At 37.5% G+C, this 121,896-nt stretch overlaps 4 protein-coding genes and 1 long non-coding RNA gene across 5 annotated transcripts; 3 read left to right on the plus strand and 2 right to left on the minus strand.

Moving 5' to 3' along the window:
- Positions 1-28,506: 28,506 nt before the first annotated feature.
- On the minus strand, positions 28,507-62,415 carry edc4 (enhancer of mRNA decapping 4). The gene is made up of 30 exons (XM_014996925.2): positions 62,182-62,415; positions 55,249-55,393; positions 55,032-55,143; positions 54,765-54,864; positions 54,135-54,321; positions 52,829-52,976; positions 51,861-51,965; positions 51,585-51,697; positions 51,415-51,498; positions 51,235-51,330; positions 50,593-50,692; positions 49,616-49,796; positions 48,420-48,486; positions 48,007-48,098; positions 47,032-47,216; positions 46,271-46,350; positions 46,055-46,187; positions 45,056-45,345; positions 44,310-44,537; positions 43,889-43,990; positions 43,649-43,792; positions 43,443-43,479; positions 42,534-42,681; positions 42,282-42,437; positions 40,084-40,199; positions 39,443-39,608; positions 35,864-36,050; positions 35,015-35,234; positions 32,253-32,416; positions 28,507-29,752 (listed from the first exon to the last, which is right to left on the minus strand). Exons 1-30 carry the CDS (start codon positions 62,267-62,269, stop codon positions 29,569-29,571), a joined length of 4,158 nt encoding a protein of 1,385 aa, XP_014852411.2. The 5' UTR covers positions 62,270-62,415; the 3' UTR covers positions 28,507-29,568.
- A 1,007-nt stretch (positions 62,416-63,422) lies between these two features.
- Positions 63,423-71,105, minus strand: nutf2 (nuclear transport factor 2). Its single transcript, XM_014996924.2, has 5 exons — positions 70,970-71,105; positions 67,478-67,599; positions 66,610-66,681; positions 65,424-65,522; positions 63,423-64,341 (listed from the first exon to the last, which is right to left on the minus strand). The coding sequence occupies exons 2-5, from the start codon at positions 67,574-67,576 to the stop codon at positions 64,228-64,230; spliced, it is 384 nt and encodes a 127-aa protein (XP_014852410.1). The 5' UTR covers positions 67,577-67,599; positions 70,970-71,105; the 3' UTR covers positions 63,423-64,227.
- On the plus strand, positions 70,413-71,389 carry LOC148158605 (uncharacterized). Its single transcript, XR_015763004.1, has 2 exons — positions 70,413-70,552; positions 70,931-71,389. It is a non-coding gene; the product is annotated as an uncharacterized LOC148158605 (long non-coding RNA).
- Positions 71,390-75,468: 4,079 nt separating this feature from the next.
- Positions 75,469-103,637, plus strand: ranbp10 (RAN binding protein 10). Its single transcript, XM_014996923.2, has 15 exons — positions 75,469-75,827; positions 82,934-83,045; positions 85,686-85,738; positions 90,141-90,308; positions 90,396-90,418; positions 93,125-93,309; positions 93,493-93,605; positions 93,675-93,783; positions 94,461-94,609; positions 94,674-94,881; positions 95,811-95,950; positions 96,500-96,648; positions 98,047-98,158; positions 99,295-99,452; positions 99,557-103,637. The coding sequence occupies exons 1-14, from the start codon at positions 75,626-75,628 to the stop codon at positions 99,423-99,425; spliced, it is 1,854 nt and encodes a 617-aa protein (XP_014852409.1). The 5' UTR covers positions 75,469-75,625; the 3' UTR covers positions 99,426-99,452; positions 99,557-103,637.
- Positions 103,638-103,755: 118 nt separating this feature from the next.
- Positions 103,756-110,744, plus strand: LOC148158606 (uncharacterized). The gene has a single exon (XM_088006123.1). It carries the CDS (start codon positions 107,198-107,200, stop codon positions 109,493-109,495), a length of 2,298 nt encoding a protein of 765 aa, XP_087862249.1. The 5' UTR covers positions 103,756-107,197; the 3' UTR covers positions 109,496-110,744.
- Positions 110,745-121,896: the final 11,152 nt, after the last annotated feature.

Here is a 121,896-nt window from a genome sequence, read left to right on the forward strand (position 1 = left end):
CTTCTCATGACCCCCCCGCCTATTTCCTCCACACACACTCTCTCAGGCACACACACGGCATTATGCAGCGAGTGTTTTCAATGCGACACATGGCAACTTTCACTATGGAGACTTTGACGCACGTCTTCATTACAACATACATGCAGAAACTAACGATGGGACTGTGAGAAGCCTCATCGCGTGAGAAGCAGCCGCCCATTGAGACTGTGGGAGCTGTTTATATCCAGACTTATGGATGAACTATATGGATGTATGGATGTGCATATATATGCTACAAGGTCATGGAAAAGGAAAGCAGCATGAAAACAACTTCCACCCTTTGGGATGAAGTTACACCTGTCAGTTACATCAAACCCAAGACAAAAATATCTTATTTCTAACAGGCAAATTTTCAGATGGTTATTCATTCATTCATAAATGTCATAGTTTCAACCTAAGTATTTAGTTAGAAAGCTAAATATTTGTTTAGCTTTCTAAACAAAAGCTAAAGCTGGTTTATTTTAACCAGCTTCCAAACAACTATTGCTAGCTAGCAAGCACACTAAACATTTAGCTTTCTGCTAAGTATTTAGCTTCCAAAAAATTACTAAGGCTGCGTTCACACTGCAGCCTGAAGTGACCCAATTCTGATTTTTTTGTCAAATCTGATTTTTTTGCCATGACCGTTCACACTTACAAATATTTGTGACCTGTATGTGTTATCCAAGAGCTGTCGCCTTGCAGCAAGAAGGTTCTGGGTTCGATTCCCGGCCCCGGTCTTTCTGCATGGAGTTTGCATGTTCTCCCTGTGCATGCGTGGGTTTTCTCCGGGTTCTCCGGTTTCCTCCCACAGTCCAAAAACATGACTGTCAGGTTAATTGGCCTTTCCAAATTGCCCCTAGGTGTGAGTGTGTGTGTGCATGGTTGTTTGTCCTGTGTGTCTCTGTGTTGCCCTGCGACAGACTGGCGACCTGTCCAGGGTGTACCCCGCCTCTTGCCCGGAACATGAGCTGGAGATAGGCACCAGCACCCCTCCCGACCCCACTGAGGGACAAGGGTGTAGGAAAATGGATGGATGGATGGATGTGTTATCCAGTGTGAATGAGCAAACAGCCTGAAAGGTTCCCGCATGTGCAGTAGAGGGCGCAATAGCGTCAGCGTTCTCGTGTTCTCCCAACCGCCATAAAAAGAAGTAGAGCTCAGTGTTTGCGGAAGTAAACATGGATGCTAACGGTGGCGCATAACTTACACATTTGAAGTTGTTGTCCGACCGAAACCAGCATATTAACAACTTAATCCTCATTATAGTCCGTCATAGTTGTTGTTTTTCTTGCTAACAAAGTATTTAGTTAGCAAACTAAATATTTATTTGAAAACTAAATAGTTAACTCAAGCTAATAGTTAGCTTGAATCTAAAAATTAGGCATGCTATCTAGATATTTAGATTGGAACAAAATATTTTTCTAGAAAGCTAAATATTTAGCTCCAAACTAAATATTTAGTTAAGAAGCAAAATAATTACATATCTATCTGACACATCTATAAACTAGTTTTAAGCCATCGAAGGGAACCTTATTGTATATTGGTACCAAAATATCTCCTGATGCATAAAACTACGACGATTTAATAATTTCCTGAACAGTAATCTGCCAGTTCTACGTTAGCGTGTTTAGTTTTCTTGGGTTCAAAAGTGAACAGCAACACCTTATAATTATCCCGGTCCGGTTTAAGCGGCTCCGCGGTGAGACCGGCCAACCGGCTCTACGGTACGTTTCCATTAACACCTCTGTGTGCTTTCCCTGTGCCTGTTATCTCTGTAGGGGGGGATCTCAGAATGGAGTGCAAATGAAAGCAAAAGGGAAAGGAAGGAAAGAAAGGCGTCAAATCAGCAGGTCGGTCATTAGTGAACGGCTTCAGGTGACTGACTGAGAGGAGAGTCTAACCTGTGGGAGGCGGCTGAGGTGCTCAGAGAGCTTTTGTGTGAAACTTCACTGCTTGTTAACATGAAAGCAAGAGAGACGAAGGGGGAGTTTTGGTTTTTGGTAAACTAATTCTTTGGTCGTTTGAAGTTTCATTCTGAAGTGTTGAAGTTTCTCCCACGCAGGACTCTTTCCCTCCTCCTCACATGACAACTGTTTAAATTAAGGCTCATGTTTTATCCACACAGGCTTAAAATGGATGTGTTACCCAGAGGAGGCACGCTGACGTCACCGCGCCACGACGCCAAATGTCGGAGGTTTTGCTGCGCTGCGTTCATTTTGCATTAAAAGAACAGAATTTCTTTTTCATCTCTGAATTACATTTACTGTTCAGTCTTTTATATCATTATAACAAAACTTTTTATAATTCTTCAGAAGAGTTTGAAATTAACCTGCATTCTGTTCCTTGGGTGCTGAAACTAAGGATTATTTTAGTAATCGATTATTCTGACGATATAATCGGATTTAAAAATGTCGCATTTTGCAGATTTTTTATTTAAACTCTTAAGCCTTTTGTACAAAATTAGAAATACATTAAAAGATGCAAATAAGCAAATAATTAAAATCCTTTCTTAAATAAGAAGCTCACTAACAGCATACGTATGCTTGAGCTAAAAAATACTTCTACAGTTTATGACTGATCTGTAGATTATGTTTTGGATTAACCGGTTTATAATTAAAAAGTAAAAACGCAAGTAGCAGAATAATTTATTACAGGATTTGAACCATATAAAACTAAAACTGTCACTTGAAGAGTTCAGGATAGAACATATTTACAGAAAGGGTTTTATATGCATCTGAAATGCAAAATGTTCTTGTTTTTTGTACCGTTTTGGCTTCATTGCTGCTCTGAGTGGGTTGTTCTGTTAGCATATTACCTTTTTAGAGTCTCTATACTCCAGTTAACAACTGTTTATTGTTTATTGTTAGCTGGCCTTTACACCCAGCTACTCTTCCTGGTGTCCATCATTAAATCATTCAAATATATCACAGATAACAGATTGAACATACATAACAATAAAAAGGAAAGTCCAGAAATTTTTTTCAGGTAAAATTAGCGATACTTCATAATATCAAAGTATTTTCTCTTATCTCTATAATTTTTTCCCCCCCAATAATTCAGTTTTTTACCTTTTCGACAGTGTTGGACTGCTTTAATTTAACGTTTTTATTACTTTAATTTCTCTAATGATTTGTATTAGGTACTTTAGACATGCAGATTAATTGGTTGGTTGATTAATTGAGCTGCTTCTTAACTCATTATTGACAGATTTTTTTGGATTTATTCCCGTAAACCAAGTAGATCTGTTCACAGGAACCCCGGTTAATCAGATGGAGGAAGCTGAAAGCGCGCTCAGTGTGAATAATCGATGCCGGACTTCACTGGGTCTGATTGGCCTCAGGCGAGGCCTCAAACCACGACTCCATGTGTGAAGGTAACAAACATGGCGGTCTCAGTACTAATCTGCACAGATTCAGGTTGTAAAGCCAACATAATGAATTTATATATACAGGACACCTGATATCCACAGGAGTGAAGGACCTCAGCCACCAACCGAAGTCCACAAATAATTGAGACTCTCTCTAAGATGAAGAGTTGAAATGGCAAATCTTAAAACATCCCTGGATTTATCATATTTTCCATCCAAGAAGCCAGACATTCCCTAATTGAATCAGTTTTAATCAATAACTTTCAAAGCTTTCTGAAAGTCTTTGAAAGTTTTCTTTTATTTTGTGTTTTTTTTTTTATCCATTCTTGGAAACAACTTTAGTTCAAGGACAACAGAAGAGGTACTACGTCCAAAAACACAAGTTAAAAAATGTACAAAGAGAATTTCAAAAGTCCTTTCAGAAAGCTTGAAGACTTATTGATCAAGATCAATTCATAGGATGACAGGAGGATCTGGTTACATGGGAGGAAAATGTTTGGTTTACAACTTATGCAAACCAAAAATAAACCAATTATTTACGCAATGATTGCCTTATTTTTAATCAAACATCACACAAACTATGTTTCTGTTCACGTCAGTTTATCTAAGCCCCCAAATTTTACACAAAAATAAATGAACAATCATCAATACTGTAAAAAATAAACAGAACTTAGAGGTTTGGCCACTTTGCTATTTTCTTCTACTACTCTCCATTATGAGGCACTTCCAAACAGTGGAGGGCAGTTGCTGTATCATTTATCATTTATTATTTAAAAAAAGACGTATTGTCTCCATAAATTTCCATTAACGATATCAAATAAAAAACTAAATTGGTATTATTATTATTGGAAATGTTATATTTACCATTCTCACCACTGTTTGTCCCACAACAGCATTAATAAATCTCAATAAATTCAAAACTGTGATTAATTGCAGTTTAGTGATAAATCACACAGCTTTACAGCATCCAAAAGAAAACTATTTTAAATGCAGTCACACCCATACAGTTACCTAAAGAAGAATCAATAAACGGTTGTTTTATCATAACTTTTATCGTTATTACATTACCACAAAATATCTCTATAAAATTCAAAGTTTGAATTGTAAATATGAAATTCATCTTTCCGATTGCTACTGGCTGGCGTTTCTAAAGCAGCCAATCCAGGAACGCCATTAAATTTTCCTTGTTGCTAATTGGCTGAACACCAAAGCGTGGTGCTATGTAAGTCAGTAGCTGTTAGCTTCTTCTGTACTGCTAAGATGGTTTACACTGAGGGTATTAATTCATATAAAGGTATATTTGGTATCAAAATAATCAATTGTAATAGTTTTAGCTTAAATTTCCATGTACTATAAACTAAATTTGACTGAATTATATATTTAGGATTAAACTGGTTTGTACTTAATTGACTGATTTGACTATGTTTGTGGATTATAATAGCAATATTCTTTATTGCAGCAAACTGACAGGTATTAACATGAAATAGACACAATGGTAGAATATAAATATAACTAAAAACAGAACAAAGAATAAAATACTTTACAGTAAGCGTAAAATTTGATGATCTTTTTAATGGGTGATTAATAAACTGAACTGAATCAAATTAAACTGAAACAATCTAAAAAAGAAAAGTCAGTAATGTTTTTTTGATAGGAGCTACTTGAGTAAACAGAATAAAAATCTAAGATTAGCTCAGCAATCATGTAAAATGTTGGCAGCTTCATCATATCCGGGTAATTAGTTTGAGGGTTTCACACTGGGTTTATTATTGGTGCCATTATCTGAATAAAATATCTCTTGTCTCCTTCCAGGACTTCATCAAACTGAGTCATAAAATGAAGTTCTTTAAACAAATGGCTGTTTATGAGGTGACAGATAATTCAGAGCAAACCTCAGTGGAGAAAGTGAACGTCTCTCCTCTCTCTGCCTGGTTATAAATACCATTAACACTGTGAAGACTCAACCAGGCATCAGCTGGATGCTGAAGACGTTAGGGCTCCTGCAGACAGATCTGCTCTGACCCTAATACGCTCTGTGCATTAGGTAGCTGGCTGGAGTGAGAGCTTCAATACAAACGAGGTGGAACTTTCCTCCAAAGCAGGGATGAGATTAAACGACTTTATGCGAGGCGTTTTGGTCGGATGAGCCCTGTGATCACTAACTAAACTGACTTTAATAGTGATGAGTTCTGAACGTGGGTGTTCTCTGGTTTGAGATAAATTGGTAAAATTGGAGCTTGTAGTTGTAATTTTTTAATAAAAAGAAGAAGGTGACTCCTTCACAAGCAGCTGGTTTCTCACCTTCCAGTTACCTCTGCATGAACTTGTACTGCAGGTAAAACTCTGTAGGTGACTGGACCGACTGCTGCTGAATGAATATTCATCTATGATCGCCCGTTTAAGATCCCAGCAGGAGATTTTTTTTTATAGCCTGAGAACCGGTGGGACACCTAAACGGAAACATCTCCCCATTTTCCAGCCAGAGCAGCTAAAGCCTTTTTTTCTGGCAATGAGCTGCAGTGAAAATCTGTTCGATCAGAGGAAACATGAACCGCAGAGTCAAGAGGATTTCTATGCAGCAGAATAAAACAATGTGAAGTAATGGTTCAAACCCTGACACTGCCTCCTCACACACTTTTCAAGTGTTTATGCTAGTAGTTTCTGTTTACAGTTATCAGAGTGATCAGCTTATAATCCTGGATTTACATCAAGCTAACATTCTGGATGTTTTCACACAGCAGACTCAACTTGATTGGGAACCAAAATTGCACATTTGTTATTTTTTCTATGTCAAACAAGCTAAACATTTACAGAAACCTGTTCCCCTCCTCACCTGTGGGGGCGCTGCACCACGAACCACTGAAGGAAACGACACAAAAACCTCAGACCACAACTTCCTTCTTCACAAAATGTAAACAAAAATGGAGTGGCATCAGATTTTAGTGGATGCATTCTACAAAAACACAAAACCTTACCAAGTATTTCTGCCTAGTTTCTAATGGAAATATCTTAGTACACAGTAAGTGTACTAAGGACTCAGGAGTTTGTCTGTTAAAATACTTGGTAAGATTTTGTGCTTTTGCAGAGTAGGATTTCTCTTTTGTGGTTGACAAATTATCACAAGCCATTTCTCCCACTAGCACTAACTAGCTGGCATTTGTTGTGGTTAAATCCACCAGTTTTGGCTCCTCTCTAAACGGGTCCTATGAGGTTTATTAAACGTCTTTTATGAATCCATCTGCTTTGGAAAACTGAGAAATTTAAAACTAAGCCAACAGTCTATTAAATCCTTTCTAAACCTGTTTAATTAGTGTAAACACAAACTGCTGATCTAAAAGATCTGCAATGAATGGTAGAAAGTCACAATGGAATAAGATAATTTCATTAAATTCAGTTCAAACGGCTTCTAGAGTCTGATAAAACGATGTGAGAAGATTAAAAATGACTTTCAGTGTCTGGTGTGTAATAAATGTTGCCATGGTTAGAAACACCGATGGTTACATTTGAAACTGCGTGTCAGCAGTACATCTGTAGCTTTTTCTTTTTTCTCCACGGAAACATTTCCTGAGAAAATCAATTCAGCTCCACAGCAGGAAGACCCGGGCTGTAGGAGGGATTTACCTCATCATTAAAACCAACAGTGGCTCGTTGCAAAACCGGCCAAAAACCCTCACTGACTCTCAGTTTTTACATTTAGTTAGGGAGCATTTGAATAAAGTTAAAGCAGCATTTAGCCTTTAAAATCCAACACAGAGAATCTTCCAATTTAGATATAATTTAGTCGACAGGCAGACCGGATGCTGTCTGCTGGTTTAGGTGAGCTAATTAATCTGGTGGTGCTGAAAAGTGCTCGTTTACAGAACAAATGAGAGTTGTGTCAGTAACTTAGTGCTTTTATAGCTGGAATTGATGCACTTTAGTTCAGAACTGATTTGTGAAGATTTCAGAGACTGATGAAATGAAATCATTAGTTCTCAAAAATCACATTTTCTGGGTTTATCCATCCATTTTGTTTTTCTAAAAACAGCCAAAGTGCTTAAAAAGGAAAAATAACCAGTCAGTTTGTTGCAACAAGTTAATGGTTTCAAAAACCTTCCTGAATGTAACAGCATAAATCAGTGGCTGTTACCTAGCAACCCCAGAGGAACTCTGTTTGTTACCTAGCAACCAAAGCAGAGGGCCAACACATTTTTACCGCTGTATGCACTGTGCAATGGCTGCTGGAAAAGACAAGTGTTTTGTTGTTGATTTACCATCCAGAAACCACTTGCTGCATTCTTGTTGATTGTGCATGAGGCTCTACTAATGCTTTTCAAAGATGTATGGTTCTATAATCACCCTCCTGTTTGGAGCCACTTTCACATGTGAGTGTAAAGATTGAGTAAAAACAGCTCATTCTGAAAAGAGCTCCGAAAAGGCAGAACTGAGCAGTCTACATACTTTATCCAAGAATGATTTTGAGCAAAAAAAAAAAAAATATGAATATGTTTTGTATAGGCCACTGACCTTACAGGAGCAACATCTCAGTGCAATGCTGGAAAAACATTGTTAAAAGGATAATAGAGGAGCCATGTTGTGATGACTGCCTGAACATGGCATTGAATCAGGAAGTAAAATTTCTCTTAAGTCATATTTCATATATGTAGCATTTTTATAATATAAAGTGGCACCGTGTGCCTGAAAAATACATAATACTGCCCCTTTAGCTTCCTCTTAAAACTTGTAGGAAACCTTCCCTGAAGAGCTGAAGCTTTTGGAGACGCAAAGTGTGACAGTAGACCTGTGGATTCTACGGTGGCCCTGAAGTCCAAACCACATCAGCAAAGTTATAGTTGTGCTCAGTTAAACAACTACAAATCTAAAAATACAACATAATCAAATATGCAACATTAATCACAACTACAAACTAAGAAAACACAACATTAGGACTCATTTAGCAATGGAGAGAATATTAAAGAGGGTTGACAAGTTTTATAAAAGCTGCTGCACAGTAAACAGTAGTAAACATTTTGTCTGAACTGACCACGCCTTCCAGTCAGGTCTGCAGCACTGAACTCACGTTCGCCTCTTTTCTGGAGACACTGGATTCTTCTGGGAGGTCCCTGATGTGAAAAGACTGCAGCGCGGCTGTAGGGTTAGCTGTGCTGCGTCTCCAGCAGGTGATACTGTATATGTCTGTGGCATTCGGATCAATAAGTGAGTGCAAACTGCTGGAGCAAGAAATGGGAGTAAAAAAATGTAAAAAAATGTTTGGTTTTTTTCTGTAGCAGCAGAGCTCTATGATCCCCTTCTTTTCACGTTGTTCTGTTTTGTCGCTGCTAATTGATATGCTTGTTTGCAGTTTAATCCCAACGTTCGCAACAACCAGCAGATAAAATCCCAGTTTGGTGAAGGATTTACTGGGAAGCAGCGGTTTAATAAGGCTCTATCTTGGCTTTAAGCTGCTGGTGCATAGCCAATTACACTGACTGGCTGCCAAACTTTTATTGCCAGTTGACAAACAAACATCGAGAGCGTGATTAAGGTGGGCCGGAGCCCAGATGGGCCAACACCGCTGCTAACAAAGTTGGACGGATCGCAGAGAATGTGAGATAAACCAGCCTGGTGGATTTGTGGCGATGTTTCTGCTTTAATCAGCTGCTCTGGAAGAAAACCAAGTAATTAGGAGGCAACCGAAAAAGATTAATAGTATTAAAGATCCATTCAGTTGAAATGATTAAAGGAAATTACAAAGTGATGAGATTAAATCAGCAGAACTGAATGTTGAACATGAAGAACCATCCGTCCACTGCAGACATGTTATCTGTGTTAAATTTACTCCAAAAGTTTACATGAACAGCAATATTTAGCTTCGTAGTTAAATGAGCTGCAGTTTATGAAAAAGGAGAACGTTAAGACTGCAAGTGGCTCTCTGGTACGACGGCGTATTGGGGTCATTGTAGATAGGAAATGAAAAAAGGAATAGTACATTTCTGTTTAAAAAAACTCAGAAATGTTTAGATTAATCTGAGAAATTTCCTAGAAAGAAACAAGAACATTTCTGAGTTGGAAAAGTAAAAAATAAATTGCTAGAAAAAGACCCTGAACTTTCAAGATTAATCTTAGAATATTTCTAGAAAAAAACATGGAGATTATCTGAGCTTTAAAAGTAAAAAGATTTTGACTTTTGGAGATTTTCTCTGTTTCAAAAGTAGAAATTCTTTTGAAACACAGCAAATGAATCAAAAAGATAAACGCTGGTCCACCAACAAAGATCGTTCTCTGCTTGGTTGAAGTGAACTGTGGTGCAGTTCGAATGCAGATATGAACGCCAAGCAGACTGCAAACTGCTCCAAAAGCAGGAAGTAGACAGCGCAGGGCATTCTGGGTAAATACAACCAAAACAAAAGCGTTAGATTAGCACTAGCAGGAGAAATGACTCATGGTCTTTTACCATAGACAAATATCCACTAAAATCTGACCCTGACTCCATTTTTGTTTACATTTCATGAAGAAAGTTGAGTCCAGTGTCTTCTTCAAGGCTTTTTTGTTGCTTCTTTTAGTTGTTCTTGGTGCAGCGCCCCCACAGGCGAGGAGGGGAACAGGTTTTTCAAAGTATTTGTTCATTTGACTAAGTGCAGTGTGAAAGCAAACCACAGAAATGTTCCCAAATTGAACCGAATGAACCCGACTATCAGCGTTTCAGTGAAGTAAAATAAACTCCCATGTTTGGAAAAGAACACAGGCCGTTTGTGCAGAATCACTGTGGTGAATATGTATGACGCCCGGTTTGAACCGTGGCATCACACATGGAAAATGAAGCCCTTCTGAGACACACACACACACACACACGCATGCACATGCACGCACATACACACACACACACACACACACACACACACCCACACACACACACACACACACACACACACACAGAGGATGGTCTAACAGGAGCAGCCCTCTGAGTTGGAGAGACTGAAGCACTTATCCAACAAAACACAGAGAGCGCAGAGACGGTAAGGAATTATAAGAAAGGGCGAAAAACTGGGATGAAAGTTAAAGGAGGCTCTGGGGAAAGAGTGCGATGGAAAGAGAGAGAAGAAAGGATGGAAGGAGGGAGAGGAAGAAGGACACCTTGAGGAAGAGTGGAATGACTGTGATGAGTTAGATGTGAGCTTTCAGCCCAAAGTTAGCGGACTGTAAGAGGAATGGACAGAAAATTAGACAAAGATGTTCTTGTGCTGGAAGCATCTGTCAGTCTGAGTGGAAACACAAAGAGGGCAGCGATGTGTGGCCGTGATTGTTGCTGCTGATTTCCCTGACGGTGCCGCTCTTCATTGAGCGGCCTGACAGCAGGAGCGCTGCCGGTCCCCTCGCACCGCCGCCGGGGTGATTAAAAGACCTCGGATCAAACGCCGTTTGTTGGGGAATATCTGTGTGTACAGAGCAGTGTGGAGGCGTTACAAACACAAATACACCTCAGTGAGAGCCGCGGCCCCCAGGAGGCCCGGCATATCATAATAATCACTTTGGCATGAAAGCTTTTTATGCCAAAGTGTTTTATTTAGGAGAGACGCTCCGGTCGGTCCAGGACGCAGACTGATAATAAAACAAATGTTTCTGCCACAAGAGACACGAGATGGGAAAAAAATCCCTCAAAGAAGCACAAATACATCAGAGAGAGGAAAAGCATTGATCAGACTTCAGCTCCTGGTTTCCTATTATTAAATCTGAGCTGATTTCTTTCTTTATCAGGAGAACAAGTCAGTCTTCATGGTGGTCCGACAGAGATGAGGCTGATCTGACCCTATGTCTACCATGGCGTATTTGGGCCATTGTAGATGTAAAAGGAGTCAATTTTGACAAAAATCTCAGAAATTTTTAAATTAATGTCAGAAATTTTCCAGAAAAAAACTCTTCAGTTTCTTAGTTTCAAAAGTAAAATATTTTCCACTTTTGAAACTCAGAATTTTCCAAGTTTTTCTTGAAAATTTTTCACATCAATCTCAAAATTTCGGAGTTTTTTTCTAGCAAATTTTCAACTATTAAAACTCAGAAATTTCCCAGGTTTTTTCTAGAAAATTTCCGAAACTAGCATTTCTACCACTGTAATATGTACAGTATATATATATATATATATATATATATATATATATATATATATATATATATATATATATATATATATATATCTTCAGATCTTTGTTTTAAACTACTTTTGGCTCCAATATAAATTACGACAGATGGAAACATGCTTGGCAACGTTAAACTCACAGGTTTCCACTTATTTTCTGGCCTTCAGCAAATCATTTCAGCCTGAAACCTCCTTCCAGGGACACATGACTGTCCTCTGCAAGATGGATCAAACCATGCAGCATGTAAATGAATCCATGCAACACTTCTGACCAGCGTTCATAAACTTGGGACCTGGGAGAAACAAAAATGCCATCGGCCATCATCTGGTGCATTATTCAGCCTAAAAGCTTGTTAAAGAGAGCTCACAATGGAGCTGAATGAAAGATTGATGAGATTTAAAGCAGTTTAGTTAGGCTGCGTTATGTAAAGCAATAAAGGAGCGGCGGAACGACGGCATGTAAAGGCAGGAAGGGAGAGGAAGAGCGGACAGCTGAGAGGGAATTACGCCTGAGACGCCAACAAGGAACAAGACAAGATTCAAAAATGCAAAGAATCCCAAAGGAACACAGCAAACATGAAGCAATATTATCAATGAATTAGTTTCTAATTGTTTATTTCAGTGATTTGAAATAATGTTTTCCCCAAAATACAGACCAACAGCCAATGGATTCATGCCAGCAGCTGGAATGTTGCCTGATACAAGAGATGCACCGATTGCAGTTTTCTGGCCAATCGCTGATTTCCGACCTGTAAAAAACCTCACCTGCCAATTTTGATTTTGGCAAATTATTTTTTTGTCTGTCACTAAAAATAGCAAGAAAGTCACTGAGTTGGCAGCTGTGGCCGACATGACCTGGTGGGCGGAGCCAACAGTCAAACCTCCCTGGACAGCGACTGATTTTTAGACCTTTGATGAGGTGAATAAGATCGAGGAATAAGATCAGCTTCACACATAAGTATCGGCTGATCGTCGATCTCTAAATATTAATGGATTTGGCACCAATAAATCAGCTGGGAAATAAATCGGTGCACCGAAACACGTCGAACATTAGCCTTGTTTTCATTGACTGAATAATTTCACAAATTAGAATTCTCATAATAAATTCACTTAATGAAAAGTAATTTTTTTTTTGCTAAGTGCGAGGATGAGGTGGTTTTTTATCTCTATCAAAATTAGTGTGTTTTGCAAAACTGCAATGGAAACAATTTTTTCACATCATTCAAGGCATCGACACCACGATGTTACCACTGGCGGAAAAGACAAAGAAGACGACAGGAAGTGGAAAGAGGATGATGGAACGACACGTTTCTTAATGTGATTTTAATTGCTTTTTTATTTTTATGTATTAATAAACATAATGTGAATTTATTATGTCTTAATAAATTCACTTCATGGAAATGCACCATTTTTCTTTTTTCAAAATGGCTGCCGTAGCAGCAATAGAGAATATGTCTGCACTAAAATGGGCAGCAGTTATTGCCAGTGTTAGAGTCACAAACCACTAATTCACTAAACAAAAATCTTAGCTCCAGGAACACTAAACCACTAAGCACATAAGTACAAAACTAAGGAAGCTACCCTAACCAATAAAACATACAATTACATTTCTACGATATATTTGCTTAGTTGAAACAAAAGTTTTGACTCCATAATGAGGTTTTTTGGTTAGAAATTGGTTTATTTCACAAAAATGATCATGAAATCTGGATGATTGTCAGGAAAATACACTGAATTCTCAAATTATTCCCCTATACCTTTCAAGAAGTATACCAAACATTTTCTCAAGAAAACACATCTTGGGAAGTTGGCTTGCTTTTTCAAAGCAGCCAATCCAAGACCGGCATTTATTTTCCTTGACGCTGATTGGCTGAACTCCCAGAAATGGAAATAAATTAGACCGTTGATGCTAGCTAAGACGTTTCTACTGTACGCATTAATGAATATTAAAGTATATCTTGTGTTTAAACTATTAAATTAGTGATGACTCAATACTTTTGCACAGGTAAGTAAGCACGTTTTGCAACAAAAAAGAGAAACATCTGATCAAAAAGTATTCGGGTTTATCCCAAATGTGCTAAATTACAATAACATCACAACACGTTTCTGTCTGAATTGATCCTGAAGACGTTTCTGACGCAAACTGAAACATCAGAGATGCGATCGTCCATAAAACGGTTTGTTTAAGATTCATTCTCACTGTAAATCCATGCAGCTTGTCTTCTCTCCTAAACCTCTGTGTGTCAGAGGAAATGAACCGTGGAGTAGCATTAAACCAGCAACTCACACACACACACACACACAGCTAGCATGTGAGGAAGACAAAGTGGGAGGTATATTATGGTGGACGGAACCACTGACCCTCCTGTTGAGTTAATGAGCTTTTATTGACTCCAACACCTGAAGTCGCTGCTGTAACTTATCACAGTTAGCACCTCACTCCCCAGACACATAAAACACTCCAGGGCGTAACACACACACACAAGCAAATGATCAGTTTATGTGCGCATAAGACTCACACACTCGTTGCTGGCAGTGCTCAGGGGTATAAAGACACAAACAGGATTAGATACTGGAGATTACAATAAAACGAGCTGCAACTGTTTTTATTAAACCTGTAAAGTGTCAGAAAAAATAAACTGTGGAGTTTTTGTATTAGGATGAAATAAAATATATGTAATTTCTCTTTATCTCTTTAAATCCTGTCTAAGTGTACAAAAACAAATCAACAGATTCAACATTAAAGCAGGAGCAGTTTTTACGTTTTATGATCTAAAGTGAACAGATGTGTATAACTAATGGCGGAACTCAATAAAATTTTAAATCTAGTTAATTGCAGGGTCTGCAATTAATTAATTTAAAAATATAAAGACAAAATAATCAATGATTTTGTAGATTTAATCTGTTATTTAGGTGTTTCAACCATCAGATTGGTGCAAGTGTTTCAGGAACTTCACTTTTCTAACAGTTCGCTTCATCTGGCTCTAATAAATAATTACAATTTGAAATATGTTGTGCTGTTTTGAACTCCTAAGAGTTGCAACAGAAAATATGAACTGAGCAAATTTACCTGAAGTTAAAGTTTTTCTATTCAAATTTCAGGTAAATTGAACCTTTTTTTTCTAAATAATACCAATTTTTAATGTCACGACACTGAAATTCTCTCCAGCACCTTCCAGAAAAACATCCCAGTTGATTTTCCGATGAAATAATTTTTTTCAGCCAGCAGGAAAGTCAACAACCAATCCTTCCCAGGTGATTTAATAAGACTAAGACCTCCAGAAAACCTTCAGCAGCATCTATTATAGATAACACATATCCAACTCTCTGTCCTCATCCGAATCTCTAATGCAAAGGTTCACATATAAGTAAAAATGGAAAAAAGAAATCACCTTTTTCTGGTTTGTTTGTTAAAAAAATTCAAAGAGACATGAAGAAAGATGTCTGATTCACAAGGTTTTCTAAGGAGTTTTTATCTGTGAACTATAGGAGAAAAGCTTTAAAAGTTTAAATTATTTTAAGGTCGCAAGCTATTAAATTTCCTGTAGATTTCTGAATGTCTGTGTAGGAAGATTTCCTTGTAAACACCTGAAGCAGACAGTCGAGTCTTCCTCAACCTTCAGCCTTTAGTTTGATTTTCTCATCTGCTTTCTGTTTGCTTCTTCTTCTTCTTCTCTGGTCGGTGCGCGGTTCATCTCCAGTGGACGGTTTCAGAAGGAGGCTGCGGTCGATTCCTTTCCTCTTTTTTCATCTCAGATCTTCAAAGCTCTGCAGAAACCTGAGCTCTGTCCACTTCACCTCCTCACAGCCGCGCCGTGTTCAAGAACACGCTCCGCCACGCGTGGGCTGCTGCAAACGTGTTCAGCGGAAGAGAAACGCACGTTTTACTGAGGCTCCATTAATTTTTAGTTAACATTCAGTCATTTAATATAAACCAGCTTTAAAAACTCTTTAAAAAGGAGCGTTGTTTAAGATGGGTATCAAAAAACCAAAACTGTGAGATTTAATTCACTGTGGAAATAATTTAAGTTTTTCTGGTGTTTGGAGATTTAAATGTTTATAAGTTGATGAGAGGGGCAGGAAACCACTAGACATTGTATTTTCTATCTGCTCCTTTCCAAGCAGAAAATGTAAAATTGCATGTCAACGCAGCCTTATTATTTGTTTAATTTTTTTGTTGTTGTTTTTGCTTTTTGTTTGTTCAAAATGAATAAAATAAATACATTTCTGCTGTGATCTGTAGCAGAACAGACTAAACACTGGAGGAGCTGCTAAAAATATTAATGATAATAATAATAATTTCTGCTAATTGTGATGAATTTCTGCTTCCAGTGAATGAAAACACGACATTTAAAGAGCAGCTAAGCCTCAAATTAACCTTTTCTTGGTAGATAAGTTGTATAAATTGAGCATAAGGCAGCCATCTTTATGCTATGACATTTTTGATTAAAATTGTTTAATTCTGTAAAATGTGACTGGAAACCGTCTCATTGCTGCCCCCTTTGGGTTGGACAGTGGCCACTGCGTTGAATTTTTCTATTGGTTACAACGATACAGCTTGGCAAAACTATTTCACACGGGCCAGGATTTAACACCTTCTCACTCAGACGAGCTGAAGTCAGTAAAAATCAGTCAAAACTCTTCATGTTGGATCTTATTAATCATTCAGGCGACACAGAGAGGCAAAATAATCTTCGTTTTTCTGCGATATGAGCATTTATGAACCAGAGGCAAAAGCTCTTTTTACCTGAACTTCAACGCTGCTCTGTTTGTATGTTGAACACATTTTACTCTGATCTGGACATGCATTGCTTTCACAAACTCCATCTTATTCTCCGCCCAGTTAGCAGGATGCCTGGTTACATTTTCACTGATGAACATCATCATCTGCAGCGATACGCCTCCTTGTCTCCGGTTATTTCCTCCTATCAAACTCTCACCTCAAGCCAAAGTGGAAAATGGATTTACAGCCTCACAAAGTTTGATGCATTAGCTGCATCTCTCTACTCTGCGGCGGCTTTTAGTCAAAGTTTCCAGAGGTGGAGCGCGTTGGCAGGGCCTCTTTTGTCGGCTTCAGATCACCTTAAATTGAATTGTCCAGAGGCTGCGGCCGGTGATCCATGATGCTCTGCCTTTTTGCCTGGCAGCCTTGATAAATTCAGGTCCTGATCTCTCTCTGCCTTGCTCCATGAGACGTCACTCATTTTTCCTTTGTGTTGTCTCCATGTAAACCACATTTCAGTTCCTGTCCACTTCCATCCAGAAGGACATGGTTCCTGGAAATCCCCTTTTGTCCTTAAAAACACACTAATTATTTCTAAAGCAATTTGTGAGTACACAAGTTTGATTTTTTTTTTTTAAATCCAACCGTACAGACTCAATGTGTTCACCCCCAATAGTGTTGCATTAAATTGTTCTTAGTGATGGTTGCAAGTTGGAAAAATTGGCAGTTCTAACCCGACTACCTATTTCTGCTGACACTAAACCACTGAACAAACACAATACCAGCTCAAGCTCCAATGTCATTTTGTTGCTGGATGGTTCTTGTTTGAAATAAAGTTATTGGAAAAATGTGAGAAGAGGAAATGGAACTGCTGTGTAAACGGTCATAAGCAACGTCAAAATAAGAGCATGAATATAAACCTCTAACTACTTGAAGTACTTAACAGTTGATAACTAAAATCAATAAAGATGTTGAATTTTTTTGGCTCTAGTGGCCTTTATTTGATAGTTAATTGACAGGAAAGTGGGTAATGAGAGAAGGGGGAAGACATGCAGCAAAGGTCACCAAGGCTGGGAATTGAACCTGCAACAGCTGCATGAAGGACTAAGGCCTCCATAGGTGGGTTGTGTTTAACCCCTGCACCACCACAGCACAGCCCAAGATGTTGAATTTTATTAAACTGAAAGCTTAAGAAAAAAATCTTCTCATCTATTGGTGTATTAGTGGAAGTACTAGCCACAACTACCACCTGTGAATAGATGAGACTTCCTCTAAAAAGGTTCACAACTGCCTGCTTTAATAGTCCAAACACCAAACAAGGGCAGTGGAAACCGTAAAAAAAACAACAGTTGAAATAAACCATAAAATCCCAAAGCTGATAGTAGATAGATAGTTTCTGGTTCCTTGTAGGTGAACTTAAGTCAATAAAATCTTCTCTGCAGTGATGGAAACATGCCAGAGTGAGTCCCGCTGACCTTGAACAGGCGTTGTTTGACTTTTTTCTTAGTCTGACTCTGTGTACTTTGCTTTGTGGTTCTACTGATCTGGTCAGCAGGTCATTGTGTGATTCACCAGCTGCTGCTTCAGCTCTGCTTTCTTCCTTCCAGTTTGAACTCCTGCTTTAAATGTTTCAGCTTCCTTGAACTTTGCGCACTGCAGGACCTTTTGTTTACTCCTTCATTCGATGCCTCTGGACTCCATGAGGTTCGCTTTAGTTATCATGTTGGGTAGTAAAGTTAGTGAGCAGAAATGAGTCTAATGAGCAGAATGAATGAACAGGAAGTGAGAGAAAATGGCTGATAGACTTCACAGGTAGCCAGGGAAACGACAGAAACCAGCAGAGTACAAACCAAAACCAGAGCTAAGAATTAATCAAGATTCAAGCAAAAGTTGGCAAAGAAATTCACAAACAGGAGAAACATGAACAAAATACAGAAATAATTCAAAACAGAGCCAGAACTGAGATTGGTAAAACAAATACAAATAAATAGCAAAACATTAGGAAGGTAAGGAATAAACTTAATGAGGCAAAGAAAGAGAGATCAAAAGGAAAATAAAGTGGAAGAGTAAAAAGAAGTCTAAGAGATTGTGACTGTTTTAAAGAAACATTTGTTACATTTTTAGCTGCTGTGGTTTTCTTTCACACTGGACTCTGTTCCCCCCCTGACCTGTGGGGGCGCTGCACCAAGAACCACTGCAGAAAACGACAAGAAAACTTCTGAAGGTCATTTCTCCCACTACTGCATATGTTTTTGTTACTTTTACCCAGAATGCCCTGCGCTGAGGTCCACTTCCTGCTTTTGGAACGGTTTCTGGTTGACTTTGTGTTCATATATGCATTCAAATCGAACCAGAGTCAGAGTCAGGTTTGAGTTTTGGTTCACATCAAAGTTTGAATGTATGAATGCACCCGATTTTCCTGCATGGTCGTTCACACTGCTAATTAAATGCAACCACAAATGAACTTGTACGTGACCGATTTTTGACCCCAAAGCGACCTGGATACACAGAAGAATAACAAACATCATTGTTGGTTTGACACAGTGCAGTTAGAAAATGAAAATCAGCTGAAAATGTAACAAATGTTACAATTTTCATTCCCAATCAAACCAAGTCTACCAGACGATCAGTTGTGGAAACATCTGATGAATGTAGACACAGGAAGCTAAGAAAAAATTAACCACGTTGCACGTCTCACATTAATGATGTAAAATGCAACATGACCGTTCTGACAGCAGAAACTCCCAAAATTATGGGACATGTATTCGATTTCATATGAAAAAAGGAAGTGGCAGAAATCTGAATTTTTGTGTGGAGAAAAGATTGGAATTGGTCCGTTCAGACTGCAGCGGAAAAGTCAGACGTAGGTTGCATTTGCCTGCTGGGTGAACGTAGCTTTAGAGACACAGAGCAAACAGCCATGTACAAACACTTCTCTGCAGCCTTTTTACAGTGTGATGAACCCATATCAGCTGATACCTGGTCAGCAGTCAGATGCAAGACACAAATATTAGCTTCTGTACAGTTTTTTTTTTTTTTTTTTTTTGCTTTCTATGTGTCTGTGTTTCACCGCTTATCATTTAAAGGGTGATGGGGGTTTTAGAGGAAGATGAGAGGCACACTTAAAGAGAGACGGAGGAGGAGATGAAAGGAAGGATGAAGATGTGACATAACAGGCTGAAGGATGAAGGCGAAGAGGAAGCAGGTAGGATGCATCATGCCCTTCTTCCTGCAATTATCCAAACATCTAATGAGGTGAGAGCAACAACATGCATGCAAATCTGCAGCTACATGTCAGAAGAAGCTGTTAAAGTTCACTGGAAGGAAATAAAATAATCAAAACGTGATTATTGGTGTATTTTGATTGGATTATTACATACAAAACTTCTTGAGCATTGCAAGTAAAATAGAACTATTTCAACAAAGGTTCTTCAGCCTTTAAAAGGCTGGAGAAGCTGTCTAGACTGATTGGAGTGAACATAAAGGATAAGATATTTTTAATAACTGCATATAGTTCTGCTTATTTTGTTCAACCTTGGAAGCAACAAGCTGCTGCTGAAAACACATCAACTTCTGTCTGGAGACAAAAAAACTGAGACAAATAAAGGACAGAAACTTTTTAAAACATTCATTTCTACTGAAACTGGGTCAGAAACATTTGCAATGCAGCTTTTCTGTCCTTTTTATGAAGAACTTGATGGCCTGGAAGATATTTTACTGTCCTTCAACAGAGTCATGCTAACTGCTAAGCTAACATTTCCTCATAGGAGCACATATAAAACTGAACTGAACTGAGTTTTAAATAATATTTTTTACATCATCATTATGTTATTGCAATATTTTTCATGTTATGTGTGCTAAGTGTCATGCTAACTAAGCCAGTAGCTAATCTGATGTAAATTTTTACTGTGCCCAGTTTCATAACAGTTAAATTTAATATTTTATTAAATATTTTAGTCGCTCTTGTATAAAACAGCTGTTTATATTGTCTCTTTCTTAGCTAAGCAACTTTTGTGTCACTATGCTAACTGCTAGCACTGCAGCAGCTAAAATGAGTTGTTCTCTTTAACCATAACTTTTTATTAGTTCTTTATATAATCTGGTTCATTCAGATGTTTTTTAATTAATTAAAGTGTTAGTTGTTTGTTTTAAGTCATTATTATGTTGCAGAGTTCTGTGCAGATGAATCAGAATTTGCTTTATTTTGCCAAGATTGTGACTTTGATTTTAATTGGCCACAACATACAGATATAACTATAATAATAATATATATGTAAATCACACAAGAATACATTTGTTCATGCAATAAAAAACATGCTGTACCAACATCCTCGAACCATTTCCTGTTGTCTTCTTTGTGGTTTTCACTAGTGGTAACATCCGACCGATGATCACATGAATCAAATGATGTGGAAAAAAGTTTTTAATTATAATTTTATGAAATAAATCAATTTCAAAACAATGGAAAAACCACATCATCTTAGCGCAAAAACTTTTTTGGAAAAAATTCTGATTTTTTTTTTTTCAGATTGCCGTGTTTCCATTTAGCAAATGTATTGTAGTCATAATTCCAATTATAGGGTCAGTATAAACACAATGATGAACCTTTTAATTGCCAGAATAAAATCCTAATAATACAAGAATAAGGCTATATTTCCTGAATAAAATCCTAATTTTATGAGAACTTCTACATAAAGCTGGATTAAAATGAGAAATATTGAGAATCTTGTTAAGTTATACTTGGTTTTGGTTTTACAAATAGGAAAAAGTAAATATTTTAACACATCAGCATCAATTATTATGATGAGTTTGAGGCAGATCTTGATAATTATTAAGCATAAAATATTTTTTTTCTCTTAATTTTATGGCTTTCGTCTGGTAAATATAATAAAAAAATAATTTTGCAGCATAGTAAGTGTAGACTTAGACTTGAACAGTATTCCTTTTCCTGGATTTACCAGTTTTAGTAAATTCATGATGAAAAAGGACAGAAGGAGGACAGATATGAGCGAGAAGGAGCAAAAACGAAATGATGAAAGGAGCAGAGATGAGAGAAAGTTTGGATTTGTAGGATGAAAGTGTCTGTGGAGAAACGCAACACGAGGGCAGAAATACAGGAAAAGGAAGAAGGCAGGCGGTTTTTCCAGTGACTTTTAAATTGGTTTTAATGAGGATTATTATTTTTTTACTCCTGCAAATTAAATCAAAACATGTCAGAGCTATAAAATGTCTCCATATAGATACACATTGTCGAGAAAAGTCGAGATCATCCCACTTCCCCATGCTGGAGATTTTAGATTAATAGAAATAATAAATAAAGTTACCTTTAAAAGTGATTACACAGGTGACATCAAGATCCAACAGTAGAGTCAGACGGTAATATAATTAATCTGGTTGTTATTGTGTCCTGCAAACTTTGCTTTAATTCTACTTTTTTCTATTTAATCATAAAAAAATCATAGTCAGGCAGAAAGAGAGTCATGGAACAGGAAGAGAAGGTTTCCTGAAGAAAGAAGAAGAAAGTTTCCAGCCTGCATGTGTATAAAAATAGTTCAGACTATTCCTTATTTCAAAGCATTAAAGGTTTAAAGAAGAAAATCTAAACATTTTGAGTAATTGGATAAAACCCAGAGTAAAATACTTAAATTAATAATAATAACTTATAATTAAGCCAATAATTAATATTGGTTTAACCAGTGGTTGATGTTGGTTTGATTATAAGAATATTTACACTTACTCTTATACTTATGGAAATACTTATGGGTGAAACAAGTGACTGTAACTTTGGTATCAAATAATTAGAATAATGGATTATTCCTGGTTTCTTTTCAGAAATGTGTGTAATAACTCACATTATGATTATAATAGGAGTAACTAATAAGTAATGGTTATAATATTATAAATGAATGCTAATTCAGAGAAGCTAAAAGGTTATAAATGTAATTTTGACATTGAACTGGAAATGGTGTAAAATGTGTAACTGTAACTAAAGGTCACTGATGTTGTGTTGGAGGTAGATGGTAGGTGAAAGGTCAGGGAAAAAGAGGAACTGATAGGAGAGCAGAGGTGACCAAGGCCTTATTGTTGAACTTTAACTTTCCTAAGAAAAGGTTGGGCAGGCAACAGACGTAGGAGGACTGTTGAGCAACTCGGGGTCATTAGAACAGACATCAGGTCATAATGTCTCCAAGACGGTGATGGATATGAGATCATCGGTCCAAGCAGTCAGCCAATGAGACAGGCACAGCAACAAAGCAATGCAAATGCACCAGAAGCTGGATAAACCCTTTATAAGGTGGGTACAAAAGAGGAATCTTTGGTTGGATCCTTCAGGACGCTTCGAGCCACGATCGAGATGGACAAAGAACTCTGCAACTGAAGAAGAGCCGGGGCCACAGAGCCAAAGACTGTTCTGCATATGGGGACCAACCCGTTAGCCCCCAACATGTGGCTTCAAATCGCACTTCTCTCACCAGCTGGGTTTGGACCCCAAAGACAAAGAGGAAGAACTGGTGCGTTCCTTCAGTGAGACCAGCTTGTCTACATCTTGATGGACCAGAAAGATCATGAGACAAGGAGAAGGGAGCTACAGAGCCACAAGACAAGAAGCTGAGGACCGCTACGCGCATGAGGAAGTCATCCTGGGGCCCGAGACCAGCCGCTCTATGTCAGTACTCTTCCTGCCAGCACCCAAGTCCTGTGTGACCTCACCATCGAAGCAGAGACGGAAGCTCATCAGACCTGTAGGGACGTCTGCCCTCATCGATCAGCAGTGGGAGCCTATTGCTGCTGCAACACCTTCATCGTCATCAGGCCAGTTCTGGGGTTCAAGATGCCAAACTCCGTCTCTCTCAAAGTTTCCCTTTTTTAGTTCACAGTGTCAGCATTAGGGAAAGATAGGCTAGATTATTGATTTTACTTATTTGATTATTTCTGTTGCTGATTTAAGCTGTACTGACTCTTGCAAAATTGCCTTACTAATAAAATAATTAGCATTAAGAAAATCTAAAAGATGTTGTGGACATTCAATTAATGAGTCGCCCTAAAGTTCTTTGATGGTTGTAAAACAGCTATAAAGTTTGATTCTGGGAGGGAAAAGTGGAAAATGTTTTATAGGTTGCTTTCAGCCCAAAACTAAAACAACATCCTTGGGATTCGCCCGAGTCACTAAAACCAACCTGGTTCAGTAACAAGTGCAAGTTGTAATAAGAGAAAGAGCGACCGTGACCGCTCTGTGAAACTAGCTGGTTGCAGGCTGCTCAATCTGGTTAATTCACAGGGTGAAAAAGGTGGGACATCTGGATGGAGGTCATCAGAAACCAGGCTAGTCTTTCTCGCACCCAGCTTAATCAGAGTTTACTTCAGTTCTGGAAAGGGTAAATCCCGGCAGATTTAGGAAACTCAATGCACCCGTTAGACGGAGAGCTGGTAGCACATCTCCCTCCTCTGAGAAGGGGAAGTAGAGAGAGAGAAGGGGGGGGGGTAGCACAACAACAACATGTATAACTTTTTACTGAAGCCAATAACTGCGTTTAATGTAATTCCTTTCTTTAAATTCAGTAAAACTGCATCAATTTCAATCAGTTTTGCTCTAAAAACCAGACAATGTGAATGAGTGTCTCCTAATAAACAGAAAGCAGCAGCAGCGTTTCCTGGTCAGGTGAGTTTTTGAAGATCCTGCAGAGCAGCAGAGGGACAGATGTGATTCATTTATCATTTATTTCCATCAGCGGGAAGTTTTTTCTCTTCCATCTTTTTATCCCATGGGAAACTGATCCATGTCTGCAGCAGAACGTCAACCACTGAATTATAGATGCTAAAACTGTTGAAATCTTATACATTTTATTCTGATAAATAAATAATCAAACATGATGCCATGTTCATGTAAATTACGTTTTTTAACATAATGTGTCCAGTAATTGTTGCTAAAGAGACTCAGGAGGGAAACATTGTTTTCTTCAGCAACTAAAAGAAAGTTTGGGAGTTAAATCGCTGATCAAAGTTCAGTTGAACTGTTTTACTGAAATTTAGTGGAAAAGTCTTTGGCCAGTATTAGGACTGCTGCAGATAGAAAAAGTAAGTTTTAAAAAAATTACAAAAAGTTGTAAATTTCTGCCAAAATTTCAGAAATTTTTTTTTCTAGAAAATTTGCTAGAAAAGCTCAAAAACCTTTGTGATTAATCTCAGAAATACTCTAGAAAAACGTGGAAATTTCTGAGTTTGAAAAGTCGAAAACTTTTGACTCTTGAAAATTTTAAAGTTTTTTCTTGGAAATTTCTGAGATTAATCTAAAAATTTCTGACTTTTTTCTAGCAATTTTTTTGACTTAAACTGAGAAACTTCCACATTTTTCTAGAAAATTGCTAAGATTTATTGACTTTCTTTTCTGGCAAAATGTTTTTACTTTATAAACTCAGAAATTCTGTGTTTTTTTACTAGAAAAATTGTGAAATTAATCTCAAAGTTGAGTTTCTTCCAGAAAATTTTAAATATTTTCCTTGTTGATTTCCAGAAAATGTACTCCATCAACAACAGCTATAATGTGTCATCGTAGAAGTCTGATAATCTCTAATTATTTTGCGTATTTATGTTTCTATAACTGACTACTGAAATGGAAAACCCTAAATCATTTATAGCACAAACAATAGTTATTAAACAAAATCCTCTATACTGAACATGAGTTGAAAGAAATTTGACTTTGTAATTGAACGGCGTGAAATTGGGCCTCTGTCTCTTTAAAAACTCCAGATTTCTCTGAAACTCCGCCTTGACAAAGTCATCACAACATGTTTATTATTAACAAGGGGAAACACCCAAATTTACTGGCCTTGTGTGAAAAAGTATCTGCACCCTGTTGAAATGTAACTGTGGTTTGTTAAGCCTGAGTTCACCATCAGAAGGAAGATTTAATGAAGACGATTTCACCATGCATCACTGAAGAACTGCGTAAACATATATGTAACGTGGTCTACATATGAAAAACACAAGTTCATAAATTATTTTTAAATATGTCACATAAACTCCGAATAAATATGATTCAGTCATCACCTCAACAAACAAACACACCAAACTAAACACAGCACTACCATGGCTCTAGTGCACAATCTTAGAAACCAATTAATGCATCCAGTCCAAGCACAATGCATTCAACATAAATCAGTCAAGTCAAGTAGTGGTAAAATCTTAATCAAGAGCCTGGTAGTTTCTGTATGAATGTTTAAAAGAGACGTCATTTAATTTCAGCGTTTGTAAGAAAAGCAAAACCTTTCAGGTGAATCCAACTGAATCCATCCCCTCTGCTTCCCTCAAACACACAAAACAAGCTAATCTGGCGTTTTGTTCAAAGTTTTCACAAGATCTGGCAACCTTTCGGTTACTGATGACCGGATTTACGTTTGGGACGCGAGAGGCGATCAGTAGATGAATCCAAAAGCAGCGGAAGCTTTCTGGAAGAGGAGGAACGACGAGTTTTATAATAGTCAGCAACAACAACACAAATTTCATAGCAGATATTTGCAGAGTGTACTTCGTTTGTCACCATTTATCTTTTAGATGTCATCATTTACTGCATGTACGGAAGTCCGAAAGCGACGCTTTGTTTTTTTAGGTATCAATAAATGAATTCTTTAATAATTCCAGAAATATATTATAATATGATAAAAACTGGGAGAAAATAAAGTGATGATTTATAGAAATATTTAATTATTTATCTTTCAATAAAACGTATTTTACATCAGTATTGTTTTCTAATCTAAATGTTATTCTAATCTGTTTTTCAAGTCAGTGGGAGGAGGTAAAAGTCCTGTGGGTTAGCCAATCAGGTATCAGGGTCTATTTAACAAGCCATGTTGGCAGCTGACATTTTTTTATGTTCTTCAAACAAGAACAAAATACTTAGTGAATGTAATTAACTTCCCATTATTTAATGAATATGTTCTCCTTATTTGTTTTAATTCAGATGTAAAGACTGTAGTAATTGATTTACTTAATGAATTTTTGGCATTTTCAGCTTTCCATATATATGCACAGTATGAGGAACATTAAGAACAGGAGAAAAAAAGAAATGTTCTAAACTTGGGTTATAGCCTCTTGAAATAGAATGTTTATAACTTAAATCAACTTTTAAAATGTGGGAAAAGTGATTAATTTGCCATTTTAGGTTGCATGTTCGTAAAAAATCAGATTATATAATTATTTATCCTTAAATGCAAGGCATATTTTTAAATGCATATGTCAGTATTGTTTTCTAATCTTATCTGTCATCCAAGTGAGTAAGAGAGACTAAAAGACCTGTGGGTTATACAATTAGGCATCAGAGTAATTAACAAGCCATATTTACAGCTGACATTATTTTAAGATCTTCAAGAACAGCAGCAAAAATATACAGCAAAAATAACTGATAAATATATTCTATATATTTTAATTCTGATGTAATTGATTCCCTCAACAATGAAATTTTGACATTTTCGCTATTCCGTATATCTGCGCAGCGTGAGGAACATTGTGAGCAGGAAAAAAAAAAGAACACTAAACTTAGCTTTGTTTTTTATATTAATTATTTATAGCTTCTTATAAATTAAATGGAACATTTACGACTTCAATAAACTTTTAAAACGCGAGTAAAATTATTAATTTGTCATTTAGGGTTGCAGATTTATAAACGAAGCTTCATCCTCCTCCTCTTCCAGCTGCTGCACCAACAACCATGAAGCACCTGCAGCTTTTTAACGCGGATCGCTGCGCAGTGATGGAGCTCCTAGATCAGATCAGCCCCGCTGCGGAACCGAACCGGAACCGGTTTGGTACTCACTGAGAAGCAGAGCAACAGGCAAGAAGATGAGGCAGGCGAAGTTCAGCAGAGACGCCATGCCGAACCGAAAGTTCGTCCTCCGGACTCAAGTTTCAGCTTCGATCCTGAACTCCAGAGTGAGTCTGTTCTTCAGGAGGAAGAGGAGGAGGAAGAGGAGGAACGACGGCTGGTTACACTGAGTTCTCCTACTGCTCTCCTGCAGCTGCAGCGCTTTCTCCGCTCTGAGAGCATCCGCTGCTGCTCATCCGCTGAAAGGAGGAGGAGGAGGAGGAGGAAGGTCTACAGGAGAGTCCCTGATGAGCTCAGATGCTCTGCATTAACAAACTGACTCACGTTCTCCTGGTTTCCTGCTGGTTGTTCTTCGCTCTCTCCTTTCCTCTCCATATCTCTCAGTCAGCGATACAATGGAGTATTAGTAGATACAAAAAAGGAGTAAATTTGAGCCAAAACCCCATAAATTTTATGGAGAAAAAAAAAACAGGAAAAAGTTGAAAATTGGCTAGAAAAAAAAATTCAGAAATTTTACAGTGAACAAACGGTTGAAAATGTTAGAAAATAAATTAAATTTGGGAATTAATCTCAGAAATGTTTGAGAAAGAAAACGGAATTTCAGGTTTTAAAGTTGTAAATTTGCTACAGAAAACTCAAATTTTGAGATAAATCTCAAATTTTCTAGAAAAAAAGACAATTTCTCAGTTTGGAAAGTTAAAATTTGATAGGAAGAGAATATTTCACAAATATTTTGGAAATGATTTTTTAAATTTCCCTAAAAATTTCCGGATTCTCTAGATTAAATTTAATTAAATTAATTAAATTTTATAACTGGATACAATTAATCCAAGAAATAATTTCTGTGGAAATTTCTGAGTTTGAAACGCCCAATTTTGTGAGCAAAACTCAGAAAATTTGATATTTCAAACATTTTTTGGAAACAGGAATATTTCCGAGTGTGAAACGTTGAAACTAAACTATTGTTTTTAGCTAAAAACTAAATGTTTAAGATAAACTTTTATCTTCAAAACCAAATATTTCACATACTATTTAGTTTGACACTAAATATTTAGTTTAATGAATAACTATTTAGCTAAATAATTAGTTATGAGGCAATTAAGTATTTAGCTAAAGTTAAACATTTTTAGCTAAAAATATTTAAGCTAAATATTTATCAAACAAAAATATTTAGTCTAGTAAGTACTTAAGTTAACTAAGCAATTAGTTAACTTGTTAACTTTGTTAGTTTTTGCTAACAAAATATTTTGTTAGCCTTTTCTCTTTTCTTTTCTTTTCTTTTCCAAATTACTGCTGTTCACTTTTTTTTTACAGTGCAGCTCCACAATCAGCATCTCATAGAAAAGTTTAAAAACTGAAGAAAAAAAAAATCCAAATGAAACCAAAATCTTGCAGGTTTAAGAAAACAAAACAAAAACACACAAAAAACAAGGAACTTTTTTTTTCTCTTTTATTCCAAAACGTTTGAGGGTAAAACAAACTATAAACAGAGCCATCCAAACCGGAGGAAACGAACACAACGGAGAGAAAGAGGAAGAAAAACTTTGCAGATCGCTAGTACTCGAAAACAGAAAAACAGAACCGCCGCTTCTCTCGTTCTCAACCAAAATGTTTGTCAACAGAAGGTCCAGGTTCTCCTCTGCGGTTCGACCTTAGCCGCCGTCAGGAACGGATGAAACGCGGTAAGGCACTTTCCAGACGGGTCCGACGGATCCGAAACACCCCAGATGATTTTGTTTTATTTTACAATCCAAATCTACCCTGTGAGTAAAACAGCTCCGATATTTAACAGAAATCTCAGTTTATTCTGCAAAACAAACAAAAAAAGAAACGGGATTTCTTTTCTGTAGAAAACGAAGGGTCCAAGTGAGTGCTGCCCCCTAGAGCCTAAGAGGAGTAACTGCACATTCAGTTCACAAACATCCTGGTGATTTATCAGTAATAATCCTGTTTACGTTTTTATTATTATTATTATTAAGCTACTCTGAGATTTAAAGCAAGTATACATGGCTTACAAATACTAAATGCTCTTTATATAAAAAACAAGTGGTGGACGGCGATGGATTCCTGGACTGCTCCTGATTTTAAACGAATAACCTTATTAAATCCTGAAAAAAGAAAAAGGAATCATCTCCATGAACATGAGCGGGTTCTCGAGTTGGGGGCATGAATGTCACCTCCAGCCAATTAGGAAATAACGGAAAGGAAACACAGGATGCCTCCGGGACCCGGCGTGCCTGTGGTCGCCCTGATGGGCTGCAGGAATCGCTGAATTCCCCGTCGCAGAAACAACAAAAAAAGGTCAGCTTTTTGCTCTTAAGGCGACATTTCCAGGCCAGACGTCTCCGCGCTCGGCTGAAGGCGACCGGAATGTCAAACCTGTCCTGATTATCGGCGTCCAGCGGAGGGAAGAACTGAAAATCTTCTCTGTTTTTGTTTTCTGTTTTTTTTAGCGTAAAGATCAGGAGGCGGACGTTCCCTGAAGCTTCAGCACTAAAACATTCGTTTGGAGGTCGCCTGCAGGCCTAGTGGTTGACGACTCCATGCAGCATCAGGAGCAGGCCGCGCGCCCGCTTGCTGAGCGGGCTGTGCGGGTCCTGCTGCAGGAAGGCCAGCAGTTTGGATCGGACCTGGGCCAGAACCGACGACATGTGGTCCCTGGTCAGCGGCTCGCTGTGGTCCAGATTCATCACTGCGTCCTCCAGGTAGCTGGGAGAGGGAGGATCAAAGGATAAAAACCAACATTTAAACTTTCAAAGTCATAATTTAAACTTTTAAAACCATAGTTTCAACTTCCAAAACCATAATTTTGGTTTTTAAAGTCCAAATTGTGAGAATATGTCAGAATTTAAACTTTTAAAGTCAGAATTTTGACTTTTAAAACCATAATTTTGAGAATAAAAGTCACAATTTAAACTTTTAAAGTCAATTTTGAGAATAAAAGTAATTTCAACATTCAAAACCATAATTTACATAATGACCTCTAGTCATAACCTCAACTTTCAAAGTCATTATTTCAAGAATGAATCCTAATTACAAGTTTGAAGGTCATCATTTTGACTTCTCAAGTCCTATTTAGGAGATAATTATGCTACAGGTCTCATAATTGTGACTTTAAAACTCGAAATGATGAGTTTTTGATATTTGTTTCGGCTTGATGACAATCCCCCCCTACCAACTTACTCTCAGTTGGTGTTTTATTTTTTCTTTCATACTACAAATGGGTGTCCAGAATATTTAGGTTTACATAAAATATTTGTTTTATTCCTTGTTGAATGAAGCCGGTTCTGAGTCAGTCATATAACTTTATGTTTATCCCAGTCCCTCCTGTCTTCTCATCCTCCGCTGCTCAACATTTAACTCCTTAATTAATTGTTTCGGGTCGGACATCTGGTGGGACGGTGTCAGGTTTCCACTGCAGACCCATTAAATCGACGCGCTGTGAAATGGGCCTGTAACGCCGCGGCGGCGCAGACTCTGAGCTGTTAATAACTCATCTGCTCCGTTTGCGCCGCACCTTTAAAAACACACAGCAGCAGCTTAAACTGCCGCTCCGCATCGTCCGGCGCATAACGACCCCACTGAGATCATTGTTTCTGAGGAAAACGGCGCCATTTATGAGCTGCTTCCAATCAGGAGACGCCTTCATCCGCACAGGCTGTGATTTACAGTCACACTCCAATCGCCTGGTTCCATGATTTCTGTCTCTGCGGCTCAAGAAAAAGCTTCAAAATATAAGCCAAAGTTAATAAAAAGAAGCCGCACGCAGCTGCCTTGAAAAGTGTGGGTGCAGGAAGCTCTTTTTTTGTTCTTTTGTAGGACACAATAAAGCAGAGGAGAACAAGGACGGAGCGAAGCAGCAGAGAGCAGCTAAAACCCGGAGCGAGCTCCCCGGACAGCCGTGCAGCAGACGGAGCGGCGTGATGGGGTCAGCACTTTACCGCCGCTCCGCCCACAGGGGGCGCCACGTAATGGCCCAACTGTGGAGATCAAATGTGAGGAAATAATTTAGTCCGAAGGCTGAGGGGCGTTTTATCACTGAGTGGGAGAGGAAGGGGCGGGACGAGTTTTTAGAAGTTATAATTAAGACGTTTCTGCAGGTTGAGCTGCTTCAGGTTGCAGCAGTTCAAATTAGAGACCAGCAGGAGGATTAGAAGAGAAATTAAAACATGAAGATGAAATATTTAAGAATAAAAAGAAAAACATTTTAAACCAGAGAGTACTGAGGCCACACTAAGAAAAAATAAAATGATGAAAACAAAGTCATAATATTTTGAGAATAAACTCAGACAAGAATAAGGTCATAAAAGTACAAGAATAAAATCAGAATGGCAATAAAGTCATAATACTAGAATAAATTTGTAATAAAGTTGCAAAAAGATGTACAATTATACAGCTATACATATTTGAAAAGCAGAGGTGGAGCTTCCTGCACAAACAACAAGAATGCAGAAAGTGAATTCTGGATGGTAAGTCAAAAACAAAAGTCTTGTCTTTTCCAGCAGCCATTGTACGGTGCATACAGCGGTAAAACCGGCTGACTAAACATGCTGGAACTCAGTTTGGGTTGCTAAGTAACGGGCAGAACTCTGTTGGGGTTGCTAGGTAACAGGTGGTGCCTGCCGATTTGTGATGTTACATTGTGGAGGGTTTTGAGCCGGGTCATTTCCCAGACTCCAAAATAACAATTTATTGCCAAAAACCAGGTTGCTGTGTATTGCAGACTTCTGTCCAGGTCCCTCTTGAAAATGAGATCTAGATCTCAACTGGGTTTATCTGGTTAAATAAAGGAAAAACCAGCTGGGTGTTCTTTTTCACTGAGAGGTAGCTCCTGTAATGAGCTCAGCAGATCCAACAGGTGTTGGCTAATTGCTGCTGGCTAGTCTGAAAGAGCTGTGCCTCAAAGGCAGAGCTATGTCCGACCAGGTGAATGGTTGCCATGGAGATTAAAGGATTCCCGAAATGCATGAAAAAATCAAAGCAACTCTCCAGGAAATATTATAACTTGATGTAAAGCTCAAAAAAGTACATTTTATTTAATTCTGCCACTTTAATCTAAACTTGAAAATGAGTAACTTAAACAAAAAACAATCTATTTTTCTTTGAAAGTTTCCTTTTTAGTCATCTAGTGACCAGCATAAGGAATACAGAGCCCCTTAGACCAAAATGAAAAGAAGCAACTTCAGCTTCCTCGGTTGTGTTTCCTCACCTGATCTTGAGCTGGGAGCGCGTGGCGAGGTTGGAGGACAACTGCTGGATCAGCGACAGCAGCACCGGCTGGCTCAGGGGGCATGGCGTCTGGCCGAACACCTGCTGGGAGTCGATGGTCTCACACACGTACAGAACCAGGTTCAGGTCCGTCGCAGACAGAGCCTGCAGTACAACACAGGGGCAACGTCATTCTGCTTCCCTACGCAGATATTCATCCCATCTGACGACACAGATCTGGTTGGATGACGACGTCAGGTTTGCAGAACTGGCTGCTGGGAGGATTTACCAGCATTAACAAGAAGCAGAGCAAATATTTACACACAAGCGTTTTGGCGTGTCTGAACGGCAAAGAGGAAGGATCTGGATAAGCTCAACCACTGATGTTATCATCTCAGCAGCAAAGCCTTGATTACTCAACATGTCACAGAAAGTGGGAAAAATACTTTTTCTTCTCCTTATCAAACTGGTTCCAGTGCAAGGAAAAAAAAAACTGTTTGAGAAAGATGCCGTGAACCAGTTGAAGTTTGCACCCAAAGATTGTCATTAAGTTAGAGTATCGCTACTTCAGCATATTTTTAGTCAAGTAAGAAGTAGCCATCCAAGAAATTACTCAAGTAAGAGTAGAAGCAGCTGCATCTGCCACGGTAACATTTATGTTTTTAAATGTTATTTTATCAATTAAATCAAAGCTGTTTTATCTGTATTGCATCAATGTGAAAAGATCTTCCATATTATTTAACTTTAAGTAGCAGAGACAGCTTTTTAATAGTTAATAGGTAGTTTTATCAATATTTTCTTCCAGTCGGCCTTTTGAGGACATTTGTGATCTTGTTGTGGCACAAAATGAAAGTGAAATCAACACCCTGATATATCATATCAAAATATACAAAAACGATAAAAATCCTTCTTATAAATCTGTCCTACCCAGAACTCAAGTGGCATTTCCTAGCTTCACCTGGTTCAAATAAAACAAAAGAAAATCTCACATCAAGCACATTTTGCTATCTATCAGTTTATCCAAAAATTAATCAATTAATCTACTAATGATCAAGTGTTCACTAAAGGAATGCTATATTATTGCGTTTTAGATACTTACATGTTTATTTTCTTAAAAAAGGCTTTGAGTTATTTGTTGCCTTGCATCTTTTAATGCATTTCTAACAGTGTATGGAAAATGATTCATTTTTCTAGAAAATTAATCATCCAGATAATTATTATGAATGTAATCATTAGTTGCAGCTCCTGGCTGAAAGGAACACAACCATTTTTAACCCCTATTAGAGATGAACGAGTTGAGATTTTAAACATTCATAGAGAGGATTTTTCCCCGCCGCAGCAGGCTGAGAGACATGACAGGAAAAATCAGGAACTTTAAAACCAGATGAGCTGTAAACAACTTCCAGAAGAGCTGTAGGAGGAAAAAACCAAACAAACAATAAAACAAAAATAAAAATGCTGAGCTTGTTCACAGTTAAAAGCATTTCCAGAAACAAAGCACAGAGGGAAGAGACGACACATAAAACAGCAAAAACAGAAAATCTCACCAAGTATTTTTGATCCAGTTTCTAGTGCAAATATCTTAGTAAACATAAAATAAGACAAAACTAACTTAACTAACTTTTCAGCAACATATATTAGTTTGTTTTAAGTCAATAATTCCTAATATTGATGAAAACGTTTGTAAGATTATTTCATGTATATCATGGGAAAAATGTCTTGTTACAAGACTTAAATCAACCTCTCATATCTTGCTAAAAAGTTACTTATAACTTACTTTTGTCTCATTTTAATAAGATATTTGCAGTAAAACCTAGATCAAAATTTAGGTATAGTTTGTGTTTTTGCAGTAAATGAATCCCTGCTTAGTCTGTAAATAAACGGTTTAGCCCAGTGGTGTCCAAAGTGTGGCCCGAGGGCCATTTGTGGCCCCTGGAATGAGTTTGTATGGCCGCTGACTGCACTTGAAAATAGATTCAAATTTGGCAGATAAAACTGACAAAATATTTTAGGGTGAGATTTCCATTTAGAGTTTATATCGTAAAAGGAAAATGTCCAAAACAAATAATTTTTTTTTCATTAGCAGATCACAGCCACAAAACATCCAGAAACTTTTACTCTGAAACACACTTGTCCTACAAACTACAAAGGTTTTAAAAGAAAATTCTGGTTTCTGCCGCTGGCTATGAACCAAAAATAGACAAAATAGAAAATAATTGGCTCAAAAAGTTAAATAAATGTAAATATTAAGGCATATTTCAGACTCATGTTGGTTTCTGTAAAAAATTTAACTGGTTGAATTTATTGTTGTGCAGGTAAAGGAGTGAGAATTCACAATAATAGTATTTTTGCATTTTTTCAATGGAGAGAAAAAGCTCTGTGGTGCAAAACGTTTGGACACCGGCGGTTTAGCCCATCAGAGCGACTGGCAGGGTTTGTGTTGACAGAATATTCCTTCTCTTCATAACTTAAGTGGAATTGATTCACTTCATTGTCCTATCAGTGATTTTGTTATCAATGCGGTGAAAAAGTCAGATATGTTCATCTGCCTGATTAATGTATGATGGGATCTGGATTGTCTGTTTAATGTGTTGAATATTAAACCGCATAAAAATTAAAGGCATCAAAACAGTCTATGTCAATAACATTTAAAAACTGACAGATGATAATAGAATATGATGGAATATTTTTGACGCCGTCAGTCAAAATGACGGACAACAAAGATGTCTAGTGTGACCTGTGGTGTCTGGGTCGAGTCGGTACCTGCTGGAAGGCCTGGTTGAGCTGGCCCTGCTGGAGCAGCTGCAGGATGTTAGCCTGCTGCGACTGGTAGTCCAGATGTGCGGTGGGGACGGGCGTCCCGGCGGCGGAGCGCATGGCCTGCATGATGCTGGAGGTGACGACGGCCTGCTGCTCCCTCATCGCCAGGCTCACCTCGCCTTTCACGATGCGCTGCAAGTGGCTCAGGATGGACTCCTGCAGACTGGAGGAGACAGAGTTACTGCCTGAATGCGGAGCTGTTAGCGCAGTAGCTAGCTCATCTATAAACTACTGAGGCTGGGAAATGAATTGGCAAACAAGAGACCATATCAAATTTATGTTCTTACATTAGTCCCACGATTGAGATATATTATTTTTACTCAGTTTTATTATTTAATGCAGTCCGTTACCACACATTACACCTAGCATACATAAATATTGCTGGACAATAAATTGTCAATGTAGGTATGTTTTTTAAATTTTTTTATTGAAACTTCTATAAATTAACTTCATTTACCAAAAAAAACAAATATTGGCCAAAATTGGAATCGGTGATCAGCTAGAAAACAGCAATTAATGCAGCTCCATCTAAAAGGTTTATATAATGTATGAGGCAAAGACAATTCTGGTGAGGGACAAAAAAAATCCAAATTACTTATGTTCCATCTTCATTTTCTGTGACGCTTACACTTCTAATGTTTGCTTTATTTTGGTACCAAAACTATTGAAACAAAGTTTGTAATTGCTGAGAAAAACTAAATTAGATTTGGTTATGTTGTTCCAAGCATACTTCAGAAAACCCTAGGAGTGTTTTTAAAGGCGGCGCGTCTCGGTTGCAGCACAGGTACGTACTTCCCCACCACCACCTGCATCTGGTGCTGGACCTCGGCTCGTACGGCGGCAGAGACGCTGCTGGCCAGCTGATCGGTGCAGCTCTGGAAGCCGTCGATCGCCTGCTGCAGCTGGCCAATCACGGGGTCCCGCGCCTCCTGCTCTCTCTGCTTCCGACTCTTCAGGTGGGCCTCCAGCTGCTGGATGTCTGCAGGGAAAACACAACTTAGTAACAGAAAAACACACTCCTCTCTGCTCAGAGCAGGTTGTCATGGTAATGCTTAGTGACAGGACTCAAACTTTAACGTTTTAAGTTTAGCTTAAGCTAATAGATGCTTCAAAGATTTGATAAATTAGATTTATTAGAAACATTTTTAGTTGCGGAGGTGTTTGAAGTTAATAAACTACACAAAAAAACTTTTTAAAAAGTAAGTAATATTTTACCCTAAATCCTAAAATGAGCTGTGATAAATAAGTGTGAAAAATATGTCAGACTTTCCACATTTTATATCTTATTTCATTATCTGAAAGATAAAACTCTGAAATTCTGCATTCCTGCATTAATTTACATCCAGATGGGGACCATTAGTTTTGGTTTATCACTACACAATTTGCATTTTTTACCCCACAAACCATTAATCATTTTTTAATATTAATTTTATGAATCATTTTTTAATTACCAAGAGACACAACACGCTTTCTTAAATACAAAAAACAGCAGCAAGGCTTTTTGTTAGGTATTTTGTAGTATTATCAACTATTTGCTATACTTTTATTATGTTCTTACTTTATGTACTCTTATTTGTTTTATTCATATCTTTTAAGAAATGTTTCTGTATAGTTAATCATTCTGATTTCCTTTCTCAGAGGGCCTCTGAAGAAGAGCAGAGACAGCAGCTCTTCACAGAACGCCCTGCTTTGAGCTGTTAGATAGCTATAAAACCATCGCCGTGAAGATTCACAACTTGTCCTGTTTGATCCTGGGTCAAGAACTAGATAAGCTAGTGCGAGATTGATTGTATTGTTAGTTAGTGATAATCATTGGTGCTGTAACTGTGTGAAGTGTTTCCCCCTCCCTTTAGAGTTACAGCGCTCTCTGTGATTAGGGATCCTAAAGACAATAAAAAGAGAGAAGCAGGCAAATGTGCTTTCAGAGCAGCAGGAGATTGTAACTGAAAGCACATCTCTGTCTGTTCTCCTCGCGAGTATTTCAGAATCTAACTTTCTCTTGTCTTTCCTGTGTTATTTAATCTGTGTTAATAGGTGTCAACTCTGACACTTTTCCATAGCTTATTTTGGCCTTATGTCCATTTACTTACAAAATAAAAACAAATAACGTATAAAAACAAAAAAATATATAATAATCAATAATTAAATACGAAAGATAATTTTACTTAAATACATACATGAATAACAATAAAAAAAACATTTTTTTTAAAATACAGAAATAAGAAAAACAAAAATAAATAAAGATCATTTTTTATTGGGTTTAAAACTGGGCCCAGTGTTCATGAACTGGGTTTAGATGTGAAACAAAGCATAAAAATTTCTCATTTTTGTTTTACTTTTGGAAAAGAAATATTGATCACTTTATTTTGTTAAATGTAGGTACACCAGTCTTTAGTTGTTAATTTCAATAGGTGAACTCTCGCTCTGCACAGCCTGTTTATAGCTTTTGTGTCCTGCTATCCGTCAAATGACCTTTTTTATGTGAAATAATTGCAATCATATGATGCAGTAAGCGTTAGCTGCGTCAGGCCTGAAGTAATGCAGCAGTTCTGATGCTAATGCTGCGGCTTCAGTCAATATTTAATCACTCCACACTGACTACATTTAAATGGGAAGAGGTGTGCGCTCTCCATCTGTGTGGATTAAACTTCAGAGACTGCTCATAACAGACATTACTCCATCGCAGGATCTCGTGTCACCTTGTCTTCCTCCTTTCTAGCCTGAATTTAAAGCTGCAGGACATCAAAAAAAAAAAAAAAAGGATAATAAAAATAAGGGAAAGAAAATCCAGTCTTCTCCAACGCGTAACTTTACTGTAAAACGGAGGAAGTGTTTGACTCTGCAGACACGTGGGACGCTTCTCTGCACATTCAGACAGTTTGAGTCTCAAGGCTCCAATCTAGGCGAACCTATAGAGAAGATCTGCTGTCTGTGTGCTCAGACAAGCTGACCCCTGACACCAACCAGACGGAAAAACACAAAGAACTTCAATACAGAGCCTGAACTCAACACTGAGGATAACAATGGGGTGGAAAAGCTTCTTCTTTTCTTGCCAGAGCTTTATCGGCCACATTTTATGACTAAATAACAAAAAATAAACTTGACTGTGAATTTATGGCAGATATTTCAAAGAGAAAAAATGGATGTGTTAAAGAAAATAGAAATATTTCCCCCCATTTTCTCACTCTATACTCATTCAGACCTGGAAAATATTTCAATGACCTTCAATGACTGGAGCACCAGCACAGCAAACAAAATCCATACATGGTCGACTTTGATTGCACTGTTGAACAGTTTTTTAATTGTCACCTTATTAAAATAAAAAGAGATTTTGGAAAAAATAAATAAATAAAAATTTCTGCCTTTGGCAAAAAATGAGTTGGGCGAATTATAATCAAACAGGTCAGATTTAAAAATAAAATAAAACAGCCTAAAAATTGCACTTGGTTGTCTAAGGTCTAGCTAAAATGGGGACAAAAACACGCGCGCGCACGCACGCACGGTTTGAATACTTAAGTTGTTTTAGAAATAATTTATATAAAAAAATATTAAAATAAAATATTTAAAATGATCATAAATATTGGCTAGGGACGCTTTGACAATATAAAGTTGGATAAAAATGTGTTGATATATTTGGTCAAAAATACTGGGTTACTATATATTATTATATACTAATAGATTTTTGAAAAATATCTGTTTTAAAAGTACAGAAATCTGTTTAGGAAGTTGGTAATTGTATACAGTGTGTTTATTTTGTGTTGATTAAAATAGTCGTAGCTGCTTTTGTGCTTTTCGTTTTGAGGTTTTTCATCTAATATTTATTGACTTCAATAAATGTGAGTCAACTACGCTTAAAGAGGCAGTGTCACGTGTTTCCAGCCATTTTATAGCACAATCAATTAACTATGTTAAATTCAGTTGTCACAAAAATGCTGCATATATCAAACATGAGTTAAAAGAGACTGAACACCTTGAAATTGGGGATCTGTCTCTTTAAAACTCCTGCCCTTTCTGAAACTCTTCTGGCTCCTTTATTAACCCTTTATCAACGTATTTACCAGCGCTAAACTGAGCAGTAGCTCCTATAATGACGGCAGTTCCTCAAAGTATTTGCTAATTGCTGCTGGCTAGTCTTAAGGAGCAGGGGAAGAGCTGTGACTTGAATGTCCAACTAGATGTTTTTCACAGCTGAATTGTTGCCATTGTTTTTAAAACATAAAATGATGTAAAGCTAAAAAAAAAAAAAAGTTGATTTTACATGACACTGCCCCTTTAAGACACTGAGTGAAATCATGGATGTAGAGGTGATGCCTTTCAAGGTGAAAGTTACAGATTGTGAGCAGTCCACAGTGTTAATTTGTGCGGCCTTACAGTCCTGCGTGCCCTGCTTGAAGCTGTCGTTGATCTGCTGGAACATGGACTGGCAGCCTCTTTCAAACACGGGCAGCACTGTGCTCTGGAAGACGTCTTTGTAGGCGGCCTGGATGGGGCCCTGCATGGCCTCCGCCGCGGCCCGGCCCATGGCGTCCGTAGTGTTCTGATCCAAACACACGACAAGTTAGAACTAACCCGGTGCTGTCCAAATTTTGTGCCACATGGGCCAAAAATGTTACTTATTGTAGATTTTATGACAATGTATTAGGGGCATCGTAAAAAAAAAATAAGATAAAAGGTGGAGTAAATTTCTACCAAAAACTTAATAAATTTAGTGATTAATCTCAGAAATTTTCTAGAAAAAAACTGAATTTTTCTGAGTTTCAGAAGTCAAGCTTTTGAGGAAAACTCTCTGGATCACATGGTTTTACCTTTTCTTAAAACTTGGTTATAAAAACATGGAAACTTTGTAAGAGAATTATGTTGATAATAATTTTACCCTGACTGCAAATTAAAACTCTCAATCTGCAAATGTGTATCATTTTTGAAGTGCAGTTGAGGGCCACAACTGGCCCGCGAGCCACACTTTGGCCACCCCTGAACTAAACAATAAGAGGTGATGAAACTGTTTGGTCTACCTTGGATTTAACCACTTTGATGACGATGTCCTTAATTGTGACCTCCACGGCGGCCATCTTAGCGGCGATCGAGTTGTTCAGCTGCCCCGTCACCGGCTCCAGACTCTTAGAAATAGCTGGAAAATATCAAATAAAGTGAAAGTAGGGGGAAAGATTAGCAGGAGCGTGTCTATAATTAGACGAGCAAAAAAAGACTTTTCTACTCTGAGTGCGAGGCGGGGAAACGTTTCTCCAGAGACGGCAGCGTTTTAGTCCGACATCAACACACCTCAGCGCTCTTTGCTATATTTAATTTTACTTACGCTCAGAATTATCTCAAGCATTAAATAACAGCATCATTTATTGATGCACAGCCTGCTCTGCACTTTGACTCGGAGCATTTCAAAGTGACAAAACAAAAAAGCAGCTCATCAGTGACCATATGAATTTATTTTAAATGCTTCCTGGATGCAGTTCATTATCTGCTGTAAGATTAATGCAGCCATGCGCTGCCATCGGGTTCTGGAGGGAAAACTGGATCTCGCTCTTCTGGTCAGAAAACATTTCAAAAACCCAGATTCCTGGTGTAAAATTATGACAAAAAACAATGACTGGAATAAAACTACAAAGTGTTCAAAACAAGCCGTGAAGTTACAGCTTCCTTAACGTCTTAAAAGGCCAGAAAACCAGAAAATATTTCACAGATCGCCTGGAAAACAGTAAAACAAAAAACTGCTGCATTTTACCCAGGGCTGGGTTAAACAGATTTAAAGTTTATCACAATATTTTATGTTTTTTGTCGTCTTTAAAAATTCACTAATTTTCGTCTCACAAATACAAATACTGCTTCTTATAAAAGCAGAAGCTGCTTTAATGCACCACTTGGGCAAAGCAAACTGCAACTTTGTGAGTTTCCTGGAATTTATTGATGCCATAAAAATAGCAAAAATACCAACTATACTGCTATATTTTAGGGTTTGCAAACAATCAATTCCAGTTTATTGAGATCAAGACATTACTAATCTTCATGTTAATATTTTCAAATCGTGTAAACAAGTTTTTTTTTTTTTAAAGAACTCAGGTAGGGCTGAGCCACAAATCGATTTGATTAATTAATCAAATTTTTGGCTTTTGAAGATTTAAATTTTGGAAAAGCTGGATTTTTTTTCCTCCACTGCAGTTCTTTCCATGGCTCATGGTGATGTCAGCGCGCCCAGAACGGCCATCTTGTTTGAACTTTTACAGCTTCTATTTATTCAGACTTTAAACGTTAGGAGCACACTGTGATTTTTTTCCTTTAATTACGAGAAAAAAGTGATAATGTTACAATTATTAAAATATTACATTATGCCGCCTTCGCAGTCGGCATCAGAAAGGAGCGGGAGACTGAAAAACTAGAAAATAAAATCTATCTTATCTGACAGTTGTTTCCTGAACAAGTTTGCTACTATTTGTATGCATGTGTAGTGGAGTAAGGTTCCCTTAGTTGATGTTGCTAACTGGAGATTACATTACCTGCTTTTTGCTACAAAAAGAACAAAAACAAAAAAAACTGACAATTGCTTACATTTTAAATGGTTGGAATGCAGCAGGACGGCTTGCATAACTGCACGCAAATTTACATTTCAAGCTTGCAAATTAGGCATGGTGAGTAATAATTAAACTACTGTATTATTTTTTTTAATTGTTAGCACATTACTACTATGGATCCCTTGCAGGGTGACGTGACACATGCAAGATCCCGCCACCAGCTTCCAGCTGGAGGGCAAATAGCTGCTGGCTGACAAGGACTAGCATTGGTTTTATTGCTTAATTTTGAATATATGCATGATAGTTTTAATGAGCGAGGGAGAGGGAAGCAGCTCAGTTATGCTACCTTGACTTTGACATCCATAACATGTAAATGTGATGTGGAATTCGGTGTGTTTTGGTTCAGTTACAAAATAAAATAAAAGGCGAACTAAACACCGACTTAGACAGATCATCAGCAGAGCAGGGGTTTAAATCAACCACCGCTGTTAGCTTAGTTAATAGCAGTGGTAGCTAATCTAATCACAGAGATCACTTACTAATAATAGTGAAATAAACATCAAGCCTGAAAACATAAAACTGTAATGGACTGAATGTTCTGTTCTTTGTGTGGAAAATGTTTTTGATGTTGGATTCAGAACCATAAAGTGGCATTGCGGTCAGTTGCTATGATACAACGATTAGCTTACTTTGCGGAACTGCTTTCTTTAGTTCCTCTCTCAGGACTTTGTCCATCCTGTTGGTCAGCGCCGTACTGAGGGCGTGGCTCAGCTGCTGGCTCAGCTGCTCGTGAAGCTGCTGCTGGCGGCTCTGATTCTCGGCCAGAGCTCGGTCCAGTCTGCGCTCTGAGGCCACAGAGGGTCAAGGCTCAACGACAGACAAACCTCACAGCAAACACAATGCAGCGCCTCATGTTAGAGGAGGAAACGCGTGGAGGATACGTTCCTGCTCCTGGTGCTTCATCAGAACGTGCTCCACCTGCGCCATGATGGTTCCCGGCATGGTCTCCACCAGAGAACACAGATCCCCTAGCTCCCTCTGCTGGCTGCGCAGCAGCATCAGGAGCTCATCTTGAGTCTCTGTGTGAAACTGCAGAACACCAAATAGAAGTCTGTAATTATTTTGTTGCATTTTATTCAAAACGTAACAAAATAAGCAAATTTTCAATTCAAAAACCCTTTTTGCTGGTAAATTTAGACATATGACCTTAATCTGTCATTTAGGTTATTCAGCCATCAGCTTGGTGCAAAGTGTTATTCTATCCACTAAACTTGTGGACGCCAACATTAGCGTGAGCGTCTTTGCTACTGCTGCATGGGTAGGATTGAGATGCCATTTCTAGGCTTGAATAGCATCTCTGACAGGCTAACTCCTTTTAGCACAACGTGAACACAATAATACTTTGTTTTAGCATCAGATCAGATCGGTTTTTCAGGCAGAAATTAACCCCTAGTGGGTCGAGAGAAGCAGCTGCAGATGGACCAAAATATACATTTAAGTGAAAATGTTAGTATTTTAAGGACAAAAATGACAATTATTCATATAAGTAACAACAAAATAACAAAATCAGACAACATAAAATCTTTCCAAATCATTTTCACAAGTTTTAAATGACTTATCAACAAAAACAGCAGGTGTGCGTCTGTGTCTGGTTAAAACATTTTTGTTTTTCATTTTGTGGCTAGAAAACCCAGAAATTTTACTCAAATAAGAGCAGAGATACTTCATAATAAAATTACTCAAGTAAAAAGTACAACATAGCAAAAATAGTCTTAAAAGTATATTTTGTCAAAGAATTTACTGAAGTAGATGTAATTAATTAAATTTAACAAGTTACTAGCCAACTGTACCTGACCGGGATCCATGTGCCTGGGCTGAGAAGATTCACTGGAAATGAGAGAAAACGTCCCTCAAAATGTGTAAGCAACATTTCCCTAACTGTTGCATCCATTTTCATTACAACTTTAGCACCATTTAAAGAGGAATACACAGTTTTAGAGTCAAGAAACAGAGAAATAATCAAGCAGACATTTTGCTTTTTTAGTTTCGAACATACTTGTCATCTTTCTTGAGTTTCCTCTTCAGTTTCGGTGAGCCTCGTGGCGAGCTCTTCCAGTCTTTCACCGGCATCCTGTGAGAGGAGCGAGAGCCGCAGTTCCCAGAGGACGAAGCCAGGCTGGCGATCTCGTCATCAGGATCGCTGCACACAGAAACGTCAAAGATTCAACAGCGACTGCAGCTTCAGAGGAAGTCTCTGTAATCATGTAGTGAATGAAACTGCACAGCTTGGCGTCACCTCTGGTCAGCGCCGACATCCTGGCTGTCGTTCTGGACGAGGTGGTAGGAGCGCCGGTGGTAGGGAGAGCTCAAACGGCGCTCGCTTGACTCCTCTCTCAAACTGCAAGACAGGTGAAACAATTAATTAACGTACAAAACAAAGTTTGAAGTTTCTATCTTTGGGCCTAAAGAGGAGCGATCTAGAGTCAGTTATTACAGCAAGAAACTACAGATCAGGCAACCTGGATCTGGACCTTCAGAGCCACATGAAGGTCCAGAACCAAACATAGAGAAGCAGCATTCAGACAAAAAAAAAAAACCTGTTAGGTTATCTCCAGTGGATTCACAGACCCTGGGACATAAAGTGATGGAAAGAAAAATCCTATTTTCTGTCTTTAGTTTTTCATACAGATTGAACAAAGGGAATGACACAGACTGACCATTCTCCCAGCCCGTTGTCCCTGAGGCTGTTCCTGGTTTCCCTGGTGATGTCTGGAGCCGCCGGCCATGACGTGTGGCTAACGCTACCATCCGACGACCCTCCACTGACCCCAGTGTTTTCCTGCGACAACGTGTTCTCCAGAAGAGACGGTTTGTTACCGAGTCTGGACTCCGAATCGTCCGCCATCGACGAGCCGTCAGCACCTCCGAGTTCAAGGGGCAACAAACTACAAGAGAAAGAAAACAACTAGGTTGGTTCTGACTTATTACGATAGACATTAATGATAAACAGGTTGATGATTCTTCCTGCCTCGTTTTCAAATACTTGAGTTTTACAAAATATCTTTGTTGGAATTTTTATGTTTTTAGTTATGTTTGCTTTTCCTGGATTTGTTCTGCTGAAATATTTGAGTTTCAAAAGAGCGAAAGAAAGACCAAGCAAAAGAATGAGAAAAAGAGCGAGAGAAACACAAAAGGAGCAGAAGAAAGAACAAGGGGAAAAAAGTGAATGAAAGAAAAAACAAACAAGCAAAAGAACAAGAGTGAAAGAAAGAAAGGAAAAGCAAAAGAAAGAGTAATAGCTAGAGTGAAAGAAAGAGCAAGAGTTAAAAGGAGAGCAAACAAGCTGAAGGAACGAACAAAAAAAAAAGAAAAACAGAAAGAGCAAAATAAAAAAAAAGGAAGAGCAAGAGTGAAAGAAAATAGGAAATCAATCAATCAATGAGTGCTGCCTGGTTGCTTGTACCCGTTATTGGTGGCGGCGCGCGGCGATGTCAGGAGGTGCAGAGCACATGCAGCGGAGGCCATGCTGTCCGTCTGCAGCGCAGGAAGCTGCAGGGCTTCCAGGCCGTGGCTGCGCTGCAGCTGCAGCGTCTGCGTCGCGATCTCCGGCATGTCCTGCGACATCACGGTGGAGGCGGAGGAGATGACGTCTGGGGAGCGGGCCCGGGTCGGCGAGGCCAGCGGCAGCAGCAGAGGAGAATCTGGGACCTGAGGCGAGTCGAGGCCCAGAGGGCCGCTGGGGGAACCCAGAGCCTGGAGGAAAACAGAGGAGACAGCTGTTTGTCCTGATGACCGGTACAGTCAAAACTAAGAAAATGTATCATCTCCTAAATAAATGACATTCTGTAAATAAATAAATAAATATCCTGTTAAGCACCTTTTGCAATCCAAACACTAATCAAATAATAAAAAATATCACCAGAGCTTTTCACATGTTGATATCAGAAGTACTTTTAAGCTGCAGATGCATATTTTGGTACAAATAATCAAGCGTTCACTAAACGAATGCTGCTATTGGTTAATTTAAAAAATCTGCAGAACCTGGCAAAAAAAATTGTTTCCCATTAATCGTCAGAATAATCAATAACTAAAATAATCGTTAGTTGCAGCCCTTTGTGTTTTGCAGCTCAAGATCATATTACTTTTAGATTACTTTGCAAAAGCAGATTGATGAACTACCAAAAGCTTCAATCAAAGAGGTGGAGGACATGGAACTTTTCTGTAACAACAATTTTAGTAATGGATTATTCTAGAGGCTAAATTTTTTTTACCACATTGTCCAGATTCTTAATTTAACCACTAAAGCTTTGTCATACAATATGAGAAAGTTTTGACTGAAACACATTTACAAAGATGTTTTTTATCTTAAATGCAAACATTTTATTAAAACTTTTACAACAGGAATTTCCTCTATTAGGAAGTGAAATCTGAGAAGCAGTCAGGACTCGGCGTTATGTTTTACCTGCAGATTCTCCAGTCCGGGCAGCAGAACTGCAGGTGCAGCCCTCGGACTGCTGGTGGTGACAGAGAGTCCCAAACTGCTGCCGCCGTTGTTTTCTCCTCTGATGGGACTCTGACTGACATCGTCCATGGCTCTGCAGAGAAACAAATCACCACAAATCATATGGAGGAAGTGCTCTCTGTGATAAATATCAATAATATTCACAGAGACGCTCACCTATTTGTCGAGTCAGAGTTGCTGCTGATGGCTGTAACAATAGTCAGACTGCTGGCGCTGCTGCCAGGAGACGCAGGAACCTACAGAGTCACAAAACGTATATTATGCTGTCAAAAAGATGCAGAGTTACAAAAAATTATGAATAACCAGAGCTGGGTAGAGAACCCAAAAATTGTACTCAAGAGTATCACTAATTCAACATATTTTTACTCAAGTAAAAGTAAAAAGTAGCCGTCCAAGAAATTACTCGAGTAAGAGTAAAAAAGTACTTGGAGAAAAGTCTATTCAAGTACTGAGTAACTAACCAAAACGTACATGAATTCATATTTAAAAATTACACCATTAGACGCACCAAAACATAAAGCTTTGTATAAATGTTATTTTAAAAGACCAAATTATAATAATTTGTATAAATACTATAATTACCAGACAAAAAAAAATTCCTAATCTTTTTTTTTTCTTCAAAACAGAACTTATGAAACTTTAACAAAAACTGCAGGCATGTGTCTGCACTGGTGAATTTTTGTTTAAAACATGTTTTTCATTCAGAGAGTAGAGAATCCAGAAATTTTAAGAGTAAAAAAAAAATTCTAATTTAGTAGTAATACTTCATCATTTAATTACTCAAGTAAAAGTAACAAGTACAATGTAGTGAAAATACTCCTAAGTACATTTTTCCAAAAAGTTACTCAAGTAGATGTAGCTAGTTACTACCCAACTCTGCAAATGACACCCTAAAAGATTGGAGTTACAATCAGTACCGAAGTGCTTGGTGTCATGAAGGCGTCGGGAGTCATCAGCTTGGGCATCGGCCCGCCGGATGCCCCAGAGTTGGACAGGAAATCAGAGGGAACAGGAAGTGAGGGGATCTTCCTCAGGTCGGACTGCGAGCCGCTTCCAGAATCTTTGTCGGAGCTCTGGTCGGTGAGGTGGTCCGGAAACCCAGCTGGGAAAAACGAGCACAAAGCAGAATTAAAGACAGAAAACAATCTGGACTGATATCGTTCTGATAACTGATATTTACCTATTAAATTTAATTTATTTAGAGTGGGAATTTAACATGCTAAAATAATTAATTGTAAAGATCTTAATGCGTGAATTTTTTAAAAACACAATTAATCAGATATTTCTTTTGTACAAAAGTTCCAAGTGGAACCTTTGTATTTGTGCGTTTCTGGCAAGGCTAGATGCACAAGCTACATCTGCTAACAGCAGCTATAGCGGTTTCTCTTGGCCCAACGGGGTTAATTTCTGCCTCAAAAACCGGTCTGATTGGACGCTGAAAAATACTGTAGTTATGCTCAAGTTGTGCTAAAAGGAGTTAGCCTACCTGCGAAGCTATTCAAGCCTAAAATAGCATCTCAATGCTAAGCATGTAGCAGCTAACGCTAATGTTAGCGCCAAAGTCCAGATTTCTAAAGAAGCTAAATGAATCATCAGGAGTTCCTGAAACATTTGAAAGTACTTTGACTTTCAAATTTCAAATGACTGAAGAATTGAAAAAAAAAAAAAAAAAAATATATATATATATATATATATATATATATATATATATATATATATAGCTCAATCGACTGGAAATCTTCCATATTACTGCTTCTTTAATGTCCGTCTTTCCATCCATCCATCAATCAATCATGTCTTTATGCTTCGTATTATTTTATTAACTAGTACTGATGCGTCCATCAATCAGCAAACTTCATCTAATCTAACTGCACAGTTCAACATTAACTTACCAAAACCATCTTGGGAGTCAGAGTGGGGAATAAAACCCGGCGTATTGAACCCCGCGTTGGGCTGAAACCAGATCTGGACGTCCTGCAAACTCCTAAAACACAAACATGGAGACAAACACATTCAGAGAAACGTTGATTTAAACCTTTTTTTTTTTACTGCAAAAACCACAAATATTCATCTTTACAAACAAATAAACACTAAAGTAACTCTTTCTGCAGTGACTCTGCTGATTGATTTTGCATAAATAACTGTCACTAGTCACAGTTCTGGATTAAAAAGTCAATAGTTTTCAACCACTGTTTTTGGTAAATGAATAGTCGCATTTACCAACTCAGATGTCATTTAAAAATTGTAGTTTATTGTTTCACCATCAGGTTAGCCGCATCCAGACAGACAGAAGAAGAAAACTTACTTTGTGTGAACACAGTAGAGTTTAATTTGGATCCCAGATTTGGACTCTGCAGGTCCTTGAGTGCCCTCTAGTGGAGAAAGCAGGAAAAGCTGGTTAAATCAGGATCAATGAGTGTTTGTATTTAACATTTTTCTGATTTTATCTCACATTTTCTGGTCAAAATATTGACCATTAAGTGATGCTAATTCCCACCTGCAGGTGGCAGTATTTTAGGTTTACTACACTGCTGCCTCGTCCATCTGAGTTAATTTTGTGGTCAACTCAGTGCCAAACATTTAAAGTATAAAAGCGCTTGTTTTTCCCCTCAATTTTTTTTCCTCTGTATAGATTCTGAACGGAGGAAAAATACAGCAAACTTTCTTGCAAATATTTCTAAAGTATGAAATAAGAAAACATATTTGGAGCAATAAAAACACAATTTCAGTCACTTTTATTGAAAACACATGGCCAAGTTTAATAAATTTATTAAAAGCAGATCTGGATGCATCAAACCCTGTTAGGTTTACATTTTCTACGGTAAGTCTTATTCGTCTGTAATAACTTTGCCCAGTTTAACGTAAAAATAAAAAGTCTCCATCTGCATCAACCACCTGTGGTGAAGGGGATGAATTTGTCTCATCCTGAACTGGAATAAACAATAAATCAATTAATCACATGATAAATTAAAATGAGCTCAATAATTTCCATATGCATGATTTATTGTTTTTCTCTTTCTACCAAAACTGGATGATAAAGTTTTCAGTCTGGTGTTTTAGTCTCAACAAACCGTTTTTCTTGAAGGATAATTTTGTTTAAAGAGACTTTATAATTAATTTTATTTGTTGTTTCTGCTATTTTGTTTATTTATTTTGGATATTTAAAATGTCTTCAAGTTTTAGTGTTAAATATTCATTAGAAATTAAAGTTTAATGATCTTTGAGTGTGTTATTGGATTATTATGCCATTATCATTATATTACTTGAAAATAGTCTCAAAACAATAATATGATCGTTTATCGCAATAATGTTTGTGGGCTGCACAAAATCAGTCTACGTGCCACAAATGGCCCCCGAGTCGCACTTTGGACACCTCTGTTCTAAAGTACATCTGAAAAATATAAAGGAGCCAATGTGTTTGTTTCTATTTCGACTGAGAATCTTTCCAACTCAGATTCACTGGAATGACTGGCTCCAGGTGTGGTTGCGGAAAGCGCCCACCTGTCGACATGCTCTCGCTCTCCTCCTCCGCTGGCAGAACCTCGGTGTGCCTCAGGCGGCTGTGGGTCACGTCGCGCACCCCGAAGCTGAGCACAGGGTGGGTGAGCAGGAACTCCGACACGGCCGTGAAGCTCGCTTTGCCCTTCTCCAGGTCCTGCCGTAGCTCCATCACATAGAGGACCTGAAGGAGGACGATATGGATTCACCATCAGGCGCCGCTCACATCACATCTGTATCGGCCCCAGCATGGTAAAAAACTCCAGATCGGGTAGTAACTAGTTACATTTACTTGAGAAACTTTTTTCAGGGGAAAATGTTATAAAAAAAATTTTTTTTGTTACTTATTTGAATTACTGTAACTTTTGTTCTTCAATGACAATTAAAAGGTTAAGTAGAAATTAACTTTATAACTGTATAATTTCCACTGGAGAGTTAGTTTCAGCTTAACTTTTATAATCTGTTCAGTCTGATGATGTAATTTTTAAATATTAAATGATTGATAATTTGATCAGTTACTCGAGTTACTTGAGTAGACTTTTTACCAAATACTTTTTACTTTGGAGTAAAAATATGTTGAAATAGTTCTACTCTGACATGAATAAATTTTTTATGTACTCTGCCCTACTCTGGCAACAATGTTCCCAAATAAGACGGCAGATCGATTCAGTCTAATTCTATGCTTTGTGCTCTGAGCGCCGTCATGCTTATTATTTATTTTACATTATATTTATAATTCATAATTTCACTTTCTGAACCATTTGAAAAAAGATTTAGTGAAGTTTATGATTCACCATGGTAGTCAATCTATTTGACTACCATTATTATTTAATGGTTATTATTATTTTATTTATTATTTATTTTACATTGGCTGTTTCACTCCTAGCTGCTCTGACGATTAACCAATTACTAAATTAGATTATTTCAATCGATTAATCATGATTAAGTTTCAATCCTACTTTAAACACTACACCACTCACCTTTCTTTGCACATCAGTGAGGATCAAGTATTCAGCAGCAAGATCTAAACTGGCCTTGAGACTGGGAAGAACCGTAGAGTTGAATGGATCTGGAGAAAACCTAGAAGAAGAAGAATGGACAGCGTCGGTATAACAATTAGAATATATATGTATTTTTTGTTTTTAGGAGCTGCACTTGGCCTGTCATGAAACAAAATTTGTTGGATGATAAAATGTCCCAGAAGTTCTTATAAATGATAATATTGCTGTTTTGAGACCACTATAAAGTAATATAACTTTAAGAATGTATTTAAGAGCACATTCTTAAAAATCAATAAACTTTAAAATTTAATAAACATTTAATACAGAAACTGGAAGACATTTTAAATATTACAAAATAAGTAAAACAACAGAAACAACAAATAAAATTAATTATGAAGTTTCTGTAAACAAAACTGTCCTTCAAAAAAAGGAGCTAGTTGAGACAAAAGCACCAGACTGAAGACTTTTATCATCCAGGTTTTTTGGTAGAAAGAGGAAAACAATAAATCATGCAAATGAAAATTATGAAGCTCATTTTAATTTATCTTGCCATTAATTGTTTTTTTTATTATTGTGACAGGTGTAGTTGCAAGTAGGAAAAACATCTGTTGTTTAAGTTACCTGATGGTTTGCAAGCAGGTCCAGGAAACTGTGCACCACAGCTTCAACTCCTGGTTCTGGTCTGCTCCAGTTATGAGAAACCTCCAGAACGGAACTCTTCAAACATAAAAACAGGGAAAAACACGTCAGTGAAACTCCAGACAGAAACTCAGAGGAGCGTCAACGTTTCAGTGAACCGACTCTGGGTCCTGCCGCTTGTGGTTGTCACAGAAGAGAAGACAGGAGAGAGGACGTCCTTCGTGAGGTCGGAGTTCATGGAGACATCTGGACGACAGAACAGGAGCAGAAATGTAAACTGGATCAGCAGCAAAATGTTGTTGATGATCAGTGGTTAACCCCCTCGCTCCTACCTGGGCTTATCTTGTCCTCCTTCTATGTAGATCTGCCAGAACTTGATGTAACCGTCGTGGCTCGCTGTGGCCAAAACGGTCCCATCAGGGGACAGAGCACCTTCACTGACTCTCTGCAGGAGCACACAGTTTTATACATTAACAGAAAACAAACAGCAAAAAACAAAATCTTTTGCCAAATAAAAATATCTTATAAGGAGTATCTGACATATTTTATCTTCTGTAAATGCTCCGTTTTTGTGCCGTGACTTCTTAGGAAAGATAAAATCCAGGTACCTGTGTGTGTCCTTTAACTATAATGAGGCCATCTTTGATTTCTGAGGCATCAACTGGCCAACTGCTGTTATTGGCTCTCAAAACTTCGAGGTCCCAAACCTCAGCCTGGAAAAGGGAAAGTTAATGTAAATAAAGGAAAATGGAGAAATCTCAAGTTTATGTTTATTTTCTACTAATATTAATGCAAACCTATGGAAACACATTTCTGCCATATAAAAAAACAACTAAAGCACAACAGGAAGTCACAATTCCGAATGCTAAAGTCATAATTTCAACTTTCAATCTCATAATTATGGGGTACAAAGTCACAATTATGAGATTCAAAGTTAAAATCATGAAATAAAAGAACGTAATTATGAGATTTAATGTCAGTTTTGTCATAATTACAAAAATAAGTCATAATTTTGATTAACTTAAGGTCATAATTATGACAGAAATTCAAAATTATGGCTTTGTATCTCATAATTATGACATTAATCGTCAAATTTTTTTAATTTTGCAATTACAATTTTGTATCTCAAAACTATAAATTTACATCTATATTTCATAATTTTTACTTTGAATCTCATAATTTTGAATTTGAAAGTCAAAATTATTACTTTTATTCTTGTAATTATGACTTTGTATCTCAAAACTGTGACTTACTATTTCATAATTTTGACTTTAAATAAAACATCAAAATTTTAACTTTTAAAGTTGAAAATATAACTTTTATTCTTGTGATAACTTTAAAACTCGTAATTATAACTTCCTGTTGTGCTTTTATTTTTTTCTTTTATGGCAGTAATGGACTTCCATACTACTGCAAACCCTCAAGTTTGTCAGACTTTTTTAGTTAAGTTTTTAGAACTTTCATCCTGTTTTTAACTATTGTAATATTTAAATTAGAATTAAGAGAATAGCTGCTGAAATGTCCTGGATATTTTCTGTCATGTAGGATTTTCTGATTCGTGTTCAGAGCCGTTTACCCCATCTTCATGCAGGAGAGCCAGCGTCTGGCTGGTGTCGTCCTGATTCTCCTCGTTGTCTTCCAAGATGTAAGGGCACCAGATGAGGCGTCTGTGGGAGTTCAGTGGAGCGTCTTCTGGACGCTGAATATGAACCACTATCTGATCCCTGTTTGGTCCAGGTTAAAGAAAACTCGAGGGAAGGAAAACATCCATCTCCGCTGTCACAGAGTTTAAGATCTTAATCTTAAGATTATTTAGTGTTATTTGCGCAATACTAAATAAAGGTAGATATCTGGCATTTGATATACAGAGGTAACGTAGTTGACTAAACTAAACAAAATAAAAACTCAAAATAAGAAAGCATTTTTGTTAACTGACATAAATAAAAATGCTAATTAATGAGGAAAAACTATAACAAACTGAGTTTATAAAACCAACTAAAACATACTGAAATCACAGTTATAATACCCTGTGTTTTTTGTTTTTCCATTTGTGAATTTATTAGCTTTTCAAACTGATATGAAATTATTTTTTCCCCACACAAGCAGTTGACATCATGTAGTTCCCAATTACGGCTTTCCATTCTGGAGGCGATTACGCTAGTCTGGGAAATGGCGAAAGTTGTGATAAAACGCTGTTGGTTGTTTAACAATAACTGAATACATTTTTTGAAAATGGCATCTTCAAAAAATACACACTGCAAAAATACAAAATCTTTCCAAGTACTTTTGGTCTAGTTTCTAGAGCAAATATAATTTTATATGAATAAATAAATAAATGAGCAAATATAATTTTCAACGCGATATAGCAACTTGTTTTAAGTCAACAATTCCATAAAATTGTAGAAAAGGTACTTGTTTCATTGACAGTTTATTTCACTTATAGCAAGACATTTTTCCAAAGTTATAAGTGAAATATCTGCCAGTTAAAATAGCACTTTTTCAACAATATAAAGGAAATGTTTACTTAAAACAAGCTGCTACATCTTGCTGAGAAGTAACCAATAAATTAGTTTTGTCTTATTTTAAGTGCAGTAAGATATCTGCACTAGAAACTGCACTTTGGCGACAAAGTTACTCTGTAAGATTTTGTGTTTTTGCAGTGCAGCAGTTTGACCTTTCTGAATTCTGCACCTAAAAATTTACCAAAGTATGAAAAAACAAAAACTACAGCCATAACTAATAAAGACTGGACTAAAACTAAACAATATTTACCTAATAAAAACAACCAAACTGAATTAGACAAATGTCACAACAAAATAAAACTAAACTATAATGAAAAACCCCAAAATGTAGCATTTTTCTGCTGCTTCCTGTCAGGATACAGTATTTTGCTTCTCGTGAGTGTGAGATGCCAGACCATCAGGTTTCCCGCCTCATCCACGCAGCCCAACAGAGAGGAGTCGAGGTGGGCGAAAGCGAGATCCGTGACGGCGCCAGTGAAGCCCTTCAGCAAGGAGCGCTCACTGAAATCCAAACTCAGCACGCGAATCATGGCGTGGTTGTTGGCTCCTGAACAAAAACACGCAAAAATCAACCAAAGAATCTGAATCCATGGAGAAAAATAGCTGCTCAACTCTTCATATGAAGTTGGGATGTTGTGAAAAATATAAATAAAAACAGAATATGATGATTTGCAAATCCTTTTCCATCTAGATTAAATTGAATTCACTACAACAAGATATATGATGTTCCAATGAATATTGCAAATATTTGAACATATATAAACATTTGAACATTAAATATAGTCTTTGTAGTGAATTTAATCGAACATAGGTTGAAAAGGACTTGCAGATTATCTTATATTCTGATTTTATTTATGCTTCACACAAACGTTCAAAGGAGAATCTGCCAACAACACTCAACTGTTGTTTCTGGTTCCAGCAGTAAATAAAGTCTGTGTGACATTTTCATTCATTAATCAAAGTAAATTAGTCAAATATTTCTTCTCTCACCTCTGATGGCGTAGGCGAGGAAGGAGTTGGACACGGCTATCAGTCGGCCGTAATAATACTTATGCTCCCAGTCATACTTGGCGACAGGTTGAATTTTAACCTGAATGAAGAGTTTAAATCAGATAAAAATACAAGAAAATAGGAAAAAATAATCATAACTCCAAAATATTCTTAGGTTTTAATGAGGACTAAACAAGAGTGACCTCTCCTCAATGAAAAATATTCATGAGAGCAGCAGGATTTAATGTGGTTCTGATCCAAACTCACCTTGTTGCTGCCCCGCGCCTTGCTGTTGATGCCTGAGTCCTGACTCGCCACAATCTCCACGTTGTTTAAGACGATGGGGATGCAGGTACTCCCATCATCACCAGTCAGGCAGCTAGAAAACAACAGAGAATATCCATTTAATTTGACATGCAGCTTCCATATCTTTACAAAAACGGACACAAAATGGCTGCCATAGAGATGAAGAGTAGCCACTCACATCCTCTGGCTCTCCTGGACGCTGCCGTCAGTGGAAATGGGTCTGGTGGATTCAGATATGCTGGTCCCCAGAAGTCCTGCTCCCAGTAAACCGTTCAGCTCTCCGTTGAAGGACAGTTTTCTCTGATCGTCGCTTGGTTGCATATCTGACAAATACAATTAAAAGCTACGTTTACTTCAGAAGGAGCAGCGAAAGCAGCAAAGCGATTTGATTTTTCTAGAAGTTCTGATCCAACCCAACTGGAGATCCCATTGGCAATTGGAGATCTGACACTCAATTCCAGAATTAATTTCTAGCTGAGGAAACTCCTTTGGTACAGAAGAAACATCAACTTTTCAAATGTTTCGCTTCACTTTCATTCACTGTTCAATAATTATTACATTCATTTAGCATAAATGGTGCCTCATACCTAGGCCTGCTGCAATAAATAATAAATCAATGAATCACATGATCAATTAAAATGAAAAAGAAATTTACTACACTAAATAAATAAATAAATAAAGTCATTTATGTGATGCATAGGTGTGTGTGTGTTTAATCTCTGTGGTGAAGCTGAATTAGGTGCAGCTTGAGTTCAGGAGTCTGACAGCTGAAGGGAAGAAAGTGTTCCTTAGCCTGGTGGTTTTGCTCTGGCTGCTGTTCAGCCTCCTCCCTGAGGGAGCGGCTGGAACAGTCTGTGTGCAGGATGGGTGGAGTCCTTCATGATGAAGAGCGCCCATCGTACTGTGGAGGAAACACTACTCTCCACAGTCCTCTGTGCAGCTTTAACCAGCCTCTACAGAGCCGTCCTTTCAGCAGCAGTGCAGCTGTCGTGCCACACTGTGATGCAGGTGCAGAGAACGCTCTCCACCACACAGCCATAAAAGCTCCTCAGGACTGAGTTCCTTAGTCCAGCTTCCTGAGGAAGTAGAGACGCGGTGGACTTTCCTGACCAGATAGGAGGTGTTGGTACTCCAGGTGAGGTCACTGGATATATGCACGCCCAGGTGCCAGTAGCTGGAGGCCTCAGCTGTTCTTCTGATGTACAGGGGCTGAAGAGGATTCTTATTCCTTCTGAAATCCACCGCATTCTCTTTGGTTTTCTTCAAGTTGATGCAGAGGTAATTTTCTCTGCATCCACCTTCTCTCTGGACTCATCACTGTTTGTGATGCATCCCACTACTACTGTGTCATCTGAAAACTCCACTATGACAGCTTGGGTGCCTTGCCAAGCAGTTATACGTCATCAGAGTGAAGAGGAGGGGTCTCAGCACTCTGCCCTGCCGCAAGCCAGTGTTGAGGGTGATGAAGGAGGAGACGTTGTTGTGGATCCTGACAATCTGAGGTCTGTTGGTCAGGAAGTCCAGAATCCAGTTCCCCAGTGTGGGACTCTGTCCAAGAGAGCAGAGCTTCTGCACCAGGGTCTGTGGGGTTGATGGTGTTGAAGGCTGAGGAAAAATCCAGAAAGAGCAGACGGATGTAGGAGTTCCTGCTCTCCAGGTGGGTGAGGGCTGTGTGGATCACTGATGAGATAGCGTCAGCAGTGGAGCGGTTCTTCCTGTAGGCATACTGATGGGGTTCCACAGTGAAGTGGATGAAGTCTTTAATGTGGGTCATGACTAGCCTCTCGAAGCGCTTCATGACTACCGATGTTAAGGCTATAGGTCGGTAGTCATTCAGGCCTGTCACTGTGGAGCCCTTGGGGACAATTCCTTTAAGCAGGTGGGCACAGATGCCAGTGACAGTGAGGTGTTAAAGATGTCTGCCAATACCACATCAGCACCTCAGGCAGTTGATGTGTGCAGTCCCTCAGTACCTGCCCTGGGATGTTTCTGGGGTTAGGGTTAGGTGATTTCCTGGAGGGTCTTCTTCACATCTGCTGTTGTCACACAGAGAGGCGTGTCACCAGGTGGTGGCACAAGTATCCTCAAAGCGGGCGTAGAACTTATTGAGTGCATCTGGCAGTGAGGGCTCCCTTTGGCATTGTACATCCTTAATGTTGCAGTTATTAATGCACTTGATGCCCTTCAACATGTGCCAGGTGTCAATGGTGGTGAAGTGACCTTGAATTTTCTGGGCGTATGTGGCTTTGGGCCTCATAATGCCTGCAGTCAGTTCTTTCTTCACTTCTTGGAGTGCTGATGCCTCGCCTGTCCTGATAGCAGCATCCCTAGCTTTCAGCAGAGGTCTCACCTCAGTATTCAGCTAGGGTTTCTGGTTCGGGTAACAGATTATCTGAAGGTTAAATTATGAAAATCAGAAACCGTTCCACCACTTTAAGACAGAGGGAACAGCACCCAATTGGTGATTTTTAGCCATCAGATACTGTATCCCAGTTTAACACAGGTTGGACAGTATCTGATGGGCAGCATTGAGAATTAAGCATTCTCCTGGTTTTAGGTTACATAGAGCTATAAGAATGGGCTAATGCATGTATGCATACATACATACATACATGCATATATACACCTCTGTGTGTGTGTGTGTGTGTGTGTGTGTGTGTGTGTGTGTGTGTTTATGTCTTATGAGAGCGCAGTTGCAAAAACGTGAATAAAGCGAGACAACGTCGCTGAAACACGTTGTTTGGCCTTTCACGGTGTCCGTAGTTGAGGGCGCTGAACAAGCAAGCGCGCATTTTGCGGTGCGGAGGAGGTGCGAGGAGACGCTGGGGGAGCCGTATCTGATGGGGAAACGCGAATTGACGTAACATGTTGGCCAGGTTTTCGTTAGGCAAAGTACGGCATAGTTCTTCATCTCTACAGAAACACTCAGACTCAGATGTAACAAATCCACTTTGTTATCCAGTGAGCGAACATTGGTCAGAAAGAGAGTCGGAATTGGTGGCTTCCTAGCCTTCAGCTGGGTCAAAGCGCCCGCTTCCCCCTCTTCTCTTTTCGGGCACAACGTTTCCATTTGACCGTTGCTCCTCGTTGCTGATGTTTATGTAATAATAACTGCTAAAAAATAAATAAATTACCACAGTCCTCTATTCTGATTTTAAAATATATGTAATATTTATCGAGTCAAATTTGATTTAATCTCTATTTTTGAAGCAGTCTCCACCACGGCGGGCCTTTTCCTGGTTCGGTCATTTCTCGCTAGCTACGCTAGCTTGAGGAGCAAAGCGACTTGATAAATTTGACTGGCAGCCAATCATAAACGAGAGCTTGGCAAATAACATTTTATGTAGCAACCAGTTCATTTTGAGATGGTCAAAACTGATTGTTAAATGATGATTTCATCAACAAATGTAAAAGCTAGATAAGAAAAAATAACAAAAATTACAACTGTTTACACCATCTGTTATTATGCATGTCTTATTAAATTTAGTACAATAGTACCATTAACACAGAAATACCGGATTTTTCTATAAACATTTGAAACTCAAATATACTTTAATCGGCATTACTAACCTTGTTCCTTTATCGAGTGAAGTTAAAACAAGAGTTGCTTTTTTATCCTTTCTTTTGTTTATTGCGGTTAGCCTGTTCAGGTAGAACTGCTTTCGTTACCATAGCTACCTCAACAAGGAAGTTTCCAGAATAAAAGCATATGACCTTAATGGAACTTGGCCTTTACTTTTTAATGAATTATTGTAATTTATATTTCATCATAATGTTTGGGAAAAAAGATTAGATTTTGTAACAAAAAATGTGTTTTAAAAATGTATTGGATTTATTATTATTACTTTTTGTTTTTGCATTAACCTCCCCTCCAGCTTTCTGAGAACCCCACTTTAAAAAACACAGCTGTAATATTCAGATACATCTAATAAAATTAGAATACAATGAAAAGTCAAATATTGGAAACTCATGGTGTCACACCTTAATCATCTACTTGATTCCAAACACCTGCAGAGATTTTCTGAACCTCTACAGAAAATCTCTGCATATTTATATTTTCTGTAGAGAAATCAATATACGTTCACACAGCATATTTCAGCTCAACTCATATTATTTTGTGAATTTTAAACTACTTTTTGCAATTAAAGTAGTTAGCAAATATATATAAAATAGTTTTAAGTCAAAATAGACAGCAAAGGCAGGGGGCTGTATAATCTTTTACACTCAAAGAACCATAAGAAAATGTGTGTTCTTGTATTTATGCATTATATTAATATAGCACTTTTCAATAAAGGGTCAACTAGTTTAACCAAAGTGCTGAACAGTACTAAAATGGATCAGACTGAGATAAGAAATAAAACAGAAAATGAAAATAGAATGAAAAACTATAAAAACATGCAACAAAAGTCAAATAAAAACAGAAGCAACAACAAACCAAATCACACTGAGCCAAGAGAAACTGAAATGTTTACACAGGGCGATAGGTAGGTAGACTCCCTTTATGTGTTTTTTCTCATATTGTGTTTGTAGTTGTCTAATGCCTAGATAATCGTTGAAAAGTGTTGACTTTGGCAAATGGCAGTTCTTGATAAATCTGCATTTTCAATACATTTGATTTTAACATTTTAATTTCAACTGATCTATGAGCAACTCACACCAAAAGTTAATTTAATTTATTTAATGTATTCTGGTCATTTTTGAATTAAGATAGAGGATATTTCAGTAACTGCACTAAATTACAGTCAGATTTCTTTGAAGAAACTTTGTTGTGACAATTACTTTACTCATAACGCATCTACAGGTGCTGGTCATAAAATTAGAATATTGTGTTAAAGTTCATTATTTTCCATAATGTCATGATAAAAATTAAATTGTCATATATTTTAGATTCATTGCACACCAACTGAAATATTTCAGGTCTTTTATTGTTTTAATTTTGATGATTTTGGCAAACAGCTCATGAAAACCCAAAATCCCTGTCTCAAAAAATTAGAATATTATGAAAAGGTTCTCTGAACGAGCAATAAAAATAATCATCTGAATCAACAAAGTAACTCTAAACACCTGAAAAAGATTCCTGAGGCCTTTAAAAACTCCCAGCCTGGTGCATTACTCAAAACCGTAATCATGGGTCAGACTGCTGACCTGACTGCTGTCCAGAAGGCCATCACTGACATCCTCAAGCAAGAGGGTGAGAAACAGAAAGAAATTTCTGAACGAATCGGCTGTTTGCAGAGTGTTATATCAAGGCACCTCAGTGGGAAGTCAGTAGGAAGGAAAAAGTGTGGCAGAAAACGCTGCACAACGAGAAGAGGTGACCGGACCCTGAGGAAGATTGTGGAGAAGGGCCGATTCCAGACCAAATTAAATTTTCATCTCCATAAAACTTTTCAGCAGATGGAAGCATGAAGTGCTCCAAAATCTTCTGATAGCTGCTGCATTGATCCTGCCCTTGATAAAACACAGTGGACCAACACCAGCAGCTGACATGGCACCCAGACCATCACTGACTGTGGGTACTTGACACTGGACTTCTGGCATTTTGGCATTTCCTTCTCCCCAGTCTTCCTCCAGAGTCTGGCACTTTGATTTCCGAATGACATGCAAAGTTTGCTTTCATCCGAAAAAAGTACTTTGGACCACTGAACAACAGTGGTCCAAAGTGCTGCTTCTCTGTAGCCCAGGTCAGGCGCTTCTGCCGCCGTTTCTGGTTCAAAAGTGGCTTGACCTTTGACCTGGGGAATGCGGCACCTGTAGCCCATTTCCTGCACACGCCTGTGCACAGTGGCTCTGGATGTTTCTACTCCAGACTCAGTCCACTGCTTCCCCCAAGGTCTGGAATCGGCCCTTCTCCACAATCTTCCTCAGGGTCCGGTCACCTCTTCTCGTTGTGTAGCGTTTTCTGCCACACTTTTTCCTTCCTACTGACTTCCCACTGAGGTGCCTTGATATAACACTCTGCAAACAGCCGATTCGTTCAGAAATTTCTTTCTGTTTCTCACCCTCTTGCTTGAGGATGTCAGTGATGGCCTTCTGGACAGCAGTCAGGTCAGCAGTCTGACCCATGATTGCGGTTTTGAGTAATGCACCAGGCTGGGAGTTTTTAAAGGCCTCAGGAATCTTTTTCAGGTGTTTAGAGTTACTTTGTTGATTCAGATGATTATTTTTATTGCTCGTTCAGAGAACCTTTTCATAATATTCTAATTTTTTGAGACAGGGATTTTGGGTTTTCATGAGCTGTTTGCCAAAATCATCAAAATTAAAACAATAAAAGACCTGAAATATTTCAGTTGGTGTGCAATGAATCTAAAATATATGACAATTTAATTTTTATCATGACATTATGGAAAATAATGAACTTTAACACAATATTCTAATTTTATGACCAGCACCTGTATATTGGTCTGATAAATAAAAATGTGCCTAAATTCATAACCAATAAGTATTTCAATCTTGTGTGATTTTTATATGCATTTCTAGAAAGGGAGGGGAGAAATCATTAAGTATTTGTTCATTTATTGGTCACAATTCCAATATTAATATCGGATATTGATATTGGTAGAAATTTTCACATTGGTGCATTTCTGTTAATCTCCATGCATTCCTTTTTTACATTGAGAAACTAAAAATGAGAGGACAGAATTTCTATTATTATACACTTTAATTTACTGTACTTTTCCAGCCAATCAAGAAACTCTGTGAATGACGCCAATTATCCAAGAATTCGAGTTTATCACAGAGACGTTTTTAACATATTTCAAATGGGTTTAAATGAGTCTAGACAAAAAATAGCTAGAACAAAATAATAATAAATATGTGGAGGGGCGGGGAGGAACTCGAGTATTTAAATGTTTTGGTAGCAGGGACACATTTCAACCAGAAAACAGACTGAGATACAAGCTAGCTGCTAACAGGCCGAAGCAGAAACGATTCTCAGCAGACTTTAAAAGGTAGAAAATAATATATTCACTGCTATTAAAAACATTTCCTCCACTGAGGTATTATATCAGCAGCTAAAGAAACGCCCGCTGGGTAAACTGTGCTACGGTAAAGAGTGAGGTTAACCCCGAGTTAGCCTGTGCGGCCTAGCCGTGTAGCATCCCCCACTTACCGGCGCTGCTCCCCGGACGGTCGAGCTTCAGGATGTCCCGGAGGTGCTGGGTCGCTCCCTCGATGTCTATGTTAGAGTTGGACGCCATGGGTGAGGGGAAATGGGAAGGGATTTGGGAAAACACTGAGGGGAAAATATTGTTTTAATTCGATGCGAAGCTGTCACAGTTCACCCAGAGCAACCGTCCAAACTTCCGTTCTGTCCGTGCTTTCCGTTCCGTCTGCTCATAGTCTCTGCTCATTGGTTCCTACCTGAAAATCGTCTGAGGCCAACTCACGAGGAGCACGCCATCTACTGTACAGTCATGTTTTAAACACCTTTTCATTATTTTAGAGAGTAGTAATTTTACTAAAAACAACTTCTGACATTTTAAGAGAATTGGTCAAAATTCTTGTTATTCTATTTACATATTTAATCAGATGTTGCTTTCTTGTTAGCAAGACAAAGTTAAAATTACTTTCCTTTCCTACTCGGTTTAAGTTGTGCAGAAGTTTTGCTTCCGATAGATTGTGTAGCTCCCCTGATGACATAACATTGTGTTAAAAAGTATTAATGTCGCGTTTTAACAACTTTAACTGATTTTAATATAATCTTGTGATTAAATGGGCCAGACTTTAAAAAGTTATTAAAAGGGCAATTTCTGTGGAGTCTTGAAACTTTCTTTTTAATGCCTGTCTGTATTGCTTTGTACCTTTTCCCCATATCAGGAAAATTGAGATTAATATTTTAATTTATATAAGTACTAAAATACTTTAAAATTAAGAAGTTATAGTACTTTTTTGGGGAACCTGGAGCTACTGCTTAGGGACATATTTAACCCAACGTGCATTAATTCATACCCGTTTACGAATAGCACAACTTACTTTAATTTGCCTTAGAAGAATCTTTCTGTAGTAGATAGGGCACCAAAACTGACTTTGGGGCCCCACACACTTGTAAACCTGCCTCTGGTTTTAAATATTAAATTTGTCTTCCTACCAGGATTAGTAGATAAATCTTTATTTGGTTATTAACCTCTTAAAAGTTCACTAAAAAGGTGCAAGTTGCTGGTGGTTCTTAGCTTGACCGTTGAAAGCCGATCACAGGAAAATCAAGTGATTTATTGGTGCATATTTACTGATAACTACGTAAATAAAAATTATTTTTGAATTCATATGCTTTGAATCGTTTTGTTTTTATGTTTTTTTACTTGAAGTAATCATAATCACGCAACATTTCAGTGACCACACTGCTACGACAGCTGAAGCAAAACCTCTGGAGATTGGAAGTCTTTATTGGCCACATCTGGGCCAAAGAAAGTGCCTGAAGCCAAACAAATAAACAAGCAAAAGAAAAAAAATAACTTCAGTACATCGGCTCTTCAAGTAATTTCTCTGGTGAGGAAACGGTTCAGAAAATGACATGGAGAGACCACACAGTTAAGAAAAAATGTCCAGGTTTTATTGTGTATCGTGGCTGTTGTCCTTGTCGACTGCCAGATGTTGAGTGAAAGAGAAGAAGAAAGAAAGAAAATAAGATGAACGCTCATCCTCCAACATCCTTTGGTCTGCAACAGCTAAACCTGGCAGCATGAATCACGCTTAGAGGGGCAGAAACTAAACTTGACTCACTAAGAAGAGTTAAGGTGAACAGATGAATGGGGCGTCTCAAATAAAACCTGAACACGGATCTACAGAACCGAAGAACCGAGTCGACAGCAGAGCAGAACGGGTTAGAATCAAAGCAGAGCATGAGTTAATGGCATCGATCGGATGTTTGTCCTTCTGGTGGCTTGAGTGTAGATACTGAGGATCTCCCAGCGTCATGCAGATCGGCGGAGCGGCAGACAGGGGCGTCTGATTGGTTGGCCGGCTCTCAGCGAAGAGGCGTGTCGCGGTTCTGCTGGGCTGGAGGAGAGGAAACCCACCTGGACGCGGGTCGGTGATTGACATCTAGGGTCCGGCGTTTTTGCTCGTTTGTCAAGCAGGCCTGAATGAGACGGAGGGAGGGAGGAGCACTTCCTCCGTCTCAGGCGGCCGCCCCTGCCCGCCGGCGCGGAGAGGCGGCCTAGCCAAAGTTGTGGATGGCCAGCCTGAACATGTCATTGGTGCACACCCAAGCGTCGTTAATGTTCTTCAGGATGAAACTCTGATGGAAACCCATGATGGGGTCTTCATCCGCCTGCAGAGAGACACCAACACTGAGTAACTTCAACGACAAATACTAACACCACTAAGCCTGTCGCAATAAATCGATTAATCGTATGCTAAATTAAAACAAGCTCACTAAGTCATGCCTTACAGGTCACTAAGGCAACCTGACATGACCCAAATCAGATTTTGTTGCCTTGACGTGACCTTTTCCTGACCTTTCAAATGTGACCTGAATCTGTACGATTTTGCGTCCTGACATGCAGAAGAAGGAAAATCAACAAACATGGCGGACTATAATGAGGATTAAGTTGTTAATGTGCTGGGTCCTGTCAGACAACAACTTCAAAATCGCAAGATACGCTTCACCATTACCATCTATGTTTACTTCTGCAAACATTGAGCACTTCTTTTTCATTGTAGTTGGTAAAACAATGAGCACACTCTGTGTGTGATGGTATTGCGCCCTCTACTGCACATGTGGGACACTTTCAGGGCATTTGCAGTGTTCACAGGAGGTCACATACAAGTCGCATTTATTTTGAAGCGTGAACAACCACGCAAAAAAATAAAATTACGCAAAATAATAAAATCAGAATTGCGCATTAAGGCATTCAGTGTGAATGAAGCTTAATTTTTATTTACATGACTTATCATTTTTCTCTCTTTTGTGGTTCTTTGGTCTCAACTAGTCCATGTTTTTATTTCATGATTTATTTTATTTGTTGTTTCTGTTTTGTTTAGGACACTGATGTCCAAAACAGACATTTTAACTACTGGCAGGCCACAAAATTAATTATATAAAAATGCAAAAATTAGTTTATTGTGATATTTCTAAAAAATATGAAATCTGTATACCATTAGATTCAAAACACTGAAAAATTGTCAATTTCCAATTTTTGGGGGCATAAATTGTATTTCATTTTGTATTTCTATATATTTTTTTTAATCATTCTTGATTTGTGGACAGGGGTCAAACAAAATAATTTCAAGGGCCACAAATAGCAGGCCACACTTTGGACATCCACTTCTCCAGAAAGATCTTCAGAAACTCTGGAAAACTACTAATGAAGTTGAAGAAAAATAAGAAATACAGATGAGAGGTACAGTTACCTTTAGCTGTCCTACGACCATACTCAAGATGCAGTTGTCTGGAGTTGGCTGGTGGTCCTGCGCTGTTATACTATGCGCTATTTTTGTGAAGGGGAGACTCTGGGAAACACAATAAAACAGAAATATAAACAGCTGGGTTAACTTCAAGCATGAAAATAACAATAACCTGCAATAAAATGACACAAGGGGCAAAGAATTCCTCAAAAAAATAAGTGAAAATAGAAGATTAATACACCAATTAGTGAATTAGTTTTTGCCCAAATATTGCAGAATTACACAGACTTGCATGAAAATGTCAAAATTTGCACAGAAATATAAAGCATAGCACCGTTTAGGACAGATTTTTTTTAAAGGTGATTTTCAGCTAGTTACAAGCAGCAGTATGTAACTTTTATAAAAAGAATATTTAGTTGTTTTTTTGACATGTTGACAGTTTAATATGAGACAGAAAAAATGTTAAAAGATAGATCTCCTCCCCACCCTCCTTGAGCTACTATTGCCATCTGAAGAAATGCAACCAATCAGAGCCGGGAGGGAAAGGCTTACCGCTGTTAATCAATCTCATGTAATTGCTGCTAAATGTTCCAGTGGGAGGAAAACAACTTAATGTTACAGAAAAACTGTTTACCCACCATCATACAAGGCTATGCTAACTAGCTTTAGCATCCATGGCAGCCTCCGAATGAGCAGTGCGTACAGAAGCATGATTGACAGCGTTCCTGGCTCCGATTGGTTGTATCGGAGTCAGGAGCGCTGGAGGATAGCATTCTTCCAGTGCTATCTAGTTAGCACTGGAAGAATGGAGAGGAGCTTTATTTTTTTACCCACATTATCTGCTTCATACCATAGAGTCATGACATAGTGACTGTTTCAACAAATATGTAAAAAATATTTTAAGAAAAATGACATACTGCAGCTTTAAGAATCTGTTTCACCTGCATAGAGCTACTTTGACTGCATTTTGTCCAGTCAGAGCAAAATCCTACACATTTAACTCCAGGCTTGCCCACATGAAATATTGTTTGACTCATTGAGGCAATTAAATGAAGTCATTATGTTTCTCAAAAATGCTTTGGATCCTTTAATGTTATGAAAACGGTGGCTTTTCTTATTGACCTGCAGCATAAAGTAAAAGAGTCAAAGTTTTTCTCCATTTCTTTAACCACAAATTACCATAAAAACTCACAGTGAGTTTCTCAACAATTGCTATTTTTCCCTGGTAGGGCTGTCCTTCCCATGTAAGGCATGATGTATCGATCTGAGAGGAGAGACGGGAGACGAACGTTAGCTGGAAAAATCATCTGTCTTCATGAAAAACAGTCAATCCACACACAGAACCAGTCTGAGATAAATCAAATACAAAAAGGTTACAGCTCTGTTGAAAGAGTTTTTACAAAACCTAAATGTTTACCTCGCTGCAACTGAAATTAAGTATTTTGGTTTTTATTCATATTATTATTTGGTATTTTCTGCCAATATTGCAACCGTCTTACTATTTCTACCAAACTTAATTTTATTTTCTATTTCTCTATCTGTGATTTTTGGTCACCTGAGGTTGTTGTAAATCTGCTACATGTATAAATCTTTACATAACTTTAACATGAAAAGAAACCTCAGTAAATATAAAATTTACTTTTCAAATGATTAATAAAAAAAAAAGGCTTCCAAACCAATAACTGGCTGGACGCTAACAGGTTTAAGTCAGTAGCTCCATCTTGTTTGACCACATAATTGTGCCATTTGACATTTCAAGAATAAATTTGCTCAATGGAAACATGTGAAATTTGAGAAAAATTCACATTTTCTAATAAAACGTCTTTGTGGTGTTTTGCTAAGGTGGTGTTTTCTGGCAGTAGACCCCTGGGTTAGAGAAACAAATCCCAGCCAATCAAACAAATGAGTCCAGCTACATTTTCCTGTAGAGTCAGGTTGGTCAGTTTGGACAGCTGCTTCACATTAATCATGGTGAATAAACTACATTTAAACCATTTAACTTCAATATTAAAGAGAATCTGAAAATGATGGATGACAAGCAGAACCCAACTTTGACTCACATATATTGATCCGAGCTGCGATCTGTCCGAGTCGAACATCTGGTAGTAGTGCTGCACGAAGCTGGAGCCTATCTGCTCCCACAGAGGCTGCTCCGCCATCTTGAATCACCCTGCAACACACACTGGGCAGGGGGGCGGAGCAGACATCGGGTCACACACACTGGTCAACCCGGATAAAAGCAACAAACATCTGAACGTCCCAGTGAGCCCAAGTCAGCAGCTGTTTCTGTGAAGAACGCCGCCAGCTATTAGGAAATAATCACAACGTATGTATACAGGTGAGCACTGAACACTGAGGGCGGCTGTGCTTTAGATGCGCAGCTTTACGGACAAACCGCAAAACTAATTTCATATCATCCCGGTGTAAACAAATGGGTGTCAGAGCGCATTGTGACGTTGCATCGCTGGTAGATAGGATTCTGTGTGTGATGAACGAAGCTGTCAAATCCCATCGCCAACATGGACACAAAGCTACAAATGGCTGGGAAAGGTGAGAGTTAATCTATTAAATTTAATTGAATTTAAATTGTCTAAAAGCTGGAGTATAGACATTTTTTATAAGCATAATTGTGTGTTAAATTTAATATAATTTCAGGTTTCTGTGCAATTTTTCTTCAGGTTAACTTAGCTCTGTTAGCTCTTCTTTTTCTCGACTTTTGTTGTTATTAGACAATTATTCCCTCTGGTTTTGGAATTTAACGTACTTTTTTTTTTTACTTTCAGATAGTTATGATGCGCAACTATGGCTACAAGCTATTGTTTTCACATCTGGGGGCAGCAGATTAGCATATGAAAAGCTCAAATAATAATCTGAACTCTGACCCCAACTCCCAGAGGAGACAGTGAGAAATAAACTATCGAAGAATACTCAAATCAGGACTGGTAAAATAAATGCAACAAAATATCAGAAAATCCCAGAGGACAATTTTCTTCCATCTGCAGGAGAGCTACAGCTTCAGAAAACATTTATTATTCATCATGACGACGAGCCGAAGCATCCAGCTAAAACATCACAGAGAGAGTTTGAAGATGAGGTGGAGGTTCTGGAGTGGCCTAGTCAAAGCCCAGATCTGTTCACAGCTCTGGCTGCAGTGTCCAGATGTGCAGCCTGACTGAGGATATTTATGAAATCACTTATTTCATGTTACAGATTTTCATTTGTCATTATTTTGTAAAAATCTGTTTCATTGACAATAAAGAAGTGTTTTGTTGGTCAAAAAGCAAAATTGTATTAATAATGATCGATTTATCAAAGCAACAAAAGAGTAAAACATCCAAGGGGGTGAATACTTTTTATGTGCCTTGTGTTATTTATTCTAAATGCTTAGAAACGGTAACAAGACCCTTAAATAGTACCGCTGACATCCGGGTTCCTGAAGGTCACAAAAACATGACATGAATTTATCACAATTTTTAGAAATACTTTCATCACCATGTTATACAGCGCAACAATAAAGTATGGTAAAATTGTTAATGTTGTTCTAAAAATTAAATGTTTCAAATAATGTTTGGACTACTGTGATAAGCAAGATAATTTAATTCTAAAAATACGATTAACTCAGACTGAGCTTAAGGAAGTTTATTGTTGAATAGAAATTCCTCATTATGATAAGTTGTATTTTTTGTTGCTGTCATTACAGGAAATAAGATTATCCTTTAAAACATTGCTCATTTCCAAAAGCAATACCCTAACATAATGTCCGTTTTCACCAAAACAGAGACCTTGATGTTTAGATATATAAACTTTATATTCTCACTCTACATCTGTCACATTTTTGCTGAGCGAGCCGTTTCTCCATTAGCAGGTTTATTGGAGTAGCAGCATTCCTGCAGCTTGGAGGAAATGACCAGATAATCTGATCAGGAAGTCCAGCTCTGACCTGGGATGAACCCATCAGCCCAGTGCAGGTGAGGGAACAGAGGCGAATAAATTCAATAAATCAGGATAAAATTACAACTTTTAAATTAAAATCTAATCACTGAAATGTTGGATGGAACATTTTAGATGCTTTTTTTATTGTCATGGTAACTACAACCACATCCACTCATTGACTTAAGACTCTAAACTCAGTGCACACAATTCTGCTTTTAATTGCTATACTAAAACTTGTGTGTTTTCAAATGAAGACTGACCTAAATTCAGTTTTTATTGCTGAGAACAAACTAAATATTTATTCAGTTTTCTTCAATGGAGCCCAGAATAGTAACACAACTGGATACATTTTATTTAACAATCTAAAAACAATTTGAAGTTTTGGATCTATGATTCCGCTCCTACAAAAAAAAATATGATTATCCGTTTCAGATATGTCATGCTTAGTTTATTTTTGAGAAGGTTAAAAAAATAAAAAACATTTTTGTGATTTTAGTTTTTTAAAAATTATACTTTTTTAATGCCAGTACTTTTGAGCTGACAATTTTGGCTCAAGCGATAAAAAGTTTGGACAACCCTAGGCGTGACATCTTGGTTTTCCAATCTGAAAGAGTGAGTTGATCAGATAAAGATAAACCATCAAAACACCAGCAGAAACATAAACAAGCTGGTCAGCAATGACATGAAATGGTTGATTACTGTTGTGCCACAAACAATTTGTCAATAATTTAGCATATCTACTGAAATGTGTGCAAAAAACTAATCTTTCTTCCCAATAGAAGTCATTTTACAGTTTGGAAACATCTTGAAAGATGTCCGTTTCATTTCAATTTTTTTCTCTCTAGCATTTTGATCTACTGAGGTTATTCTAACTTTATTTATAAATGAAGGTAGATTGGAAAATGACTTTCCCGTTTTCTTTTTACAGAAACACATACCGCAATATTACACGCAAAACTGGAATACAGGGTTTTAATGAATAATTCTCAAAAATGAAAATACACATTTGTAAAATCAAAGCCCTAAACTGACAGCACAGGTCACGTGTTCTCAGGGTTGCTGCTGGAACAATCTAAGCGCGCTAAAACATTAGCACAGGACCCGCCAGGACCCGCACACTGCGGGACAGAAACGCAACAAATCCGCACAGTTTGCGGTATTAAAGAGCAGAAGGAGAAACGATGCGGCGGTGCCGATCAATGGTAAAAGCTCCTCTTGTTTAGACAGTTGACGTTAGCCAAGTAGCCGCTGCTAGCTTGTGAGGAAACTTGTCTGTTGATCCAGACTTTCCCACCCACCACCTCATGTTAGCCACCCAGGAAATAGTTTTTCCAAGGCGTTGGCTGACAGACTCATTGGGGTTGGTCTTCTCACTGCATGCTAAAAATACCCAGACCCTTCTAAAGTGCGGATACCTCCTACGGGCCCGCGCTTATATCCCTCCCGGACCAGCTACCCGACATAGGCGTGCCCGACGTTAGCCCGCTAAAACCAGAGGTTATTAGCCGGTTTGACCGGTCGTATTATCCTTAATTAATTCAAACGCCTAAATAAATTAATGTTTCTTTGTTTTCACGCAGGTTTATGCCCAGTGCATAAAACAAATGACATAAACTTACCTCACTGTAACGCCGAGGCCGGCTGCACGATGGCACAGTGCAATGTCTCCTACGCTGCGAAGGCACGCAACCGAGGACGCAGCCGCCGCGGTGCATTGTGGTTGTTGTAGTCTGTCTTCTTCGCACCGTTTGGCGATCCTACGGCTGCTGACACTCAATTTGTTGTATTACCGCCATCTACTGGACCAAACGTTTATCACAGATCTATGACAAGTTTCCCTTCTTTTTGTTCTGCTTCTTGTGATTTGACCTTTATTTTATTTGCATCCAAAAAATATTTGCAGTTGTAAATTTGATACCCATTTTATTCACTGCTTCCTTAAACTCTCCTTTGTGATTTATGTGCAATAGATTCAATAAATATATGCTGTACCATTTCAAAATTGCAATAATTTTGAAATGGTCCTGTTCTGTGTTAAGCAGCTACTTTAAGTGATTTATTAAGACCTGTATGACCTATTCTGATACGTGTACTATTGATTCTCATTTCTATGACAGATTTCTAATGATCTCTTATCTTTTTTTAAAGAAGGGAATATATTTTCCTCTACATTTAAGTTGACTGTAATCCTCTTTTCATTTTTATATTTCCTTCATATTATAATCATATTTTTAACTTCTTCAAAACTTCAATGACTAAAGTCACCACTAAGATGCTTCCAAAAGATAAATCCCACTCAAAACCACCTAAGTATTTTAGTCATTCATTTTGGATAGTTTTATCATAAAATCAACATGTTCTTTGGGTAATCTGAAGTAACATCATATTAACATCAAATGTTGGAAAAACAACTGGTGCACTAGTTGCCTCTGTTTAATCTGTAAAATGCTGCAAATAATCACTCTTGTTCTTAATATGATTATAAAGTTCTTGGTAAAGCTGATGAAAACTATTAACTTTACCTGCAGAGTGGAGTATAACTGAAACAATTAAGTACAAATTCAGTCAATGAGCAAAAAGCAACAGAGTTTATTAAAACATGTCAAACAGAGAAAATATGTTAAATTAATAGCTTGGAGAATCTTTTTTATCTCTGCAGAAAAGGGCTACACAAATTTTGCTAATATATGCATATACAGAGCTGTAAAAAAGTAGCTTAGAAATTTCATCTGTTTTTGACATTTTGTCACACTTTAATATTCCAAATCCTTGCATTATAATATCAAAGACATCCTGAGTGAATACAAATGAGGAAAAGTAAAACAAACAACAACACTGACATCTAACAGTATGGAATGGCTAACAAATGTATATTTCTAAAGCTTTAAGAGTCCAGAGAACTACATTAAGGACCATTAAACCTCAGTTAGAGGGAAAAAACACCCCTGCTTTAGATTGTAAAAACTAAGATTATCTGAATCTTCTGTTTCATGTTGGAGTCATCGCTGCTGTTGTCAGCTTGGATCTGACTGATGGTCACATGTTCATCTGGTTCTTTATGTGACTCTGCTGTCTTCACCGCCTCCCAAAACACACAGCAATGATAATTAGTCACAGATTCAGACACAAAGAGCTTCTTACACCCCTCCCTGTTCAAACCAGTGGTGGACATTTGGTTGAATCATCAAAACAGTTTGGAGGAACAGAAATAGATTAATTTTGATGAAACATCATAAAAATGAACCAGTTCTTCTTCGTGGTCTGACTGCACACATTGCCCTCTGTCCATAAAACAGAAAACTGCTTTTGAAACAGGTAATTCATCAGTTTATGGACAAATGTTGGGATGAACTACGATTACTATTAGTGCCTTAGGACAGTAAATAACACCAGTGTTGAAAATCCAAGCAGAAAGGATAAAAATGTACCTGAAAAGCAGCTGAAAGATGACTTGGTTTGCTTCTTTTGTGGAGCGCCAGCAGGACGTCGTACTCAGTCCTGAAGAGTCTTCAGTTTGAAAAATGAAACAAAAAAAACCCATTAATATTATTGTCAAGATTTTGAGAAAGTGATCATTTCCATCTGTGTTTGTTTGTTTGTTTGTTTGTTTGTTTGTTTGTTTGTTTCTACGACAAAGAAATATAACTACATTTACGTCGGTAATGACATATTACTTTTATCCAGTGTACAAAGCAAGATCCATAAGAAGAATTGGAGAATCTTGACTGCCAACATCAGTGTCTGACCTCACAAATGCTGAGAATGATCAAATATTAATCTAAACACAGAGAGAAATTAGGAACCATTTTAGTCCCTTGCAAAATAATTTCTAGCTTTGAATAAAGATGTTTAATTACAAACTTTTTTATATCTCTTTTGTAATAAGAGAGACCATCAAAATACAATGTGTTTTAACATTTTTAAAAGAAGCACAACAATGTATTTTAATCCTGAGGAATGAACAAGATGAAGACAAGACATACTATTACTGGCCCAAAATGTTTTCATATTCATTTTATGACGACAGGAAGAAGAGGCTTGTACAGTCTGAGAGCACTGACTACACAACTGAAGATGTTGCAATAAACCTGCAACCAGAGCACAAGACATGTGAGTTCAAGACATTTCCTCTGGTATTTTTATTGTGAACTGAAACTCCTCACCTCAGGTTTCAGTTCCTGAACCTGTAAGCTCATTAAGAACCAACTTCTTTTCTTTATCTTTCTTCTTAAGGAAAATTCTGTTCCAGTCTCCTGGACAAAGCCTTTTTTGTAAAGTATGGTTTTGTGTTGGTCAAATTAAATGAAAGAAAAGAACATCAGGTTGTTGTTTCGGAATAAGCAAATCACTTTTGTTTTTACGACTTTGGTGAAAGAGGAAGATTAACATTCTTACAATTTAAGTGCATTGTATATATTTTAAAAAATTTGTTAGCTTTATATGTTTTGTGTTTGCTCTGTTCAGGGGGTTGTGCCCAAAGACTGAACGTTGTAGAACAGTTTCCATGGTGACGATAAAAGACCCCCACATAGCTGTCCGTGCGATGCCTGACCACTTTGTTTATTTAAATTGCGCAGCAAAAACGTATTGTTTCCTAACCTATAAAATTCTAAGCAAAATAATCTGAGGATCAAGTATTTACTGCAAAGACCAGATTTTAGTATGTTAATAAATCTTTACTTGATTTATTTTGTTTTATTAGATTTGTCAAAGAATACATCATTTTAACCATATTCATTATAATAATCATTATTACAACTATTGTAGTCATTGCTGTTGTATCTACTTTTATTTACGTATAAATTATTAATTTATTGCTATTCGTTATTTTTTACTTTTTTATATGTTTTAGATTCTAAACATTTTATTTTGTGCAGTTATATATATATAAAATTTTCTTATTTATCCATTTTGATACTTTATTATCCTCAGGGGTGCGGAGTAAGTAATTACTTTCACTCAGTTACGTTTACTTGAATAACGTTTTGGAAAAAATTTACTTTTAGTAGTAGTTTACTACACCATACTTTTTACTTGTGCTTGAGTAGTACAATATTGCTATATAGCTCTTACTTGAGCAAAATTACTGGACTCTTCCCACTGTCAGTAACTTCACTGAATGATGAACAAACACATTTTAACCAAAAATATACCAGATACAGACACAAACCCACAATTTATGTTAAAAGTGAGACTACATGTTTGAATGCAAGCATTATATTTTCTAGTTTTATATGCTGAGCCTGCTGAGATATGTGTAATGTTTGGTATTTTAAGGACTAAATTAAAAACATAAACACATATAAATTACATAATTATGAAATAACAAATGTAGATGCACAATCTTATTGTGTTTTCTGTACCTTTTTGACATTCTCATAATTTTGCACCTTTTGTCTGTCTGATGACGTAATATTTAAAAAATAAATGTTCTGAGTAGTTTTACCAAATATATTTTTTACTCTTGCTTGAGTAATTTCTCGAATGGATATGCCTTACTTTTTCTTAAGTAAAAATATGTTGAAGTATTAGTACTCTTACGTGAATGCAATGTTTGCCTACTTCTTCTTCTACTCATTATTATTATTATTATGTTACTTTAAAAAACAGCAGTTACTATAATTCTAAGTAGACAATAATAATAACAACAGTAAGAATAATAATAATAATAATAATAATAATAATAATAATAACATATTATTATATTATAATAATATAATAATAATAATAATAATAATATATTATTATTATTATTATTTATTATTATTATTATCGTCATTATTATTATTATTATTATTATTATTACTTATATTAATATTATATTATATTATACAATATTATATTATATTATTATTAATTATAACAACAATAATAATAATGATAATAATAATAATAATAATAATAATAATAATAATAATAATAATAATAATAATAATAATAATAATAATAATAATAATAATAAAAACTACATTTCCTAGTATGCTTAGTGGAAGGTCCTGAATGACAGCCACACTAGCAGAACTTTGTAGTCCTTTCTAGACGTCGCAACCATGTTGCAATACTAAACTAAACCTCGAGCTGAACTACATTACCCATAGTGCGTAGCTTCAGCACATTCAGTACATTCTGCTTATCCGGGGATGTCGCACCGCTGCTATTTTCTCCCTACAGTCCCTCTCACTATCAGCCCACAGCTCAAGAGGACTGACACGGGTCTCTGGCTGGAAACAGACCGAGAATAGGACGCCAACCGGAGGCCAAGAAGAAAAAAAAACATGGCCGAACTCGGCGCGGGGAGCCTGCCGTTGGGAGAACCAGCTTTTAGCTACCAGCAGGAACAGGAGCTGAACGAGCGGCTGAAGCGGCTCTACCCGGCTGTGAACGAGGAAGAGACCCCTTTACCCCGATCCTGGAGCCCCAAGGATAAATACAGCTACATCGGGCTGTCACAGAACAACCTGCGGGTCCACTACAAAGGTTAGAGGGCTGCCTCATCCCGGATGGGTCTGACAGTTACAGCGGAGAGAGGTCTCAGCTGTAATCGGTCACTGTGTTGTTGCGGAGGGGGCTCAGAAAGCCACACACACACACACACACACACACACACACACACACACTCACTGTATGCGATTATGGTGACTCTATATATGTGTGTGTGTAGTCCTGGTAAATCTAGCCTGAGCTGCCTCTTCTGTCCTTGCTTTGTTACACAAACGAGCACAGGAATTCCCAAACGGGTGACAGCGAACTCGTTAACCCTGACAGTTGGTTTTATGAGCAACCAGATGAAATTAACCCTCAGTACCACGTCATTCTTTGTTTATTTACCGTTCCCACTGCTGGAAACTGGCTGGCCATCTCACTGTGAGGAGTCACTCTTACAGAAGCATAACAAATGCTAGCACAAAGCAGCCTGTTAGTGCAGTGGTGTAGCAGACCTATGGCTAACACAGCCCCTGCCTGTTCTTTCTGGGTGTTATTCCTCTGAAAACAGAGCAGCTACAGGATGGAAACAAGCCAAACTTGTTGTCAGGCTCTAACAATGCGGCTCAGAGCTGCTTGGGTTTTAAACAAACAAAGCCGTTAAATAAACATTAAAGATAATGGCATTGTTGCGTTTTCTCGCGTGATTTCGTTCTGGAAGTGTTTTCCAGAAGTCTTGGCCTGGAATAAAGCTTTGCTGCTCCATGAAAACAGCCTCCAACTGTGGCAGAGAGGAGGCCTCTGCGCAGCACACCAGGCCAAGTGTACCGATCATGTCATAAATCTGGTGTAGCAGTCTGGCATTTTTAACAATGACACAGACTAAACGGTCCAGAAAACCCGTCACAGGTCTCCACAAGCTGTCATCTGTATCCTAAATTAAAACAAGATGATGTCTGTGTTCTGTCCCCTTTGAATGAAAAGGGGTGTACTTTTTTTTGTCAACATGCTTACAGTACTTTGAAAAAGTTCCCCCATTATAGTTTTTTTTTTTTGCATGGATGGAGCTAAATTGATGCCATTAAGTCTGGAAAAAAAAGAAGATTTTTTTAATATATATAGTTTCATATTTTTCAGTGTTCAAACTTCTGGGCTTGTTTGCCATGCGCAAAACTTTGTCGATATTCTACTAATGTTCAAAAAACACAATTTTGCAATTCCGGAGTTTCTGTTAAATGAGAAATGCAATTAAAATCACATGTGAATATGTTTGTTCACGCCGTAACTCATTAAAAAACATACCGCACCATCATCTTCCTACCACTTCCTGTCGTCTTTTTCATCTTTTCTACCAGTAGTAACATCCGGTTGATGATCACGATTTGTGTGATGAGACAGTGTTTCCATTGCACTTCTGTGAAATGTGTGTACTTTGATACAACCGAAAAACCACCTCGTCCTACCAGAATGTATCAAAATTGTGTTTTTTTCAAAATTAGCATGGTTCTATTGAGCAAATTTATTTTTGTAATTCCAGTTTGTGCAATTTTACAGTTAGTGGAAATGCAGCTAGTGGGAACTGGAAATGTCTTGATAAGATTCTCAATATTTGATCAACAATATTTTTGCTGTAATTCCACAATACCCTGTGGTCTGAGAGCCCAACCCATACAGACAAGGCCGAAATTTTAAAATGATATTCAACTTATCATTTTAAAATAATAAGGTAAAACTTATTATTTTATAATAAGTTTATAAGTTTTACCTTATCATTACCTTAATGATAAGGTAAAACTTACCTTATCATAAGGTAAAACTTACCTTATCATTAAGGTAAGTTTTACCTTAATGATAAGGTAAAACTTCAACCTTGAAATTCTTTTCAAGGTTGAAATCTTTTTTTTTCAATTGAGATATTCGATTTCAGTATCAAATCTTCTTCTTTTCCAGTTGCAATTTTTTTTTGTTAAAAAGAAAATAATTATAATAATTTTGAACTTTTCCCAGTTATTAAAAACATTTTTTTTTAAATATCTCAATTTTTAAAAATACATTTTTAAATATTTTACAAAAATTTTCAGGTTCAAACTTTTCTACATGTAATTTTTTTGTAGTCGTCTTTTTATTGTTTTGGATCAAAATATATTTTTCAGTTTCAAGTATTGCTTTTCTTTTTTCTCAGTTTCAACATTTCTTTCGTTTCCATATTTTTGTCACAGTGACACTTTCCAGTTCATCAAGCAAATGTTGATATTCCCCACTGTTCCATGTTTTCTCCACTGGTGGCTCCTGGTTCTAAAACCTTAGAAATGGATTTGAATTCCTTTCTAGACTGATAGACGTCAGTTATTTTGTTTCTCACCGTTTTTTTGAATTTCTTTTTGACGGTGTTGCTGATTTTAGACTGCTTCATGTTGCCAGAGTCTATTAAAGAGATTCTATTTGATTCTGAGAGCTATCAGTAATTGAGCTTTGGTGTTGGTAATGAAATATCACCCAAAAACTGTGATTTATCTCAGTTAAATCAACATCTATGTTCACAACTCGGAAAGGTATTTAAACAAATTCTACCACCAGCCAATCACAGAGACATTGTTTTCGTCCAAAAATATCCAATCACAACCAGCAAATCAAAATACAGCAGCAAAAATTACAAAAACAAAATAGTTGGATTTAAAAAAAAAACCCATAGTAGATCATAACATACTTGAATTTTGTTGCATAAGAATATAAAGCTACGTGTACAAATTGTGCTTATTTTGTGCATTTCTTGAGCTAATATGTCCAGTTGAAAAATATTTAATAGTTTCTAGCGGATTTCTCAAAGTCAAAATAACTGAAAAGCTCTGGTTTGGTTGGGGACAAAAGTTGCAACATTTTAAGCTGCTGCGGTCCTCCTCACCTGTGGGGGCACTGTGCACCAAGAACCACTGAAGGAAACGACAAAAACACACAAAAAAGCACAACTTCTTTCTTCAGCAAATGTAAACGTGAGATTTTAGCGGTGTAGTTTTTCTCTTTTGTCTTTGGTAAAAGACCACAAGCCATTTCTCCTGTCAGCGCTTGGCTAGCGTGTTTGTTTTGGTTGTATTTACCCAGAATGCCCTGTGCTGTAGTCCACTTCCTGCTTTTGGAGCAGTCCCTTCTCCGCTTGGCGTTCAGATATGTATTCGAACCGCACCAGAGTTCACTTCAGCCGACCTGAGACTGAGGTTAGTAGACGGACCAGAGTTTGCTGATTTGGTTCGGTCACACATTCACACCTCCCCAAACAAACCAGACTTTCTATGTAAACAAAGTTTAGTTTGGTTAAATTCAATAATTTATATATCCCATTACCCAAATCAGGCCATTCCTTTTGAGGCATCAGTTTTCAGGGGTGTCAAACTCCAGTCCTCGAGGGCCGGTGTCCTGCAGTTTTTAGATGTACCACAGGTACAAAACACTGGAATGAAATGGCTTAATTACCTCCTCCTTGTGTAGGTAAGTTCACCAGAGTCCTGCTAATGACCTAATTATTCTATTCAGGTGTGGTGCAGCAGAGGCACATCTAAAAGTTGCAGGACACCGGCCCTCGAGGACTGGAGTTTGACACCTGTGGTTTATTTTGTCTGTGGGTGTATTTTAGAAAAATAATAATTTTAGTCCTTCTTATTGTAAAATATAGACTGACTATAAGATTTTGTAGCTTGTGAGAACAAATATTCATATAATTTTTTTTGTATCAATTAAAAGTAATCTTGATGTACAGCTTCAGTCATTTCTGTTGAACCTGGTTGCTCTTTGCAGAGGTTAGGAGAATATATATCTAAGCTGTTTACAAAAGCTTTTCTGAGAAATATCAGCTGTTGAAATGAAGAATTTCCCCGGCAGATGGCTGGATAGAGCCCTCTGATCAATTAATGAATAATTAATGGGCCTACTGCTGATTAACTGAATAGATTGTGGTGCATCACCGTGTATTTTTATAGGATATAATATGTCCTGAAGTATGTGCACATGACAAAGGGATCTGTGGTTAAAGATAAATCATGCCACTTCATGTTGGGCGTATGTAGGCCATTGAGACTTTTTGTCTACGAGGAGTGTAGAGATTAGGTGACACTGCACATTTGTTAATGGATGACATATAAATGAGTCTTTTTCTGGCCTGTGCAGGATATTTTCTCTCCGCCTGGTTCCTCCAGCTCCTGCTCTGTTACCTCACCCTGGTGGTTTGGATGCTATTTTGACCGGTGTGCCAATTTTCTCCCTTCAAGGCCACACAAACTCTTTACCTAGACTCACTGTGCACAAGCATTCATGTTCAGTGGAAAGTCAAGAAAAATGTAACAATGTCTTAAAAACCAGTAAATATAACAAAAAACAGACCTTTACTGTATGTTTTTGCTTAGCCACTCAGTGATTTATGAATTAACAGAAGAATTTCAAAGTTTATTCTCTGAGCAGCAGTGCTCTGGATCAGCTGCAGCTGTCTGACGTTTTAGGCAAACATGTGAAGACACTGTTGCAGTAATCAGTGCAACTAAAGATAAATGCATGGAAGATTTTAATCAAGTCTTTTAATCCTGGAAATGTTCTTCAGGTGATAGAAGGCTGACTTTGTAACTGTCTTTATGTGTCATTTCAGGCTGTTGTGTTGCGACAGGTATACTTGATGTCGTATTCTCGTATATGTATTTTCTTTTTGTGTCGTGGGACTTTTCTGTCAGTTTGAGTCACAGTCAAGGCAGTTGAGGTTAGCACTAATTAGCTGCTAATTCACTGTTGCTAGCTAGCTAGCTTTCTTGCAAGTGTCATGAGTAAGTGCAAATCTATTGCTACTGGCTACTGGCTCATTTCTCTTGCCAATCCATTAGATGCTAGGTGCATTCTGGGTAAAAAAGAAAACCCTTTAAACCTGGCACTATGGATGTTAAGGCCAAATGCTGTGTGAGAAACACAAAGCTTGTTTGTAATACTGCAGGATTGCTATATGGTTTTTCTGTCTTAAATTTCATTCAAGGTGGCACTAAAAAGGTCTGAACATGTCTTAAATTTGACTTTTTGAAACTTGCAGATATGTCGTCCACAAACGCCTCATAAAATCTTCCCTTCTTATGTTTCATTCTGTTGACCTTCTGTATAGGGGATGAAATGAGAGTTGGCAGATTGCTGCAGGTTGCAGCAGTCAGTAGGGGTTGGAAAAAGCTTGTGGCAGCAGTTGTGTTGCAATCTGCTGCTGCGTATTTACAGCATTGAGCATCATCACCCTAATGCAGCTTTTTTTTACTTGGCCTAGTAACTTAGTGGGTCCCCAGAGCTCAAGACCCATTAAACAAGATAAAGATGAGATGAGCATAGTGGGAAGTTATCCTAGAGCGTCTGAACATCCCTGGTAATGACGCTGATGATCTATGGTTTGGTTCACATGATGATGGGTTCAAGCAAGAACACATGAGTGAAATTTAGCCTCTGCTAACCCAGTTTTTCTTTCTGGACTGCAACTATTTAACTCCTCCCGTCCATCCATTACATGAAGTCTAGATCCGCTGGCTGATTCACACAGTGTCCCCAAAAGGAAAACAGTTCACCTTTCTCAACAATCTGGGAATCTGTGAAAAGTTGTTAGCATGTTCTTCTTACGTTAAGAGATACAAATAAACAAGTAAAATGACTGCTTTTCTATTTTCCATTTAGTTGCATTCTGCACATTAATAGTTGACTAATAATTGCCTTCTTGTGAGAAATGACAAATTTACCCTGTTGGGGGCGATGTACTATGTTGCAACATGTTATGTCATTGACGCATGGAGGGTAAGAACATGGTTGAATTTAGCATGTTAGCATTAGCTTCTGCTAAGCACCATGTTGGTATAGCATTTTAGTGTTATCAGATCCAATGTTTGATTAGTTTGTTAGGCTTAGCGCAACTAGCTTTATAGTTAACAGCTCCAACCACTGGATTATGGCCTCCATGGGAAAAAGTTTGGACACCCGTCCTCTATGGGTTGGACCTAAAGTCATATTTTCTTTCTGTCAAACTGGGACATATTTTGGTGTTGTTCATGGAGTCAGCTTAAACAAATAGGAATAGCTTAAAACTTTAAACGCAGCCTTGTGTGATTTTTATGTTCCCGTCCATATCAGGGTTATATTTTCTGTCACTTTGTAAATGTCTCCTCTGGCGCCTTCCTGAGGATGTTGTTCGCTCCTCTGCTGCTCAGGCAGAGGGCAACACTCCATCATGCTGTACTTTTCCTTATTGAGCTGATAGATTTTGCTCTTTCACACAGCTGGTAGCCAAAGATAGAACCTCAGGCGTGAACACAGATATTTTAGTAAGCATGATGTTGTTTCAGAGTTTGACCTCTTGAACTCTGACCTTTGGTGAAGGAGTGGATGTTTCTGATGCACCTAGTGTTTGTTGTAGTTATTTCTCCAACATAATGGGCTCCAGTAGCAGCGAAGGGGAGCTCATTATTTCACAGTTTGACTCCTCATCATGTTTTCCAGCATCTGAATTTTAAAAAACAAACTTTGGCATTTTGTTTCATCCGAGCTGCTGCAACAAGATGTGTCGGCTTCCTATAAATAGACCAAATGGATATTGGTGCAAATATAGGATTGGACAATCATCGGCTAACACACAACGCGAACATGCCTGGGCATGTTGCGCACATGCACAGGCATGTTCTAATAACACACTTTGGTTTAAGAGGTCATGGAACAGGTAGTCTGGTTTGTAAAGATTTAACACATTTACAGTTTCAAGATTTTTGATTATTTTCATATTAAATTATTGACATATCGGTGCTTTTTTTTTTACATTATTTAAAATATTTTTTTACAGTGTAAATTATTCCCTTTTAACCCATTGACACAAAACTTGTAGTTATTCCTCGTTTATTTATGTATTCGTTCAATTGAGCCAGACTTTATTATAATAATTTGTCTTGATTAATTGTTGTGGAAGTCCTGAAAAAGTTAAAAAACATCATGCTTGACTGTCGGCTTTAGCTCAGGTGTAAATAGAAACATTATGATTAAAGCTAAGGTAGAACATATTTATATAAACAGAATGAGGCTTATTTGTACCCCGCTTATTGAATAATCATATTTTTTTTGCCTTCAAAAACGTGTTTCTGCGTATATCTAATAATTATTTTTGTGTCTTGCAGGCCATGGAAAGAACCATAAGGATGCAGCGTCAGTGCGAGCCACTCACCCGATCCCCGCCGCCTGCGGGATTTACTACTTCGAAGTGAAGATTGTCAGTAAAGGTCGAGACGGGTAAGCAGAAACAAACAAACTTCTGTCCTGAGTTACCACTGGATGGTTCCTGTTGTGGAGGAATTTTTTTTACAGACCAAATAAAGATGGTGGGCATCTTCACTTTATCTCATATATTGATGAGTATATCAATCAATGTTACAGCTTGTTTTAATCAAAGGCAGGGTGAGAGAGGAGCTTGGTCATGTGACAGTGAGAGAAGCAATCACAGCGTTGTGGTGGTTTATATACGGTTATCAAAATGTTATTAAAATATCAGTAAATACCGGTAAACTGCCATAAAAGCTAAATTAAGATTGGACATTGATATCGGCCCAAAGTTTTAGATCAGTGCATCTTTAGTTTTTACTCCTCAACTCTGTTTTTTACATCCACTGCTGATGGTGTGATGGCTGAGTGTTTGTTCACAAATATGTCCTCCAATAATTTTAATGAAAGAATATTAGGGCCATGCTAAGAAAATAATTAAATTAAGAGAATAAGGTTATAATATTACAAGAAAACGTAATAATATTGCAAGAAAAAAGTTGTGCAAGAACGAAATCATAATGTTATGAGAATAAAGTCATGAAATAGTAAGTCAAAATAATATGAGAATTAATTTACAATACTTAAATAAACTCATAATTCCAGAGTAAAGTCGAAATAATACGATAATAAAGTTGTAATAGTATGAAAAAAAAGGCAGAATATGTGAGAATAAACTCATATTACAAGTAACAAGTTGTAAAAATGTGAGAAAGAGAAAAAGTGGTTATACCAGGAGAAAAAAGTTGCAATAATACGATAAAGTCGTAATAAAATGAGAAAAAAGTTGTAATACGAGAAAAAATTTTACGGCTTTATTCTCGTAATTTAAAAAAAGATCTTAGTCTAGCTGTAGTTATCCACCATATTTCTTTTCCAGCTTTAAAACAGCAGCAACAACAAAAAAAAGCCAGTCCTTGCAGTTTGGTGGGTTCGTTGTCTCTGCTTGTCTTTTTAGCAGAAATTTAACCTTCACATCGTCTACAGTTGAAGCGAAAATAGGACAACCCAAAAGTTGGCAGATTTAGCCGTAATCTCTTCCTCATCAAATCCGACGGGACAAATCTGTCACTGGAGAGTCCATGTTAACTGAAAATCCAAAGCTTCTTCCCAACAGAACCAGAATCATCATAATGTGGAGGCTGACCCAGTTATGTACGGAGAGTAACGCACATCTGGGTCAGCTGGGCAGGAGACCGGTCTGCGCTGCAGACACATAATGAAATATTTAATATTTGTGGGTTTTAGGCCTGTTGCTTTTTCCAAAAAGGAAAAACTTTTGTCTTTTTGTAAAAGTAATCCTTATCTCTCTGAACTGTTCAAATAGTGATGAAAACATCTGTGCAGAATTTATCAGTATATTTGTTTTTAAAACACCTTTATTCCCCATGTTTGTATAATCAGACATTTTCTCCCCTTGAATTCCTGTTTTCAGTTTTTAAAGTTAAAGACCGATGGGATGCAATTAAATTTTTACTGGAGTTTAATGCCGTGTATCTAATTAATCAACATTAATAACATTTTCATCAACAAAATGAGCATTTTTTAAAATTTAAAAACCATTTTTGCTGCTAAATTATTGAATAAATTGGCATCTGAGTTGAACGACATACATATTTGTTTATTCTGTTATTCAGGTTCTTCAATTATTTGGAGAATGTAGCAAATGAGGGAAAATGGTCACTGATGTGTTTTTTGGGCAGCACCTATATGGCCCCCCTACAATAGAGTATGAGGTCCAGGGTAAGAAAAATAAATAAATTATGAGAATAAAGTCATAAAATGACATGAATAAAGTCCTATTAACATGAAAAAGTGTTATGAATAAAGTCTTAATACAAGAAAAAAAGTGGTACAGTAAAAGTAACATTATGAAAATGCTTCTAATGTGACATAAATTAGTATTATGAGAATAAAGTAGTAATAATATGAGGATAAAGTCATAACATTAGGAGAATTAAGTAGTAATTTTATGATACCTCTGACACAAAAAACCTGCTGTCTGTAAATGAAATGTTATCTCTGGTAACATTCTGCCTTTATTCTACAAATATTTAGATTTTATTTTCATGGTGTTATTAATTTATCTGTGTAATAAAAAACTACTTCCACAGCTGCTTGTGTTGAATAAGAAGTCATCACAGAGCTAAATATTCTGTGTACAGATTGTTGAATTTACCACAACATGGCTCTTGACTTCTCTGAGTTTATCTGAAGTTGTCGTCCTTCCACCCTCCTCTGGATCTGCAGATTCATTGACTGAGTTGCAGAACAAACCTTCTTCTTCATGCAGATATTTATCTCAGGAAGTGATGACCTCAGCGTGTGCCAGATGCAACGCAGTCTGTGACTGGTTTCACTGAGCAAAGAGCTTTCCCCAGGTCCTGCTGTGAGAACGCCAACAGCCCCTTTCTGAGGCGTCTCCGCCGCGAGCGCCGCCACTTTTCATGTTCGTTGTCTCCCATGGAGGCAGCAAATATGAGCAGCCCAAAGACGCCACGGTTCAACGTTCCTGCTGAATCTTTTCTGAAATGTTTTCCGGTTAAAAAGCGGCAGGAACAAGCTGCTCTGGCTCTGCTGATGAATTAGTAAAATCCCTTTTCCTGTTTTCAGGTACATGGGCATCGGCCTGTCTGCACAGGGAGTCAACATGAACAGACTGCCTGGTGAGTAACCCTGAATTATGATCGTTAGGCCTGACACAATAAGCAATAAATCAATTAATTGCATGGAAAATTAAAACGAACCCAAAAAATTCCATTTGCATGGTTTATCGTTTTTTCTCTTTTTCTACCAAAAACTGGATGATAAATGTCTTCAGTCCTGATTTTGAAGGATAATTCTGTTTCCATAGACTTCATTACTAGTTTTATTTGTTGTTTCTGTTGTTTTGTTTATTTATTTTGGATATTTAAAATGTCTTCCAGTTCCAGTGGGAAATGTTTATTAGAATATAAAATGTATTGATCTTTAAGAATGTTAAACCCGAAGGTTATGTTCCACAAACTTGCTGCATGATTTCATAATCTCATTGTCTCAGCATATTATCGGCTCTCTGGGTCTGAGCCAGGATTTCAGCCACTTTGGCAAGAAAAACATCCTCTGCTTTTGTTCCTTTCTGCTCCCTCACATTACGCCACAATTACAAACAGAGTTTGTCCCTGAAATCTTTTAATTACTTATTGGGCTGTGACTTCATCAGCTCAGATTACAATTGAGCATTGTAGCCCGGACTTGTGGCGAACTCTGGGAAAGTTTTCAGCTAAAATAAAACGGTTTTCTCCAGAGACGTAGCGGAGCCCATAAAATGTATTAAAGTACAAAAAAAGACACTAAGAAGATCAAATTCTGGACGACTCCTTAATAAGAAGACATCAGCGGTGGATAAAGTGGTTTAACAGCGACAGAAAGAACATGTCGGGGCAAGTCACCATCGTCAGAAGTCACATGGATGATGTGGACTCCAGTTCATGGTGTGACTTCATACTGGTCTGATTATACACAAAATTTTCCTCTGACTGCTTGGAAAATTTTATTTTTGGTAGAAATGACTATAAAACCCAAATGTGAGCAACCGGCCAGTCAAATAAATTAGTTTGGTGAAGTCAGTAAAGATCTGAAAGGGACTAAATTAAATAAATACATTATTAAGTTGCTAATTAAATGTGCCATGAAATAAATGTTTAATTAAATGTTTAAATAATTTATTTAAGCAGGATTTTTAAAGCCTGAGGATCAGTGTACCCTCGGTCTTTTGACTTTGTGAGTTTGAGAGATACAATTATTTCATGGTGATGCTGCAGGTATGGAAGGCCAAAAGAGACAACACTTGATATATTGTTAGAAAATCATTAATTAATTAAATGTACCATGACATAAATAAATGCCTAAAATAATTTATTTAGACATGATCTTCAAAGAATTGAGGCTAATCTAGTGGAGTTTAACAGATCAATGTTAGCCCCACCCCTCGACTGTGATTGGTGGATTTGACAGATCAAATTATTTCCTGGTGAAGCTGCAGGTATGGAGGTCAAAAGGGATAAAATTAACCAACTACATAATTAAGCCATTAATTAAATGTACCATAAGATAAATAAGCATTTATTTGGTTCAGTAATTTATTTTAGCATGATTTTCAGAGAATTAAAACTAAGTGGAGTTCAGTGGATCCAGTTTTGGCCCCAACACTCGACTTTTATGTTTCAGTTTGACAGATAAAATTATTTCAGAAATATGTATTTAGGCCCAAAAGGGACAAAATTAATCAAATAATTAAATATAATTAAACATAATTAAATGTACTACAAAATATTGATTATGAGAAATGTGCTTCATTTATCAAACTGACTCAATAACAATAGGTGCCAAACTCTAGAAGAAGACAACTAGATTTGCTTAGTTTCTTCTTCCACGCAGTTGATTTTATTAAACGCGTCATAAACAACAACGTGAAACATCCGAGGGGAAAAATGTCCACCGTATAAATCTGATCGGTTTGATCTACGACTGCCGTTTGTTTCCCACCGCTGACCTCTGTGTGTGATCCTGCTGTGGAGGCCTGCCCATTTCATTAGCATGTTGGAGCAGTGAGCCTGGCTTTAGAGGCAATATCCCTGTCAGCAGATTAATCTAATACCTCACACACACACACACACACACACACACACACACACACACACACACACACACACACACACACACACACACACACACACACACACACACACACACACACACAGAGACAGTGGTGTATTCACATACGGACACACATGGGGAGACGAAGGACAATATGTACCCAAGCTTAAAGGAAAACACCGCTGCACAATGGGGATGTGAACACAAACAGATTACAACTTCACTGCATTTTCACAGGTTCATATTTGCACATATTCAAGTATGCAGCTAAAATCTGTCCTGTCCAGTGACCTACTTTCCCTAACCCTGCTTCGCTTTTTGTCAACAACGCGCCCGCAGCAGCTGAGGTGGAGCGCCGACCGCTCCGCCGACGGCTTTGAGCTCGAGTTCGCTCAGGAGGAAGGAGAATTCCTGCAAAACTCGATTTGGGGCCAAACTTTACGCAGAGAGGGCAGCCTGATGTGTTGGCAGACCCAATAGTTTCCTCGTGATGCGCAGAAATCACACCCGCTTGTCCCGACAATAACGAATCAGTCCGAGTGTTTCATCAGACTAATCTGGATGAAAATAACTTTCTGGTTTAACTAAAAACACGTTTAATGTGTGTTACCGTTATTTATTCATTCAGCCATCAATTATTCTTGATACTTTAAAAATTTCTAATAATTGTGGGAATATCTTACCATCTTTCAGTTCTGATTTATGACTCAACAATTAAATTCAAAATCGATTTTTGATTCAGAACAAAGAGAGGAAGAAAGAAAGACTTTTACACTTATTTTTCAAGTACGCATTTCGATTAATCGTTCATTTTGACAAGCTATCGATTAATCAGCTAAAATATTCTGTAGATTATTCATTAAACTTCTTGAGCCTTTTTTGTACAATAATAGGAATTATTTGAAAAATGGAAATAAATAAACTGATTTCTTAAAAATAAAACATTTTATGCCAAACATATTGACAGAAAAAGGTGATTATTTTTTATCTTAAATGCAAAACTTATATTTAGTACAGTTCTGGCTTAATTTTCAGCAAGTGACTTTTATTTCAGACTTCAGTTAACAATTAATCAATTACTAAATCAGTTGACGATTATTTCAATAATCGATTCACCATGATTAATCTGATTAATCATGCTGAGCATTAATTAAAATTTTACACCCTAATAAACTTAAACATAAACAGAGTTTAAAACTACCTGTACACCAACCACAGAACACATAAAAACACATCAGAGAGAAAAATTGTCATTACTGAAAAAAACTGAAAATCAGCTTTTACTCTATTTTTAATCATCAAAGTGAACACTGTGTCAACTTTTCCCCCGGCAGCTTTGTTTATCTTACTTTTTCTGCTTGTCTGAAGAAAAATGTTTGCTTTCCTTTCAAAGAGTGTAACAATTTCCACTTTGCAGATTCTTTTTTGTCTAGCCTGCATGAAATATAAAAGCCACTTCAGTCCACAGTTTTAAAAAACATCAAACAAAATAAACAATGATGCAAGTCGCTTACATTTGAAAAACAAATGAAAAGTTGTTTCTATTTCCTGACAAAAAGGACATATTTCAGTTGCATCTCTTTTTAATCTTAGACACAAAACTGTTAACACTCACTCTTTCCAAACAGCCTCTATCCTTCCACTAAACTTTCCCTTATTGAACCCTTGAAAAGATATTTTATACAATGTTTACCATTCAACATATAAAAATCTAAATTTTAAGTAAAGAAAGAGAGAGAAAAAAGAGAGCCAAAAGAACAGGAGTGGAAAAAAAGAGCAAAAAAGAGATAAAATAAACTATTAAAATAAGAGATCAAAGGAAACAAAAAGAAAGATCTAAGGAAAGAAACAAAAAACTGAATGAAGAAAATTTAGAGAAAGAGTGAAAAGAGCAAGAGTGGAAAAAAGAAAAAAAACTTTTAAAAAAATCACCAGCAAAAGAGCAAAGGAAAGCAAAAAATAACAAAAGAGAGAAAAACAATGAAAACTAGTTTCACTCTTTCTGTTTTCAAATTTATTTAAATTAATTTGCACGACAGATAATATTTACAAAAACATCAGTGGAAAAAAGCATTTAAATAGTGACAAGCTGAAAGCTTTCTCCTGGTTCTGGTTCTTAGTTCTGGTTCTTGGTTCTGGTCCTCGTTCTTAGTTCTGGTTCTTGGTTCTGGTTCTGGTTCTGGTTTATGTTACTCCTGTCAGCAGCGACTCACCAGTTTTTTCTGGCCCCCTGCTGGCCGTCCAGTGAACTGCAAGCTGGTAGAGAGTTTGTGAAATTTCAGCACCAATTTGATAAAAATCTGAGTTGATGAGTAACCTGCCTCCTCTTCCTCCTCACTCCTCTTCCTCCCCACTCCGTTTCCTCCTCTTCCTCCTGCTGTTGGGCTCCAAAGTGTAAAATCTGATCCTCGTCTTCCTCCTCTTCTTCAGGATGGGACAAGCACTCGTACGGTTACCACGGCGACGACGGCCACTCGTTCTGCTCCTCCGGGACGGGCCAGCCATACGGGCCGACGTTCACCACAGGCGACGTGATTGGCTGCTGCGTCAACCTGATCAACAACACCTGCTTCTACACCAAGAACGGCATCAGCCTAGGTTTGTCGCTCGCGTGGCGGCGTGGCGGCGTGGCGCCGTGGCGCCATGTCCGAGTTTCTCACCGATTCCTCTGCTTTGTTCCCGCAGGTGTTGCCTTCACGGACCTTCCTGTGAGTATATCGGCCAATCAGCTCCCGCTGCACTTTTCTTCTCTGGTTTGATGTTGCAGGAGTTTAATGTGAAGAATGCAAGATTCCTAAAAGCTGGAGAAATACAGAAAAGATTTCCAGATCTTCAGTTTCTCTCTCTCTCTCTCTCTCTCTCTCTCTCTCTCTCTCTCTCTCTCTCTCTCTCTCTCTCTCTCTCTCTCTCTCTCTCTCTCTATATATATATATATATATATATATATATATATATATATATATACAGGTGCTGGTCATAAAATTAGAATATTGTGATAAAGTTCATTATTTTCCATAATGTCATGATAAAGATTAAATTGTCATATATTTTAGATTCATTGCACACCAACTGAAATATTTCAGGTCTTTTATTGTTTTAATTTTGATGATTTTGGCAAACAGCTCATGAAAACCCAAAATCCCTGTCTCAAAAAATTAGAATATTATGAAAAGGTTCTCTGAACGAGCAATAAAAATAATCATCTGAATCAACAAAGTAACTCTAAACACCTGAAAAAGATTCCTGAGGCCTTTAAAAACTCCCAGCCTGGTGCATTACTCAAAACCGTAATCATGGGTCAGACTGCTGACCTGACTGCTGTCCAGAAGGCCATCACTGACATCCTCAAGCAAGAGGGTGAGAAACAGAAAGAAATTTCTGAACGAATCGGCTGTTTGCAGAGTGTTATATCAAGGCACCTCAGTGGGAAGTCAGTAGGAAGGAAAAAGTGTGGCAGAAAACGCTACACAACGAGAAGAGGTGACCGGACCCTGAGGAAGATTGTGGAGAAGGGCCGATTCCAGACCAAATTAAATTTTCATCTCCATAAAACTTTTCAGCAGATGGAAGCATGAAGTGCTCCAAAATCTTCTGATAGCTGCTGCATTGATCCTGCCCTTGATAAAACACAGTGGACCAACACCAGCAGCTGACATGGCACCCAGACCATCACTGACTGTGGGTACTTGACACTGGACTTCTGGCATTTTGGCATTTCCTTCTCCCCAGTCTTCCTCCAGAGTCGGGCACTTTGATTTCCGAATGACATGCAAAGTTTGCTTTCATCCGAAAAAAGTACTTTGGACCACTGAACAACAGTGGTCCAAAGTGCTGCTTCTCTGTAGCCCAGGTCAGGCGCTTCTGCCGCCGTTTCTGGTTCAAAAGTGGCTTGACCTTTGACCTGGGGAATGCGGCACCTGTAGCCCATTTCCTGCACACGCCTGTGCACAGTGGCTCTGGATGTTTCTACTCCAGACTCAGTCCACTGCTTCCCCCAAGGTCTGGAATCGGCCCTTCTCCACAATCTTCCTCAGGGTCCGGTCACCTCTTCTCGTTGTGCAGCGTTTTCTGCCACACTTTTTCCTTCCTACTGACTTCCCACTGAGGTGCCTTGATATAACACTCTGCAAACAGCCGATTCGTTCAGAAATTTCTTTCTGTTTCTCACCCTCTTGCTTGAGGATGTCAGTGATGGCCTTCTGGACAGCAGTCAGGTCAGCAGTCTGACCCATGATTACGGTTTTGAGTAATGAACCAGGCTGGGAGTTTTTAAAGGCCTCAGGAATCTTTTTCAGGTGTTTAGAGTTACTTTGTTGATTCAGATGATTATTTTTATTGCTCGTTCAGAGAACCTTTTCATAATATTCTAATTTTTTGAGACAGGGATTTTGGGTTTTCATGAGCTGTTTGCCAAAATCATCAAAATTAAAACAATAAAAGACCTGAAATATTTCAGTTGGTGTGCAATGAATCTAAAATATATGACAATTTAATTTTTATCATGACATTATGGAAAATAATGAACTTTAACACAATATTCTAATTTTATGACCAGCACCTGTATATATTTGTTCTTCTCTCTTTCTCTCTCTCTTTTTTCCTCTTTCTTTTGCTTTTTCATTTGTGGTTTTGCTCTCTTATACTTTTATTTGGCTTTTTATTCTTTCGCTCTTTCAATTTTTAAACTGTTTTCTCTTTTATTTTGCTTACTTTTTGTCCTCTTTTGTTTTCTTTTCTTTCTGTCTTTTGAATTTCTTTCACTCTTGCTCTTTTTCTGCTCTTCCTCTTTGACATTTTCCTCTTTCTTTTGCTTACTTTTCTGTTTTGTTACTAAAATCTTATGCTTTTTCTTTCACTTTTTCTTTTGCTCTGTCTTTCATTCTTACATTCTTTTACTTTCTTTCTCCCACTCTTTCTCTTTCACTCTTGCTTTTGCTCTTTCTTTTTCTCATGTTATTTTACTTTTTATTTCTTTCTCTTTACCCTTTTTCTTCTCTGTTTCTCTTTCTCTTACTTTCACTCTTTGGTTCTTTTTTTTCATTCATTTTTCTTTTTTTCCCCTCTCTTTAAGTCTTTCTCCATCTTATTATTGTTCTTTCTTTCCTCAGCAGCAAATCTGATGGTAGAGGTGCAGAAACCTCTCATATGCTACATACTAGTGCAGACGCTGTCCGTGTTGCAGTAGCAACATTGTGGCTGGTGGAGAAAAGTTGCAGGATTAATTCAGCTTTTAGGGATTATGTCAGTCATCTTTGAGATTCAGTGAATATTCGCTGCTAGACAAGATCTAGCAGCGAATTGTTGTGTTTCCTGGAACAACAACGCTGTTAAAATAGGGACAATCTCAGCATCCTGATGCAGTTTGGTATTTTATTTATCTGGTAAAGTCTGATTGTTGTCTGAATCTCTCCCAGCCCAACCTGTACCCCACCGTGGGGCTCCAGACGCCCGGAGAGATCGTCGACGCCAACTTTGGCCAGCAGCCGTTCGTCTTCGACATCGAGGACTACATGAGCGAGTGGCGGGCGAAGATTCACGGGATGATCACCAGCTTCCCGATCGGCGAGCGGCTGGGGGAGTGGCAGGCCGTCCTGCAGAAGTAAGAAAGTCACTCAAAATTAGATTAATCCTGTTCTTTTAGACACATTGCAACATGACTTCCCTGCTGGAGGGCAAAAACCGTCTAACCAATGATGACTAGCATTGGTTGTATAGAGTTTTTGCATTAGACAATGGCGCTCTGTTTTGTAAATCAAAGCGTATTTTCCTCTGCTGTGTTCAGCATGGTGTCCAGCTACCTGGTGCATCATGGGTATTGTGCGACTGCAACAGCGTTTGCCAGAGCCACAGAGACCACGATACAAGAGGACCAGACGTCTATAAAGAACAGGCAGAGTGAGTGAATCGTCCAGCTGCGTGAGCCTCCATCTCGGTTCCTGTGTGAACATCAGCTCTGTTCTGCAGGAATACAGAAGCTGGTTCTGGCGGGTCGGGTCGGTGAAGCCATCGACGCCACCCAGCAGCTCTACCCAGGTCTGCTGGAACGTAACCCGAACCTGCTCTTCATGTTGAAGTAAGTCTGCTCCCAGCTGCAGCTGCGGCTGGATAATAAAATCTCAGATTTCTTTTTTTAAAGGTTTTATCGGCTCTAGTGGCCTTTATTTGATAGTTAGTTGACAGGAAAGTGGGTAATGAGAGAAGGGGAAGACATGCGGCAAAGGTCGCCAGGGCGGGAATCGAACCTGCGACAGCCACGTCGAGGACTGAGGCCTCCATATGTGGACTGTGCTTAACCCCTGCGCCACCACAGCACAGCCAGATTTCTGATTTTAATCGCTTTTTTTGTTTCACCTTCTTTTGAAAAAAGAAATTACAAATCACAGAAAATCTTTTCCAAAAGTTCCTTTTATTCCAATTATCCCCTGTATAAGTTGTATACAAGGGATTATTTTGTATTATTTTGACTTTCTTGTCATATGACTGTATTCCTTTTATACTGTGACTCTATTATTGTGATAAAATCATAGTATTAGTAGTTTTCCTATTATTCCATCATAGCGTTGACCTGAATACAAGTTCAGATAAACAGAAGCAGTAAAACAAGATGGCTGCCCTGAGTGTGCTGACATCACTCTGAACTATAGAAACCCAAGGAATGCATTGGTGAAAATTCATAAACCAAAAATTAGATTAATCAATAAAATCAATTTGTAAAATCCCAGTACAACCAGTAACCCCAGTTCCCTGCAGGTGTCGGCAGTTCGTGGAAATGGTGAACGGGACGGACAGCGAGGTTCGCTGCCTGACGGTTCGCTCCCCAAAGTCCCAGGACAGTTACCCCGGCTCCCCAAACCTCAGCCCGCGGCACGCCGCCAGCGGCACACACGTCCACAGTGGAGGTACGAAACACACACACCCACACACTGACAGGGCGCTGAGAGAACCGTTTCTGCCTCCCAACAGGAGCGGAAAGCCCCACCTGCAGTAACGGCGTCGCCCCGCCCAACAAGGCGAAGGTTCATGGCGGCGGCAGCATCAAATACCCGAGCGCCTCCTCCTCCACCTCCTCATCCAGCTCCTCCTCCCCGTCCTCCATAAACTACTCCGAGTCCAACTCCTCCGACTCCACCAAGAGCCAGCCACACAGCGCCAACAGCAACCAGGAAACCAGGTAGGAAGACGTTCAAACACATGTGGACATAAAATGTCAGATTTTTGATTCTTGTTCATATTTAAAAAATCTTTTCCCAACGAAAACCTTTGGAGAAGACACCTGCATGATGTTTGACGCCTCAACGTCTTCAGATCCAACAAAATTGTTGTCAAATATTTGTGCTACATTTGTGCAGCACAAATGTTTGTTTGTGATCTTAAAGATATATTTCCAGAGATCATGAAAGGTCTTCATATCAGGCAAAATTGGTGCTAATCAACTTGGCTGCGTTTATGCAGCAAGATTTTTTTGTGCTGCTTTTCCTTTGAAGATTTTAATGAAAGTTTAAAGGTCAAAATGTGCATCAATGCCAACCCCACATTATTCAACTCAGACAAATTTGCTGTCAAATATTTGTGCTGCGTTTGTGCAAAAACTGTTAGTTCCACTGTCAGATTATTTCACTTATAACAATTTTTCCCATGTTTTAAGTGAAATAATCTACCAGTGGAACTAGAACTTTTTCATCAATATTAAGGAATTATTGACTCAAAACAAACTCCTGGTTCTTGCTGTAAAGTTACTTTTACGTTAGTTTGTCTTATTTCAAGTTTACCAAGAGATTTGCACTGGAAACTAGAGGAAAATTACTTGGTCAGATTTTGTGTTTTTGCAGTGTGTTTCTTGCTGTTTGTTGTTTCATACTTTTGTCATGGAAAACACTTTGAATCGCTGAAATGTTCTACACAAATAAACTTGACTTCAAAAATATCATTTCATAAATATTCAATAAAAATTAAACGTTGTTTTGTGAATCTATTCGGGTTATTTGTTACTCGACTGAGTCTTAGGGCCTCTAATGGTTAACTGTAAACAGTTTCCAGTTAATTCCTGTTTCTTTAACAAACTCGTTGTTTTAACCCCGGATTTGTTTGCGTTTGTGCCAGCGACAGTGAGATGGAGATCGAGGCGGAGCATTACACCAACGGCGTGGTGGACGGCTCGTCGGCGCGGATCATGAACGGCACGTACCGACATGAAGAGATCCTGCAGCCCGACGACAACAGCATCTGCAACGGGGTCACAGGTCAAAGAAACACGCCTCCTCATGGCATCCTGGGTGTTTTCTCCAGCAGGCACATGTAGTGCTTCAAGGCTGGAACATTTAAACAACTGTCAACTAATTTAGTAATCGATTAATCATTGACTGGAGTAGACAAACAAAAAATTCAGTAATTAAGCCCTTAATGCTGCTGTTATATGTTGAATCATTCAAACATAAACACCCAAGTTAAAATGATAGAAACTTGTCATCATTGTTTGGATTTTGTTTTGTTTTCACTGCAATATTTACAAAGTCTAACAATTTTGCCAATGTGGTTTTATCCATGTAGTGTCACCTCACTCTTTGATAGATTCAAATATAAAAAAATGAAAAACAAAAACAGTTAATTAAAATCAATATTTATAGTAGAAATAATAAACTTCAAGAAAACGGAACAATTAAAAATACAAAAAACTAATGAAAAATCTGCAGAATGTGCCGATTATTTTTTTTTAAATCTGATTGATTGTTTAATTGTCGGAGTAACTGATAAATTAATGGATTACTGAAATCATTGCATGTCGTCTGCAGACAAGGGCCGCAGGAGCAGCAAGCAGCTGTGTGGGGGGAACCAGGCGGCCACAGAGAGGATGATCCAGTTCGGACGGGAGCTGCAGGCGCTCAGCGAACAGCTGAGCCACGACTACGGCACCAACACCACGCACAAGAAGATGTTACAGGTAACCCACCTGCAGAAACTCACCTTTACCTTTTTTACTGACAAATAATAAGATCACAACACATACTCCACATTTTCTGCTTTTTCTTGTGTGTGTGTGTTTTTTTTTACCTAAATCATCAAAAAGTGATTTAGGCCAATATGTTAGGAAAGTGACAATATGTAACTTCAAATTATACTTTTTTTTTTACTTCACAAATAGTTACTGGGATAAAAAAAAATACATGTAAATATTTACAAAATAACAGAATACGTTTTGTGTGCCACAGAAAAGGTAAAATGGATAAATAAATATAAATTCAGACTAATTTAGTTAAATAAAAATATTTAAATACACAAATGAAATAAACTGCTGTTGTTAAATAGAACATGTCTCCTTAGAGATGGGTGATACTGACAAAAAATAATATCACAATATATTTATTAAATACCTGAATCATGATATTCAATGTTTTTGCTTTTCTAAGTATTTTATTTGGCCAAACAAATATGTAATTTCAAAACAAAATATTTTTTAGCTTGTCCCATCCTTTTCGCTTTCCTTTAACGCTTTCTTTCACTAGAATAAAAAAATATTAATATATGCAAAATCACGTTATAGATTTATTTAATAGGATTGCATTTAAATGTATCTATGGATAAATAAATGTAAATGTATTTAAATATATTTGTAGCTGAATAAATTTAAATGCACACTAAGTTTGGCCAACAAAAACAATTTGAAATCAGTTACCATGTGTAAATAAAAATACTTAAATATACGAATGAATCAAACTGCTGTGGCTCAGTAAAACATTAGTTTTACAAGATGTTCAAAAGTGTTTCCCCTTCATGTTTTTGTGAGAACTTAAATAAGTGATTTTGAAGGTTTTTTTTTAACAAGTTGATTTATGAAATGAGCTAAATAAAGAATAAACTGCTCAGTCATACAGGAATAATGTTGAACTTCTAAGTAAACCAATAGTGTCTCATCGTGGTGTTATGACTTGTTTTCACCACTAGGGGTCTCAGTTGACCCTGAAACAAAAACGATAAAAACGCCTAAAACATGAAAACATCTATTATTTTAAATTCATATTATATCCTGCAACATGAACAAAAACTGCTTCCTGTTGAAATGAAGAAAAATGTTGGACTTTAAAATCTTTCATTATGAGAGCTGATTGGCTACTGGTCTAATCGAAGGAACCAATCAGGAGAGAGGAGGCAAACATGTTGATTTAATGACGAAATGAAACTAAATAAATCTGCTTGATGCCACCTGCAGACGAATTCAGCCGCTGTGATCGATCGCCCTCTCTTTCTGTGTGTGTGTGTGTGTGTGTGTGTGTGTGTGTGTGTGTGTGTGTGTGTGTGTGTGTGTGTGTGTGTGTGTGTGTGTGTGTGTGTGTGTGTGTAGGATGCATTCAGCCTGCTGGCGTACTCGGACCCCTGGAACTGCCCGGTGGGCCAGCAGTTGGACCCCACGCAGAGAGAGTCGCTCTGCTCCGCTCTTAACAGCGCCATTCTGGGTAAACAATCAGTTTAAATTTACAGCATTTTTTATTTTTATCAGCAGTTATGATGCAGCTCAATGTTTCTTTTTCTTTTTTTTTTTATCAAATTTTTCTGAGTTTACTTTTATTTATTTTACAATTTATCAACATTTTAAGTACACATTTAAATGTGTGAAGATTACTTTTATCCTTGTGCCTTTTAATTTGATCTTCTTGGTTAAAATTAAAACAAAAATGTAAAGAAAAAGTAAATTTAATTAAACAGGAAAAACCTATTGTAAATTATTTTTCTTAAATTGTATTCAATTAGGTTAATTGAAAATAAAATGAGCCAAAACCTTAATATTTAGTAATGTTAGTGCTTGTTTGTTTTAATTGAAATAATATTAATTTGTTTTTATTTTAATTATGAATAACAATAACTAATGATGGTGGTAGTTGTAATACTATTATTATTATTATTATTATTATTATTGTTGTTGTTGTTACTGAATAATATTAAGTAGTAGTAATAAATATTTTATTTAGTCATGTAGTAATTTAATATAAGATATTATTAATGATATTAATGTAATAATAACATAATATTTATTATTAATGTCATATCAATAATATATATTGCTATAAGAATAATTATTTTATTATTGTAATATAATTGTTATAATAATAATAATCTTAATAAAAATTAAAGTAATAGTCAAAATAATATTAATTGTGTTTTTCACAATTATTCATTATATTATCAATGATAATGATTACTCTCATTACTACTACTGTTATATTTTAACTTATTTAGATATAAACACCCAAATTAAGATTATATAAAAAAATTCTCATCACTGTTTTTTTTATTTTAGTTTTCACTCTATTATTTTTACAGTCTAATTTTTTTGTTTTTTGTTTTCTCTAATATTTTAATATTTGAAGGGAAAAACAAAAACAATCAAAATCAAGATGCATAAAAATAAAAGGCTTATAAAAATAAACTTAAACTGTTACATTTTTAAGCTGAATTGGAAAAGTAATAAATGCATCAAATAAGCAGATATTAAGTCATGTAAATAAATAAAATCTACCATTTATTAACTTTTTTTCAGTTTCTGACTTTAGCAGCTCAGAAAGCGTTTAAATAAACAAAACTTCCCGTCCAGAATCCCAGAACCTCCCCAAGCAGCCGCCGCTGATGCTGGCGCTGGGCCAGGCCACCGAGTGCGTCCAGCTCATGGCCCGGGTCCGGTCCGGTTCCTGCTCCTTCGCCAGGATAGACAACTTTTTGCACTAGCCCCGCCCCCCCCCCTGACCCGGTCAGGTGAGCAGAACCTCCAGAAACAAACCAACATACAAACATGAAAATCCAGGCTGGATCCGCTCCAGACCTCGCCTGAACCTTTACCTGAACCTGTCTGTCCTCAGGTAACTGCTGAGCAGCACTGAGATGTCTAGCTGGTCGTTGCCATGGTGACGAAGAGGCGAGCATGCGTCTGATTGGATCAGAGAAGAGAAGGGAAGGAGGCTTCCTATTTAATTTAGTATTATCAGATTTAATAAATGTGTGACACTATTTAAATATTATTATTATTATTATTCAGTTTATTTAGCCGTTTTTTTGTTTTGTTTGTTTTTTTTTAGTATTTTTGTCAGTTTGTTGTGCTCATCCTGGACAAACTAATCATATCCCCCCCTTTATTATTTTATTGGTATTGTTATTTTCTTTTGCTGTAATGGTTGGACTTCAATTCCTGTCGTCGGTTTTGTTGTTTCTGTTCTCCCGGATCTTTCAGAACCAGAACCCATAAGAACCAGAAATAATTCAACCCAAACCGGACGAGCTTTAAATGCTGAGCAACGTAAAAATGAGCTTGTAGCCATTAATTTCATCTGGATTGTACTGCAAACAGTGATACATTTTAGAAACATGAATTTAACAAAGTTAAAACATGTTTAATTAACATTGGGTCAAAATTATTCACACAGGCTTTAATTAACAAATAAATTGGCTAATTGCATCTTTTTTAGCAATGCAAACCTAAAAATATATATTTTCTGCCATTGTGATTTTTTGATAAAAATTCTTCTTTTAATAATAACTCAAACATTTCCAGGCTCCACAGCATCATGCTTCCCGCTCAGTTTTTGTCTCATTTTATTGCGCTAAAAAGCGATAAAATGTAAATTATTTAGCTTAATTTATGAAAAATACCAATGCTGACTCAGCCCAGCAGAGGAAGAAATTGTTTTTTCATATAAAATTCAAAGATTCAGTGAAAGTCTGGCTATTTTCTAAATCTTCTTTTGGACGTTTAAAGTTTTAAATCTTGTTTTTAAAAATCACTGCAGTTGCTTTGTTGCATTATTATCTCGGATAATTTCAATAGATCATCAAAAACAATAAATAAATGCATCATAAATGACATAACATTTCCAGACCCCGCAGCATGATGCTTCCTCCTCCTTGCTTCTTTGTAATCCAGTTACAAAGAAGCAAGGAGGAGCGAAACCACTCAGTTTTTGTCTCATTTGAACTAAAAATCATTTTCTCCCTGTGTTCTCATACCGGCGGCATTTTTACAGTTAAAATGTAAATTATTTAGTTAAATGAAACAGCATAGCAGAGGGAAAAATGCCGTTTTTATATCTAAAAATGTGATTTTTCTTTTCAGAAAGTTATATCATTCAAAAAGTCGAGGAAAGCCTGGAACATTTCTAAGTCTTCAAAAAAAATCTCAGCAGTTGCTTTATTGTATCATTATTTTGAGAAATAAATCCGTTAGTTTTCAGCTTCTGATGTTTAATAAAAGCACAGCGGAAATCAAGTCTGTGAAACTTTCCCCTCGTTAGCTGGAGAAATTATCCCCCACAAGTTAGAAATAAAAAAGCACTAAACCCTGGCTGTTGTTTCTGATTAAAGCTAATGTAATATTCCTGAAAACTTTCCCAGAAAAACAGGAAAAAGAACATCAGCCATGTTCAGAAAACATAATTGAAGGTCCTCCGCGGCGGCGATCACTAACCGGGAGCAGAGAGGTGTCGCAGCCTTAATTTCACTGTAACAAGCGCCACACCGGCCAATCAGAGAGGTGGTTGCAGGTGGCGGCGCCAATCCCCGCTGCACCTGCGACACCTGCCCTCGGGGCCAAGTCCTACTCTATTATCAGCATAAAGAAAATCAGTATCAAAGGCCGGCTAACAAGCACAGTGTGCGCACGTCGGAAAGTCGAGTTTCATTACCGCAGGCTTCGCTTTCCCCCTCCACACTCTGACCCGCTGTGTGCTCCTGCAGTCGCAGCTAGAGCTTCAAATAAAGAGGTGAAATCATGTGACAAACAGGGAAGCCTGTAATTTTAAGGTGCAGTTTGTGATGATTAAACCGCAGCCTTTCTTTCACCAGCCTTTTGTTCCAGAGTTCAGCTCGATTTCTGTGCAATAAGATCAAAGTTTTCCTCCTCTGCGCGTTTACTAACAAGATTTTCCTCCACTTCCTGTTTCAGAGTCAACAAAGCAGAGAGATAATCCAGATTACGTTGGTTTGTGAGTTTAAATTCACCTCCAGTTTGAGCTTTTTGGATCTCCTGATCGTTTTGGTTCAGTGGAGTGGCTATTAACAGTCAGTACCTTACTTAAGCAATCTGAATTTCATCAAACAACAATGAAACCCTCATTTTAGCTTCATTATACAGCAGGTTTATTATATTAGCAGGTGATAATCCTCTATATTTAATAAATGATTTTGTTTACATCAGTAATATCCATTTTTTTTTTTTTTTTGCCCAGGGTCACAAAACTGGGCAAAAAACTGGGGGGGCACAAAATTACTTAAATTAAAGATGCAAAAATTAATTTATTGTGATATTTTTTAATCCAATTTGAATAAATCAAAGCAGAGAGATAATCCAGATTAACCTGCACATTCCACCTTTAAATTAATTTTGAGCTTAAATTCATCTCAAATTTGAGCTTAGTTGGATCTTCAGAAGTTGGATGTCGTGTTTGGAGATTATTTTAGCTTTATTATGCGATATTAGTGGGTGATAACTCTCTATAATGAATTAAATTGTTTGTTTTACATTAGTGGTGTCCAACTTTTGGCCCCAAACTCTTTAAATTTCTGGCAACCCACAAAATTCATTAAATGAAAGAGCCAAAAATTAGTTTAAGATTAGTTCAAGATTTTTAATCTTGATGTAATAAAAGGGCTTTGGACTTTTGCATTACTAAAAGAAAACCAGACAATTACCCATCCATCGTTTTCTATTTTGTCTGCCATATTTTCACTATTCCTGACCTTGTGGTCAGGGGCCAAACAAAATCATTTCAAGTGCCACTAATGGCCCGTGGGCCATACTTTGGACACCTGTGGTTTACATTGTCTCAGACCTATTAGTACGTTATTATTGTTTTGGAAAGTGAAGAAAATTCGCAACCTAACACTTCCTGTCACAGGTGCCAAAAAACTGACGAAAAACTATATTTAAAAAATTTATTTAGCTAATTTTCAACAGATTTGTGCTGCAAGTAGAAACTTAGTTGAACATGAAAACAATTAGGAATTATTTTCAGTTGTTTCAAACTCCATGTCTATTGTAGCTTCATATGGAACACCAAACAGCAAAAATTCAAAATTTCAAAATAAAAAGTAGAAAACATGTCTTTTAAATGCAATACTTGGTGTGTGTGAAATATGCATCAACAGGCTTTTTCTCTGGATTAAAACTGAACTCTCTAAATCATTACCGTGCAGTTATTGTGATATTTATGCTGAATTTGGCTGTTAAAAACGAGGCTATCAGTGGGTGATAATCCGATAATTTTACATCAGTTTGAAGCCAAAGACTGTTAGCTTTCCTCTGGTGTTGAGCAAAAAATCTATTTAATCAAACACATTTTTGGAAAATCAGATCCGGTATGAAGAAATGAGAGTTTATTGCTCAGCCCTAATCTGGTTCCTCCATCTGAATTTATTGCAGTAATAATCCAGATTAGAGAACTTCACTTCAAAGATCCAAAGTAATCCGTTATGTTAGGCTTGTTCAAATGTTCAAGTAGGTAATAAAACACAAAAATGTGATTTCAGCCTCTCATCTGTTCCTGTTTTTATTTAAAAGCAAAGCATGAGGTTCACTTCGCCTTCCTCAGTTTGACCTCTGACCTCTGTCCTCCCCTCCATGCTCAAACTGATCTGACCATGCAGACGAGCGATGCACAAATGACTTCTACCTTCATTTTGTTTTTATTTCTTGGGGGGAGACTTTTGAGTTTTACCTAAATATATAAAAAAATGCAAAAAAAAAAAAAGAAAGAAAGAAAAAAAGAGAAAAAACATTGTGAAATGAGTTATTATCTACTTAGCATGACTTTAAAAACTTTAAAACAATAAAAAAGGAAAAATGATAATTGTAAAAAAAAAAGTATTGGAAACATGTTTAAAGATAAATAATGTATTCTGTTTAATTGTGACAGAATTATTTTTATTAAAATACATCCATATGCATATGAATCGTGTCCTGTTTTTATTTGCTGCATAAAAATTCACAAAGTAAATTTTATTTTTTTAATATATATTTGATTGATAACCAGAATCAGCTACAATGTCTCTGTGATTAAACTAACATTGCATTTTTTGTAAAGGAAAAACGTTGTGATTAACTGAATTAAAGGTTGGGTTTTCCTGCTCAGTGAGATTGCACTGCTGCAGATAAAAAAAAAAAAATTTTCCCATAAATTTTGCAGGAGAGGAAATAACTATGACTAAAATTACATTTTGTCGACAGCAGGGGGCAGAAAAGAGCTGCAAATCATCCAAACAAAACCAGCTGCGTTTATCTTCTGTTTCATTTCTGATCACTTTCTGTTGGAGTCGCTAAGTTTTATTTCTAAAACTGAAAATAGTTTTTTTAGCAACACAAAGTCCTTTTAAGCTGATTAGGTTTTAAAATATGAAGGAGTTAAATATTTATGTATGGAGTCTGAAACATTTTTTTGGATTAAACTGATAAATATTCTACAGTTACAACTAGAAAACTATCTTATAAGTTTAATTGTGTAATATTTTACTTCATTCTAATAATATAACTGTTCTCGCATTATTAAGACTTTATTTTTGTGATATTACGACTTTATTCTCCTACTATTATAACTTTGTTCTCATTACTACGCAATATTACTTTTATGTCATATTATTACTTATTTTTGTATTATTATGACTTTACTCTCACATTTCTACTACTGTATTCTTTTAAATACGTTATTGCTGCATTCCTTTGACTTTATTCTGTTAAAACTACCACATTATTCTTACATTACTTTATTCTTTTGACTCCTGAAGTTGATGTTTTTAAAATTCCAGGAATCCGGTGCAATGAACTGAGGCGAAAAAAACAAATTTCATTAAATCCTCTGCTTGGTTTTAATTTTTACTTTTATTTTTTGCGTTTCTCATAAGAAACCATATTAAAATGTAATTTCTGCGCCGCCGGAGGGTTAAAACCAAGCAGTAAACATCTTCTCGCAGTCCCAGGTCAGGGGTTGTAAACATCACAACACCCACACTTTACCGCCCAGACGATGCATATTCATAGTCACATGCGAGTCATTAGGGATGTGTTTTATTAGTCTATCCCTCCATCCATCCCTCCATCCATCCCTTTTTGCCTAAACAGTAATTACTGGGAGGCCAATGGAAGGATGCGGCCCCCGCCTGCTCTCAGCCAGATTGTAATGGCTTCATAAGCGCCGCTGATTGAATTGATTGCCGCAGTCGGAGTCTGGCTGAGACGTACAATGGGGCGGAATATGCGCATTAATCAGCTCGGCCTGCATGGCTCTCGCTTTATTTCCAGGTATACAGGTGAGAAATGTACACAGCGCCAATCGTAAACAAGTCATGCCGCCGGCAAACACGATCTAACTTTTCCCCCGCCACGCAGGTCTGCGGCATCCAACGTCGAGCAGCAATCAAGCGTCTGGAGGAAACTTCCTGCGAGCTGTTTCACATTTACCAACAAGAACAAAACTTATTTTATCAGGAATTTTATTTAAATACAAACAAAGCGACCTGGAAATCAATAATTTGTGGTGGTGTAGTACAAAAACATTAATTACATCTTAAAAAAATAACTGTTACGGCTTCAGTGGGTCTCTGCCCTTTTTTCCTTTTAGGGTTCTGCAGACAGGTCTCTGCAGGTGATGCGTGTTGCCCTGATTGGTGTTCTGCAGCTTTAAAACTGCCAGGCATGCAGCAGTCAGGAGGCTTTTCCCTCCTCTCTCCTCAGAACCCCATTTGGTTTGGTTGGTATCTTTTGTCGGAGATTTGTTAGGTTTGTTTAGCATTTGCTTATTTCTGGTCAATTATAGGTTCTGCTTTAATCTATGTTGGTTTCTCATTACAGGTATTCTTTTTTCAGGGTTATTTCTTTAATATAATTTAATAAATTCTATTTTCATTCAGTTACTAAATCCTTGTGTGGTCTCCTTTTAATGTTATCCCATCAAACGAGCCTGGTGGACGTAACATTGTGGGGGCTCGTCCAATTTATGTGGACTAATTAGGCTTGTTTGGCCTTATTATTGGGTTCAGGTTGCAGTTACATGCCCCTGACTTTGGTTTGCCTGTATTGCAGGTTATTTGTAGGTTTTTTGGCTAGTTTAAGGTGTTTAACCTTACTAGATTTTGGACATTTTTGATGTTCCATATGTATGTTGTTGGAGGTCCATGAGGATTTTTGTACTTTTGTTGGAGGGGGGAGAGAGGATCTTGTTTTGTAATAGGTAAGTGCTGTCTGGTATTTGTTTTTGGCAACTCCATTTTAGACGACCCTGTTTGTTGTTTTAGTTTGTTATTTTTGGGTTGGACTCTGGGCTGAGGGCACCGCCGTGGTTTGCTGCCTGAGAGGTCTTGGCCTGGAGGGATTTGCTGCCAGCGGTATCTTGGTGCTTAAAGTGCCTTGGCTCTTGGAGGAAGGCCTGAAGACTAGGCTAAGCTTAGTCAGGGTTTTGGCATTTAGTTAGTTGTAGGAAAATGGAGGTCTGCCATTTGTTGGTGCCAGTCATGCACTTCCTTGTGGTTGGTTAAATAATTTGGTATACTTTGACTTGTAGTATTTTTTTTGGAAGTGGGTTTGTTGGGTTGGTCTGGTTTGAGAATGGATACTGTGAGTTCTTTTTTGTCTTCTCTAACATTAGAACTCTTGGAAAAGCTTACAAAGGAGCAGATTCGTCAAGTAGCTGAACACTTTAAAGTTGATCTTGAAGATGTAAAAGGATTAAGATTACCTCCACTAAGGAGTTTTTTAAAAGACGAACTTATAAAACTGAAAGTCTTTAATGTCTCTCTTTCAGATGCTGATGTGACAGATGAAACTTCCCTTGGTTCAGATTCTTTAACTGGTGCTCCAAGGTTGGAAGATGAATTGTCAAGCTCAACAGTTTCTCAAGCTTCTCAATTAAAGTTTCAGTCTAAGAAAACTGAGATGGAAATGCAGTTGGAGTTAGAAAAATTACGGCTAGCACATGAGCTTGAGGAGAGAAAACTAGCTTTACAGGAAAAGCGGCTAGCTCATGAGCAAGAAGAAAAGAGGTTAGCACATGAGTTGGAGGTGAAGAAACTGTCTTTGGAAGCTGAGCGTCTGAAGTTGAGGTCTGAGGGCAGGTTAAGTGGTGGATCTGTTAATCTGTCTCAAGGTGGTAATGGGTTTTCTGGACATAACTTGGTTAACATGTTGAAGCTGTTACCTAAGTTTAATGAACAAGATCCTGATGTGTTTTTCTCTTTGTTTGAGGACATGGCAGAGGACAATGACTGGAGTGATCTAGATTGCTCCATGCTGCTGCAAAGTGTGCTGGTGGGTAAGGCCCAAGAAGCTTATGTTTCATTAGCTTCAGCTGAAAGAAAGGTATACAAATCTGTTAAAGAAGCTGTTTTGAAAGCTTATGAACTGGTTCCTGAGCATTACAGACAACAATTTAGGAACTGCAGGAAAGCTGAAAAACAGTCAAATACAGATCTTGTCAGAGAATTAAACACCCAGTTTCATCGCTGGTTATCAGCTGAAGGTGTGGATGATTTTGAATCACTTTGACTTGATGGTGTTGGAACAGTTCAAGAACATTATTCCAGATCGGGTGGCCATATATATTAATGAACAAAAGGTAAAAACTGCTGCTAAAGCTGCTGTCTTAGCAGACGAGTATGTTCTGACCCATAAAGCTGTGAGGGATTCTAATTTGAAAGGTGACCACAGCCTTAAGGAATTTCATCACGACCGGTTTCCTGGTAAAAATAGATTGGATCCTACATTGAGATCTAAAGCGGACTTGGTTTGTAACTATTGTCGCCAGAAGGGACACTGGAAAAATGAGTGCCCTCTGAATACTAAAACTAAATCAAGTAGGGGTAAACAGGATCATCGAAAACCTGTGGCTTTAGCCAGTGTTGCACAGTTGCATTCAGTGGAGTCTACACCTCTGCCTAAAGTTGAAAGTGTAAGACCAACCGTTTTAGCTGCACCTTGTGACTTCCAGTCTTTTTCAGAGCTGACTGATTCAGATCCCCAGACCTTTGAGAAGGATGTCGGACAAGATTACGCTCCTTTCATCACACATGGGTTTGTTTCTCTGAATGGAAGTTCAAATAAAGTGGCTGTAAAGATTCTGCGTGACACCGGAGCTTCTGAATCTTTCATATTGGATTCTGTTTTGCCATTTTCTTCATGTTCTGATACTGGTCGTAGTGTCTTAATTAGAGGTATTGGGATGGAAACTTTCTCTGTGCCTCTCCATAGGATCTACTTGCAGTCAGAACTGGTACAAGGAGAAGTAACGATGGGTGTTCGTCCTTCTCTGCCTGTGGAAGGTGTGTCTCTCATTTTAGGAAACAATCTGGCAGGTGGACGTGTGTGGCGAGATGTTGCACCTCCTCTAGTGGTCCGAGCGTCTCCATCTGTTTCCATGTCAGACAAATGTGCTCAAGACTTTCCTGAGGCATTTCCAGCTTGTGCAGTAACTCGTGCCATCAGTCGTGCTTTGGCTGATAAGGAGGTTGAGTTTGGTAAGCCTAGTTCTGTTGAGAAGACTGCCTGTTTGCCAACTCTTCCTGTTCCTTTGTCACTCAGTGAGTTGATTGCAGCCCAGCAGGAGGACACAACCTTAGCTGCTCTGTTTGACCAAGTCCAGACAGCTGAACAGGACACAAAAACGTCATGTGGGTATTTTGTACAAGAAGATCTGTTGGTACGTAAATGGTTACCTTACAGTGACAAGGATATTGTTGGTCCAATTTATCAAGTTGTTGTTCCAGTCAAGTTCAGAAACCTTGTCTTGAAAACTGCTCATGGAGAATTGTCTGGTCATTTTGGAGTCAATAAAACTTATAATAGAGTTTTACGTCATTTTTATTGGCCACGTCTGAAAAAAGATGTTGCTTATTTTGTGAAAACCTGTCACACTTGTCAACTAACTGGGAAACCTAATCAGACTTTGAAACCAGCTCCACTTTTTCCAATACCCGCGGTTGGTAAGCCTTTTGAACACTTGATCATTGACTGTGTTGGCCCACTGAGTCCTTCAAAGTCAGGATCGGTGTATTTACTGACGGTTATGTGTAAAAGCACTCGTTATCCTGCAGCATATGCTCTGAAAACCATTACAACAAAGTCGGTGGTCAAAGCTTTGTCTAATTTTATTTCAGTGTTTGGAATCCCAAAGACCATTCAAACTGACAGAGGTACCAATTTCACTTCACGCATGTTTGGTGAGATTTTGAAACAACTTGGTGTAGTCCATCAACAAAGCAGTGCTTATCATGCTCAAAGCCAGGGGGCGCTAGAGCGTTTTCACCAAACCCTGAAGGCATTGTTGAGGGCATACTGCACAGAGTTGAGTAGAGACTGGGAAGAAGGTCTGCCTTGGCTACTTCTGGCAGCTCGTGAAGTTGTACAAGAGAGCACAGGGTTCAGTCCAAATGAACTAGTGTTTGGACATCATGTGCGTGGTCCTCTTGCTATTTTAAAAACTAACTTGGAGAGGTCTGAGCCACCATCAAACCTGTTTGACTACGTCAATGGTTTTCGTCGCAGACTTTTCTTGGCTGGCAAACTAGCGTCTGAGAATCTTAAAAAGGCTCAGAGAAAAATGAAGCGATGGTTTGACCAGAAAGCTGAAAACAGAGTGTTTCATCCAGGAGCTAAGGTGCTTGCCTTACTCCCCATTCAGGGTTCACCTTTTCAGGCAAAGTTTTATGGTCCGTATTCTGTGTTGAGACAGGTGTCAGCCCAAGACTACGTGGTTTCTACCCCAGACCGTAAACGACCAACTCAGCTTTGCCATGTAAACTTACTGAAGCCTTACTTTGGAAGATAAAGATGTCAAGGCAGTTGCTGCTTCTATGAAGGCAGACTTGAGCTGTAACGTAGGCTTAGATGAGGATGTGCAGACTCCAGATGACGCTGTGTTCCAGCCCAGACTTAAAAACTCTGAGATGTTGTCTAACCTACAAACATTATTGAGTCATTTGTCTGCAGAAAGAAGCGAGCAGTTGAAGAAGTTAATTTTGGATTTTCAAGCCTTGTTCAGTGACATTCCGACATGTACCAATTTAATTGAGCATGACATAGATGTGGGAGATGCGCAACCTATCCGTCAACATTTTTATCGTATTCCTCCTGAGAAAAGTAAATTTTTGGAGTCAGAGATTCAGTATTTGCTGGACAATGGCCTGGCTAAACCATCTTGTTCCAGTTGGGCCTCGCCATGTTTGCTGGTTAAAAAACCTGACGGTACTTATAGATTCTGTACTGATTATAGGAAACTGAACAGCATTACAAAGCCTGACTCCTATCCACTTCCTCGGATGGAAGATTGTGTCGATCAGGTTGGAACTGCAAAGTATGTGAGTAAATTTGATTTGCTCAAAGGTTACTATCAAGTACCCTTGTCTGCTCGAGCCCAAGAGGTGTCTTCTTTTATTGTACCATCAGGATTATACTCTTACACTGTGATGAGTTTTGGCCTTAGAAATGCACCTGCCACTTTCCAGCGGTTGATGAATCAAGTAGTGGCTGGATTGGAAGGTTGTGCTGTCTACTTAGATGATGTAGTGGTCTTCAGTGACACCTGGAATGAACACGTGCTACGTATCCGGAAGTTGTTTCAGCGTCTTCAGGATGCTCGTCTAACTGTGAACTTGGCTAAATGTGAGTTTGCAAGAGCTACAGTGACTTATTTGGGAAAAGTAGTTGGGCAAGGACAAGTGAAACCAGTGAGGGCTAAAGTCCAAGCCATTGATGGTTTCCCACCTCCTTCCTCAAAAAAGGAGTTGATGAGGTTTTTGGGGATGGTGGGTTACTATAGAAACTTTTGTGAGAATTTTTCTACTGTAGTGGCTCCATTAACTGACCTATTAAAGGCTAAAGTCCAGTTTAGGTGGTCAACAGCTTGTCAGAAGGCATTTGAAAATGTCAAGTTCCTTTTGAGCACTGCACCAGTTTTGGCTGCTCCAAGATTAGACCGGCCATTCCAGGTACAGGTTGATGCAAGTCAAGTGGGTGCAGGAGCCATTTTGTTGCAGACTGATGAAGAAGGGGTTGACCATCCAGTGTGTTTCTTTTCTAAGAAGTTCAATTAACATCAACTTAATTATTCGACCATTGAGAAAGAGGCCTTGGCTCTTATTTGGGCACTCCAGCACTTTGATGTGTATGTGGGTGGGGGTGAGTTTCCTGTTGTGGTATATTCAGATCATAACCCTTTGACCTTTTTGCACTCTTTACAGAGCCCCAATCAGCGGTTGATGCGATGGGCCTTATTTCTACAGCCTTACAACCTTGAAATTCGGCACATTCGAGGCACTGAAAATGTGCTGGCTGATGCATTGTCTCGTGCCATTGATGGACCAGACTAACAGGAAAAAATGCCTACAGAGGTCCTGGTTGGATCCTCTGATTTAAGGGGGAAGGTGTTACGGCTTCAGTGGGTCTCTGCCCTTTTTTCCTTTTAGGGTTCTGCAGACAGGTCTCTGCAGGTGATGCGTGTTGCCCTGATTGGTGTTCTGCAGCTTTAAAACTGCCAGGCATGCAGCAGTCAGGAGGCTTTTCCCTCCTCTCTCCTCAGAACCCCATTTGGTTTGGTTGGTATCTTTTGTCGGAGATTTGTTAGGTTTGTTTAGCATTTGCTTATTTCTGGTCAATTATAGGTTCTGCTTTAATCTATGTTGGTTTCTCATTACAGGTATTCTTTTTTCAGGGTTATTTCTTTAATATAATTTAATAAATTCTATTTTCATTCAGTTACTAAATCCTTGTGTGGTCTCCTTTTAATGTTATCCCATCAAACGAGCCTGGTGGACGTAACATAACAATAATAAAAAAATCATAATTTTAGGACATTTTTAACAGTGGCGTATACAGAATATTTAAGGGTCATGTGCTCAAGTGGAAAAAAGGGCACCAAGTGTCCACATCAAACCGCGGGTTGCATTAGCGTGAGATTTTTTTTTTTTTATCTCACTTTATATCTTGAGCCAAACATAATAAATACAATGTCAGAAAAAAAAGAAAAAAAGACTTCAGGGCTTTTTTTTGTCCATAGAGAAAAAAGAAATAAAAAATTTCAGAAGGACACTTTTTTTAGTCCAGAGGAGGAAAAGGCATTTCCTAATTATCTATTTAGTTCTGTTCCAAGCTTGAAAACAGGAAGTTATCTGAATCCTAAAACTCAGCCAAACTATCCTATCAATACAATTTCTTAAAGCGAAATTATTGTAATATCTTTTATCTTTATTTTATTGGAGTACTTATTTATTCCTGCATTCGGGTCTTTCACATATAGACAAAAACAGGAGAAATTTTTCCAGCAATAATCTAAAAACATGACTTTACTAAAACAAAAACTACGAATTTGAGGTCCATTACATGTAAATAACATCTTCTATTATTATGCAAATATTACACCTTTAGCTAATTAACATAATAAATCAAACAAAAGAGAATAAATAAATACAGATAAGTCATAGGAGATTATCAGGGTTCTTTATTGAAAGTGTTTAACAGTTTATGACAGTCACATGTTGATTTACAGAGATTTTATTCATATGTCGGAGATTTCAAACCATTCCCAACGGATTAATAAAAATGTCAGATCAGATGGGAAACTTGATCTGATCAGCAATATTTGGAATATTTATATATATTTGGCAATTTTACAAGCAGAAAAACAGAGAAACACAAACTTACCCGTAAGCTGCCAGTAGGGGGCGATATTTCAACACTAATTTTACAAAATAGCATTTATTTTCCCAAAAATCTCAAAGATTTCCCCAACAATATTAGTTTTTTTTAATATCTCAGACACTAACAATAATATTAGCTCAAATTTGGCTGTGTTTTTCTTTTTTTTTTTTTTCTTTTTTCAAATTCCTAACAGAAGACACAGTTTCTATTGCATGTTTTTGACATTTGTTTTACCTTTAAAAGCATTTTTGAGGTGTTAAACTAAATTTCCATTTTTTACTTGTAAACTTGTTTTAAACCTCTACTTGTTTGTGCCTTCAGACATTTTGTATGCTATCGCATGCTAACATTCGTCTAGGCAGGATAAACCTGCCATTAGCTTATTACTTATTAGTAAAATAGATATTTTTCAATCAGGTTGTGAACATTTATTTGGTTTTACTTTTTTTGGGCCCATCTAGAATCTAAAATTATTTCACTGGGATAACTGGTTTGTGTGCTTAACCTGACAGGAATCACCAGTTAAATCTCAGGTTTTCCAAAAATTAAACCTTCAAAAACAGAACATATAATTAATCGATCAAATTGATTTATGGCTAAACTCAAAACAGGTTTTAAACTCTGATCTGTTGCTGTGTGCCTTTTGTGATGTCATCAGCGACACATGCATGTGAAAGCTTGTTTTGGGAATTATTGTTTTTATATTGACTAAATAATTTTTAATGAATTAATGGAATTAATACAAACTGACCAGGATATGCTGTTAAAGGTGATAAACTATGTCAAAGGTGAGTCAGGCTGGTAGCTTTAAATGTGTTTTTTAAAAAAAAGGAGTGAAAATGTCAGTTTTAATCTCAACAAGTAAATAAACAACAGAAGACTTTTTTGTGATTTTCATGTTATCCCCTAACGCAGTGGCACCCAGGGTGAAGAGCCACATGAAAACCAGCCTAATGACGGTTGGATGTGAGAGGAAAACATTCAGATTATTAAACTTTGCACGCTGCATTTTGAAGATGCACCGATTTCATCCGTCGTTTTCTGAAGCGATCATCTTCTTTGTGGAGGAGTGGGTGGAGAAACGTTTTCAGAATCCTACTGATGGAAGAAATCATTATTAAGATGTTCTCAGCCACCAGTAAACACACGTTACTTATAAAAACAAGGGGATTCAAGGCAGACGTAACAAATGCAGGGGGCTGATTATAATTGTATAGATGCAGTTAGCAGGAAGAAAAGAGACATAAACTGAATGGGAAAAATGGACGTTTGGGTGGGAAACACTGAGGTAGACTGTGACTTGTTGTCCAAAAATGTTAATTTACAACAACAAAATCACTAGTCTTCCACAACGTGTCACACTAGTCAGTTTTCACCTGTGGAGAAAAAAACTGGATCTGAAAATGAAACAATAAGAGCAAACATGAGAGCGAGTGGAAGCTATTAGTGCTTCTAATCACATAAACACGTAAACAAACGCACTCGGCACCTTATGATGACTAAATGTGTTTGCACTTTATTTCATCGCATTCATTACATGAATCACAGTTTCTTCATTCAGTCATCACACAGTGTAAACATCCAGGGACATTAAGGCACTCGGGATCTGCATTTGTTGATGCAAACGCCGGCATACTGTACAGAGGGAGAGATGAATTAATTTAGGAGAGTGTGATAATAATAATGCGCCGATTACTGCAACGCACGTGCGATCACACGCATAAACGCAGGCCCGGTCTGAGCCGCGGTGCTTTAATAAAAACAAGGAGAGGAAAAAAGGACAGCGGTTTAATCTGCTGGTATTGGTTCTCCAAAGCTGTGCCAATAAAACCGGATCTCTGCAGGATAAAGAGGGAAAAAGAAAAGGTGAGGTCAAGAAAAGGAGGGAAGGAAATGAAAACAAATACGTAGAGCAAAAAATATGGTGTTGAAACAAGAACTGGAAGGAAAATTAGATTTAAGGAAGGAATAATCTGCCACTAGAATATTGATTTTTTCATCAATATTAAGAAATTATTGACACTAAACAAGAGGAAAAAAAAGCACTTAATGCAAAATCTGACCAAGTATTTTTGCATAGTTTCCCGTTCAAATATTTTATTACACTTCAAATAAGACAAAACTAACTTACAAATGACTTTTAATAGTAGCTTGTTTTCAGTCCATCATTCCTTAATAATGACTATAAACATTATGAAGGCAGATTATGTCACTTATAAAAAGACATTTCAAGGATTCAAGAATTTTATTTATCATTTTATTCCTGCAGCGAAAATTTGTTGGCACTCAAAAAAGATAAAATAACTGAATAAAATCACGTGACTAAAATAAATTGTCATAAGGGATGAGTTAACAGTTATAAATATAGTAAATAGATATATGTACAGAATAGAAATACAATGTGAAGAATAGGAGCTGTTACAGAGTTAATAATTCCTAAATATGGATGGAAAAATACTCGTTCCACCGGCAGATTATTTCACTTATAACAAGTGAAAAATAATAATTTCTCAGTCGGACAAGTAAATATTTATCAGTATTTATGAATAAATGATGTAAAACAAGAAAGTTACATTTAAGTGTAGAAAAAAAACTGAATTAATGAATATTTAAATAAACGAGCAAAGGCAGCATAAATAATGATAAAGAAAAGAGATGAAAACGGACAGAAAACAACAAAATCAACAGAGTGAAGAAAAACGGAAATTAAAGTAAAAACAACAACTGGATATAAAAATAGGCAGTTTGTGCAGGTTGTGTGGTGAATGTGAAATCTCCTGTAAATGAATGATAATAGCCTGTTTAGATGCAGCTCGCCTACAGCGTTCCCTGCCCCAACCTATTTCCTGCTAATATCACCTCCGCTGCCTCGCTGACCTCCCTTCCTTTTCCCCTTTAACGCCAAAAATCAATTGTTTCTTCCAAACAAGAATAGAGAATAAAATTAAAAAATAAACATCTCTGCTGCTTCCTTCGCTACATTTTTATTTCACGTCTCATAAATTTCTTTTCTTTAATTGAGACGTCTTAGTGGCAGCCATCTTGCTCAGTTTGATGGTTTTAATGCGACTAGAGCAGCAGTAAACACACAGTTACTGCGTTTTTCTGACTCAGAAACACACACGCGCACACACACACACACACACACACACACACACACACACACACACACACACACACACACACACACACACACACACACACACACACACATGATCGCCCTGCTTGCTGATTTTAACAAAGGTCTGTGACACCGTGACATTTGGAAGTAGATGAAATGACCGGCAGGGTCGGGGAGTGCAGCACTCCATGCTCTACTGCGCGGGGGATAAGAGCTCTTAACACACACACACACACACACACACACGCACACACACAAACACACACAGCTTTTTAGCAACCTCCATCCTTGCATCAGTACCTCCCCGTTCATATCTGCTCTCCAGAACCTTTCAGTCCGATCCCAAACCCATTAAAGGAGCCAAAGCAAAAGAGGCTCCTCAAGTTCATCATATATAATTTAAAATTCACTTCAAGAGGAGAAAAACTTCATGTTTTACAGAAATGTTTAGTTCTGGAAATTGCTTTGTCACTGGTTTCATTCAGACAAATGTGTCCAAAAGCAGTTTTACTTTTCTGAGTTTTTCACTATGGTTTCATTTTGTTGTGACTTTTTGTTTTTAGTTTGAATTTGTTTGAAACAAATATTGTTGAGTTTTAGTTTTTACTTGTAGTTTTCTTTCCATACTTTGGTTAATTCATAGTTCTCCTGTGATGTTACACTTCTGTGACCTTTGTATCTGACAGCCATCTTGGCTGCTATGGAGTTGCTATGACAACAATAAGCAAGTTGCAAGCTTAAAACTCGCTCTCACCTTGTTCCTATCTGATAAACAATGTAAGTACATTACAACTGTTACTCAATTACAATTTTTGAGAACTATACCCACATCTGTGTAATTCTAAGATAAATATGAGTGATATTTACTGTAGTTCTTACTGGCGAGCTAGCAAAATTAGCTTAGCTGTAGATTTTACCTGCTAGCTAAGACGGACATGTAGCCTACATGTTTGTTACCACCTGTACTGAATGTGCCAGTCACCAGAACCGTGTTACTCACACAAAGAGTTTGTACGTCCTTCAGAAAGTCGCTTAAATATTGATTGTTTGCATCTCCATGTTCTTAATGTTCACTAGCTAGTTAACTTTATCGCAGCAGGAGATCGGAGTCAGGTTGGCCACATCATCTGACATGTTTCCATTCTCCGTGTCATACGAGTCGATCCCGATAGCAGTCATTTTGTTGATAAATATTTCTCTTGGTAAAGAGTGTCAGTATACTTTCTTTTCGTTGGTCTCAAAGCCACGGTTCTGCTATGCTATGTGCTGCGCTGGCCTACCAAGATGGCGCACATCAATTCCAGTTCAAATTTGTGGGAATAATGTAGTGATTATGTTCCCAATCAAACTTTAGTTTTTCTGGTGATATGTTCTTTTAAATCATGATGTTGCACTGGGATTTTTGTTTTAGAATACTATTAAATACTGACACTTGACTAATCAATGACTAATTATTGGTGATCTCACATTCGACAGAATCTAGAGATTTCAAAATAAATTAAATAAGATAAGTGCAATAGCATAGCCTTTTATTAAAGGTTTTGTGCCTTTCTGCCACACAATGACAACTATTTCAAAAGAGTTTTCCTCTGAAACATTTATAAAAACTCGCCAAATGTTGTGAAAAGCCGCCTGAATTTTAACAACCTGCCTAAAGCTGTTTTTTTTCTCCAGCCAAACGTGTTCAAAAGCAGCTCAGTGAGTTATAATAGATTTTGTTTTTTTGTTACACTGTAGTGTTTTATTTCATTGTGACTTTTTGTTTGTCTAAGTTAGCTTTAATTAATTTTTAGAGGTTGTTTACTTGTTTTATTAATTCAAAAATGTCAAATTATTGTGGTTATGTGTACACCGATTGGCTAATGAACACTCAACAGAAGACACCATTTTCAAACATTTATTAAATTATTGTTGAACAACCAAAAGGCGTTTTCTCACAACTTTTGCTGTCGCCATTTGCGAACTACAAGTCACCAGGAGGAGTAGGGAGATGGAGTGCTGTGATTTGCAGCTTACGTAAAACTGCTTGTTTCAGCTCAAATGGCTAATAAATAGATCCATAAACATGAACATTAAAGATGCTATATCTATGATTTCAGTATGTTTTAGTTAGTTTTATAATTCCAAAATATAGTTCCAGTTAGTTAATAGTTTTCCCCCATTTATTACCGTTATTTAAGTTAAATTTATTATATTTTTTGTTATTTCGTTAGTTATAGTTAAATATAATAACCTTCGTTTTCAACAGCTGCATTTCTATTTACCATGAGGTTGCACAAACTGGAATTACAAAAATAAATTTGCAAGATAGACACGTTGCAATTTCCAAAAACAGTTTTGCGCCAGGATTGAGGTGGTTTTTCAAACGTATCAAAACAAGCGAATTTTGCAAAAAAAAAAAAAAAAAACTGCAATCAATAACAGGATGTTATTACTGTCAGAAATGATGAAGAAGACGACAGTAAGTGGGAGGAGGATGATGATGCAACATGAGTATTAATGACTCATCATGTGAACAAACTTATTCACGTTGGATTTTAATTATTTATTTAATTTAAATGCCACAATTACAAAATTGTGTTTTTTCTACCTTTACATGTCAAATGTTCTTATTAAATACTTTGATACTTTCTTGGGATATATAATCATTACATTGCCTAAGATATAGTTCAATTTATCTTTTTTATTGAAGAAAATAAAACCATTTTACTATATTATCTTCTCATTATTAATTGATATCACTCTTGACTACTTTGTGACAGTTAAAACTTTTGAACAAAAGGTTTTAATCTCAATGGGTAAAAATAAGGTTAAAGAGAAAAAAAAAAAAATAAAACTAACATTTCTTTCAACAGGATCCTGTCATGGCTCAGTCCAAAACCCACTAAGAAGGAGCCGAAGCAAAAGTTGTTCAATGTATAATTTAAAATTCTACTTCAAATTTCACAAAAATTAAGCAGAATATTTGTATTTCTTTCCACCCCCTGACATCTATGACTGATGTCTAAAATCAAAGAGGAGGATAAATGGATTTCTCTGGTTTCTGTGATAAAAATGAGCCTAAAAGCCTTCGATGACTGAGAAATTACAGCTCTCACAAGAAAACTGTAGTAAAACCCTTAAGTTTTCTTCTGTAATTGGTTTTCACATCCTGATTGCTAACTATCTAAAGCTTTTTGTCCATTATGAGGTTTCCCTTTTTTGCTCTCGCTGGTCTTCATTTATACTCCTCTCCAGGAAAAATAAAAATAAAGGAAGACAGACACAGAGTGTCGTGCGTCTTATCCTTCAGTGTCATCAAGCTCCAGCGTTGCCAAGAAACTATCGTAATCACTGGACTTGAAAACTGTTTGTGAGGTTCGTTAAATCAACAGCAGAAAACTGTCACAAACAAGACGATCTGTGCTCCAGTTTGAATGTTAGTTAAAAACATACTCTGCCTTTTTAGCCTTTTAAAGTCTTGTGTTCTCCACGTTTTGTTTGTTCAGGGATTAAAAAAGTCATTTGAATTTGAAAAACAGCATGACATAATTTTGCAAAGCAGTTTATTTTTTTGCTAATATTAAATCAAGAGGTGTGGGTTGCTTTTAGCAGAAAGTTTAAAAATGGTGGTAAAAAATTAAAAGTGACCAGTCACATAAACATGTTTACTGGTGTCTAAATGTGATTAAAAAGTGATTAAATTGGCTGCAGCATTGCTAACGTTTTGCTTATCCTGAATCTGAGGTGATTTGTAGCCTAGAAGAAGATATTTCACAATGTATTTTCATCATATAGATGGAAATAAAGACAAAAATGAATTACACAAAAATCACGTTTTGATCTCTTAGGCTTTTTTATGTCACTTTTTAATACATTTTTAATTTTAAGTCATGTTTCAGTAAGTTTTTGCTACAGACCCACCAAGAAGAAAATATATATATTTTTAGAGTAAACGAAGTTCAGAAATTGCCAAGAAACTGTTGTTTATTATTATAATTTTGTTTTTTGGACAATAATCTCATTATTGTCCAAAAAACATGAGTGGAGATGTAGCAGTATAGCCACTCCAAAACAGTCAACACATATGTGTGGAAATTTGCAAATAAGTCCTGTGCCTACATTTGCTAGTGCAATCTATTTGAATCACGTAGCGTTGGTTTCCGTGTTTGTCAGCAGTCGGTCATAACCGTCATTTTTTTAATCCGATTTTGTGACTACGGCAGTGACCGCGAATGACGTCACGGTTACGCAGATATTCCGACATACAGACATCGCAGACAGACGGAATGGCGACATCTGAAGAGTAGTGATGGGCAAATGAAGCCTCATGAAGCAATGAACCTTTCCAGCCCTTTGCTTTGCAAAAAGGTTCGTTACTCGATGCTTCATTCATTGCTCTATAGTGACATCTGCTGGTGAAACTGTAACAGTCTTGTCACTCAGTTGGATCATACTTCCAAAAATTACTAAATGCAATATTGTCACAAAATTTTCATCAAACTCATGTTTAGTAACAGGATAATCAATGAAACCATATTTAATTGTCATATGTTTTAATTATTAAAATGATTTGTAGCCAATCTAATCCTGGTTTATGTTGAACGTTAGTGGTTGTGTTGGGTTTTCTTTTATGTCATAGATGGATTTGACAATAAAGACAATTGATGTTTTAATGTCTTGAGAGTGCAGTGTCTGTTGGGGCGTTCACTTTTTCTTGGATTTCTAATTGGCTCTGATCCCTCATATTTGGCTACATGTTGAATTTTAGTTCTGCAACAAGATTAAATCTGTTTCTGCTGTGCAAGACTGATATATCTTTGCTAATCAGACTACAAATAATAGTGGAACTTTGCAGAAGGTGAGAAATTGGGAGGTGGAGGGTTAATTATTGTTATCTAAGAAGAATTTTATTGTGAGGATAATCTCAAAGTATTCCCAGATGTCAGATTTTCCTCTTGCTGGCTCCATTTCAGACAATCAAGTTTATTTGTGTAGCACGTTTCAGCAACAATGCAGTTCAAAAAGATTTACATCATAAAATCACAAAGATATAGTTATTAAAGAAACAACATAATCTACAATTGAGAAAACCAGTAACAAACATTTTGATGAGTGCCATTAATACACATCAAATATGTTGGTCAATGTTCATTTTATTTGGCCACTGAAGACAAACATCATCCTCTGATGCGCGACCAAATGGACAACCCATGACACAGCAAGGCTCATCGCGCTTTTATTTTGAAAACCGACACGCAAAATGAAGCAGTCACGTGACCCATGCAATGCGAGGCCTCGTTTGTTGCCAGTCACGTGGTTTTCAGCAAGACAATACAAGCCTCGAAGCGGGGCTTCATCGGCCACGCCCCCTTTTTACTCGGTACAAGCCTGAAAGCCTGGATTCAGAGAGCCCATCACTACTGAAGAGCCTGTGAGGACAGAAGGTGAGGATGTCCCGGGAGTTTGATCTCAATATTCTTTGATAAAGTGTGGAGAAACGTAAACGATGGTTGAAATGCAGAGGACTCAAAATAAATGAAAAGAAGGCAGCGTTGGGTGAAAGGTAGTTTTTTCTGGCTGCGGACAGTGTGGTAGCTAGCACTAAGCTATCTGAGCCTACCTTGTTAACTTTCTTCTCGGTAATCGGTGTAGATAAAAATATTGATTCATCAATGCTTTGCAGTTAGTTTTTCCAATTAAATATCAATCGGACATGCCTGTGAATCGATTGGATCTCCTGTCTCGCCATGATGAGCAACACTGTGGTTAGCTAGCTCAGTCACATTAAACTGTTCTTCATCTGGAGTTTATTTGCGATTGACAAACAACAATTAGTGGGCATTAAGTTATACATATTAAGAACCTAAATGAACAGTTTTGTTTACAGTAGCTGCGTTTCCGTTGACCATGAAGTCAATAATTGTAATTGTACAATTTCAATTGTACAAAATTGTGATTTTGTACAAAATTACAAAATTGTAATTCTATTCTCACTATTATTTAATAATTTACAAATAAGTCACTCCAGTCAGATTTCAGTTTGTCTACAGCCTCATGTCTTATTCAACCACTTCTGATAGATGTAATATGAACAAAGTTTACTCAACTTTTTAAATTGTTCTTACCTGTGGTCATCCTAATTTTCCTCTGTCTTTTGGAGACAAAGAAAATTTATCCCTATTTCTATTTGTAAAAATAGCTTGTTTTTTTTCACTATAATTTCATAATTTACAAATAATTAACGTAAGTCAGATTTTAGTTTGTTTACAGCCCCAAGTCTTATTCAACCACTTCTGTCTGATAGATATAAGAACAAAATTTACTGTTTTTTCATTGTTTTGTGATCATCTTACTGCATAACTTTCCTTCATCTCTTTGAGTCATGTTAACTCATCTCTATTTGAAACTTTTTGCAGTTATATATTCTTGCA

This window comes from Poecilia mexicana, unplaced genomic scaffold (assembly GCF_051168715.1).
Source record: "Poecilia mexicana isolate PSO_F unplaced genomic scaffold, ASM5116871v1 scaffold_6, whole genome shotgun sequence".
Lineage (NCBI taxonomy): Eukaryota > Metazoa > Chordata > Actinopteri > Cyprinodontiformes > Poeciliidae > Poecilia > Poecilia mexicana.

Coding starts and splice junctions, on each gene's coding strand:
- edc4 (XM_014996925.2), bottom strand. CDS start 62,269: ATGGCGTCCAACTCTAACATAGACATCGAGGGAGCGACCCAGCACCTC. Junction 46,188..46,270: donor AACTCTGACTCGACAAATAG/GTGAGCGTCTCT, acceptor GTTTCTCTGCAG/AGCCATGGACGATGTCAGTC. Junction 29,753..32,252: donor CGCTCCCAGCTCAAGATCAG/GTGAGGAAACAC, acceptor TCCCTCTCCCAG/CTACCTGGAGGACGCAGTGA.
- nutf2 (XM_014996924.2), bottom strand. CDS start 67,576: ATGGCGGAGCAGCCTCTGTGGGAGCAGATAGGCTCCAGCTTCGTGCAG. Junction 66,682..67,477: donor CGCAGCTCGGATCAATATAT/GTGAGTCAAAGT, acceptor CTCTCCTCTCAG/ATCGATACATCATGCCTTAC. Junction 64,342..65,423: donor TGGTCGTAGGACAGCTAAAG/GTAACTGTACCT, acceptor GTCTCTCTGCAG/GCGGATGAAGACCCCATCAT.
- ranbp10 (XM_014996923.2), top strand. CDS start 75,626: ATGGCCGAACTCGGCGCGGGGAGCCTGCCGTTGGGAGAACCAGCTTTT. Junction 90,419..93,124: donor TTGCCTTCACGGACCTTCCT/GTGAGTATATCG, acceptor AATCTCTCCCAG/CCCAACCTGTACCCCACCGT. Junction 95,951..96,499: donor CATCTGCAACGGGGTCACAG/GTCAAAGAAACA, acceptor TGTCGTCTGCAG/ACAAGGGCCGCAGGAGCAGC.
- LOC148158606 (XM_088006123.1), top strand. CDS start 107,198: ATGATTTTGAATCACTTTGACTTGATGGTGTTGGAACAGTTCAAGAAC.